The following is a 125633-nucleotide window of genomic DNA, read 5'->3' on the forward strand; positions in this document are numbered from 1 at the left end:
TAAGCAGAAAATCAGAACCCTTAGGATTCTGCTCTAGGGAGAGACATCCCTCTCTGAAAGGGGCTCTGGAAATGAAAAGGCAAAAGTCTAGGTAGTGCACTGTGGTCTAGAGATAGGAGAAGACTCAGAACCAAAGGGACTTCCTAGACTGACAGAGTACCCAAGCAGTGGAACCAGGATGCAAGTTATGGTCAGTGAGCCCAGGAAGGGTTACTCAGCTAAGATCACCATAAACTGCAAGCTGGGCTGGTTGAGAACCACTCTTCTCTTGGGCAACCTGAAAAATTCAGGAGCCTGTGCCCACAACCAGACAAAAACTCAGAGCTGTTGTGGCTGGCAAAGGGCTTTAAAGCAGTGCTCCAACAGGATCCAGGACCCGTAGGTGCACATGCCAGCCCACGATCACTCACACCAGACCCCTGGGACAACCTCTGAGAGTCACCGTGGGCAGGCACCATGGGAGGCTGCAGTTTTGGGGGACAAATACAGAAACAGAGACTGTCCTGGAGAGTTTAGTGAAGAAAGTAGACCGATTTCTCTGCTCTAGGCCAGAAGTTTGGGTGTGGCCATTTTTGCTCTGACCCTTGGAAGAAGCTCAGAAAGCCACCAAGGAACAAAAAGCACAGAAGATCAGTTTCCACAGAGTCTGTACCTGTGACAGAGGCAGGGCAACTCCACCCAAGTGGATTAAAACTCTTCAAAGTGTAGGGCTAGAGGGAACATACCTGAGTATCATAAAAACCATCTATGAAAAGCCCACAAAAAGTATCATTTTCATGGGGAAAAACAGAACTTTTCCCTTAAGGTCAGGAACACAACAGGGATGCCCATACTCATCACTTTTGTTCAATATGTTGAACTAGAAGTCCTAGGCTCAACGACTAGACAACAAAAAGAAATAAAAGGCATTCAAATTGGCATAGAAGAAGTCAAACTCTCTTTGCAGATGACATGATTCTTTATGTGGAAAACCTAAAAGACTCCACCCCACATTACTTAGACCTCACACAGCAATTCAGCAATGTGGCAAGATACAAAATCAAAGCACAGAAATCAATTGCATTTCTATACAGTAACAAGTAAGTGAAGAAAGAAGTTAAGGAATCAATTCCGTTTACAATAGCACCAAAAACCGTAAGATATCTAGGAATAAACTAACCAAAGAAGTAAATGATCTATATTATAGAAACTACAGAACACTTCAGAAAAAAATTTTGGAAGACACAAAGGGATAGATAAATATTTCATGCTCATGGATTGGAAGAATAAACATTGTGAAAATCTCTTTGCTGCCCAGAGCAGTCTACACATTTAGTACAATCCCTATCAAAATACCATAAACATTTTTCAAGCAGCTGGAACAATCCTAAAATTTGTATGGAACCAGAAAAGATCCCAAATTGCCAGGGAAATGGTGAAGAAGAAAGCCAAAGCTGGGGCATCACAAATGTCTGACTTTAAGCTACATTACAAAGGTGTGATCATCAAGACAGCATGGTAAAGCAGACACATAGATTAATAAAACATTATAGAGACCCCAGAAATGGACCCTTAACTCTATGGTCAATTAATCTTCCACAAATCAGGGAAGAATATCCAATGGAAAAAACACAGTCTCTTCAGTAATTGGTGCTGGGAAAATTGTACAGCTACATACAGAAGAATGAAACAGGACCATTCTCTTACACCATACACAAGGACAAACTAAAAATGGATAAAAGACCTCAATGTGAGACAGGAATCCGTCAAAATCCTAGAGGAGAACATAGGCAGTAACCTCTTTGACATCAGCCACAGCAACTTCTTTCAAGACATGTCTCCAAAGGCAAGGGAAAAAAAAAAAAAAAAGCAAAAACGAACTTTGGGACTTCATCAAGATAAACGTCTTCTGCACAGGAAAGGAAACAGTAAACAGAACTAAGAGGCAACCTATGGAATGAGAGAAGGTATTTACAAATGACATTACAGATAAAGGGCTGGTATCCAAGATCCATAAAGAATTCCTCAAACTCAACACCCCAAAAAACCCACAAATAATCAAGTCAAGAAATGGGCATAAGGCATAAATAGACTCTCCTCCAAAGAAGACATACAAATGTCCTTCAACAAATGAATGAAGAAAGAAGATGTGGTTCATATCACAACAGAATATTACTCAGTCATCAGAAAAGATAAATACCTACCTTTTTTATTGACATGGGTGGAACTGGAGGGGATTATACCAAGTGAAATAAGTCAAGCAGAGAAAGACAATTATCATATGGTTTCACCCATATGTGGATCATAAGGAATAGCATGGAGGACTATCGGGAAAGAAGGGAAAACTGAAGGAGGGGGGAATCAGAGATGGAGAAAACCCATGGGAGACTATACACTCTGGGAAACAAATTGAGGGTTACAGAAGGGAGGGAGATGGGCGTGAGGTAATTGGGTGATGGGTATTAAGAAGGGCACATGTTGTGAACACTGAGTGTTAGACACAACTAATGAATCTTTGAACACTACATCAAAAACTAATGGTGTATTATATGTTGCCTAGCTAAACTTTAAAAAAAAAGTAAAAGAGCTTTACACCGTAAATAAATAAATAAATAAATAAACACACAAACAACAATCTGTCTCTAGACTCTCCTAATGATTATTAAAGTTGTTCTATTCCCAATATTGTTTCAAACTGGTTTTCATACACTGGTCAAGAGACAGAGGGAAAGGCTAATTTATATAGTAGAAAAGTAGTAATAATGGAGATTAAAATCATGGGCCTTAGAGGCCAACAAGCCTTGGTTCAGGTCCTGTTGTTAGGACGATATTAGACAAGTGTATGTAACTTTTATAAATGTCTCTTGTATAAGTGAATGCAAGTGATGATTCCTACTATGGGTAACTCAGGAGATAGACATGGAACTTGAAGTTAGCTCAGATGTTAGTTAAGGATCCTGAGGCTATGTTTGTCTAGCCTCTTTTTTAGGTATACTAATTTTCCTTCACAGTTAGAAGACATAGTAATCACCAGTAAATTGAATACATTAGATGACCATTGCTTTGGTCTTTTATTCAGATGACCAGATCATTGTCCTTACCTTAGCTTTTTTATCATAATATTATCATCCAGGTGGGATCCCATTAGGACTTAACAAAAACACTTTATAATTTGTAAATTCTTTTATCCCAAAGTGGACATTCAGAAGATGTTTGAGTTCTATTTATGTGTAAAATTGAATCCGTTTTGTTATTTAAATTAAGGTAAAATGCTAGGTGTAATATTCAAATTTGCAGTAAACTTATTTTATTGTTTATCATAATTAGGTAAAGAGGAAAATGCATATATTAAATCCATGTATGTTAATTATTTTATTTTTAAAAATTTTTAAATTTTTTTGAATTTCTTTTCAGCGTAACAGTATTCATTGTTTTTGCACCACACCCAGTGCTCCATGCAATACATGCCCTCCCCAATACCCACCACCTGGTTCCCCCAACCTCCCACCCCCCGCCCCTTCAAAACCCTCAGGTTGTTTTTCAGTATCCGTAGTCTCTCATGGTTCACCTCCCCCTCCAATTTCCCTCAACTCCCTTCTCCTCTCCATCTCCCCATGTCCTCCATGTTACTTGTTATGCTCCACAAATAAGTGAAACCATATGATAATTAGCGCTCTCTGCTTGAAATTAAATTTAATTTTGTGTGTGTTTATGTTCCAAAATTCATTGTTTATGCATCACACCCAGAGATCCATACATTGTGACCTTGATCTCAGTATGGAGCTACCACAGGGTCAGACAGGTTCTGTTGGTACAAGTGTTGCTTCCAAAGAGCAGATAAAGTAGTTGGATTTTATCATGATTCATATGAATGTGATGGATGAGTTAAATATGTATATTTATATATAAATAAATATATACACCTATCATTTTACACAGTATTTTCCTATAATATGGCATCATAAATTATTAAAATGTGGTTAATTTTAACTCCTTTATGATGGGCATTTTCTACTTGCATGCATATTTCATATAGATATTGAATTTGCTCCCTTCTGCACCGTAAGAAACTCTTAATAATAGGAAACAAATTGAGGGCTATGAGAAGGGGAATGGGATAAATGGGTGCCGGGCATTATAGAGGGCAATTCTTGTCATGGGTCCTGGGTGTTGTAATCAAGTGATGAATCACTAATTTCTTTCTTTAAAGATTTTATTTACTCATTTGACAGAGAGAGAGATCACAAGTAGGCAGAGAGGCAGGGAGAGAGGGGGGGAAGCAGGCTTCCCACTGAGCAGAGAGCCCAATGTGGGGCTTGATCCCAGGACTCTGCGATCATGACCTGAGCTGAAGGCAGAGGCTTAACCCACTGAGCCACCCAGGCGCCCCTGAATCACTAAATTCTACCACTGAAACTAATACTATACTATGTTAACTAACTGGAATTTAAATAAAATCTTGAAAGGAAAAAAAAAAAAAGGATTTGCTTCCCTTCATAACTTCTGCTCTATTACGTTCTTCATATGTTCCAAAATGTTTAAAAAAGTATGTTTATAAAAAATAAAAAATTTAAAAAAAAATTTTGCTCACAAAAAAAAAAAAAAAAGTAAAGTCTTAATGTTGGGTTCGGTGTGAATTTTTGAGACAAGATTTTAAATCTTATTTAAAATGTGAGCTATTTAAAATATTAGTGATTTATATTTGTTACAACTTTGTGACTTTTAAAGCTTGCTTTCTTGGGCACGTGTGTGGCTCAGTTGGTTAAGTGTCTGCCTTCAGCTCAAGTTGTGATCCTAGTGTCCTGGGATACAGCCCTGCATTGGGCCCCCTGCCCAGCAGGGTGTGTTTCTACCTTTTCCCCTCATTCTTCTCATTTTATCTCTCTCTCTCTCTCTAATAAATATTTTTTTAAATAAAAATAAATAAAACTTGCTTTCTCCAAAATGAACTATCACAGAGACTTGCTCGTCTATGTGATCAACTGTAAATTAGAAAACTGGTGTTTTGTTTACTTCACTTGCTTCTAAAATATCTCATATATATATATATATATATATATATATATATATATATATATATAGCTTCACTCTAATTACACTAAGAACACTATTACAGAATGCTTAAATAATATTTGTACATAATACTTTCTTTTGCCTTGCTGTAATTTCTAGTACTTTAAGATGTTCTCGAAAGCTACCACCTTGACAGATTTTATAGTTTTGTATATTGTGTTGAAAAGCGTAGGGGACTTATTTTTTGTAGATGTCTTTGAGAAAGCTAGCATTAGTTTGTTGTATATGAAACACCTTATTTAAAAATTACATAAAAAAATCTGACATCAAAGTACTATAGAATAAAGTACTTTTTACAGAATAAAGTATAGAATAAAGGTTTTGGTTTCTTTTTAATTTAAAGTAATTTAAAATCTCAGTCTGTACTCACATGTAATGCATAAAAATAAAAGCAGGGCAATGAACAGTGCTATTTTCGTGTGTTTTATGTTTGTGTTTGTATTTGCTTATTCAAGCAGAAATGGAGCTGATTTGATTCTGTATACTGGCTTTTAGATTTAGAGTATTATTGGTATTTTTATCCCACAACCTAATGACTATTTTTGAAATTTTTAAAATAAAAAGTTTTCCCTGATAATTTTCTTATATAACTAGAAAAAGTCTGCAGCATAAAAATCAAAGAAATTAAGGTTTACTCATTTTTTTAAATTTTCTCTTTGCCTAAATATCACAATTAAGACCTTGAGAGAAATTTAACCTTTCATACTTTCAAATGAGATTGAAACATGTATTTTAATGATTCTCTTATTTCTACTCAGCCCTTGTTAATCTGTACTTTAAAAGGAGATTAATTTGTATGGCTTAATACTACCTATATTTTCCATAGCATTGCTGATAGGCCAGGATTCTAAAAAAAAAAAAAAAAAAAAAAAAAACAAACTTTGTTTATAAGCAAACCAACAAAAACAACAACAACAAAAAAAACAAAATTAAACCAACTCAAGTTACAACTACTGTAAGTCGTGGTTAAGTGTATTCATCTTTTGTCTAAATAGCTCTTCAATAACTGGAAGAAATGAATTAGAAATAAATAAGTTAGATTAAAATATTTTGCCCAGCCTTGAAAATGACTTCTAGCCCAGTGCAATTTGGGAGTATAATATAGAGGACTGAGGGGATGAAAAAGTCATAAAACTGTATAGAAGACTAGCCTGTGGATAGCCAGAATCCTTATATCCTTGGGGAGGAGCATTTGATGACCAGCTGTACTACTAGGCATCTCTTCAGGAATGTCTGTATTTTACCCAACTAAAATAAATTAATATGTTCTTACAATTTTCTAATAGTCTCCAATTTGGAAAAGTAACCAAGTTATACTTTAACAAGTACTCTAGGTTAATATTGTATTCTTTCTTTCTTACTGCATGATTTATCCATGAAAGAATTACAATAGTTTGTGAAATTCTTTTGAAGAGCAGATAAAATCAGATAATATTCCCACTGTAAGTCATGAAAACATTCAGAGTACAATTATGGAGACCATTCATTTTGCTGAGTATTCACTATTCATATGTGATATCTCCTACCACAAATGAGAATGGGTATAAATGAAGATTATTTTTATTGGTTAAAGAAATGCAAAATTACCCTTTTGCTAAGTTTGGGTGTTTGATGGTGAAGGAGGTATAGTAAAGTATCCTCCAAACTGAGAAGGCACTTTGAAACTAAAGAAATGAAGCAAGCCATGCTATACCACTTACACAGAGTTTTATTAAGGATAACTTGCTGACAGGGGATTGGGTGAATAATGATCCAGGCATTGCAGAGCTGTCATCCACAAAGTTCAGACCTTAATTCACAGATTTTATGGAATGAGGGGGATATGCAGAAGGCATTGTGGTGAGGTCAAAGGGTTTAACATTTAACAAATGACCTAGAGCCATCTGTGCCCCAGAGGGGAGGAAGAGGAAGAAACTATGTTTTCTCTCCTAGTTATCTAAACAGCTTTAGGGAACATCAGTACAAACCTTCCTGCATTATGGTCAAGGCATACATTAAACTCCAAGGAGCCTGGAACACAGCCCCAAGGGAGGTTGTTGCAGGAATATGAACAAGATGGAGGGCCAAAGATGCAGTCAAAATTGTAAGCATTCCTACACTGGGTTAAACTTAACTTAACTTTTTTGGTACTTGACTCCATGGTGTAACCTCAATGTGGTAATTTTCCAATTTGGTTATAATTGATGCTTTGTTCTATATACTTAAAGGGTAAGATTATTTGACTTTATTGTTACATCCTGGGAAGCCATAAAAGAGATGATTACAGACTAAAATAGCTAAAAATATAGTTTCTTATTTTTCATTGGTGGAAATTGTAGGCTTTGCTTTATTGACTTGAATAAGTGTTGTTAAACTGTAAATATAGCTTACTTAAATCCAGAATGAAAGCAATTCTGATCTAAATATGACTTTTCAAGATGGGATTGGGAGGGAGACAAACCATAAGTGACTCTTAATCTCACAAAACAAACTGAGGGTTGCTGGGGGGAGGGGGTTTGGGAGAAGGGGGTGGGATTATGGACATTGGGGAGGGTGTGTGCTTTGGTGAGTGCTGTGAAGTGTGTAAACCTGGTTATTCACAGACCTGTACCCCTGGGGATAAAAATATATGTTTATAAAAAATAAAAAATTAAAAAGTCTTTTAAAAAAAATAAAAATAAATAAATATGACTTCTCATACTTTTATTTAACAGCCATAACAGATTTATCTTTTAAAAGGAATTGTTCTGATAGATACCAAATTTCATTTTTTGATTTATCTGTTATAATAAAAATTTCATTCTTACAATTTATTTATACCAGTAGCTCCACAACTTGTGAACTCTTACCTTGTAATATAAATTATTTTTAACTTGATAAGTGATTCAATAATTAGTAAGTAACACATATAGGATTGTAGGGGATGATATCGAAGTACAAGGATCCTAAGATCACCTTGTCCCATGGACACACCTAAATGATAATGACATCACTGCAACCATCTCAAAATGACCTGAAGACAGTCAGAACAGACCTTCTGTAAATAATTGTAGAGGGAGATGGAGGGAAGATGGTGGAAGAGCAGGGGATCCATGTTTCATCTGGTCCCTTGAATTCAGCTAGATATCTATCAAATCATTCTGAACAACTGTGAATTCAAACTGAAATCTAAAAAAAGCTGTAATTCTACAAACAGAAAAGTGACCACTTTTTTCAAGGTAGGAGGTGTGGAGATGTGAATCTGAGGGAATATATTGGAAGTTAAACCATGAGGGGAAGGACCCTCTGTACATGGGCTACCAGAAAGAGATATAGCAGGAAAGGGCAAAATCTGAATTTTTAGAAATCTGTTCCTATGAGGGATGTCCCTGCCTGAAAGGTGTTCAGGTGGCAAAGCAGGGCAGAATCCTAGGGGGGATAGTGTAGTCTCAGAACTCCCAGGGTCACAAAAAGAACAGGGGTGCCTGAATGTGACAGAGTTCCCAAGAATTGGTACAGGGAAGTCATCTACAATTAGCAAGCCCCAGAGTAGACTCTCAACTAGATATTGTCATAAATAGCAAATTGTGGCACCATTAGGTGACTGCTCTCCAAGCAGGGGCCCAGCAATCAACAACCTCTATAAAATCTGGTCCCCTTTCCTGGGAGGGGTGGTGCAGGTATATGCATGACTATGAAAATGCTCCCTGAGTAGGGCCCCAGCAAGCACCAGGGCCTTGGTGAGATCCTCTCCTGGGAGAATTGTTGTGCATGTGCACTGCAAGAGTCTGGTGCACAGGAAAGGGTTTGACTGCCTTTCCCTGAGGTGCACTGAAGAGTGGGGGTGGTGATAGTTCAGTCAGGGCTAGAGATTGGGGTGCTGCCATTTTTTACTTTTTTTAATCTTAAAAAATGGTGGGAAAAGCCTCCAGGGAACAAAAGCACATAAAATAACCCAAAGCAGCTTACACTGATACTAGGCCCATGGTAGAGAGTGGTGCAACTCCACCCAGGCAAAGACACCTAAGAATTAGTGCAACAGGCCCCTCCCCAGAAGACCAGCAGGATCCTTAGGTGAACAAAAGTTTACAGATCACTCAGAACCAATAAGCTCATATACTTGGGGAAAATAGTATATAGAATTAGAGGTTTCATTGCATGAATTTTTGGTCTTTCAATGTAATATTTTATTTTTCTTTATTTTTCTGTTTCAACTAGTTTCTTATTTTATCAACTCTTTCTTTTTAACTCTTTTTATAAATTTTCATTTTTACATTCACATTTTATAGATATATTCTTCATTTTTTAGACTTTTTAATAGATACATCATTCATTTTTAACTTCCTTTCACTATATTCATATATATGAATATAGTGAATAATATGATACATATTATATATTTTTTTCTATATTTTTATTTATTTATTTATTTTTATACTTTATATATTCATTTTTTATTTTATACATTTTATTATTTACTTTATATATTTATTTTAAATAAATATATATTTAAATAAGTATATTTATTTATTTTATATATTTATTTTTATATTTTATATATTTATTTTCTATTTTTTATATATATATTTTTTTCCTTTCTTTACAATTTTGGGATTTAGTGTCTTCCAGCAGACCAAAATACACCAGGACCATAAGGATCACCCTGTTTTGTCCACATATAAGATTATGTACTTGCCCTCTTTTTTTCCGCTTGATTTTCCGTTTTGGTTTCTGACCTTTTTGGAATTGTCTAGTGTGTATTTTGCTTGGGTCTTCGTTGACATTTTTTTATTTTGTTCTCTTGTTATTCTCCGGACAAAATGACTAGAAGGAAGAAATCACAAGAAAAAAAAAGAACCAAAGATAATACTATCTGCCACAGATCTAATCAGTATGGTTATAAGTAAAATGTCAGGGCTGGGATTCAGGATAATGATTCTAAAGCTACTAGCTGGGCTTGCAAAAAACATAAAAGACACTAGAAAATCTGTTAGTGCAGAAATAAAATATAATCAGGCTGAAATTAAAAATGCTTTAACTGAGATGTAGTCTACAGCAGATGCTCTAACAGCAAGGGTAAATGATAGAGAAAAGACAGTGACATATAAGACAAGTTGATGGAAAGGAAGGAAGCTGAGGAAAAGAGAAAAATAAAACTAATGGATGATGAGGGGAGGCTGCAAGAAATCAGTGATACCTTGAAGGAAAACAGTATTAGAATTATTGTGTCCCAGAGTAAGAAGAAAGAGAGAAACAGAGGGACAGAGGTGTACTTGAGCAAATCATAGCTGAGAACTTCCTTAATTTGGAGAAGGAAATGGGCATTCAATTCCAGGAGATAAAGAGAACCCCCCTCAAAATCAATAAAAATAGATTGACACCCCAACATATAATGAAGCTTGCAAATTTCAGAGTTAAAGAGAAAATCCTGGAAAATAGCTCAAGACATGAATTCCTTAACCAACTGGAGTAGAAACATTACACTGGAAACAGACCTATCCCCAGAGATATGGCAGGCCTTTCGGATGTCATGATATATTCAGAGTACTAAACGAGAAAAACATGAAGCCAAGAATACTTTATCCAGCTGTCATTCAGAATGGAAGGAGAGATAAAGAGCTTCCAGGACAGAAACTAAAAGAATTTGTGAAAACCATCCCTGCAAGAAATATTAAAGAGGATCCTGTAAGTGAAGAGAGAGCCCCAAAGTAACAGAGACCAGAAAGAACCAGAGACAATATACAGAAACAGGTACTTTATAGGTAATACAATGGCACTAATTTATGTCTTTCATTAGTTACTCTGAATGTAAATGGGCCAAATGCTCCAATCAAAATACACAGGATATCAGGGTTGGATAAAAAAGCAAAACCCATCCATATGATGTCTGTAAGAGACTCATTTTAGACCTAAAAACACCATCAGATTGAAAGTAAGGGGGTAGAGAACCACTTATCATGTTAATGGACCTCAAAAGAAAGCTGGGGTAGCAATCCTCATATCAGACAAATTAGACTTTAAATCAAAGATTGTAGTAAGGGGTGAAGAGGTACACTATATCATACTTAAAGGGTATACACCTTCAAAAAGAAGATCTAACAATTATAAATTTTTATGCTCCTAACATGGGAGCAGCCAATTATATAAACCAATTAACAAAACATATAATGAAACACATTGATAATGATACAATAATTGAGGGAGACTTCAACACCCCACTCACAGCAATAGAGAGATCATCTAAGCAGAAGTTCAAAAAGGAAACAAGGGCTTTGAATGACACACTGGACTAGATAAACATCACAGATATATACAGAACATTCCATCCTAAAGCAAGAGAATGCACATTCTTCTCACATGGACATGGAATATTCTTCAGAATAGATCACATACTGGGTCACAAATCAAGATTCATCCTTTCCTGATTAAAACTTCAGAGTGTAGATATAGAGGGAACATACCTCAACATCATAAAAGCCATTTATAAAAAGCTGACAGTAAATATCATTCTCAATGGGAAAAAACAGACCTTTTCCCTTAAGGTCAGGAACATGCCATGATTACCCACTCTCCCCTCTTTTTCTCAACATAGTATTAGAAGTCCTAGCCTTAGCAATCAGACAACAAAAATAAATAAAAAGCATTCAAATTGGCAGAGAAGTCAAACTCTCTTCACAGATGGCATGATACTTTATGTGGAAAATCCAAGATTCCACCCCCACATTACTAGAATTCATACAGGAATTCAGCAATGTGGCAGGATACAAAATCAATTCACAGAATTCAGTTGCATTTCTATACACTAACAATGTGACTGAAGAAAGAGAAATTAAGTTGATTCCATTTAGAATTGCACCAAAAATGATAAGATATCTAGGAATAATCCTAACCAAGGAAATAAGAGATCTATACTCTAGAAATTACAGACCACTTACGAAAGAAATTGAGGAAGACACAAAGAGATGAAAAAACATTCCATGCTCATGGATTGGAAGAATAAACTTTGTGAAAATGTCTGTGCTGCCCAGGACAGTGTATACATTCAATGCAATCCACATCAAAATACCATTGACATTTTTCACAGAGCTAGAACAAACAATCCTACAATTTGTATAGAACCAGAAAAGACCCCAAATCACCAGGGTATTATTGAAAAAGAAAACTAAATCTGGGGGCATCACAACACTTGACTTCAAGCTATATTACAAAACTGTGAGCATCAAAACAGTGTGGTATTGGCACAAAAGCAGACACATAGATTAATGAAACATTATAGAGACCCCAGAAATGGACCCTTAACTCTATGGTCAACTAATATTCCACAAATCAGGGAAGAATATTCAACGGAGAAAAGACAACCTCCTCAACAAATCATTTTGTAAAAATTGTACAGTCATTTGTAGAGAACTGGAACTGGCCCATTTTTTTATATCATACATAAAGATAAACTCAAAATGAATGAAAGAGCTAAATGTGCGATAGGAATCCATCAAAGTCCTAGAGAAGAACACAGGCAGTAACCTCTTTGACCCTGACTGCTGGAACTTCTCACTAGACCCATCTCCAAAGGCAAGGGCAACAAAAGTAAAAATGACTTATTGGGACTACATCAAGATAAAAGGCTTTTGCACAACAAAGGAAACAGTCAACAAAACTTAAAGGCAAACTACAGAATGGGAGAAGATATTTGCAAATGGAATATCAGATAAGGGGCTAGTACCCTAGATTCATAAAGAACTTATCAAAGTCAACACCCAAAGAAAAACAATCCAGGAAAGACATGGGCAGAAGATATAAACAGACATTTCTTCAAAGAAGAATATGAATGGCCAGCAGACACATGAAAAAATGCTCCTGATATATCACTTGGCATCAGAGAAATACAAATCAAAACCATAATGAGATGCTACTTCACACCAGTCAGAATGGTTGAAATTAACAAGTCAGGAAATAACACATGTTGGTGAGGACGCAGAAAACAGGGAACACTTTTATACTGTTGGTGGGAATGTAAGCTGCTATGGACACTCTGGAAAACAGTATGGAGGTTCCTCAAACAGCTAAAAATAGAGCTATCTTTCCACCCAGAAATTCCTCTACTATTTACCTCCCAAGATGCAAATATATTGATTCAAAAAGGGCACTTGCACCCCTATATTTATAGCAACAATATCCCCAATAGTCAAACTGTGGAAAGAGCCATAATGTCCATTGACAGGTAAATGGATATAGATGTGGCATGTGTATACAACAGAAAATTACTTTCAGCCATCATAAAGATGAATACTTACCATTTACATTGACATGGATGGAACCAGAGGGTATTAGCTGAGCAAAATAAGTCAATCAGAGAAAGACAATAATCATATAGTTTCACTCCTATGTGGAATAAAAGAAACACGGCAGAGGATCATAGGAGAAGGGAGGGAGAACTGAATGGTTAGTCATCAGAGGTGGAAAGAAACCATGAAAGACTCTTCACTATAGGAAATAAACTGAGGGTTTCTGGAGGGGAAGTGTGGTGAGATCGGGTAGGTGTGTGATGGGCATTATGGAAAGCATTTGATGTGACAAGCACTAGGTATTATATGCAACTGATGAATCATTGTACTGTACATCTGAAACTAATAATGTACTATATGTTGGCTAATTGAATTTAAATAAAAAATACAGAAAATAAACTTTTTGACAGAGGGTAAGTGATTAGATGATGGTTGAAATAGATAAACAAAAATTAAGACTACACTTGTCTTGATGATCACTGAGAATTTTATTCTGTTGTTAAATCATTGTATTCCTGAAACTAACATAAAATTACGTTAAATTCACATGAAACAAAAAAATTAAAAAAAAAATTAAAATATAAAACATGAAATAGAGGGAAGATGAGAGAGTAGGAATATCCTAAGCTCACCGGTCCCGTGGATACAACTAGGTAACACCCACATCAGAGTAAATAACCCAGGAAATGGGTTACACTATGTCAATAAAAACGTATCTATCAATAATCACTCCCAATGTGAATGGCCTAAATGCGACCATAAAACAGCACAGGGTTGCAGATTGGATAAAACGACAGGACCCATTCATATGTTGTCTACAAGAGACCCATTTTGAACCTAAAGATACACCCAGACTGAAAGTGAAGGGATGGAGAAGCATCTTTCATACCAATGGGCCTCAAAAGAAGGCTGGGGTAGCGATTCTTGTATCAGATAAATTACATTTTAAACTGAAGACTGTAGTCAGAGATACAGAGGATGCTACATCATTCTTAAAGGGACTATCCACCAAGATGATCTAACAATTGTAAATATCTATGCCCCCAATATGGGAGCAGCCAATTACATAAGAAAACTACTAATCAAGATAAAGAGTCATATAGATAATACATTAATAGTAGGAGATCTTAACACACTTCTCTCAGAAACAGACATATCATTGAAGCAGAAAATCAATAAAGAAACAAGAGCATTGAATGACACATTGGACCAGATGGACCTCATAGATATATACAGAACATTCCACCCTAAAACAACAGAATACTTATTCTTCTCAAGTGCACATGGAACCTTCTCCAGAATAGACCACATACTGGGTCACAAATCAGGACTGAACCAATACCAAAAGACTGAGATGATTCCCTGCATATTCTCAGATCACAATGCTTTGAAACTGGAGCTCAATCACAAGGAAAAGTTCAGAAGGAACTCACACACCTGGAACCTAAAGACCACCTTGCTGAAGAATGCTTGGATCAACCAGGAAATCAAAGAAAAACTGAAACAATTCATGGAAACCAATGGGAATGAAGACACATTGGTCCAAAACCTATGGGATACAGCAAAGGCGGACCTAAGGGGAAAATACATAGCCATCCAAGCCTCCCTCAAAAAAATTGAAAAATCCAGAACACACCAGCTGTCTCTACACCTTAAAGAACTGCAGAATCAACAAAAAATCAAACCAACTCCACACATAAGAAGGGAAATCATCAAGATTAGAACTGAGAACAAGGAGGTAGAAGCCAGAGATACAGTAGAACGTATCAATGAAACTAGAAGCTGGTTTTTTGAAAGAATCAATAAGTTCGATAAACCATTGGCCACACTAACCCAAAAGAAAACAGAGAAAGCCCAAATCCATAAAATTATGAATGAAAAGGGAGAGATCACAACGAACACCAAGGAAGTAGAAACAATTATCAGAATTTATTATCAACAGTTATATGCCAATAAGCTAAGCAACCTAGATGAAATGGATGCAATACTGGAAAACTATAAACACCCAAAATTGAACCAGGAAGAAATTGACAACCTGAATAGACCAATATGTAGTAATGAGATTGAAGCAGTGATCAAAAACCTCCCAAAAACCAAGAGCCCAGGACCTGACGGATTCCCTGGGGAATTCTACCAAACGTTCAAAGAAGAAATAACACCTATTCTCCTGAAACTGTTTCAAAAAATTGAAGCAGAAGGAAAACTTCCAGATTCTTTCTATGAAGCCAGCATTACCCTGATCCCCAAGCCAGGCAAAGACCCTACCAAAAAGGAGAATTTCAGACCAATATTACAGATGAATATGGATGCTAAGATTCTCACCAAGATCCTATCAAACAGGACCCAAAAGCACATTAAAAAGATTATCCACCACGACCAGGTGAGATTCATCCCTGGGCTACAAGGATGGTTCAACATTCACAAATCAATCAATGTGATAGAACAAACTAATATGAGAAGAGAGAAGAACCACATGGTCCTCTCAATTGATGCATTAAAAGCATTTGACAAAATCCAGCATCCATTCCTGATTAAAACGCTTCAAAGTATAGGGATAGAGGGAACATTTCTGAACTTCATAAAATCTATCTATGAAAGACCCACAGCAAATATCATCCTCAATAGGAAAAAGCTTGTGTCCTTCCCGTTGAGATCAGGAACACGACAAGGATGTCCACTCTCACCACTCTTGTTCAACATAGTATTAGAAGTCCTAGCAACAGCAATCAGAAAACAAAGAGAAATAAAAGTTTTCCAAATTGGCAATGAAGAACTCAAACTCTCTCTCTTCACAGATGACATCATTCTTTATATGGAAAACCCAAAAGACTCCACCCCCAAACTACTAGAATTCATACAGCAAATCATTGACATGGCAGGATACAAGTCAATATACAGAAATCAGTGATTTTCTTATACACTAATAATGAAAATACAGAAAGGGAAATTAGAGAATTGATTCCATTTACTATAGCACCAAGAACCCTAAGATACCTGGGAATGAACCTAATCAAAGAGGTAAAGGATCTGTACTCAAGGAACTACAGAACACTCATGAAAGAAACTGAAGAAGACACAAAAAGATGGAAGACCATTCCATGCTCTTGGATCGGAAGAATAAACATTGTTGTAATGTCTATACTGCCTAGAGCAATCTATACTTTTAATGCCATTCCATCTATACTTTTAATGCCATATGAAAAATTCCACTTGTATTTTTCAAACAGCTGTAGCAAATAAACCAAAAATTTGTATGGAATCAGAAGAGACCCCAAATCGGTAAGGAAATGTTGAAAAACAAAAATAAAACGGAGGGCATCACGTTACCTGATTTCAAGCTTTACTACAAAACTGTGATCACCAAGACAGCATGGTACTGGCATAAAAACAGGCACATAGACCAGTGGAACAGAGTAGAGAGCCCAGATATGGACCCTCAACTCTATGGCCAAATAATCTTCGACAAAACAGGAAAATATATACAGTGGAAAGAAGATAGTCTCTTCAATAAATGGTGCTGGGAAAACTGGGCAGCTATATGTAGAAGAATGAAACTCAATCATTCTCTTACACCGTACACAAAGATAAACTCAAAATGGATAAAAGACCTCAACATGAGACAGGAACCCATCAGAATCCTAGAGGAGAACATAGGCAGTAATCTCTTCGATATCAGACACAGCAACTTCTTTCAAGATATGTCTCCAAAGGCAAAGGAAACAAAAGCAAAGATGAACTTTTGGGACTTCATCAAAATCAAAAGCTTCTGCACAGCAAAGGAAACAGTGAAGAAAACAAAGAGGCAAGCCATGGAATGGGAGAAGATATTTGCAAATGACAGTACAGACAAAAGGTTGATATCCAGGATCTATAAAGAGCTCCTCAAACTCAACACACACAAAACAGACAATCATATCAATAAATGGGCAGAAGATATGAACAGACACTACTCCAATAAAGACATACAAATGGCTATCAGACACATGAAAAAATGGTCATCATCACTAGCCATCAGGGAGATTCAAATTAAAACCACATTGAGATATCACCTTACACCAGTTAGAATGGCCAAAATTAGCAAGAGAGGAAACAACATGTGTTGGAGAGGATGTGGAGAAAGGGGAACTCCATGACACTCTTGGTGGGCATGCAAGTTGGTGCAGCCTCTTTGGAGAACAGTGTGGAGATTCCTCAAGAAATTAAAAATAGAGCTTCTCTATGACCCTGCAATTGCACTACTGGGTATTTACCCCAAAGATACAGATGTAGTGAAAAGAAGGGCCATCTGTACCCCAATGTATATAGCAGCAATGGCCACGGTCGCCAAACTATGGAAAGAACCAAGATGCCCTTCAACGGATGAATGGATAAGGAAGATGTGGTCCATATACACTATGGAGTATTATGCCTCCATCAGAAAGGACGAATACCCAACTTTTGTAGCAACATGGACAGGAATCAAAGAGATTATGCTGAGTGAAATAAGTCAAGCAGAGAGAGTCAATTATCATATGGTTTCACTTATTTGTGGAGCATAACAAATAGCAGGGAGGAAAAGGGGAGTTAGAGAGGAGAAGGGAGTTAAGGGAAATTGCAAGGGGAGCTGAATCATGAGAGACTATGGACTCTGAAAAACAATCTGGGGGTTTGAAGGGGCGGGAGGTGGGAGGTTGGGGTACCAGGTGGTGGGTATTATAGAGGGCACGGATTGCATGGAGCCCTGGGTGTGGTGAAAAAATAATGAATACTGTTTTTCTGAAAATAAATTAATTAATTTAATTTTTAAAAAAACACAATGAATACTGTTACACTGAAAAAAATAAATTAATTTTTAAAAAAGCAAAGAAAATGCTATCAATGAGATCCAGGGTAATCAAAATACTCTAACAACTAGGGTAACCAAGGCAGAAAACAGAATTCATGATCTAGAGGACAAATTGACAGAAAAAAAGAATCAGGAGGAGGCATGGAAGAAACAAGTTAGAAACCATGAAAATAGAATTAGGAAAATAAATGATGCCATGAAATGTACCAATGTCAGAATTATTGGGATCCCTGAGGGAGAGGAGAAAGAAAGAAGACTAGAAAATATATTTGAACAAATTCTCGATGAAAATTTTCCCTATCTGGGGAATGGGACCAGTGTTCGTGTCCTAGAGGCAGAAAGGATACCTGCCAAAACCAGCAAATCTAGAAAGACCTTGAGACACTTGATTGTGAGACTGAGTAATCATAATTTTAGACAAGAGCTCTGGAGGGCAGCTATGAGGAAGAGATTCCATAGGCACAGAGGAAGGTCCATAAGACTAACATCGGACCAGTCTACATAAATCTGGCAAGCCAGAAAGGGCCGGCAAGACATATTCAGGGCAATAAGTGAGAAGAACATGTAACCAACAATACTTTATCCAGCAAGGTTGACATTCAAAAATAATGAAATCTTGTCATTTAGAATGATGTGGATGGAACTACAGTATATCATGCTAAGTGAATTAAGTTAGTAAGGGAAAGAGACACCATATGATCTCACTCGTATGTAGAATTTAAGAAAGGAAACAAATGAAAATATGGGAAGGTAAGGGGAGGGAGAGAGGGAAATAAAACATAGGAGACCCTTAATGATAGAGCATAAACTGAGGGTTGATAGAGGGAGGTGGGTAGGGGGATGGCATAGAAGGGTAAAAGGTATAAAGGAGTGCACTTTTTGTGATAAGCACTGGGTGCTGTACATAAATGATGAATCACTGAATTCTACTCCAGAAACCAATAATGCATTGTATGCTAACTAAGTAAAATTTGAGTAAGAAAAACAGGGTGGAGAACCATATGATCCTCTCAGTACATGCAGAAAAAACATTTGACAAACTACATCATACATTCTTATATTTTATTTTATTATTTTTATAAAGATTTTATTTATATATTTGACAGAGAGAGAGAGAGAGTGCACAAGCAGGAGGAGTGGCAGAGGGAGAGAGAAGCAGGCTTTCCACTGAGCAGGGAGCCCATTGTGGGCTTAATCCCAGGACCCTGTGATCATGACCCAAAATGAAGGCAGACGCTTAATGACCGAGTCACCCAGGCACCCCTACATCATACATTCTTAATAAAAACCTTCAGTCATGTAGGTTTAGATGGAACATAACTCAACATAATAAAGTCCATCTATGAAAAATGCACAACTAATATTATCCTCACAGGGGAAAAATTGAGAGCTTTTCCACTATGCTGAGGGGAAAACAGGGATGTCCAGTCTCGCCACTGTTATCTAAAATAGTACATATTGGAAGTCCTAGACACTGCAAAGAGAAACCACAAAAAAAGGTATGTAAATGACCAAGGAAGAATAAAATTTTCATTATTTTCAGATCATTGGATAATATATATAAAAAATAGGAAAGACTCCACAAAAATTGCTAGAACTGATAAGCAAATTCAGTAAAGTTGGAGGATACAAAGTTAATAAACAGAAACTGGCTGCATTTCTATACACTAATAATGAAGCAGAAGGGGGAATTAAGGAATCAATCCTATTTATTATTGTACCAAAAATAATAAAATACCTAGGTGTAAACTAAACAGAGAGGTAAAAAATCTATAAGCTGAAAACTATAAAACACTGATGAAAGAATTGAAGACAAAACAAGAAATGGAAAGACATTCCAAGCTTATAGATTGGAAAAACAAATACTGTTAAAATGTCTACACTACCCAAAGCAAACTACACATGAAACACAAACCCTATCAAAATACCACTAGCATTTTTCACAGAACTGAAACAAGCAATCATAAAATGTGTACAGAAGCACAAAAGACCAGAAATAGCCAAGGCAACCATGAAAAGAAGAAAAATAAAAAGCAAAGCTGGAGGCATCACAGTTCCAGACTTCAAGTTATATTGCAAAGCTGTAGTGATGTAAACAGTATAACAGTGGTACAAAAATAGACACAGATCAACAGAACCGAGTAGAATCCCCAGAAATGAATCCACAACTACATGGTCAATTATTCTTCAACCATGAAGGAAGGAGTAGCCAATGGGAAAAAGACCATCTCTTCAACAAATGGTGTTAGGAAAACAGGACAGCAACATGCAAAAGGATGAAACTGGACCACTTTCTTAAACCATACACAAAAATTAATTCAAAATATATGGAAGAGCTAAATGTGAGACCTGTAACCATAGAAATCCTGAAGGAGAACACAGACAGTAACCTCTTTGACCTTGACCACAGCAACTTCTTTGGATACATTTCCTGAGGCAAGGAAAACAAAAGCAAAAATAGACTATTGGGACTTTATCAAAATTAAAAGCTTTTGCACAGCAAAAGAAACAATAAAACTAAAAGGGAACCTAGAGAAGGGGAGAAGACATTTGCAAATAATATGTCTGATAAAGGTTTAGTACCTAAAACATATAAAGAACTTATAAAACACAACACCCCAAAAATGAATAATCCAACTGGAAAATGGGCAGAAGATATGAGAGACATTTTTCCAAAGAAGACATACAGATGATCAACAGACACATGAAAAGATGTTCAACATCATTCATCATCAGGGAAATACAAATCAAAACTACAATGAGATGTCACTTCACACCTGTCAGAATGGCTAAAGTAAAAAACACAAAGAACAATAAGTGTTGGCAAGGATGTGGAGAAAGGGGAACCCTCTTACATTGCTGGTGGGAATGCAAAGTGGTGCAGCCATTGTGGAAAACAGTACGGAGATTCCTCAAAAATTTAAAAATACAAATATATTTCACTTCCAGGTATTTACCCAAAGAATACAAAATCCTAAGTCAAGGAGATATATGCCCATGAATTATTCCAGCATAATTGGCAGTAGCCAAATTATAGAAACAGCCCCAAAGTCCATGGATTGATGAATGGATAAAGATGTGGTGTGTGTATTTGTGTGTGTGTGTGTGTGTGTGTGTGTGTTCTATAGGTATGTGTATATAGATATACATACACACATACACAATGTGTATGTAATATCCATTATATATATAGTAATGTGTATATATAGTATATAATACAAGGTATACATATATAAATATAATACAATGTACCTGTGTGTTTATACATATATATGTATATATATACCCACACATGTATACACACACATACGCACAATGTAAATATCATTCTCCATGAAAAGGAATGCAATCTTGTCATTTGTATTTACACGGATGGAACTATGGATTATTATACTAAGTGAAATAAGTCAGAGAGAGATAAATACCATGTTATTTCACTTATATGTGGAATCTCAGAACCAAGACAAATGAGCAAAAGGGGAAAAAAGAAAGAGACAAACAAAAAACAGAGTCCTAACAATATAGAAGAAACTGATGGTTACCAGAGGGCAGATGGGTGAGGGAGTGGGTCAAACAGTTGATGGGGATTAAGGAGTGCTCTTGAGATGAGCACCAGGTATTTTACAGAAGTGTTGAATCACTACTTCATACACCTGAAACTAGTATCACACTATATTAAGTAACTGAATTTAAATACAAATTTAAATAAATAAAACAGTATGAAAGGCAGAGTCCCAGTCTGGAACCTAACTAACCACAAACAGGAGGGACAACACAAACACGCAGAAGGGAAAGCATAAAGAATAACATGGATGACATTAGGAGAAAAAAGGAAAACTGAATTGGGGAAAACTGGTGGTTGGGGAGATGAACCATGAGAGACTGTGGACTCTGAGACACAAACTGAGGGTTTTGGAGGAGAAAGGGGTGGGGTGATGGGTGAGCCTAGTGGTGGTTATTAAGGACGGCATGTATTGCATGGAGCAGTGGGTATGGTGCATAAACAACGAATCTTGAAACACTGAAAAAATAATTTTTTTTTTTAAAAAAAAGAAGGGAAGTAAACAATTACACACAAGGCACCACAGAGAAATGGGAACTGCATAGGAATATGAGTCCTCATACAATTCGGCTTTGAAAACTAGGATTTATCTTGTGGAGTTTTTACAATCAGTGTGGCTGAATACTAAGAACCTTAAAAATCAGCACGTTCAGCTTTGGGACATCCAGAGGACACAGGAAACTGAGTCCCCTCCCTTAAAGAGCCAACATAACGAACAACCCCACCCAGGCACAGCACAGACTCAGCAGTTTGAAAAGTACCTGGGGTATGCAGGAAGGAGATTTATTCACTAATCTCAGAAGTGTTCTGGAGGAGCAGAGATCTTTAGGAGACTTCTCCAAGAACCAAAGAGCTAACAGGAACCATTTTCACTAATCCTGCCCCTGCTTAAATACCTTGAAACATGTGGGAACCAGCACTAAATCTCTCAATATAGCAAGCTAATGCCAAATACTCTGCTCCCTGCCAACATTCTCCTGCTTACAATTATATTTAACCCACACTTCAAGGCATGAGTTCCTCTGAAGAAACACTTGATACTTCTTATTGTGCAAGTGGCCCTAGCATTGATCAGCACCACTACAAAATGACTCTTGCCACAGAAGTGGGGAAGGCAACCATGTACACCACTTCCCACAATAGCCCCAGCAGAGGGTTGGCAGATGTGTGATATGACTGTTGGCCCACTCACCAAAAAAAAAAAAAGAAAAAAGAAAAAAGAATCACAGAAGGGCAACACAAAGAAACAGCCCCATAGTTCAAGTTAAATTCAACCCCAACAGACAGACTAGGGACAGACAGCTCATTTAAATGCAGTCCCTGTCCACCAATGAAAGCCTCTCAGGACAACATAGGAAGAGTACCCAGCAGACTGGTGCAAACCCTGTCACACCAAGAGGTGAGGCAGACACCTGGTATGACCCACATGGAAGCCCCAGACTGGCTCTTTAACCACAACAGGCAAAGGGGGCCATTGTAGTTGAGTGGACTGAAGGCAAATATGTCTTAACCCCAAGAGTAGGATACAAGAAATGCACATAGGAGCACCCTGAAACACCTGGATCTGGTAAACAGGGTGTATTGCTCTATAAGACCCCATAAGACCTCTTCTTCATAGGCCACTACTCTGAAAATCAAGTGATGTACCTGACTTCTCTAATAATAGAAACAAACAGGGAATTAGACAAAATGAGTGGACACTATGTCCAAAATGAAAGACCAGTACAAAATCACAGCAAAAGAGATAATGAAATGGAAATAATCAATGTGCCACATAGAAAATTCAAAATAATAGTTATAAAAATAATTACTGGACTTAAGAAAAGACTGGAAGATCTTATTGAAAGCTTCAACATAGAGAAAAATGTAAAAAAAGCGAATTAGAGATTAAAAACTCAGTAACTAGTATCATATGGTTTCACTTATTTGTGGAGCATAACAAATAATATGGAGGACATAGGGAGATGGAGAAAAGGGAGTTGAGGGAAATTGGAAGGGGAGGTGAACCATGAGAGACTATGGACTCTGAAAAACAATCTGAGGGTTTTGAAGGGGCAGGGAGTGGGAGGTTGGGGGGAGCCAGGTGGAGGGTATTAAGGAGGGCACGTATTGCATGGAGCACTGTGAGTGGGGCAAAAACAATGAATTCTGTTATGCTGAAAGAAATTTAAAAAAATAAAATAAAATAAAAGCAAATTCCAATATCAAAATAAGTACATAAATAAGCCCTATGTTAGATAACTGTAATTGAAATAAAAACTAAAAAAAAAAAAAACCTCAGTAACTAACATAAAAATACACTAGAGGCAAGAAATAAGAGACTAGATGAAGCAAAAGATCAGATATTCCAAGAGGTGGGAAGATGATGGAGTAGAAGGACCCTAGATTCACCTCCTCCCATGGTGATAACTAGATAACACTCACATCACTGTTAATAATCGGAAAACAGACTGAAGAATGGTAGAACACTCTCCACAACTTAAGTAAGAAAAAAGGCCACATCTAAGAACATGGGAAGGGCTGAGACGTGGTTTGGGAGTGAAACAAACTTTAGCTGTCTGTGGTCAGGAAAAAGCAGGTAGTGCAGTGAAGAGTAAGTGATAGACTATCGCACCAGGGAGCCCCCATGATTATGAATCCCCACAACATTTGGCTTTGAATGTGAGAGGGGCAGAATTTCATCAATTTTTAAATGAGTAGGAATTAAAGCCTGTAATTTTAAAAATAGTGGGCAAAACTCTGGGAGAATTTGGAGGGTGGTATGAAACTGAGTCCCCACCATTAAAATGATAGAATGATAAAGAGCAGGTGCAGATAGAGCCTAGAAACAGTTTGAAAAACACCTGGGGCATACAGAAGAAAGAACTATTTACTCATCCCAGAGGAAGTTCCAGTGGGGCAGAGAAAGCATGAAGACATTTCTAAGAACAAAGGAGCTGGCAGGCTCCATCTGCCTCTCCCACCCCTCAGCATAAACACACTGCCACATGTAGAAACCAGCTCCATACAGACACAAACCACGTAACCTGTTTACACTAAGGCCCATGCCACTGTGATTCAGAAGACTGGCACTTCCCAGTCATGTTTGCCTCAGACCCAGGGCTGCAGTTCAAACCCTGAAATATCATATCTCGAACACACATGTGCTATGGGGTCTCAGTTCTGGGGTGGTGGAATTAGGACTCATTTCACAAGCAGGCCAGGGAACACCTTGTTAAATTGTGCCCCACCATATCTGGGCTAAATATTGCCAAAACACTGCCCATAAAGGCAAAGAAAGCCTCTGCAGATAACTGGACTGAAGGAAATAACAGCCAGAACACAACAACAGGGCATAGGCAACACACATAGGAAATACCCCCTAAAGCACCTGGTCCTAGGGAACAGGGGACACTGCATTACAAGGCACTACAGGACCTCTTTTTAATAAGGCCATTACCTTCAAGAGGAGGCATAGCTTATTTTCTTAACACACAGAAAAAGACAGACAAGATAAGGAGAGAGGGGAATAGTACCAAATGGAAGAAGAGGACAAAAATAACAACAAGAGACCTAGGTGAAAGAGATATAAGCAATATGCTTGAGAGAGAATTTAACTGTACAAAAAATAATAAACAACTTAACCTTACATATAAATGAGCAAGAAAAATCAGACCAAAGTCCCAAGCCAGTAGATGGATAGAAATCAAAATGATTAGAACAGAAATAAATGAAATAAATAATAAGAAAACAATAGAGCACATCGATGAAACCAGGAGCTGTTTCTTTGAAAAGATCAGCAAAACTGATCAACTTCTAGCCAGACTCATCAAAAAAAGAGAGCACTCAAAATCAGAAGTGAAAGAGGAAAAAAAAAAAAAAAAAACAACACCACAGAAATAAAAAGGAATATCTAGGAATATTATGAGAAATTTTATGCCAACAAGTTGGACAACCTAGAGAATGCATAAATTCCAAGACATACATAACATTCCACAGCTGAATAAGGAAGAAAGAGAAAATGTGAACAGACTAATTACTAGCAGTGAAATTGAATCAGTAATCAAAAAACTCCAAACATAAGTCCACGACCAGATGGCTTCACAAGTGAATGCTACAAAACATTTAAAGAAGAATTAATACCTATTATTGCCAAACTATATCAAGAAACAGAAGTGGAAGAAAAGCTTCCAAATTCATTCTCCAAGGCCAGTATTTCCCTGGCACCAAAACCAGATAAATATACTACAAAAAAAAAAAAAAGAAAGAAAGAAAGAAAACATCAGAATAGTATCTCCAAGGATGCAAAAATCCTTACAAAATATTAGCAAACTGCATTCAACAATACAAAAAACAATAGTTCACCACAACCCAGTGGGATTCATTCCAGAGATGCAAGAGTGGTTTGATATTTACAAATCAACCATTTTAACACATCATATTAACAAGAGAAAGGATACAAAATATATCATTTCAATAGATGTAGAAAAAGCATCTCACAAAGTATAATATCCATGCACTATAAAAACTTAAAACAAAGATTTAGAGAGAACATCCCTCAACATAATAAAGGACATATAGGAAAAACCCACATATAATACCATATTCAATGGTGAAAAACTGAGAGCTTTTCCTATAAGAGCCAGAAGAAGACAAGGATGTCCACTCTCACCTCTTATTCAACACCATACTGGAAGTCCTAGCCATAGCAATAAGGCAACATCAAAAGAAAAGCCATTCAAATTGGTAAGGAAGAAATAAGACTTTCACTGTTTTCAGATGGTATGATTCTGTATATAGAAAACCCTGAAGACCCTATCAAAAAAATCCTAGATCTGATAGATGAATTCAGTACAGGAACAGGATACAAAATTAATACAGAGAAATCTATTGTGTTTCCATAAATAATGATGTTGCAGAAATTTATTTACTTGTTTTTTTCGCTAAAATTAAGAATCTTCATGGAAAGAGCCTTATAATATTATGGCATATTCACTGAAATTCCCCAGTTTCCCCAAATGCCAGCAGAGATAAGAATAGCATAAAGAGGGAGAACCAGAGAAGCTTGTCCCAGGTTCTCCTTTTGGGGCTCCCCACCTGGCCAAAGCAGCAAGGCATGTTTTTTGCCCTGTTCCTGGACATGTACCGGACCACAGTCCTGGGGAACTTGCTTATTATTCTGCTTATCAAGCTGGACTCTTGTCTCCATATCCCCAGGTACTTATTTCCCAACTCTTGGCTTTTTATGGCATTTCCTTTCATCTATCACAGTTTGAAAAATGCTCATGAACATACAGACTCAGTAACAATCTATGCCCTATGTTGGGTGCATTTCTCAGATTTTTTTTTCATAATTTTTGGTTGCCTTGACAATTTCCTTTTTGTAGTGAAGGCATATGACGGGTACTTGGCCATCTTTCAGCCATTCCAATATACCATTGTCATGTGGCAGGAGCTGTGTATCTCATTAGAACCTGGGTCTTGGTTCTTCTGTTGCATCCATGCCCTATAGCACACCCTCCTCTTGGTCCAACTGTTCTTCTCTATGATAATACCATTCCCCACTTCTTCTGCAACCTCACTGTACTGCTGAAGATGGGATGATCGGACATCTCCTTCAATGAGTTGATCATTTTTTAAAGTTTTTATTTAAATTCTAGTTAGACAATATATAGTGTAGTATTAGTTTCAGGTGTACAAGATACTGATTCAACACTCGCATACAACAACGGGTGTTCATTACAAATTCAGTCCTTAATATGCATCATCTATTTGACCCATCCCCTCTGCCACCTTCTCTCCAGTAACCATCAGTTTTTTCTCTATATTTGAGAGTCTGTTTCTTGGTTTGCATCTCTATTTTTTCCTATTGCTCATTTGTTTTGTCTTTTAAATTCAACATATGGTTGAAATCATATGGTATTTGTCTTTAACTGACTTTTTTCACTTTGCATAAAACTTTCTAGCTCCATCCACGTCATTACAAATGGCAAGATTTCATTTGTTCTTATGGCTGAATAATATTCCATTGTCTGTATGTATGTATGTATGTATGTATGTACACACACACACACACACACACACACACATATCACATCACATCTTCTTTATTCATTCATCAGTCAATGGCTATGGGTTATTTCCATAACTTGGTTATTGTTGATAATGATGCTATAAAATATTAGGATGCATAAATCCCTTTTAATTAGGACTTTTTAATTCTTTGGGTAAATACCTAGTAGTGCAATTGCTGCATCAAAAGGCAGTTCTATTTTTAACTTTTTTCAGACACCTCCATACTGTTTTCCAGAGCAACTGCAACAGTTTGCAATCCCACAAACAGTGCAAGAGGTTCCCCATTCTCCACATCCTTGCCAACACTTATTGTTTCCTCTGTTTAAATTTTAGCCATTCTGACATGTGTGAGGTGATACATTTTCGTAGTTTTGATTTTGATTTCCCTGATGATCAGTTATGTTGAGCATCTTTTCATATCTGCTGCACATCTGTATGTCTTCTTGGGAGAAATCTCTATTCATATCTTCAGCCCATTTTTGAATTGGAATATTCATTTTTGGAGGGATGAGTTATATCAAGACCTTATATATTTTGGATACCAGCCCTTTATCAAATAAGTCATTTGCAAGTATCTTCTCCCATTCTGCAGGTTGTCTTTTAGTTTTGATGATCATTTTCTTAGCTGTGCAGAAGATTTTTTATTTTGATGAAGTCCTAATAATCTATCTTTGCTTTTGTCTCTCTTGCCTCAGAAGACATATCCAGAAAGAATTTGCAATGGCTGATTTCAAAGAGGTTGCTGCTTGAGTTCTCCTCTAGGATTTTTGTGGTTTCAAATCCCACATTTAGGTCTTTAATCCATTTTCAATTTATTTTTGTATCTGGCAAAAGATCAATCTTTTGCATGTCGTTATCCTGTTTTCCCAACACCATTTTCTTGAAAAGTCTGTCTTTTACCCATTGGATATTCTTCTTGCTTGGTTGAAGAGTGACCGTACGTCATAGGTTAATTACAGTCCTGTTCCATTGATCTATGTTTCTATTTTTGTGCCAATACTATACTGTTTTCAACACTACAGTTTTGTAATGTTGAAGTGTACAGTTGAATGTAAAGTTGAATTCCAAAAGTGTGATGCTTCTGGTTTTGTTTTTCTCTTTCAAGATTGCTTTGGCTATTTTTAGTCTTTCCTGGTTTCATTCAAATTTTAGGACTGTTTCTTCCAGTTCTGTGAAAAATGCTGGTGATTTCTTTTTCTTTTACTTTTTCTTTTTTTTTTAAGTTTTAATTTTTTTATTTTTTATAAACATGCAATATATTTTTATCCCCAGGGGTACAGGTCTGTGAATCACCAGGTTTACACGCTTCACAGCACTCACCAAAGCACATACACTCCCCAATGTCCATAACCCCACCCCCTTCTCCCAAACCCCCTCCCCCCAGCAACCCTCAGTTTGTTTTGTGAGATTAAGAGTCACTTATGGTTTGTCTCGCTCCCAATCCCATCTTGTTTCATTTATTCTTCTCCTACCCACGTAAGCCCCCATGTTGCATCACCACTTCCTCATATCAGGGAAATCATATGATAGTTGTCTTTCTCTGCTTGACTTATTTCGCTAAGCATGATACGCTCTAGTTCCATCCATGTTGTCGCAAATAGCAAGATTTCATTTCTTTTGATGGCTGCATAGTATTCCATTGTGTATATATACCACATCTTCTTGATCCATTCATCTGTTGATGGACATCTAGGTTCTTTCCATAGTTTGGCTATTGTGGACATTGCTGCTATACACATTCGGGTGCATGTGCCCCTTTGGATCACTACGTTTGTATCCTTAGGGTAAATACCCAATAGTGCAATTGCTGGGTCATAGGGCAGTTTTATTTTCAACATTTTGAGGAACCTCCATGCTGTTTTCCAGAGTGGCTGCACCAGCTTGCATTCCCACCAACAGTGTAGGAGGGTTCCCCTTTCTCCGCATCCTCGCCAGCATCTGTCATTTCCTGACTTGATGATTTTAGCCATTCTGACTGGTGTGAGGTGATATCTCATTGTGGTTTTGATTTGTATTTCCCTGATGCTGAGTGATATGGAGCACTTTTTCATGTGTCTGTTGGCCATCTGGATGTCTTCTTTGCAGAAATGTCTGTTCATGTCCTCTGCCCATTTCTTGATTGGATTATTTGTTCTTTGGGTGTTGAGTTTGCTAAGTTCTTTATAGATTCTGGACACTAGTCCTTTATCTGATATGTCGTTTGCAAATATCTTCTCCCAGTCTGTCAGTTGTCTTTTGATTTTGTTCACTGTTTCCTTTGCTGTGCAAAAGATTTTGATCTTGATGAAATCCCAATAGTTCATTTTTGCCCTTGCTTCCCTTGCCTTTGTCGTTGTTCCTAGGAAGATGTTGCTGCGGCTGAGGTCGAAGAGGTTGCTGCCTGTGTTCTCCTCAAGGATTTTGATGGATTCCTTTCTCACATTGAGGTCCTTTATCCATTTTGAGTCTATTTTTTTGGACCATTTGGTCCATTTAAATTCAGAGCAGTTATTGATAGATGTGTATTTAGTACCATTCTATTTCTTGTTTTGTTGTTGCACCTGGAGATTTTTCTCTGTTCCTTTCTTGTGTTTGTCACTTTTGGTCTTTCTCTTCCATTCAAAGAGTCCCCTTTAATATTTCTTGCAGGGCTGGTTTAATGGTCAATAACTCTTTAGTTCATCTGAAAAACTTTACCTCTCCTTCTATTCTGAATGAAAGCCTTGTTGGGTAGGGGATTCTTGGCTGCAGATTCTTCCCATTCAGCATGTTGAATACATCATACCACTCTCTATGACTTGACAAGTTTCTGTTGAGAAATATCTAGCTAGCTATGTAAGTTAAGGACTGCTTTGTCTTAACAAATTTAATTTGTTAATATTAAGACTGATTTGTCTTAATATCTTTTAAGATATTTTTATCACTCTGTTTTGTAAATTTATTTATAATATGTCTTGGTTTTGGCCTGCTTTTGTTGATTTTAATGGGATTTCTCTGTGCCTCTTGCCTGGATGTCTCTTTCCTTCACCAGATTAGGAAAGGCTTCAGCTGTTGTTTCTTCAAGTAAACTTTTTGTCCCATTTTATCTCTCTTCATCTTCTGGGACTTCTATAAGATAAACGTTATTACATTTGATGAAGCCACTGAGTTCCTGAAGTCTATTTCATAATTCTTTTTTAAGCTTCATTATTTTCTTTTATCTTGTATACCATTAATTCCTTCCTTGCTTCTTCCAGCCTGCTCATTATGTCAAGTTTGTTTCCAATCTCATTTATTGCATTCCTTATCTCTGATTCTTTTTTAACTCTTTTATCTCTGTGGTATGTGCCTTGCGTCTTCTATACTTTTCTCAAGCCCATTTAGTATTGTGATTATGGTTTGAAATTCTCCATCAGCCATGTTAGTTTTATATGTTTCACTTAGATCTTGGCCATGGAGTTATCTTGTTCTTTCATTTGGGATTAATTCCTCTGCCTTCTTCTGTGTTAGAAAAGACTGTTATGTCTCTTGATCCTGAAAGTAATGGCTTTATGTAAAAGATGTCATGTAGTGTCCAGGGCCTGGCACCTCAGGTAGTGTTTGTAGTGTGTGCTTCATATGTTATGCTATTGTGTTTAGGCTGCTCTATCCTTCAGACCAGTCATCTGCAGAGGTTCTGCTTGTCTTCTCTGGGCAGCATTTGGTACTGGCCTGAATGTAGTGAGTTTTAAGTAGGTGTGCTCTGGTCCATTTATAAAATGAGAACTAATACTACTTCCACAAGAACTCAGGCCCTGTGGATCTCTGGTTGAGAGATATGGTGTGGACAGGGGTTTATGCTGGTCTGCTGGGAAAGAGGCTCACTACTCTGGGACTGATGTAAGCTTGGCAAGGGGGTTCATAACAACAAAACACATCTTTTAACTTGGGGTTGGGGCTTGGCATAAACAACATAGGCATCCAGTGTTTGTGCTGCGCTATTTCCCACAGGTGGATCTGTGTTTATGCTGAGGGGTAGGGAAGGGAATGGTGTTAACCATCTCCTTTGTTCCTAGATAGGCATTTCTGCAATGTTGCCTCTAAGGGAAGCACTCCAAGAAGAGCAAATAATCTCTCTACTCTGTGTCCCACATGTTTCTGAGATCACTGTTTCCATGCTGTCTGCCTCAGGTACAGCACAGTGCTCTCCAAGTTCTATCTCAGCCAAACCTGCTGATCTTTAAAACTTCAGGCTTTAGAGACATAGTGTGGGCAAAGGCTTGTCCATGTCTGGGGGTGGGACCCACTGTATTGGGACTGAGGCAAGCTTGACTTAGAAGGGCAGTCCTAGCAGAGTGCTGGGGTATGGGCCATGGTGTCAGCAAGTTAAGGAGCCAGTGTTGGCAGTGTGCAGCCTCCCACAGGTGGATTTGTGTTTATGGTGAGGTATGGAGTAGGGAAGTGATACCACCAGCTCCTATGTTCTTGGAACAGCATCTCAGTGAAAGTTACCTCTTGTGGAAGTGCTCCAGGAGGAGCAGATAATTTCTACTCTGTGTGTCGCAGGCATTCTTTAAATCACTGCAGAAAATGAAATTTCAAAAAAAGATACCATTTACTATTGCAACAGAAATAAAAATACATAGGAATAAATTTAACCTAGGAGAAAACAGACCTATACTCAGAAAAGTATAAAACACTGATGAAACAAATTGAAGATGACACAAATAGAAAGGTATCCCATGCCCATGGATTGAAGATCAAATATTGTTAAAATGTCCATAGTACCTAATACAATCTACAGGTGTAATGCAATCCCTATCAAAATATTAAGAGTATTTTTCACAGAACTAAAACAAATAATCCTAAATATGTATGGAACCACAAAAGAACACACACAGTCAAAGCAATCTTGAGAAAGAACAAACCTGGAGGTATTCCAATCCCAGATTTCAAAATCTATAACAAAGTTACAGTAATCAAAACAGTATTGTACTGGCACAAAATAGACAAATAGATCAATAGAACAGGACAGACATCCCAGAAGTAAATTCATGTTCATATGGTTAATCTATCATGTAGAAGGCAAGAATATACAATGCAAAAAAAAAAAAAAAGAGTCTCTTCAACAAATGGTGCTGGAAAACTGGACAGCTGTATGCAAAAGAATGAAAATGGACCACTTTCTTATACCATATACAGAAATAAACACAAAGTAATTTAAAGATCCAAATATGAGACCTAAAACTATAAAATTCCTAGATGAAAAAATAGGCAGTAATTTATTTGACATCAGATGTAGAAACACTTTTCTAGGTATGTCTCCTAAGGCAAGGAAAATGAAAGGAAAAGTAAACTGTTGGGACTATTCCAAAATAAAAGCTTTTACATGACAAAGGAAACAATAAACAAAACAAAAAGACAAAGATAGAGATATTGAATAGAAGAAATATTTGCAAATGATATATTTGATAAGGGTTATTATACAAAATATACAAGGAACTTATACAACCCAATACCAAAATAGTAATAATTGAAGTTGTAAACTGGGCAGAGGACTTGAACAGACATTTTCCAAATAAGAAATACAGATTGCCGGGCGCCTGGGTGGCTCAGTGGGTTAAGCCGCTGCCTTCGGCTCAGGTCATGATCTCAGGGTCCTGGGATCGAGTCCCGCATCGGGCTCTCTGCTCAGCAGGGAGCCTGCTTCCTCCTCTCTCTCTCTGCCTGCCTCTCTGCCTACTTGTAATCTCTCTGTCAAATAAATAAATAAATCTTTAAAAAAAAAAAAAAAAGAAATACAGATTGCCTACAAACATATGAAAAGATGCTCAACCTCACTAATCATCAGGAACATGTAAATCAAAATTACAATGAGTTATCACCTCATACTTGTCAGAATGGCTAAAATCAACAACACAAGAAGCAACAAGTGTTGGTAAGAATATGGAGAAAAAGGAATCCTGGTGTACTACTAATATTACAGCAAATTGGTGCAGTCACTATGGAAAATAGTATAGGGGTTCCTCAACAAATTAAAAAAAAAAAAGAATGACCATATGATCTAGTAATTCCACTACTGGGTATTTATCTGAAGAAAATGAAAATACTAATTCAATAAGATATATGCACCCCGACATTTAATGCAGCATTATTTACAATAGCCAAGATAGGTAAGCAACCCAAATGTCCATTCATAAATGAATGGATAGAGAGGTAGTATATATACAACATGGAATATTATTCAGCCATATAAAAGAATGAAATCTTGCCATTTGCAACAACATGGATGGATTTAGAGAGGTAAAATGCTATGTAAAATAAGTCACAAAAAGTCAAATATCATGACTTCACTCATGTGGAATTTAAGAAACAAATACAAAGAAAATAAAAAGATACAAACAATAAAACATACTCTTCAATACATAATACAAACTGGTGTTTACCAGAGGGGAGGTGAATGGGAGGATGGGTGATATAAGTGAAGGGGATTAAGTGTATACTTATTGTGAAGAGCATTGAGCAATGTGTAAAATTGTTTAATCATTACACTGTAACCTGAAACTAATATAACACTGTCTGATAATTATACTTGAATTTTAAAAAGGGTACATATGGAGACAGGGGCAAGATGGCAGCAGAGTAGGGGACTTCATTTCATCTGGTCCCTCAAATTTGTCTGGATATCTGTCAAACCATTCTGAACATACAGGAATTCAACCTGATATGTAAGATTTATCTGGATCTCCACAAGCAGAAAACTGACTACTTTTTGAAAGGTAGGAGGTGTGGAACATTGAATCTTTGGAGGAAATATTGGAAGATAAATGAAGGGGGAAGGTAACCTCCATAAGTTGGCCACCAGAAGGTGATAAAACACCGAGCAAAAATAGAGACCCTTGGAAGTCTGCTCTAGTGAGAAGCATCATCTTCTGAAAAGGGCACAAGGGATGAACAGGGCAGAATTCTAGGTGGGTCACTGTGGTCTCAGGAGTCCATGAAACTCAGAATGAATGAGGGATCTTGAACAGAGAGAGTGCCCAAGCACTGGAGCAGGAAAGACTGGTTATGGTCAGTAAGCCCAGAAGGGATTCATAGCTCCAGTCACAATAAACCATGAGCTGAGCCAGTAGGGAGAGTGCCCTCTACCTACTATCCTGAAAAGGACTAGAAGGTGTGGGCTGTTTAACATCCTGAGGAGATATAAAATGGATAAGGGAGATGTGGTCCATATACACTGTGGAATATTATGCCTCTATCAGAAAGGATGAATACACAACTTTTGTGGCAACATGGACAGGACTGGAAGAGATTATGCTGAGTGAAATAAATCAAGCAGAGAGAGTCAATTATCATATGGTTTCACTTATTTGTGGAGCATAACAAATAACATGGAGGACATGGGGAGATGGAGAGGAGAAGGGAGTTGAGGGAAATTGGAAGGGAAGGTGAACCATGAGAGACTATGGACTCAGAAAAACAAGTTTTTGTTTTTGAACAAAACTTGTTTTGAAGGAGCAGGGGGTGGGAGGTTGGGGGAGCCAGGTGGTGGGTATTAAGGAGGGCATGTATTGCGTGGAGCACTGGGTGTGGTGCAAAAACAATGAATACCGTTATGCTGAAAAGAAATAAAAATAAAATAAAATAAAATAAAATAAAATAAAATAAAATAAAATAAAATGGCTTGTACTCACAACAGGGAAGGGGCTCTCAGGGTGGTGTGGCCCACAAAAGGCCACTGGGGCAGCACCCAATATGACCAGGGAGCAGCAGAAGGTGCACATGTGAGCCATGACCACTAGCAGTTGCACAGTTACAAAGTGCAGAGATGCTAATGGGTCTCTGTAACTCCCCCAGGAAAGGTGCAGCTGGCGGGAGACACAGAATTTGGCACTTTGGCACACAAAGAGCCCACAACTGGGCAACAGCTCTTAGGGTGGTGTGATCCTGAAGGGACACTGGGGCAGCACCCAGAATGACCTGGGAGCTGCAGAAGAGGGTGCTTTTATAAGCCCAAGGGCACTAGCAATTGCAAAGTCACAAAGTAGAGAAATGTTTATGGGTCCCTGTGACTCCTGTGGGCGAAGTACGGTGGACACAAATTGTACAAGTCTGTGGAGTTTAGTATGAGCAGAGATGGAGATAGTTTGATCTGGAGGATTTGTCGGGCGCGGGGGGGGGGGGAACGACTGCAAACTTGCGGCAGATTTCCCTCAGTCATATTTGCTCTAACCCTCTAAAGGGAAGCAGAAAGACACCAAGGGAAAACAACAACAACAAAACCAAAACCAAAACCAAACAAACAAACAGCTGACCAGCTCACATTAAGCCCATCCCCCTGAAAGGGGCAACTCAACCCAGGCAAAGACGCCTAAGAGGCCAAGCAGCAGGCCCTTCCTCCAGAAGAGAGACTGAAAGAATAGGTGAGTGATAAGCTTGTTTTCCACAGGACTGTAAAGCTCCAGTGCCAGGGGGAAATAATATAATAATACAAGGAGCTCCAGGTGTTCCATCATGACTCATTTATATTTCAGGCTAAAATTTTACATTTCTTTTTTAGTTCCTCCTCCTCCTCCTCCTTACCGTTCCCATTTCAAATAGATTCTTATTTCCCAACCAATGTTTTTAAGTCGCTTAAATTTTATTTTTTTCACATCTATGTTTTATAGATTTATGCCCCATACTAGCCCATTTTTCACTCTATTCAATTTTATCTTGATATGTATATATATATATATATGTATATATATATATATATGTGTATGTATATAATATAAATCAGAATACATATATTCTGATTTTTTCACAATTTGAGGAAATAGTGTCTTCTAATAAATAGACCAAAAATCAATCAGGAACAGGCAGATCACCCTGCCTTATTCACTCTGAGAGATTAAAGTCTCTCTCCCAGCCCCCACATTTTTTTTCTTTTTTTTTTTCTTTTATATTCTTTTGGATCATCTTGGCTTTGGTTGTATCTGTGGTAGCTTTCAACAACTTTGGATTTTTTATAAGGTGCATTTTCTTGTGTTGTCAGTGATATTTTGGACTCTGTTAATTTGCTCAACCACCCCTCGACAGAATGACTAGAAGGATGAAATCCCAACAAAGAAAATATCCAGAGACAATGTCTTCCCCTACAGACCTAATGAATATGGATATAAGCAAGATGTCAGAGATACTCTTCAGGATAGCCAACATGATATCAATAGCTAGGTTGACAGAAAAAAAAAATAGTGACAATACAGAAGGGCAGAAATGGGATCTAATTGGGACTAAATTAAAAATGTTATGAATGAGATGTAGTCTAAACTGGATACCCTAACAACCAGGGTAAATGGGGGAGAACAAACCAGTAACCTAGAATATAGGCTGATAGTAAGAAAGGAATCTGAGGGATAGGGATAGGCAGCTATTAGGCCATGAAAATGAGTCATCAATGATACCAGGAGACATTACAACATTAGAATTATTGGGATCCCCAGGGTGGGGGGTGGAGAGAGAGAGGACTAGAAGGTATATTTGAGCAAATCACAGCTTTGAACTTCTCTAATCTGGGGACTGAAACACGCATTCATGTTCAAGAGGCAGAGAGGAAACTTCCCAAAATCAATAAAAATAGATCAACACATTGACAATTAACAGCAAAGCTTGCAAATCTTAGAGCCCAGGAAGCTATACTAATAGAAGCTAGGGTAAAGAGATTGCTTACATATGGAGGGAGGAACATCAGGATAACATCAGACCTATCCACAGAGACCCAGCAAGCCAGAAAGGGCTGGCAAGACATATTCAGGGTACTAAATGAGAAGAACGTGCAGCCAAGAATACTTTATCCAGCAAGGCTGTCATTCAAAATGGACAGAGAGATAAAGATCTCCCAGGAATGGCAGAAACTGAAAGAATATATGACCACCAAGCCAGCCCTGTAAGAAATATGAAGGGGGATTCTGTAAAAGAAGAAAGACCCCCAAGAGTAATATAGAAGGAAAATTAACAATCTATAGAAACAAGGACATTATAGGCAATACAAAGTCACTAAATTCATATCTTTCAATAATTACCCTCAATGTGAAAGCACTGAATGTTCCCAGCGAAAGACACAGATTTAATAAGAAAAAACAACAAATAAACAAACAAACAAACAAAAAAAGGACACATCCATACGGGTCCCCCTCATTTTGAAACTAAAGACACATCTAGATTGAAAATGAGGGTTTGGAGAACCATTTACTAGGCCAACAGACCTCAGAACAAAGCTGGAGTAGCAATCCTCATATCCGACAAACTAGATTTTAAGCCATAGACTATAGGAAGAGATGTAGAAGGACACTATATCATACTTCAATGGTCTATCCAATAAGAAAATTGAACAATTGTAAATATCTATGCCCCTAGCATGGGAGCAACAAACTATATAAACCAACTAATAACAAAAAATAAGGAATCATATTGATAATAATATATTGATAGTAGGAGACTTCAACTCATAGCAACAGATCATCTAAGCAGAAGATCAATGGAGAAATAAGAGCTTTGAAGGATACACTGGACCAGATAGACTTTGTAGATATACACAGAACATTCCATCTTACTGGACCAGATAGACTTTGTAGATATACACAGAACATTCCATCTTAAAGCAACAGAAAACTCATTCTTCTTTTTTTTTAATTTATTTATTTTCAGCATAACAGTATAATTACTTTTTCATCACACCCAGTGCTGCATGCAATCCGTGCCCTCTATAATACCCACCACCTGAAAACTCATTCTTCTTGAGTGCACATGGAACATTCTCCAAAATAGACCACATACTTGGCTACAAATCAGGTCTCAACCAGTATCAAAAGACCGAGATTATTCCCTAAATATTTTCATTCCACAATGTTCTGAAACTGGAACTCAACCCCAAGGAAAAATTTGGAAGGAACACAAATGCTTGGAGATTGAAAAGCATCCTGCTAAAGAATGAACGGGTCAACCAGGAAATTAAAGGGGAACTTAAACAATTCAGCAAACCAATGAAAATGAAAACACATTTGTTTAAAAAACTATTGGATACAGCAAATGTGGCCCTTAGAGGGAAGTACATAGCCATCCAAGCCTCTCTCAAAATACTAGAAAAATCCCAAATGCACAAGCTACCCTTACACCTAAAAGACCTGGAGAAAGAACAGCAAATAAAGCCTAAATCAAACAGGAAGAGAAACTAATAAATATTGGAAAAGAAATCAGTGAAATAGAAACTAGAAGAACAGTAAAACAGATCAACAAAACTAGAAGCTTGTTCTTTGAAAGAATTAATAAGATCCATAAACCTCTGGCCAGACTTATCCAAAAGAAAGGAGAAAGGACCCAAATAAATAAAATGATGAATGAAAGGGGAGAAATCATGACTGATACCAAGGAAACAGAGACAATTTTTACAAATTATTATCAGCAGCTATATGCTAACAAACTAGGCAATCTGGAAGAAATGGATCCATTCCTGGATACTTACAAACTACCAAGAATGAAACAGGAATAAATAGGCTATCTGAACAGACCAATAACCAGCAAGGAAATTGAGACAGTAATCAAAAAACAAGAGCTCAGGGCAAGATGGCTTCCCAGGGGAATTCTATGAAATATTTATTTTTTTTTGAAGATTTTATTTATTTATTTGACAGAGATCACAAGTAGATGGAGAGGCAGGCAGAGAGAGAGAGAGAGGGAAGCAGGCTCCCTGCTGAGCAGAGAGCCCGATGCGGGACTTGATCCCAGGATCCTGAGATCATGACCTGAGCCGAAGGCAGTGGCTTAACCCACTGAGCCACCCAGGCACCCCTCTATGAAACATTTAAAGAAGGAATCATAACTATTCTATGGAAGCTGTTTCAAAAAAATAAAAATGGAAGGAAAAGTTCTAAGCTCATTCTATGAGGCCAGCATTACCCTGATCTAGAAACCAAAGACATCATAAAGAAGAATTAAATACCAATATCCCTGATGAACATGGCTGCCAAAACACTCAACAAGATCCTAGCCCATAGGATTCAACAGTACATTAAAAGTACTATTCACTAAGATCAGTTGGGATTTATTCTTAGGATGCAAGGGCAGTTCAACATTCATAAATCAATCAACATGATAAAGCACGTTAACAAAAGAAGAGACAAGAATCAAATGATCCTCTCAATTGTTGCAGAAAAAGCATTTAACAAAATACAGCATTCTTTCCTGATTAGAACTCTTCAAAATATAGGGATAGAGCGAACATACCTCAATATCATAAAAGTCACTTATGAAAAGCCCATAGTGATATCACTCTCAATGGGGAAAAACTGAGAACTTTTTCCTTAAGGTCAGGAGCACAACAAGGATGCCCACTCTAACCACTTTTGTTCAAAATAGTACTCGATGTCCTAGCTTCACCAATCAGACAACAAAAAAGACATAAAAGACAACCAAGTTGGTAAAGAAAAAGTCAAACCCTCTTTCTCTCTTCACAGATGACATGATGCTTTATGTGGAAAACCCAGAAGACTCTACCCCACATTATTAGAACTCATACAGCAATTTAGCAATGTGGCAGGATACGCAATCAATGCACAGATATAAGTTGCATTTCTATACACTAATAATGTGACTAAAGAAAGAAATTAAGGAATTGAACTCATTTACAACTGTGCCAAAAACCATAAGATATCTAGGAATAACCCTAAACAAAGGGGGAAGGGATCTGTACTCTAAAAACTACAGAACACTTCAGAAAGAAATTGAGGAAGACAGAAAGAGATGGAAAAAAAAATTCCATGCTCATGAATTGGAAGAATAAACATTCTTTTTTTAAAGATTTTTATTTACTTATTTGACACAGAGAGAGATCACAAGTAGGCAGAGAGACAGGCAGAGACGGGGGGGGGGGGGGGGAAGCAGGCTCCCTGCTGAGCAAAGAGCCCAATGCAGGGTTCAATCCCAGGACCCTGAGATTATGACCTGAGCTGAAGGCAGAGGCTTAACCCACTTAGCCACCCTGGTGCCCCAAGAATAAACATTCTTAAAATAACTATGCTGCCCAGAGCAATCTACACATTCAATGAAATTCTTATCAAAAACCATGAACATTTTTCACAGAGCTGGGACAAGACAACCTAAAATTTGTATGCAATGAGAAAAGATCCTGAATCAACAGGGGGTTGTTGAAAAAGAAAACCAAAACTGGGGCTTCACAATACCTGACTTTAAGCTATGTTACAAAGCTGTGATCAAGATAAGCAAGGTATTGGCACAAAAAACAGACACATAGATCAATGGAACAGAATAGAGATCCCAGAAATGGACCCTCAACTCTATGGTCAATTAATCTTTGACAAATCAGGAAAAAATATCCAATGGAAAAAAGAATCTTTTCAGTAAATGGTGTGGGAAAATTGGACAGCCACATACAGATGAATGAAACTGGACCATTCTCATACACCATACACAGATAAACTCAAAATGGATGAAAGACCTCAATGTGAGACAGTTATCAATCAAAATCCTAGAGGAGAACATAGGCAGTAACCCCTTCGACATCAGCCACAGCAACTTCTTTCAAGACATGTCTCCAAAGGCAAGCAAAACAAAAGCAAAAATGAACTTTGGGACTTCAAGATAAAAAGCTACTACATAGCAAAGGAGACAGTCAACAAAACTAGGGGCAACCCACTAAATGGGAGAAGATATTTGCAAATGACATAACAGATAAAGGTCTGGTATTCAAGTTCTATAAAGAACTTCTCAAACTCAACACCCAAAAAACAAATAATCCAGTCAAGGAATGGGCAGAGGACATGAACAGACACTTCTCCAAGGAAGACATACAAATGACTAATAGATACATGAAAGTATGTTCAAAATCACTAGCCATCAGGGAAATACAAATCAAAACCACAATGAGATATCACCTTACATCAGTTAGAATGGCCAAAATTAACAAGACAAGAAAGAACAAATGTTGTTAAGGATGTGGAGGAAGGGGAACCATCTTACACTATTGGTAGGAATGAAAGCTGGTAAAGTCACTTTTATAAACAGTATAGAGGTGACTCAATATATTAAAAATAGAGCTATCCTATGACCAAGAAATTGCACTACTAGGTGTTTACCCCAAAGATACAGAGGTAGTGAAAAGAAGGGGCACCTGTATCCCAGTGTTCATAGCAGCAATGTCCAAATTGCCAAACTGTGGATGGAGCTGAGTTGTCCTTCAATGGATGAATGTATAAAGAAGATGTGAGATACATATATATATATATATATATATATATATATGATGACCTGATGTCTGTGTGTATGTGTATATATACATACACACAATGGAATATTACTCACCTATCAGAAAGGATGAATAACCACCATCTGCATCGACATGGATGGAACTGGAGGGGATTATGCTAAGTGAAGTAAGTCAAGTGGAGAAAGGTAATTATCATATGGTTTCATTCATATGTGGAACATAAGGAATAAAAGGGAGGGCCATAGGGGAAGGAAGGGAAAACTGAAAGGAGTGGATCAGAGAAGGAGGCAAAACATGAGAGACTATAGACTCTAGGAAACAAGCTGAAGGTTTCCAAGGGAAGGGGGGATGGAGTAGCCAAGGGATGGGTAATAACCAGAGCATGTGTTGTGATGAGCACTGAATGTTATACACAACTAATGAATCATTGAACACTACATTAAAAACTAATGATGTACTGTATCGTGGCTAACTTAATATAATTAAAAAATAAAGTTCAAAAATAAATAAATAAAATTTAAAACATTACCTCACCTATGTGTACTTTTTATTAGGAAGTATCTTCAAGAGAATGTAGGTTAGGCTTCCCTAAAGTGATTGTGTAGATTCATTGTTTCTCAAACCCTTTTTAGAGCAAAATCTCTAGTCTATCTATCTATCTATCTATCTATCTATCTATCTATATAAAGTATCTCTGTATAACACTAGGATTCTAACAATCATAAATGAATTCACTGTATATGAAGGTACCATGTTAAAGTGAATACAACAGAGACACAGGAGGCCAGCCCAGATTCTTTACTCTATGCTTATAAGCAATGTGGCTTTCTTAGCTTTAATTTCCTCTTCTATAAAATTATACTACCACTGGTCTTACAATGTTGTTTTGAGAGTCTGCGATAATATATACAAAATCCTTAGCACAAAGTTTAGCACCTCTAGGTGTTCATAAGTTTTCATTACCACTTCATAACTAAGTCACATGCCTTAATTGGACAATATAGTTAGGAAATAAAAAGTCCTATTGTCTCTTTAAAACATTCTATGCAGGGGCGCCTGGGTGGCTCAGTGGGTTAAGCCGCTGCCTTTGGCTCAGGTCATGATCTCAGGGTCCTGGGATCGAGTCCCGCATTGGGCTCTCTGCTCAGCAGGGAGCCTGCTTCCTCCTCTCTCTCTCTGCCTACTTGTAATCTCTCTCTGTCAAATAAATAAATAAAATCTTTAAAAAAAAAAACATTTTATGCAAGTTAACTTATTTGCAATTACACTCCTGACAGGCAAAGGATGAAAGTCAACTATGTCTTAATATATTACTGTTTTAAAATTTCAATAATTAAGTATCATTATGGTTCAACATATTTATTATGTATGTATAATGAAATCTTATTTTAAGATTTCAGTCTGCTACCTCAAGAAAAAATGTTATAGTCAGTTTGCTAGAATTCATAGTAGAAATCTCATATTGTGTCTGCTATCTGAAATAGTGGAGCAATGCCAAGTAAGTTTTCCAAACATAGTAGGGCAGAAAGTTATTTGATTCCAAGTGCTAATAGTAACACTATGTAGTCCTTTGGGGAAACAGAAGTAGAGGATGGGGAAAAAATGTAGTTAAGAGGAAAACAAAAATGTTCCTTAAGCATCTGCTTTCGGCTCAGGTCATGATCCCAGGGTCCTGAGATCCAGCCCTGAATAGGTCTTGCTGCTCAGTAGGGAACCTGCTTCTCCCTCTCCCTCTGTCATTCCCCCTGCTTGTGCTCCCCTGCTCTCTGTCAAATTAAAAAAAAAATCTTTAAAAAAATGTTTCATTAACACCTACCTGTCCTGGAATAAAGAAAGCATTGATACCAATATCATACATTTTTATTCATACATTTGATGAGAAAAAGTGGCATTATGAATCTGATTTTCCTTTTCTTCATCTCCCAGCATCCTGATCATCCCTTATGTATTTCTTGTAGTAGAGTTTGGGATCACAGAAATATAGGGAAAGCATTATAATTGAAAGGAAACCTAGAAATAATTTGTCAAATTCCGTCATTTTACAGATGTGAAGATTGAAGCCTAGAGATACGTAATTGAGCAATAATTGCTGAATAAAAGAAAAAAAAAGGAACTCAAATACAGCACAATTCATATTTCCCTCTTCCTATTTTAGCTTTCAGAGTGAATTGCTCAGAATTGGTCCTCAATTGGCCTCAAAGGATAAACTGTAAATAATCCTTACATGTAGTACTTCTTATGAGACCCAACATTCTCCCACGTAGCCAGGCCATAATTTATAAAACAAATGACAGATAATAATAGTTAAAAGCACATTTGAAATATTATTAATATTTAGTCCAGATGAGGGGCAAGATGGAAAAGTAGGAGACCCTGTTTCAACTAGTCCCCTAAAGTGAGCGAAATATCTACCAGAACACTCTGAACACCCATGAAATCAGCCTGAGATGTAAGATTATACACTTCTGGATCTCTACAGGGCAGAAGACATCAATGGAGAGGTAAAGCAGAGTGGGAATGCTCGGACTAATATCAGAGGATAAAGGGGGAGGGAGTATATATACTCCCTATATATATAAAGTATCTCTGTATAACACCAGGATTCTAACAATCATAAATGAATTCACTGTATATGGAGGTACCATGTTAAATTGAATACAACAGAGATACAGGAGGCCAGCCCAGATTCTTTACTCTATGCTTATAAGCAATGTGGCTTTCTTAGCTTTAATTTCCTCTTAAAGGGGGAAGGAGCCACCAGAAGTGACCCATTGGAAAGTAATACCCCAATATGAAGGTGCCCTGTGACTGGGAGACCACCATTAACTTTTAGTCTGGTTAAAAGCACTCAAAAAGAGCAAAAGATCTTAAGGGGCAACTAGTGGAATCAGGCAGTCACAGGCATGGGCCTAAGCCCATGGACCCAGGACGGTCACCACTGCTGACCACCCATGCCAGAGAGAGTGCTATGGAGCCTCCAGTTCCTGGATCCTGAGCCCCTAGCATCGCACAGTTTGCAAAATGGCTCGGCTGGGCACACTACTGCCCCACATGACAGAGTCTGGTGATGGCACCAGCCTGTGCTCTCTAGACCTATAGCCTTTTGCACTCTGCACACACTGTGCAACTGGGGTCTGAACTGCCCTCCCTGCCTGTGCCTGAGATAGCTCCATGTAGGCGCTATTCAGAGGTCTCTAGGACCAGCCAAGGGTCTGGACACTCCCAGCCCTTGCCTGAAGGAACTCACTGTGATCTCTGGTCAGATTCTCTCCACAGTGATTTGTGCAACTGTGAGGTCTGAACCCCAGACAGCAGTCCTGGCAAAGATAGCCACCAGAAGCAAGTTTCTTGGACCAATATCACTCCTGATTTCAATGGCATGAGGGTGCAAACACAAGCAGGGGCCTCAGGCAACCAGTGAGACAGTGGCTGGGGGTGTGCACAGCCTGTGGGAGTTTGCGATGTTCAGCGGAGTTTGTAGAGGCAGAGTCTATGTGTTATGGACCACCTAAAGGGGAGCAGACTGAGGCTTCTCTCTGAGGCAGAGGTCTGGGTGTAGTTTGCTTTCCACTAACCTCCAAAAAGCTGCAAAAAACTGCCAAAGAACTAAAACCTGAAAAACCTGTTTCCACAGAGCCCAGCCCCTTGATGGGGGCAGGAGGACTCCACTCTAGGAAGACTGCATGAAAAACTACACAGCAGGCCTCACCCCCAGAAGGGAAGCCAAAAGAACTGAGGGGACAACCACCACAGGTTCCCCATAAAACTGTAAAACCCCAACATCAGGGAGAAACAATATATTAAGCTCCTGGTATTGCCCTAGAACCTGTATATTTCATAGATAAAACTTTAAATATACATACAGATATAAGCCTCAAAGTAATCCTATTTCCCTAATCAATACAACATATATATACATATAGACAGACCAGTTATAATCTCCCTTTAACACTGGAAAGTTGAGTCCTTCAACAAAGATATCAAGATACACCCAGGAAGAATCAAATTAACCTTCCTCACCCACATTGAGTATTTATAACCACCTTCCAATCTTTTTCTTCTGTCAGTGCTTCTGTGCATTTTTTTTTGTTATGGTATTATATAAATCTTATACTTGGGGTTCATTTTGGCTGGGTTCTTTTTTTTTTCTTGTCATTTATTTTTGTCTGTCTTTTTGTTTGTCTGTTTTTGTTTATATACCTTATAAATCTTACCTTTGGGGCTCATTCTGGCTGGGTTTTCTCTTTTTCTCTCTCTCTCTCTTTCTCTCTTTCATTCTTCTTTTCTTTTGTTTTGGTGGTGACTTCCAATTGCTCTGAAATTCTACAGGGTGCACCATGCCTGGTACATGGTTGATATATTCAGCTATACATCCCCTCAACCACCTCTCAACAAAATGACTAGGAGGAGGAACACCCAACAGAAAAATTCAGAGACTGTGCCCTCTCCATCAGAACTACTGGATATGGACATAAACAGTATGTCAGAAAGGGAATTCAGAGTAACAATTATCCAGGCAATGGGTAGGTTGGAGAAAACCATTAGTGAAAATAGAGAATCTCTAAGGGTGGAAGTGAGAGCCAACCTGGCAGAAGTTAAAAATGCTATCGCCTGGGTGGCTCAGTGGTTTAAGCCACTGCCTTCGGCTCAGGTCATGATCTCAGGGTCCTGGGATCGAGTCCCGCATCGGGTTCTCTGCTCCGCGGGGAGCCTGCTTCCTCCTCTCTCTCTCTCTGCCTGCCTCTCTGCCTACTTGTGATCAAATGAATAAATAAAATCTTTAAAAAAAATGCTATCAATGAGATCCAATCAAATGTAAATACCCTGACAGCTAGGGCAACCTGGCCAGAAGATAGAATTAGTTATCTAGAAGACAAACTGATAAAGAAAAAGGATCAGGAGGAGGCCTGGAACAAACAGCTTAGAAGCCATGAAATGTTCCAACCTCAGAATTATTGGGATCTCTGAGGGCATGGAAAAAGGCAAAAGACTAAAAGAGGTAGTTGAACAAATTCTGGATGAAAGTTTTCCCAATCTGGGGAACAGATCAAGCATTCCTGTCCTAGGGCAGAAAAAGCACCCACAAAGATCAACAAATCTAGAAAGACGTCAAGGCACTTAATTGTGAAGCTCACGAATCATAATTTTAGACAAGAGTTTCTGAGGGCAGCTAGAGGAGAGCAATTCCTTAGGTATAGAGGAAGGTCCATCAGAATAATGTCAGACCTGACCTGACCACAGAAACCTGGCAAGCCAGAAAGGGCTGGAAAAACATATTTAGGGCACTAAATGAGAAGAGCATGCAGCCAAGAATACTTTATTCAGCAAGGATGACATTCAAAATGGATGGAGAGATAAAGAGCTTCCAAGACCAACAGGGTTTAAAAGAATATGTGACCACCAAGCCAGCAATACATGAAATATTAAGGGGGGGGGGGTTCTATAAAAGAAAAAAGAACCCAAGAGTGACATAGAAGAGAAATTTATAGACAATCTATAGAAACAAGGACTTAACAGACAACATGATGTCAATAGAAATGTATCTTCCAATAATCACTCTCAACGTGAACAGCCTAAATGCTCCCATAAAATGGAACAGGGTTGCAGACTGGATAAAACGACAGAAACTGTCTATATGCTGTCTATAAAAGAAACATTTGGGGGCACCTGTGTGGCTCAGTGGGTTAAGCCTCTGCCTTTGGCTCAGGTCATGATCTCAGGGTTCTTGGATCGAGCCCCGCATCGGGCTCTCCTCTCGGCAGGGAGCCTGCTTCCTCCTCTCTCTCTGCCTGCCTCTCTACCTACTTATGATCTCTGTCTGTCAGGTAAATAAATAAATAAAATTTAAAAAAAATTTAAAGAGAAACATTTGGAACCGAAAGATACATCCAGACTGAAACTGAAGGGATAGAGAAGTGTCTTTCATGCCAACAGGCCTAAAAAAAGGCTGGGATAGTGATTGTCATAGTAGATAAACTAGTTTTCAAACTAAAGACTGTAGTCAGAGTTAAAGAAGGTCACTACAACATTCTTACAGGGTCTATCCACCAAGATCTAACAAAAATATTTATGCCCCCAATATGGGAGCTGTCAGGCGTTTGAGTGGCTCAGTGGGTTAAAACCTCTGCCTTTGGCTCAGGTCATGATCTCAGGGTCCTGGGATCGAGTCCCGCATTGGGCTCTCTGCTTGGCAGGGAGCCTGCTTCCTCCTCTTTCTCTGCCTACTTGTGATCTCTCTCTCTGTCAAATAAATAAATAAAATCTTAAAAAAAATATGGAAGCTGTCAACTATATAAGGCAACTGTTAATCAAGTTAAAGAGTCATACTGATATGAATACATTAATAGTAGAGGATCTTAACATGCCACTCTCAGGAATAGACGGATCATCCAAGCAGAAAATCAACAAAGAAACAAAAGCTTAGAATGACATATTGGACCAGATGGACCTCACAGATATATATAGACGATTCCACCCTAAAACATAAGAATACTCATTCTTCTTAAGTGCACATGGAACTTTCTCCAGAATGGACCACATACTGGTCACAAATCAGGGCTCAACTGGTACCAAAAGACTGAGATTATTCCCTGCATATTCTCAGATCACAATGCTTTGAAACTGGAACTCAACTACAAGAAAAAGTTTGGAAGGAATTGAAACACTTTGGAGCTAAAAACCACCCTGCTCAGGAATGTTTGGATCAACCAGGAAACCCAAAAGAACTTAAACATTTCATGGAAAACAATGAGAATGTAGACATATCAGTCCAAAACCTATGGGATATGGCAAAGTTGGTCCTAAGGGGGAAATACATAGCCATCCAAGCTTCCCTCAAAAAGTTGAAAAATCCAGAATACACCAGCTCTCTTTACACCTTAAAGAACTTGAAAAACAATGACAAATTAAGCCCACCCCATGTACAAGAAGGGAAATAATCAAGATTAGAGCAGAGATCGATGAGATAGAAATTAGAGATACAGTAGAATGCATCAACAAAACCAGAAGCTGGTTCTTTGAAAGAATCAGAAAGATAGATAAATAAATCACTGGCCAAACTAATCCAAAAGAAAAGAGAGAGAATGTAAATTAATAAAATTATGAATGAAAGGGAAGAAATCATGACTAACACCAAGGAAATAAAACCAACCATCAGAAATTACTATCAACAGTTATAACAGTTTTGCCAATAAGTTAAGCAACCTAGAAGAAATGGATGCATTCCTGGAAACCAATAAACTTATGGAGGGCATGTATTGCATGGAGCACTGGGTATGGTACATAAATAATGAATTCTGGTACACTGAAAAGAAAACTAAAAAGTAAAAAAGTAAAGGTAAAAAAAAAAAACTTCCAAGACTGAATCAGGAATAAATTGATAACCTGAATAGAACAATATCTAGTAATGAGATTGAAGCAGTGATCAAAAACCTCACAAAAAACAAGAGCCCAGGACCTGACAGATTCCCTGGGGATTTCTACCAAACATTCAAAGAAGAAAGTATACCTATTCTCCTGAAGCTGTTTCAAAAAATAGAAACAGAAGGAAAATTTCCAGACTCCTTGTATGAAGTCCGCATTACCCTGATCCCCAAATCAGGCAAAGACCCCACCAGAAAGGAAAACTTCAGACTAATATCCCTGATGAATATGGATGCTAAGATTCTCAAAAAGATCCTCAGTAATAGGATCCAACCATACATTAAGAAGATTATTCACCATGGTGAATAATCTCAGGTGGGATTAATCCCTGGGATGCAAGGGTGGTTCAACATTTTCAAATCAATGTGATAGAACAAATCAATAAGAGAAAAGAGAAGAACCACATGGTCCTCTCAATTGATGCAGAAAAAGCATTAGACAAGGTTCAGCATCTGTTCCTCATTAAAGTGCTTTAAAGTACAGGGATAGAGGGAACATTCCTCAACTTCATAAAATCTATGAAAAACCCAGAGCAAATATCACCCTCAGGAAAAGCTGGCAGCCTTCCCTTTGAGATCAGGAACACAACAAGGATGCCCACTTTCACCACTCTTGTTCAACATAGTACTAGAAGTCCTAGAAATAGTAATCAGACAAGAAAAAGAAATAAAATGTATTCAAATTGGCAAAGAAGAAGTCAAACTCTCTCTCTCTTTGCAGATGACATGATACTTTATATGGGAAACCACCCCCAAACTACTAGAACTCATACAGCAATTCAGTAATGTGGCAGGACACAAAATCAATGCACAGAAATCACTTGCTTTCTTATACACTAACAATGAAAACACAGAAAGGGAAATTAGAGAATCAATTCCATTTATTATAGCACCAAGAATCATAAAATACCTGAGAATAAATCTAACCAAAGAGGTAAAGGATCTGCACTCAAGGAACTACAGAACACTCATGAAAGAAATTAAGGAAGACACAAAAAGATGGAAAAGCATTCCATGCTCATGGATTGGAAGAATAGACATTGCTAAAATGTCTATACTGCCTAGAGCAATCTATACTTTCAAGGCCATCCCAATCAAAATTCCACAAGCATTTTTCAAAGTGCTGGGACAAACAATCCTAAAATTTGCATGGAACCAGAAGAGATGCCCAATGACTAAGGAAATGTTGAAAAAGAAACACGAAACTGGGGGCATCACGTTGCCTGATTTCAAGCTTTACTACAAAGCTGTGATCACCAAGACAGCATGGTACTGGCATAAAAACAGACAAATAGACCAGTAGAACAGAGTAGAGAGCCCAGATAGGGACCTGCAACTTTATGGTAAACTAATCCTCGACAAAGCAGGAAAAAATGTACAGTGAAAAAAAAAAGTTTCTTCAATAAATGGTGTGGGGAAAATTGGACAGATATATATAGGAGAATGCAACTTGAAGATAAACTTGAAATGGATAAAAGAGCTCAATGTGAGGCGGGAATCTATCAAAATCCTAGAGTACAACATGGGCAGTAACCTCTTTGACACTGGTCACAACAATTTCTTTCAAGACATGTCTCCAAAGACAAATGAAACAAAAGTGAAAATGAACTTTGAGGACCTCATCAAGATCAAAAGCTTCTTCACAGCAAAGGAAACAGTCAACAAAATAAAGAGGCAACTCATGGAATGGGAGAAGATATTCACCAATGACACTACAGACAAAGGGCTGATATCCAAGATATATAAAGATCTCCTCAAACTCCACACACACAAAAAAGATAATCATGTCAAAAAATGGGCAGAAAGGGGTGCCTGGGTGGCTCAGTGGGTTAAAGCCTCTGCCTTCAGCTCGGGTCATAATCCCAGGGTCCTGGGATCGCGCCCCACATCGGGCTCTCTGCTCTGCGGGGAGCCTGCTTCCTCCTCTCTCTCTCTCTGCCTGCCTCTCTGCCTACTTGTGATCTCTGTCTGTCAAATAAATAAATAAAATATTTTTTTTTTTAAAAATGGGCAGAAGATATGAATAGACATTTCACCAAAATAGACATACAAATGGCTAACAGACACATGAGAAAATGTTCATCATCACTAGCCATCAGGGAGATTCAAATCAAAACCACATTGAGATACCATCTTACAGCAGTTAGAATGGCGAAAATCAACAAGATAGTAAAAAGTTTTGGAGAGGATGTGGAGAAAGGGGAACCATCTTACACTGTTGAATGGGAATGCAAGTTGGTGCAGCCACTTTGGAAAACAGTGTGGACACTCCTTAAGACATTAAAAATATAGCTATCTTATGACCTGCAATTGCACTACTGGGTATTTACTCCTAAGATACAGATGTAGTGAAAAGAAGGGTTATCTTTATCCCAATGTTCATAGCGGCAATGGCTACAGTCGCCAAACTATGGAAAGAGCCAAGATGACCTTCAATAGATAAATGGGTAAAGAAGATATGGTCCATATATACAATGGAATATTATGCCTCCATCAGAAAGGATGAATACCCTACTTTTGTATCAACATGGATAAGATTATGCTGAGTGAAATAAGATTATGCTGAGTGAAATAAGTCTAGCAGGGAGAGTCAATTTTCATATGGTTTCACTTACTTGTGGAGCATAAGGAATAACATGGAGGACACTGGGAGTTGGAGCAGAGAAGTGAGTTGAGTGAAATTGGAGGGGGAGAAGAACCATGTGAGACTGTGGATTCTGAGAGACTAAGTGAGGGCTTTGGAGGTGTAGGGGTTGGGGGGGTTTGGGAGGGCCTGGTGGTAGGTATTATGGAGGGCATGTATTGCATGAAGCACTGGGTGTGGTGCACAAACAATGCACCTTAGAACAATGAAAAACTAAAATAAAGTTTAAAAAATATTTAGTCTGAAAAAATCACAATACACTTGTCAATACTACGAAAACCTCAGAGACTCTGATATATAGTTAGTTCTGCTTTAAGATATAAATCCATTCATAATAGCAAAAATACATTTTTAAGGTAGCTGGCAAGTTTTGCCTATAACACGGTCTTATCTGTTTGGGCAACTACAAAAGGAGACAATGATACCAGTACAGTTTACAACACCCTTTTCTCTCAGAAATACTACACTACCTATTATCTACCTCATTACTTATCAACCTTTTTCAAGTTAGAATCCTTGGGAAAAACAGATGTCAGGTACCTATATTTTCTCTAGGATAATTAATATAGAAATCTAACATACAATTTCAAGTTTAGTAAATCCACACATGTGATCAAGAATCACTGCTCAAGCATTCACCTCAGTTAGTATATGCTACCTTGTACTGATATTTATCCCCACCTATGTGTCCTGATTCAGATCAAAAGGTGCTTAAGGTTCAGAATAGGTCTTATAACCTCCTGTATCAGAAGCATAGGTGTATTCTTTAGTGCACAGTAGAGGCTCAATATATGTTAATTAATTCTTAACACAAGGCCACTTCCCATTTTGTGTCCATTATAGGGCAAATGCTGTGCAAGGATATGAAGATTCAAAGACGGAGCATAAGGATCTGATCCTCAAAGAACTCACAGTCTAATGTAAGAGTAAACCTATAATGACAATAGTGCCAAAAGCTAAACTGGGTGGGGGCAGGGAGAAAGAGAGAAGTGAGCACACAGTGGGAACTGGTGCTCTCAGATTTCTAGGTTTGTTGGAAATGGTGGGTTAAGAGATTAAGATGACATGAAAAGCTTTCTGGGTTGAAGCATGCTTGAGTCAAGTCCAACAAAAACAACAAAATGCCAGAAGAGGGGTAGAAACATAGAAAAGGAAGGGAAAAAAAGGAGCTTGGAGTAGGGATGTAACCCTTAATAATTTATCTTCTACTGTTTCATTCCTGCAAGTTAGTCAAACACTACTGAAATATACTGTATTAATATTGCACACATATTGCTCTTAAGTATACAAGTGTTTTACACTTGTAAAACACCTTACAACAAATAAATTTGGCCATTCCACTGAGTTCTTTAAAGTGAAATTTAATCTACCATGATAAATTTTGTATGTTTAACAAAAGACAACAGTCACAATTACCATATTAATTCAACTGTTTGCACACTTGGTCTTATATACTGTTAACAATGATATTTTTGCATTTTATATAGGTGACAAGTAAGTGTTAGTCAAGTTTCAACTTAGGTTCTTTATTTATGGAAGACAGGTCTGAGTATAGGTCATTTCCTTTCTCTCTACTTCAAGGAAAAGATCTGGATTCTACACTTCCTTGGACAGAATGATGGGTAGTTAATACTTCATTTTAACTATTAAACTATTGATAACAGTACTATTAATTTTTAAAAGATTTTATTCATTTATTTGACAGAGAGATCATAAGTAGGCAGAAAGGCAGGCAGAGGGAGAGGGGGAAGCAGGCTCCCTGCTAATCAGAGAGCCCAATGCAGGGCTTGATCCCAGGACCCTGAGACCATGACCTGAGCTGAAGGCAGAGGCTTACCCCACTGAGCCACTCAGGCACCCCAGTACTATTAATTTTAATTATAGTCAGGCATACATGCTTTTCAGTAGATCAGTAAATATCTTGTTATTGTAAATCCCATAGGGTAGGCTTAGGTAGAGCAAAAATAACTTGCATTATAAGAAACAAAGCAATTTTAGAGCTATTAACTCAAATCCTTCCAAAAGTTCTGGGGAAAGAGATATCAATTGTACTCTATTTCATAATATTTAACAGTATGTTCAAAATGTTACAATTTAATAATCCCTTCCATTTTATCTTCACAATAGCTATATAAGGTTGGCAGATCAGGTTGTATGTTTACAAGTGAATAAAGGTTACCTGACAGAGGCTATATGACTTGCCCTAACTCATTTCTTAAGAGGAAGAACGGATTAGAAATTCATCTTCTACTACCCTAGTTGCTTTAAAAAAAATCATCTAACAAAACTACACTTCCATAAATTATATCTTTTAAAGTGCTGTGAAAACTGAGCCTTTTACTGATTTACTCTGCTTATGAAATGACCTATTTCTGCACTTCCTCAAGGATTCATTTTATTCATGGTTTATCCTGGTCGGTTCAGCACAGGATAGAAAGTGATTTTATATCAATGTTCTCAGTATGGCTTATATAATTTTATCCTCCCACCAAAAATCCTTCTATTTTTCAGACTTACAAACTAATGAAGACAAAAGAGCTTTAACATGAACTATCAAACAATAACTGTTACCCACACTATGTCATTTGGTCAAGTTTCATTCAGTGGCAAAATACCAAGCTACTCTATTTTTTATAATACCAACTCCTGGAAGGAGGAGGAATTACAGAGAAATGGAAATCTTGTGACGGTAGTTCAGTAGTGAAAAACACTTCATCCTCCAATTCTGGAAGTCACACAGCTTGGTTCCTAACCCTGACCTTAGTGCCTAGTGGGAACACAGACGCAGCTGATGAATTTTTCTAGTTTCAGGGAACAATGAGTTTCCTCATTCTGAAATCAGAATATTAACAAGCAAGCACTCAATTTAGTTTGCAGGGCTGCTATTAAGGACTACACCTCATTACTAGTCACCTACATCCAGAAAAATGAAGAAGTTCCACAGAAATTATTTGCCTTTGCATTGCATTCAAAACCTATACATTTGCCTCAAACCTCTGGCAAACTCCTGCTGCCTTTATCCATACAACCCCTTCTCAATTTCTAAGTGTATAAACTAACTGGAAGGACAAATGACAGCAGCCCTGAACAAGGAAGGGTTCAGGCACAAGAATCATCTCAGACCAATTCCGCACTCGACTCTCGCCAAAGCAGTCCCGGTTGTCCGATATCGGTGGCTACCAGGAAACACTGCAACAACAAAGTTACAGACTCCTACCAGTCAGCATCAGAGTCCTCATCCTTCCACAGCTTCCACAAAGGTCACCAGCAGGGGACTCCCAGAGCCCCAGCCCTTCTCCCCTTCCCTTCAGCCCATGAGCAGCTATTCATACGGGAAAGGATACTCTCCATATTTGACATGGCCCTACGGCTTTTTTGGTGAGGCAACAGCCAGAGCAGTGGTACAAATTTGATACGAGAGGTCTCAGAGTACTGCCCTATTTCTGACCCTCTGCCAGCCTGGCTTCTAGGTTTACAGTGGTACTTCCTGATTCCGTGCCTAGACTGCCCGGTGTGGAACCGCCTACGACCGAGGGGCGGGGCTGGTGTAACCTCAAAATGGCGGCCCCTCCAAGAGGCTGATAGGCAGCAGTCGCTTGGGGGCGGTGGCGGGCACTAAGGGTTATGCCCCTCCCCCTCACGTCCTTAAACCAGCCCCTAACGGATTTCCTCACCCAGCTAACCGTCTAGTTCTTTTGTCGTACTCTGAACTCTACTTAACTTTCCGCTCCAACTCTTTCCTCAGATTACACGCTAACCTTGGCCCCTCCCTTCTGTTCTCAGAGTTTAAGTCCAACGGATGAAGGAAAAGGTATAGGGTTTCTACAGTACTTTAGAAATGTATATAACCCTATGAAGTGAGGAAATATGGGATAAGCGGGGTTGGAAATTTTGAGTTGTGAGTTTCAGCTGAAGTTTTAAAAAAGATTATGATTCTTAATACTTTGAGTTAGACAGGGAAATCAAAGTAAGCCCAGGTTTAAGAGGTGAAGTTGCTGTAAAATACAAATTCGTAATAAATTATTCTTATTTTTCACAGAAGGGTAAAATACAAAAATTACTATGAAATCTCTCCAAATTGTAAGGGATGGGGGCTTAATTGAAACACTAAATACTGTTCGGCATTTTATATGTGACATTAAAATATTCAAGGTAATTTATTAGACGCCTTCTCTAGATTTATAGGAAGAAAGGCTATCTTTGATGGTATTGCTATATTTTAAGTCAAAACTCTTGGAAATTCCAAGACATGCTTTGGGGGAAATTAGCCAGAATAATTATTCTCTTACTGAGGAATTCTATACGTTTAGATTTAAATTTTTTCTCATCTTTAAAATTTCAATATGTGGGGGAAATAATGAATATATAGTGGCCTTTTTATCTTTAGAATTGTTTCCTGTTGCACCAAAATGGTTCTGAAAGGTACTGTTTTACATTTTTGTGTTAATGAAGATTTGTAGGCATCAGACTGTTAACTAATTATAAACTCTTGATATTGAAAAGCCTTTTTATCTTTTCTCTAAAGTTTCAGGGAAAGTACAATCTGGAAACCACTTACATAAATGAATTGTGTAAAGACTGTATTTACTTTTTGATCTTGCTCTGTCTATATATGTTTCAGATTCAAGATTTACCTTTACAGAGACAAAAAACTTAGCAGATTTCATCATGCTTTCATCGTTTTACATGCTAGATAAACAATTGTATTTCACTGAGAGCTTTTTTTGGTATGAAAGTGAAAAAGTATTTTTAAAAAAGTTCTTCCCTAAATGCTTAATGTGTATTAATACAGCGCTGTAGTAAATCTGCGTGTAGACTAGAACAATCCATTAAAGCTTATGAATTTCCATGTTTATTTGTTATTTTTAGTTATATGTAGGTAACCTAGAAAATAAGCCTTTTTAAAAAGTGTTTTTAAAGTGTTTTGCCTATTGTAGAACTTCTTAAAAGGGGCATCTTTAGGATCAAATAAGGTTTTTAGTAGAATTAAGATCTAAAGATATTTGTTCAGTTAGCAAATTTGTTATTATCCATGTTAGGTTGGGAAAAAAAAATGCATAACATATATATTGGAACAACTGAGAAAATTCAGATATTGTTTTTATTTTTATGAGTTATGAACTAATTTTGACTCCAAAAATTGCCCTCATGTTTTTCTTGGACATCTTATGTCTTAAATTTAGATTTAGAATTTATTTTTGATCTTAGGTATAGTAATAGAAATACTTAAATTATGTGCATATTGTTGCTGTTGAAGCAATGAATTGAAATATCTTAAAATAATGAACTTATTTTTATTACAAAGAAAGTATAGAAAGGAAAGACATCAAATTTTAATTGTTTTTATTAAATATTGAATACCTGTAAAATACTTGTAAAACATGAGTACAGAATAAAAAGCAATGCAACAAACACTGGTGACCAAGTTTAAGAAAACTACTATTCCTTTTAAATCCCCTTGTGTACCCCTTCCCTAATCACATTTCTTTCCTTCCCCTTTTAGAGGCAACTGCTGCTCAAATTTATATATAATTTCCCAGGTTTTCTTTATGGTTTTATCATCATATTTGCATTCCTAAACAACATATTATTTACTGTTGCATATTTCTAAACTCTGTAAATCATAGTGTTTTTTCTTCACTGACTTGCTTTTGTAATTCATATTGTTCCTTGTCTTCATTATTTCTTGTAACCATAGTTGATTCATTTTTACTGCTGTATTCCACTGTATGAGCATTTTGTAATTTTTTATTCATTGTCCTAATGGATATTTGTGTTGTTTCCAGGTTAATATAGCCTCTGAAAATATATTGGGGTTATATTAACATATATTCTAAACACTTAAGATCAAGAATTTAAGTCTCCTAAGTATATTAGGATGAAATCTGCAAATGTTTATTTTATTACAGTGATAATTAAAGTTAAACTTTTTAAAGCCAGATGTAGTCTTTAACAATATAATTTTTCTCTCTCACCATAGGAACTATTATTAATTCATTGTTTATTGTATTTATATTTCTTATTATTTTGTGTTATCTTAGATCTTGGTTGTATTTCTTCCACTCTTCCAGATTTAGTAATACTGCTAACCTTGTCTCACCTAAATAGACAAATACCTTTCTCCCTTCACCCTTTGAACAGGGCTATAATGATAAAAATGACAAGTATAGGACCTCCCAAACTGTTCTTTTGGAACTTAGTTAATTCTAAGTATGAAAGTTTAACTGAAGCAGTATCAGTTTATTAGTTGATAAACTCAGAAATGGAAAATTTCAATTATGGTTACTTAGAAAGATATGTTTTAAAATATTTGTGAATTTTTACCAATATCATTGAGATCTAAAGAACAAATACACTATCTTACGTTCACTCCGCATCTATTGAATATATTAAAATTTGATGTTATTCAAGTAAAGCTAATGTGGTAAATTATAATCATTCCCTCAGTAAGTTGAGTTATTTTCATGGTTTATCATTCTTAGCTTTCTAAATATTTTACAATCTACTGTGTTAAAAAGAACAAGCTCTGCCTTTTAAAGTTAAAAATATTTATTAAAAATTTTCATTTAAAATCTAAATTATTTAATTTTAAAAAATTTTAATTTCAGTTTTGTGATAGCACATTTTTTTATATTGTATCAAATGACTTCATTATTTAAGTTTCAGTTAGCATACAGTGTAATATCAATTTTGGGTGTAAAATTTAGTGATCCAACACTTCTATACAACCTGGTGCTCGTCACAAGTGCACCCCCTAATCCCCATCACCTATTTAACCCATGCTCCCACCTCCCCTCTGATAGTCATCAGTGTTTTCTCTATAGTGAAGAGTCTGTTTCTTTGTTTGCCTCTCTTTTTTCTCCCCATGAGCATTTGTTTTGTTTCTTAAATTCCTCATATGAGTGAAATCATATGGCATTTGTCTTTCTCTGACTGACTTATTTCACTTAGTGTAATACTCTCTAGCTCCATCTACATCTTAGGGTCTTTCCTTTTTTTAAGCTATTTTATTTAAATTCAATTAATTTACATATAGTGTATCATTAGTTTCAGATGTAGAGTTCAGTTATTCATTGGTTGCTCAGTATTCAATACATCAAGTGCCCTCCTTAATGACCATCACCCAGTCTTCCCATTTCCCCACCAATCTCTCCTCCAACAGCCCTCAGTTTGTTTCTTTTTTTTTAATTAATTTATTTATTTTCAGAAAAAAAGTATTCATTATTTTTTCACCACACCCAGTGCTCCATGCAATCCGTGCCCTCTATAATACCCACCACCTGGTACCCCGACCTCCCACCCCCCCACCACTTCAAACCCCTCAGATTGTTTTTCAGAGTCCATAGTCTCTCATGATTCACCTCCCCTTCCAATTTACCCCAATTCCCTTCTCCTCTCTAACACCCCTTGTCCTCCATGATATTTGTTATGCTCCACAAATAAGTGAAACCATATGATGATTGACTCTCTCTGCTTGACTTATTTCACTCAGCATAATCTCTTCCAGTCCCGTCCATGTTTGTTTCTTATAGTTAAGAGTCTTTTATGGTTTGTCTTCCTCTCTGATTTCATTTTATTTTATTTTTTCCCTCCCTTCCACTATGATCCTCTGTTTTGTTTCTTCGTTGGGTCTTTCTTGTTCATAATGGGAAAAGTTTTTCCCCAGGCAGGCAACAAACACCTAACTGGTTTTATTTTTCTGTTGGTTTTTCATTTTCAGAACTTCCTAGCCTAACACTCTTCAAGTGGCAAGAGAAAGATTAGAGCTACAGAAGAGTTAAAATTCTATTAGTTCAGGTGAATAGATGATGATGTAGGAACAAAAGTTCAAAGACAAGAAGAATGGGTTTGAGTGACTGCAGTAACTGAGTGTAAGATTCAACTGAATAGAAAAGTAATAGGGACATCTGGGTGACACAGTTGGTTAAGTGGCTGCCTTTGGCTCAGGTCATGATCCCAGAGTCCTGGGATCAAGTCCCACATCAGGCTCCTTGCTCAGCAGGGAGCCTGCTTCTCCCTCTGCTTCTGCCTGCCACTCTGCCTGCCTGTTCTCTCTCTCTCTCTCTCTCTCTCTCTCTCTGACAAATAAATAAATAAAAATTTAAAAAGGGAAGTCTTGGATAGTTAGGAAAAATAGATACATTTACCATTTTATAAGTGATAATTCTTAAGATTTCCTTGTTATTTTAATAATAAATGGTGATATTTGGTGATTGTAATACATAGTTATCAGAAAGAGAATTTCTCTAGAAATCTTTGATTTTTAACAGAGCACTCAAGGCTTGAAAATTTGACTTTACCAGGAAAACTTTTTTTTTTTAAGATTTTTTTTTTATTTATTAATTTGACAGAGAGAGATCACAAGTAGACAGAGAGGCAGGCAGAGAGAGAGAGAGAGAAGCAGGCTCCCTGCTGAGCAGAGAGCCCGATGCGGTACTCGATCCCAGGTCCCTGAGATCATGACCTGAGCCAAAGGCAGTGGCTTAACCCACTGAGCCACCCAGGCGCCCCTACCAGGAAAACTTTTTAAAACTTGAATGATCAATGCAATTATATCTTGTCATTAGATGAGTTGATTGATTCTTAAAGGGTGAAATGGTGAAAAAGAATAAAGCATTTGCTATTATTAGAGATACTTTCCCACTCTGGGATAATTTCAAATTAGTTTTGAGAGTTGTATGATTCCGAAATTCTTTAACATAGGTGTAGGTGCTCATAGAGAAACTCATTTTTAATAAAATTTTCCATATCTCTATTATTTTACCATCTAGGAGCTGGTTGAAGAAAACTCTTTAAGAAAAGAAAAAGCAAAAATAAGAGACTTATCAGAAAGGTGAAGGCAAGGTAAAAAAAAAAAATACTCTCTTAAAAGTCTATTACTCTCTACTCTTGTATCCCATTTTCCTGACCACAGCACCACACACTTAGTTGTAGATACTGCTTTTATTTACTATTACTTTCTTACCATAGACTGATTGTGGAATCTCAAGTCAAAATTCTCTCAAAGTCATTCTCATGGTTTTAGAAATTTATCTGATAATGGGTTAGAACAGTGTTAGAATGTTTTGTAACTTCTTTGACTTCTCTATATTTTAGTACATATATTCTATTTCTTAAAGTTTTAAAATTCCAGTATACTTAACATACATTCTATTATTTTCAAATATTATTTTTCCTAAAGTCAGCTATAGTGTACTCCACAATTCTTCCCCTTGTGTCAGGGTTTTTTTATCCAATGCTATAGACATTTTGGGCTGGTCAATTATTTGTTTTGGAGGACTTCACTGTACATTGTAGGGCATTTAACAGCATCCTTGGCCCTCTACATACCAGTAGCTTCCTACCACCTCCAAAGTTGTGACAACCAAAAATGTCTCCAGAGATTGCCAAATATCCTCTGGAGAATAAAATCACTTCCAGTTAAGGACCACTAATCTAGCTCTATAATTATCTAGTGCTGCCTTTATATTAAGTCAACAGATACACAACATTACCAACAAAGCATCTAAATAACAACAATGAAACATCTCTCAGCTTATTCTTTTTTAGGGATAACCATGGAAAATGCAATGCACCATAACATGTCTAGATTTTGAACTTTTTCACTGAAACTGGTAAAATTGGATCCAGGAAAGAGATTATGAAGTTGTTATAAAATTTTTCACTTTGAAGGCATTAGAAAGAACAGAACATTTAGAGTCATTGAGAGCTAGATTTGATTTTCTGCTTCTTATATTTAATACATGATTATCTAGGACAAGTTATTTAATTTCTTTGTTTCAATTTCCTCATTTGCAAAAACAGGGGTAATAGTATTTATTCCCCAGATTTATTATGAAGTTTAAATGAGATTACCCTGAATGTTAGAATACCCAGAGGCTCTCAGAAATGATAGCTTAGTAATGTCTCCTGCAGCCAAGAAATCCTTAACAAAGAGGTAAACATCAAGAAAGGGATTTGAAACACAAGAGAAAATCATTCTGATATAAAACCATGGTACCTTTGTCTTTGGAAACATTGTGGCATTTCTGTTCATCACTTCATGAGAAAAAATTAATGTCAAGCGTGGGGCCAGAGAAGGAGTTACAAAAAGTTCTAGAAGTGCTTGGATCAGACTAGACTAATATTAATAGAATATTTCATATTTTCCGTAGAGTGAATGGGTTGTTTGACTCAGCATAAAATCATGGAGTATATGGGTAGAGCAAATATGAATTTGTTCCTAGTATCTTAAGCAGCTAAGAGTTGGTGATCTTTCTGTGACTCAGCCCTACTCAGTCATAGAGGGAAGTATTCCTTTTTTGTTTTTAATAAGTTTATAGTATATGCTATCAGTATTACATGAGTCTCTTTGTAGTTTTATAAGAAAATTTATTTTTATGAGAAATTTTTAAAATACAGAATATATAAAAATATTAAACATCCACGTTTCTAACTCTTCTAAGAATTTACAACAGTCAATATTTTTAAAACATTAATTTGTTTGTTTTTGAAAGATAAGGGGGAGGAGGAGAAGCAGAGGGAGAGGGACAAGCAGACTGCCTGCTGAGCATGGAGAAAAATGGATCTCAGGACTCTTAAGATCAAGATGTGAGATCAGGACCTGAGCCAAAGCCAAGTATTGAATGTTTAACTAACTGAGCTGCCCAGGTCCCCTGACAATAGTCAGTATTTTGTCACACTTGTTTCCAGTTCTTTTTTTTCTTTTATTTATTCATTTATTTATTTATTTATTTATTTATTTATTTATTTATTTATTTTTTATTTCCAGCATAACAGTATTCATTATTTTTGCACCACACCCCGTGCTCCATGCAATCCGTGCCCTCTATAATACCCACCACCTGGTACCCCAACCTCCCACCCCCCGTCCCTTCAAAACCCTCAGACTCCCCCCCCCTTTTTTTTTAAGATTTTACTTATATATTTGAGAGAGAGAGCATGAGAGGGGAGAGGTCAGAGGGAGAAGCAGACTCCCTGCTAAGCAGTTGCTTAACAAACTGAGCCACCCAGGCGCCCCTTAAAATAAAATAAATAAAACAGCATAGTGAATTTGAAGTCTCCTTTGACTACACTCACTAGTCTTATTCTTTGCTCTCCCTCTTGGAAACAACTACTTTCATGAAGTACTGTGTTTACTCTTTTCCATGCATAAATATACATTCATGGGAAATATACAATATTTTATACATGTCTTTAAATTTATATCAATATTACCCTTAGTATATGTCTAGGTTCCATACCTTTTACTCAACATTACTTACGAGACCTACCCATGTTGATATTTATACATGTATATATATAATAATTTATCCTATAAATATTTTATCATATAATTTATCATATAAATATGGCTCATTTTATTTATCCATTCCCTCTTCATGGTAATTTATAGGTTGTTTTCATATTCTTTTCCAATTACAAGAAATGCTGTGGTGACTAACTGTATAACACGGTACATATTTGCAAGAGTTCTCTAAGGTGTGTGCTGGAAGTAGAATACTGGGACATAGGGTAGAAATAGCTGCATTAAGATAAATGAAAAGTATTTTATATGTTAAAAAAGGTTTTGTATACTGAAAATGAAGATTCAAACAGGAGTTAAATTTGCATGCATTTATTGGAAGAATTTATGGTTTTTATATGGGATAGGTTAGAAGTCAGATATGCAAGAACAGTTCAATGAAATATTGATTGCCTAGTATGTGCTCAGAACTGCACAACTGATAACAGAATACTGAGGAAGATGGACTAATCCAGAATAGCTTTTATTATGTTCTTTTCAGTCAAAAGTTAAGACTGTCTACAGGACAATGTCAGTGTACCAGGCAAAAGAAAACAAAGTTTGAGTATATCCTCCATTGTCTGTTTGATTATCATAGCCTTGGTCTAGGCTAGAAGGTTTGTCATATGCTTCCCTCTTCTCTGAACCTCACAATTTTAAAGACTATTGTTGATCAGTTGTAGTTGAGGTATCCTGAAAAGTAACATTTTCATGTATATTACTCTTTCTAAAATGCGTATTAGGTAAGGAATGTGATGATATAGAGGGGAAATATATATCCCGTGATCCATCATAAAACTAGAATAAAAGAGGCAGTCAATTAAAAGGCAAATTCTGACAAGAATGTAAAGAAAAAAAAATAAAAATTTATGGAAAAAATGTAGAATAGTAAGAAGCTAATCGTATGGGCACTCTTGAGAGGAATTTATTCAAATGGGATTTATTAGATTTTTCATTGAGATAAACCACTTTTACCACAACAAGTCTCAAATTCCATGTTTCGCCAAAAAAGGCTTAAAATTTCATTTCACAAATTATTCCAGACATCATGGTATCTCAGTTCTCTGAAATCAAAAAAGTGACTTTGTATGATAACTAAATCCCTTTGACCTATTTCTAAGTCAGGCCCTAAGCTGAAGCATAATGAGACATAGGTGATGATCCAGACTACACAAAAGTTAATAACCTATTTCTTTTTTTTTCAAATTTAATTCTTTGTTAAAAGAAATTGAACATTTCATGTCTATCTAACTGAAGTTTCCCTAACTGGAGGTAAGTTACAAAGTTTAGAGAGGCACAAATAAATGTATGAATGGAAGGAAAAAGAAAGGTTATGGAACTTGCTAAAGACTATACATCAGGTTAGTGTGAATGAAGCCTTTCATTTTTTTATTTCACCCTACAGATAACCCTTCATTTAAGATGTGTTTATAAACATGGTAGAAAAGATCATTTTGAAAATTCCCTTTGACAATTACATTAATAAGTAAAGTATGGCTTTAATGAGCAGTTACTCAACTTTAGGTAGAGGGAGTGAAAGAAAGATTATGGATATATATTTGATAAGCATATTCTCCATTATATTATTCTTTTATATTTCTTCTGTTTTATTTATACTAGCATTATTTCTCTTAGTGTTCCTTTCTTCTTTCTTATTAGCTTTTCCCTAATTTCTTTTCTTACTAATTCTCATATTCATCCTCAGTAACAACCCTTTTGGATACTTTTAAAGTCACGCTTAACCAAGGAATCTCAAGCTCAACCTAGGTTTCTATATTTAGACTCAGGAAGGTTTCCTGGAATTCATAGGATACAGTGCAATTAAGGCGAATATTTAGTTAATAATGTTATATTATGCAAATAAGGTCCATGCCAGGTGCATGAGTGTATGAAAGCAGGAATTTATTTCTTCTATTGACTTCTTTTTCCTCAAGCCACCAGTTATAACACTAGTGAATAGTTATGTTGTTTCACTCAGTGTTAATAAAGCTCTTATTTTTGCCATAATTTAAACTAAGTGTTATTAAGGGAACTCAGATATAAAAGCTATATGAACTCCCACTTATATGTGTACATACTGATTATTTTTGCTTCAGTTATCTGAAAACATCAGGTACAAGTGATTTAGGGGGCTTGGGTTACTCAAATAATATACTATTTTATTTGAATGTTGTTTCTTTTTCTGTTAATCATATTTAATCAAGAAGATTAAAGAGATTAAAGATTAAAAAGGAAGTTTTTCATGTCATGAATATCATTTATTTTTATGCTGATTAAAAGGAAAGAGGCATTTCATAGCAAATACAAATGTTCTCAAATAGAAATTTAAAGAACAAAAACCCAAATGTAACAATCATACTAAGAATTGTACTTAAAATTTATCTTTGTCCTAAAGAAACATTTCATTCTGGATGTCTACATGAATGGGATTTTGAAAATACATCAGCAAAAACTCGAGACAGAAATATGATAGACCCTTAACATTTGAAATAATGTTACCTAGCATTTAAAAAGAAATCTTAGAGGGGCGCCTGGGTTGCTCAGTGGGTTAAAGCCTCTGCCTTCGGCTCGGGTCATGATCTCAGGGTCCTGGGATCGAGCCCCACATCGGGCTCTCTGCTTGGCGGGGAGCCTGCTTCCCCCTCTCTCTCTGCCTGCCTCTGCCTACTTGTGATCTCGCTCTCTATGTCAAATAGATAAATAAAATCTTTAAAAATAAATAAATAAATAAATAAATAAAAAGAAATCTTAGGGGCACCTGGGTGGCTCAGTGGGTTAAGCCGCTGCCTTCAGCTCAGGTCGTGATCTCAGGGTCCTGGGATCCAGTCCTGCATCGGGCTCCCTGCTCAGCAGGGAGCCTGCTTCCCTCTATCTCTCTCTCTCTGCCTGCCTCTCCATCTACTTGTGATCTCTCTCTGTCAAATAAATAAATAAAATCTTTTAAAAAATAAATAAATAAAAAGAAATCTTATATGCTGCTTGATAAATTCTAAAGAAAATGGTTTTGGGATACTCTTTATCCTTATTGCCTAGCATTATGGTTAGTTAGTTTCTTCATAAATATTTATTAATCATAAGAAACAAAAAACTGCAAATTTTTTTGCATTCAACTCTGATGTAATATACCACAACTAAACCTCAAGTTGATAATGAAATTGTTATATATTTTTAAGAAATTTTGTGTTTAAGTTCAATTTACTTAACATATAGTTCATTATTAGTTTCAGAGGTAGAATTTAGTGACTCATCAGTTTCATATACCACTCAGTGCTTATTACACCAAATGCCTTCTTTAATGGCCATCACTCAATTATCCCATCCCCACACACACTTCTCTTCTAGCAACCCTCAGTTTGTTTCTTATAATTAAGAGTCTCTTATGGTTTACCTCCCTCTCTGTTTTTATCTTATTTTGTTTTTCCTTTCCTTCTACTATGCTCAGCTGTTTTTGTCTTTTAAATCCCATTTTTTGGATTCTAAATGTCATGTTTATGAAGAAAATTGCAGGAATGACAAAAAAGTTTTTAAAAACTGAAATATTACCAAAAGATAGCCTATTATATTTTATTTTTTCTGCCTATATGTATGATATGTATATCATATTCTTCATAATTTGGATCATAGTATGTAACATTTTGTATCCAATATTAATATCTTGAAATTTTCCACTATTATTTATTCTTTTAAAATGGTTTTATTTTTTTTAATTTTTAAAAATTAACATATACCATATTACTAGTTTCAGAGGTAGAATTTAGTGATTCATCCGTGCATACAACACCCAGTACTCATTACTTCTAGTGCTGTCTTCCATGCCCATCACCCAGTTACCCCATTCCCCCACCTACTCCCCCTCTAGCAACCCTCAGTTTGTTTCCTATACTTAAGAGTCTGTTATGGTTTATCTTCCTCTCTGTTTTCATCTTATTTTACTTTCCCTTCCCTTCTCTTGTGTTCATCTGTTTTGTTTTTTAAATTCCACATATGAGTGAAATCATATGTTTGTAATTCTCTTTTTCACTGAGTTAAGTTATTTCACTTAATGTAATACCCTTTAGTTCCATCTATATGGTGGTAAATGGCAAGAGTTCATTCTTTTTGATGACCGAGTAATAAAATATATACATATACATATATACATACATATACATATATGTATATATATACACACACCACATCTTCTTTATGCATTCATCTGTTGAATGACATGTGGGCTCTTTCCATATTTTGGTTATTGTTGACATTTCTGCTATAAACACTGGGGGCATGTGCCCCTTCAAATACTATGTTGAAATGATTTTAAATGTCTGGTTAATTGTCTATTTTGAGGTGATTTTAGATAGTTAATGGTTTATTTTGTATAAAGTATCTAACCTTTTTCAAATGTTTAATCCACATTGAGTATTTTGGTACATAAATCTTTGTTTCCATCTTATTTGAAATTGCTACTTTAAGAAAAATACTATCTCATTTTTTATAAAAAAATTATTTAAATTCAATTAATTAACATATAGTGTACTATTAGTTTCAGAGTTAGAATTCTAAGAATCATCAGAATTGAATTGGGAATCATCATTTGCATATAATGATATGAAAATCATCAGTTGCATATAACACCTAGTGCTCATTCTATCACATGTCCTCCTTAATGCCCATCACCCAGTTACCCCATCCCCCCACCCACCTCCCCTCCAGCAACCCTCAGTATTTTTCTTATAGTTAAGAATCACTTATGGTTTGTCTCACTCTCTGATTTCATGTTATTTTATTTTCCCCTCCCTTCCCTTATGATCTTCTATTTAGTTTCAGAAATTCCCCAAATGAATGACATCATATGATAATACTCTTTCTCTCACTGACTTCATCATTAACAAAATACCCTCTAGTTCCATCCACATCACTGCAAATGGAAAGATTGTTTCTTTTGATGGCTGAGTATTTTTCCATTATGTATATATACCACATCTTCCTTATCCATTCATCCTTTGATGGACATCTTGGCTCTTTCCATCTTTGGCTATTTTGGACATCGCTGCTATAAACATTGGGATGCAGGTGCCCCTTGGATCAGTACATTTGTAACCCTTAGGTAAATATCTAGTTGTGCTGTGTTGTAGCATAGCTCTATTTTTAACTTCTTGAGGAACCTCCATACTATTTTCCAGAGTGACTTTACCAGATTGCATTCCCACAAATGGGATACCTGTCTCACATTTGATCCTTCATCCATTTTGAGTTTGTTTTTGTGGATGGTGTATTAAAAATGTCCAGTTTCATTGTGCTGCATGTGGCTGTCCGATTTTCCCAACACCATTTGTTGAAGACACAGTCTTTTTTCCACTGGATATTTTTTCCTGCTTTGTCAAAAGTTTGTCAACCATAGAACTGAGGGTCCGTTTCTGGGTTCTCTGTCCTGTTCCATTGGTCTATGTGTCTGTTTTTGTACCAATACCATAATGTCTTGAAGATTACAGCTTTTTAAAAATTCATTAGTTTTATTAACATATAAAGTATTATTTGCCACAGGAGTTACAGGTCTGTGAATCGTCAGGCTTATACACTTCACAGCACTCACTAACTCACCATAGCACATACCCTCCCCAATGTCCATGACCCAACCACCCTCTCCATACCCCCCATTCCCCAGCAACCCTCAGTTTTTTTTAATGATATTAAGTCTCTTCTGGTTTTTCTCCCTCCCAATGCCATCTTGTTTCATTTTTTTCCTTCCCTAACCCCCAAACTCCCCACTCTGCCTCTTAAATTGCTCACATCAGGGAGATCATATGATAATTGTCTTTCTCTGATTGACTTATTTCACTAAGCATAGTACCCTCTAGTTCCATCCATGTCTTTGCAAATGGCAAAAATTTCATTTTTTTTGATGGCTGCATAGTATTCCTGTGTGTGTGTGTGTGTGTGTGTGTGTGTGTGTGTGTGTGTGTGTGTACCACATCATCTTTATCCATTCATCTGTTGATGGACATCAAGGTTCTTTCCACAGTTTGGCTATACTGGACATTGCTGCTATAAACATTCTGGTGCACGTGCCCCTCTGGATCACTACATTTATATCTTTAGGGTTAATACCCAGTAGTGAGATTGCTGGGTTGTATGGTAGCTCTATTTTCAACTTTTTGAGGAACCTCCATACTGTTTTCCAAAGGGGCTACACAAGCTTACATTTCCACCAACAGTGTAGGAGGGTTCCCTTTTCTCTGCACCCTCTCCAACATCTGTCATTTCCTGACTTGTTAATTCTAGCCATTCTGACTGGTGTGAGGTGGTATCTCATTGTGGTTTTGATTTGTATTTCCCTGATGCCGAGTGATATGGAGCATTTTTTCATGTGTTTGTTGGCCATCTGGATGTCTTCTTTGCAGAAATGTCTGTTCACGTCCTCTTCCCATTTCTTAATTGGATTATTTGTTCTTTGGGTGTTGAGTTTGATAAGTTCTTTATAGATTTTGGATACTAGCCTTTTATCTGATATGTCATTTGTGAATATCTTCTCCCATTCTGTCAGTTGTCTTTAGGTTTTGTTGACTGTTTCCTTTGCTGTGCAAAAGCTTTTGATCTTGACGAAGTCCCAAGAGTTCATTTTTGCCCTTGCTTCCCTTGCCTTTGGCAAAGTTTCTAGGAAGAAGTTCCTGCAGCTGAGGTTGAAGAGGTTGCTGCCTGTGTTCTCCTCAAGGATTTTGATGGATTCCTATCATGCATTGAGGTCTTTCATCCATTTCGAATCTATTTGTGTGTGTGGTATAAGAAAATGGTCCAGTTTCATTCTTCTGCATGTAGCTATCCAATTTTCCCAATACCATTTTTTGAAAAGACTGTCTTTTTTCCATTAGACATTTTTCCTGCTTTGTCGAAGATTAGTTGACCATAGAGTTGAGGGTCTATTTCTGGGTTCTCTATTCTGTTCCATTGATCTATGTGTCTGTTTTTGTGCCAGTACCATAGTGTGTTGATGATGACAACTTTGTAATAGAGTTTGAAGTCTGGAAATGTGATGCCACCAACTTTGGCTTTCTTTTTCAACAATCCTCTGGCTATTTAGGGTCTTTTCTGGCACCATATAAATTTTAGGATTATTTTTTCCATTTCTTTGAAAAAAACTGATGGTATTTTGATAAGGATTGCATTAAATGTGTAGATTACTTTAGGTAGCATAGACATTTTCACAATATTTGTTCTTCCAATCCATGAGCATGGAACACTTTTCCATTTCTTTGTGTCTTCCTCAATTTCTTATATGAGTACTTTGTAGTTTTCTGAGTACAGATTTTTTGCCTCTTTGGTTAGGTTTATTCCTAGGTATCTTATGGTTTTGGGTGCAATTGTAAATGGGATAGACTCCTTAGTTTCTCTTTCTTTTGTCTTGTTGTTGGTGTAAAGAAATGCAACTGATTTCTGTGCATTGATTTTATATCCTGACACTTTACTGAATTCCTGTATGGGTTCTAGCAGCTTTGGAGTGGAGTATTTTGGGCTTTGCACATAAAGTATCATATCATATGCAAAGAGTGAGAATTTGACTTCTTCTTTGCTAATTTGGATTCCATCTGTTTATTATTGTTCTCTGATTGCTGAGGCTAGGACTTCTAGTACTATGTTGAATAGCTGTGGTGATAGTGGACATCCCTGTCATGTTCCTGATCTTTGTGGAAAAGATCTCAGTTTTTCCTCATGGAGAATGATATTCACTGTGGGTTTTTCTCAGATGGCTTTGATGATATTGAGGTATGTACACTCTGCCCCTACACTTTTAAGAGTTTTGATCAAGAAAGGATGGGATACTTTGTCAAATGCTTTTTCAGCATCTACTGAGAGTATCATATGATTCTTGTTCTTTCTTTTATTAATTGATTATTTATTATTTATTAATTGATTAATTGTGTTGCATTGATTCATTTGCAGATCTTGAACCAGTCTTGCGCCCAGGAATAACTCCCATTTGGTTGTGGTGAATAATCCTTTTAATGTACTGTTGGATCCTATTGGCTAGAATTTTTTTTTTTAAAGATTTTATTTATTTATTTGACAGACAGAGATCACAAGCAGGCAGAGAGGCAGGCAGAGAGAGAGAGAGGAGGAAGCAGGCTCCCCGCCGAGCAGAGAGCCCGATGCGGGACTCGATCCCAGGACCCTGGGATCATGACCTGAGCCGAAAGCAGAGGCTTAACTCTCTGAGCCACCCAGGCGCCCCTATTGGCTAGAATTTTGATGAGAATTTTTGCCTCTGTGTACATCAAGGATACTGGTCTGTAATTCTCTTTTTTGATTGGCTCTTTGTCTGGTTTTGGGGTCAAGGTAATTCTGGCCTCATCAAATGAGTTTGGAAGTTTTCCTTCCATTTCTATTTTTTGAAACAGTTTCAGGAGAACAGGTATTAATTATTCTTAAAGTGTTTGGTAGAATTCCCCTGGGAAGCCATCTGGCCCCCATCTCCCTTTGCTTGTTGGGAGATTTTTTGATGGCTGCTTCAATATCCTTACTGGTTATGGGTCTTTTCAGGATTTCTGTTTCTTCCTTGTTCAGTTTTGGTAGTTTATATGTGTCTAGAAATGCATCCATTTCTTCCAGATTGTCAAATTTGCTGGTGTATAGCTGCTCATAGTATGTTCTTATAATTGTTTGTATTTCTTTGGTGTTGGTTGTGATCTCTCCTCTTTCATTCATGATTTTATTTATTTGGGTCTTTTCTATTTTCTTTTTGATAAGTCTGGCTAGTGATGTATCCATCATATTAATTCTTTCAGAGAACCACCTCCTAGTTTCATTGATTTGTTCTACTATTCTTTTGGTTTCTCGTTCATTGATTTCTGCTCTGATCTTTATTATTTCTCTTCTCCTACTAGGTTTAGGCTTTCTTTGCTGTTCTTCCTTCTTCTCCTTTAGGTGTAGGGTTAGGTTGTGTATTTGAGACCTTTCTTGTTTCTTGAGAAAGGCTTGTATCACTGTATACTTTCCTCTCAGGACTGCCTTTTCTATGTCCCCCAGATTTTGAACCGTTGTGTTTTCATTATCATTTGTTTCCATGAATGTTTTCAATTATTCTTTAATTTCCTGGTTGACCCATTCATTCTTTAGTAGGATGCTCTTTAGCCTCCATGTGTCTGAGTTCTTTCCAACTTTCCTCTTGTGATTGAGTTCTAGCTTCAGAGCATTGTGGTCTGAAAATATGCAGGGAATGATCCCAATCTTTTGATACCGGTTGAGTCCTGATTTAGGACCGAGGATGTGATCTATTCTGGAGAATGTTCCATGTGCACTAGAGAAGAATGTGTATTCTGTTGCTTTGGGATGAAATGTTCTGAATATATCTGTGATGTCCATCTGGTCCAGTGTGTCGTTTAAGGCCTTTATTTCCTTGTTGATCTTTTGCTTGGATGATCTGTCCATTTCAATGAGGGGAGTGTTAAATTCCCCTACTATTATTGTATTATTTTGATGTGTTTCTTTGATTTTGTTTTTAATTGGTTTATATAGTTGGCTTCTCCCACGTTAGGGGCTTAGATATTTAAAATTGTTAGATCTTCTTGTTGGACAGACCCTTTGAGTATGATATAGTGTCCTTCCTCATCTCTTATTATAGTCTTTGGCTTAAAATCTAATTGATCTGATATAAGGATTGCCACTCCTGCTTTCTTCTGATGTCCATTAGCATGGTAAATTGTTTTCCACCCCCTAACTTTAAATCTGGACGTGTCTTTGGGTCTAAAATGAGTTTCTTGCAGACAGCATATCAATGGGTCTTTTTTTTTTTTAATCCATTCTGATCCCCTGTGTCTTTTGATTGGGGCATTTAGCCCATTTACATTCAGTGTAACTATTGAAAGATATGAATTTAGTGCCATTGTATTGCCTGTACAGTGCCTGTAAGGTGCCTGTAAGGTGACTGTTGATGTATATTGTCTCTGTTCCTTTCTGGTCTACTACTTCTAGGCTCTCTCTTTGCTTAGAGGACCTCTTTCAATATTTCCTGTAGGGCTGGTTTGGTGTTTTCAAATTTTTTTAATTTTTGTTCGTCCTGGAAACTTTTTATCATTCCTTCTATTTTCAATGATAGCCTAGCTGGATATAGTATTCTTGGCTGCATGTTTTTCTCATTTAGTGCTCTGAATATATCATGCCAGTTCTTTCTGGCCTGCCAGGTCTCTGTGGATAAGACTGCTGCCAATCTAATATTTATACCTGTATGTTACAGACTTCTTGTCCCGAGTTGCTTTCAGGATTTTCTCTTTGTCACTAAGACTTGAAGTTCTACTATTAAAAGACAGGGTGTGGACCCATTTTTATTGATTTTCAGGGGGTTTCTCTGTGCCTCCTGGATTTTGATACTTGTTCCTTTGCTGTATTAGGGAAATTCTCTACTATAATTCCAATATTCCTTCTGCTCCTCTGTCTCTTTCTTCTTCTTCTGGAATTCCGATTATTCTAATATTGTTTTGTCTTATGGTATCACTTATCTTTCGAATTCTTCCCTCATGGTCCAGTAATTGTTTGTCTCTCTTTTGTTCAGCTTCTTTATTTCCCACCATTTGGTCTTCAATATCACTAATTCTCTCTTCTGCCTCATTTATCTTAACAGTAAGAGCTCCAGTTTTTATTGCATCTCATTAATATTTTTTTTTTCATTTCAGCCTGGTTAGAATTTAGTTATTTTATTTCTCCAGAAAGGGATTTTATTTCTCCAGAAAGCGATTTTATTTCTCCAGATGGGTTTTCTCTAATATCTCCCATGACTTTTTCGAGCCCAGCTAGCATCTTGAGAATCATCATTCTGAACTCTAGATCCAACGTATTACCAATGTCTATATTGATTAGTTCCCTAGCCATTAATACTGTCTCTTGTTCTTTTTTTTGTGGTGAGTTTTTCCACCTTGTCATTTTATCCAGATAAGAATATATGAATGAGAGAATAAAATACTAAAATTTTCTATAGTTTTAAGAGTACAGGTCCTTTGACTGATTGGTGAGGTTTATTCCTAGGTATCTTATGGTATTTGGTGCAATTGAAAATGGTATTGATTCCTTAATTTCTTTTTCTTCTGTCTCATTGCTAGTGCAAAGAAATGCAAGTGATCTCTCTGTGTTGATTTTATATCCTGCCACTTTGCTGAATTCCTATATGAGATCTAGTAATTTGGGGGTGAAATATTTTGGATTTTCCACACAAAGTATCATGTCATGTGCAAAGGGTGGGAGTTTGACTTCTTCTTTGCCAATTTGAATGCCTTTTATTTCTTTTTGTTGTCTGTTGCTAAGGAGAGTACTTGTAGTACTATGTTAAACATCAGTGTTGAGAGTGAGCATTCCTGTAGTGTTTGCAACCTTAGAGGAAAAGTTCTCAGTTTTTTCCTGTTGAGAATGATAATCTCTTGGGGCATTTAATATACGTATTTTTTATGATATTGAGCTATGTTCCCTCTATCCCTACACTATGGAGAGTTTTAATGAAGAAAAAAAATGTTGCATTTTGTTAAATGTTTTTTATGCACCAATTGAGAGGATCATATGGTTCTTGTCCTTGCTTTTATTAATGTGATGTATCACAGTGATTGATTTGTGGATGCTAAACCAGTCTTGCCATCCAGGAATAAAACCCATTTTGTCGTGAAGAAAAATCCTTTTAATCTACTGTTGGATTGTATTAGCTAGTGTCTTGGTGAGAATTTTTACACCCATGTTCATCAAGATATTGGTCTATATTTCTCCTTTTTGGTGTGGTCTATATTTAGTTTTGAAATCAAGGCCTCATAGAATGAGTTTGGAAGTTTTCCTTCCATTTCTGTTTTTTTGAAACATCTTCAGAACAATAGGTATTAATTTTTCTTTAAATATTTGGGAGAATTCCCCTGGGAAGCCATCTCATCCTAGGCTCTTGTTTGTTAGAAGAGTTTGATTACTGCTTCAATTTCCTTGCTGGTTATAGGGCTCCTTTAGTTTTCAGTTTTGATAGGTTATATGTTTATAGGAATGCATCCATTTCTTCCAGATTGCCTAACTTGTTGGCATAGAGTTGCTCATAATATGTTTCTATAATTGTATTTCTTCAGTGTTAGTTGTGATCTCTCTTTCATTTGCGATTTTATTTGGTTCCTTTCTCTTATTTATCTGATAAGTCTGGATAAGGGTTAATCGATTTTACTAATTCAAAGAACCAGCTAATACTTTTGTTGATTTTTTCTACTATTGTTTTCTATTTCATTGATTTCTTCTCTAATCTTTATTTCTCTTCTGCTGGATTTATTTAGTATTTATTTGTTGTTCTTTCTCTAGCTTTGTAAGGTTCAAGTTAATTTGTGTATTTGAGACTTTTCTTGTTTCTTGAGAAAGGTCTGTATGGTTGTATACTTTACTCTTGGGACCGCCATTGCTACTTCTCAAAGGTTCTGTACTGTTGTGTTTTCATTTGCATTTGCATTCATGATTTTTTTAAACTTTTCTTTAATTTCCAGGTTGACCCATTCATTCTTTAGTAGGATGCTTTCTCCTCCATGTATTTGTGTTCCTTCCAAATTTTCTTGAACTCAATTATGATTGAGTTCAAGTTTTAAAGCATTGTGGTCTGGGGTGCCTGGGTGGCTCAGTCAGTTAGGCATCTGCCTTCAGCTCAGGTCATGATCCCAGAGTCCTGGGATAGAGCCCTGCATTGGGCTCCCTGCTCAGTGGGAAGTATTCTTCTCCCTCTTCCCATCACCCTACTCATGCTCTCTCACTCTCTCTCTCTCTCTATCTCTCTCTCTCAAATAAATACATAAAATCTTTAAAAAACGTCTAAAGCATTGTGGTCTGAGAATATGCAGGGAATGATACCATTCTTTTGGTACTGTTTGAGACCTATTTGTTTTTGTTTGTTTTGTTTTGTTTTGTTTTTTGAGACCTATTTGTGACTCATCATGTTTTCTATTCTGGAGAAGGTTCTATGTGTACTCAGGAAGAATGTACATTCTGATGCTTTAGGATGAAATGCTCTGAATATATCTGTGAAGTCCCTCTGGTCTAGTGTGTCATTCAAAGCCCTTGTTTCCTTGTTGATCTGCTTTAGATGAACTGTCCATTGCTATGAGTGGGGTAATAAAGTCCCTAATATTACTGCATTATTTTCAATGTGTTTCTTTAATTTTGTTATTGATTGATTTATGTAATAGGGTGCTTATCAGTTAGGGACATAATTATTTACAATTGTTAGATATTCTTATTGGATAGACTCTTTAATTATGATATAGTGTCCCTCTTCATCCCTTACTACAATCTTTGGTTTATAATATAATTTGTCTGATATAAGGATTGCTATCCCAGTTTCCTTTAGATGTCCATTGTCATGATAAATAGTTCTCCTCCCCCTCACTTTCAATCTGGAGGGGGTTTTGGGTCTAAAATGAGTCTCTTGTATACAGCATATCTCAATGAGCTTTGGTTTCTTGTTTTGTTTTATCCAATATGATACCTTGTGTCTTTTTAATGGAGCATTTAATCCTATTATATTCAGAGTAATTATTGAAAGAAATGAAGTTAATGACATTTTATTACCTGTAAGCTTGCTATTTCTGTAGATCTTTCTGGTCTTTGTTAGTTTGGGCTCTTTCTTCATGCAAAGGATCCCCTTAAATATTTCTTTCAGGGCTATTTTAGTGATTGCATTTTTTTAAAGTTTCTGTTTGTCCCAGATTCTCTTTATCTCTCCTTCCATTATGGATGACAGCCTTTCTGGATAAAATATTCTTGGATGCATGTTTTTCTCATTTAGCCCTGTGAATATATCATGTCAGCCCTTTCTGTCCTGCCAGACCTCTGTGGACAGGCCTACTGCTAACCTTATGTTTCTATTCTTGTAGTTTAATGTTCTCTTTTCCCAAGCTGCTTTAAGGACTTTCTCTACATCTCTGAAATTTGCAAGCTTTACTAGTACATGTCCAGGAGTTGACCTATTTTTAACAATTTCTTTGGGAGTTCTCTGTGCTTCCTGGACTTGAATGCTTGTTTCCTTCCCCAGATTAAGGAAGTTCTCTTCTCTATTTGTTCAAATAATCCTTCTGTCACTCTCTGTCTTTCCCACTCTTCTCAGACCCCTATTATTTAAATATTGAGCTTTATGCTGTCACTGATTTCTCTAAGCCTCCCTCATTATCAAGTAGTAGTTCTTCTATTTCTCAGGCTCCTTACTTTCCATCATTTTGTCTTCAGTATCACTGACTCTCCTGCCTTATTTACCCTAGCAGTTAGAGCCTCCATTTTTTACTGCTTCTCAGTAATATCATTTTATATTTCAGCCTGATTAGATTTTAGTTCTTTTATTTCTACAGCGAGGGATTCTCTAGTGTCTTTTATCCTTTTTTTCAAGCCCAGCTAGTATCTTTATAATCATTGTTTTGAATTTCACTTCCAACATCTTACTTAATATTCATACTGATTTAATCTGTGGCAGAGAGTATTACCTCTGTTTCTTTCCTTTGCTGCAGATTTCTCCATCTAGTCATTTTGTCCAGAAAAGGAAAGAAAGAAAAAGAAAAAGAGAAAAAAGAGAGGGGGAGAGCAAAAACAGCATTAATAATATCAACAACAAAATCTCCAGGAAGTGATTCTAGTATATGCTGTTTACACTGTGCTGTTTTATTTTGGCTTCTCTTTCCCTCTGGTCCTTCCTCTACAGAGTTCCTCCTTTCCTGCAGTGGGGAGTGTTTGGTCCTTTATGTAGGTAAGATTTTATTTCTTTGTGAAGTTAAGTTGGAAGCTGGTGTTTTGGAGCTTGCTTTAATCAGTAGACTTGGTATATGCAGGGTTTTCTTTTGGTCTTCTGAGGGAGAAGTCTACTCTGCTGGCTCAGAAGCTGACTTGCCCTTCTAAAATGCCCCTCACCTCTGCCACATTCCTCATACATACAGATTGTTTCTGTAGTCCTATGATCCTCTTTCTAGTTGTTCAAAATAGTTGAAGGTTGATCTGGTTGTATTCGTAGGACAGGGCAAGTTCAAGGTCCTCCTGATATGCCATCTCAAAACTCCCCCCTCATCTCATTATTTTCTTTTTCTTGGTATATTTCAGGATTTATTAGATATTGGGAATAGAGATAAATGAGATGTTCCTCTACCTCTAGGCTTGAGGATCCAATGAAAGAGATAGATGTGAATGCAAATGATGTGATAAGAAAATATGAGGCATTAACAATATTATTATTAATATTAACAATATGAAATAATACATATATTTAGAAAGTGCTATGGAAACCAGAAGAAGCACCTATAATTATATATGGAACTGTATAATTCTATGATTTCATTTTCTCATGTAAAATTTTGTAGAACGTTTTTAAGTATATGCACCAGTGATAAGGGGAATAATTTCCTGAATATTTGGGTATGCTTTCACAAAAGCCATTCCAAATTGTGTATACAGATTCCATTTTGATGGATTTATTTTCCTCATTTCCTAAACAAAGGATTCTTAAGGTAAGGTCCCTGGACTAGCAGTATCAGAATCACCTGGGAAGTTGGAAATGCACATTTTCTGGCACTAATAAAACCATCCCAATCAGATATCCTGGTGGTGGGTTCAGCAGTCTGTGTTTAAGAAACATTCAAGGTGATTTTAATGCAGACAAGTTTGAGAATTACATTCTAAATAAAGTAATTTCTATGGTCAATACATCATTTTCCTAGTCAGTCACCCAAGTTTGAAAACTTGAAGCTATTGAATCATGGAATTATTTTACCTTTGGAATGAACTCCAGAGAATTTTCTCATTATAATAGATAAGGAAACTGAGGCACATAATGTTAAATAATTTGAACAAAACCATATATCTAGTTTTCTTGGTTAATCCTTCTCTCTTGTTTTGTCCTATATATTTATTACCAACTGTGACTGATTCTAAAATTATAATGTTTGGCATCTCCCCAGTCTTCTGTTTTCCCATTTCTGTCATGATATTCCCTGAATTTTGCCTTTTAGTCTAATTCACTGTAGGTACTCTTTCTAGATTAATCTTTTAAAAAACATAATTTTTGATATTTCACTTTCATACTCAGAAACTTTTGTGTCTCCCTATGGCCCAGCAACTATATTTTAAACTTATAAAATTTTTTCTAATTTATATAAGCTACTCTGGTTTACACGTTGACTTCCATGTGCATGCATTGTGTCATCCATTTCATTCCCTTTCTTACTGTTGTCTTTAACATTTTATTTCAGCTTTTTTTTAAGTTTTCCCATACTGGTATATTTACTCCATACTTTTACCTATCTGTCAGAACCCTAACTATGTTTCAAAATAAAACTTAAGGTCCATACCTGAGAACTTTTTGTTATCATATCCAGTCTTCCGTTCTCTGAACTCTTATTCTCATTTTATATGCAGCTCATTGGGTACTTAGTTATATATACTACTTGCATTGCTAGTTGACTTTTTATCTATCTATCTATCATTTATCTGATATGTATTTTTAAATTTTCCTAGTTAAGTTGTAAGTTTCTTGTGGGCAGTGGGAAGAGTACTTTATGCTTTCTAGTGTTCTCTAAAGTTCCTTACAGTAATACATGCTCAATAAGCTGGTAATCTGTAATATTTCAAAAATAACTTGATAACTTTATAAGTTTTCCTATAATGAAACATTTCTAATGTGCTCTGGCTTATAACAATGTTTTGTACAGTTTGTATATTTTCATTCAGTTTAATTCAAGTAACCTTTTCAACCATTTGTTTTATGATTACATTTTTCCACCTCCTTTCTATTTGTTTTCTATCTCCTTTCCTTGCTCATTTCTGGAAGACAAGAAAACTCCATGAAAAATAGTGTTTCTAATGATGTCAGTATAACTCTTGCTAATTTTTGGTGAAAACTTATATGGTAACTCAAACATAGAATTTCTGGAAAAAAAGTATAGAAACCTTTAATTACAAAACTCATATTTCTAGCCTACAGAGTTCTGAAAAAAAACATAGCTCTGTTTGCCAAATACTGGTATTATTTTTTTCCTCTTAAGAATTTAGCTTTGTGTTTACTGATGTTTCTAGTTAAATGGAATAACTGATTGCAATAAGGAAGGCAATAAATATGTGCTATATATTGTATACTTCTTATTTGATAGAAATAGAGTTTATGTTTCTAGATGGTAAATTGAATAACAGGAGTTTTCTGAAACATTCACAATGTAAATAAGGAATTTCAGTGCTGAATTTGGGGGTGGTATATGACAGATATCTAAGATAGTTTGATATTTTGCTACTTATAACTAGTAAAGTTTATGGCCTAATTGCTTATTCTATTGGATTTTTACTTTTCTTTGTTGAAAGGACAAAAGGTCAATAATCTCACTGTATTATAAATTGTATTTTTCTTTTTTGTTAATCTCCATTCACAAAGTCAATAAAGTGCTGAAAAATTTCTTGTATCATTATAGTGTGGGAGTTTTCTATCATAATTTAAAAAGACTATACAACAGAATATATCTGCTAGGAATGGATACAGAGAGTTATTTTTTGTACTTAAACATTGATGGCTTTTTGTACAGTAGGTAAATCTTTGTTGTATATTTTATTAAATTCTCATCCTCTCTATCTCATTCATCTTTGAGCCAGACATTCTTAGATTTAACAGAGTATCCATTAGGTATGTGTCTTTAAAAACCTATTTTGAGGAGTGCCTGGGTGGCTCAGTCAGCTAAGTGTCTGGCTCTTGACTTTGACTTTGGTTATGATCTCAGAGTCCTGAGATTGAGCCCAGGGTGTCTCTGCTCAGCAGGAAGTCTGCTTGAGATTTTCTTCTTCTTCTTCCCCTCTCCCACCTGATGTTCACACTCTTTCTCTCTCTCTCTCTCTCTCTCTCTCTCAAATAAATAAACTATTATTTAAAAACAAGATGCCCTTTAACAGCTGAATGGATAAAGAAGATGTGGTTCATATATATAATGGAATATTCCTCAGCCATCAGAAAGGATGAATACCTACCATGTGCATCAACATAAATGGAACTGGATAGTATTATGCTAAGTGAAATAAGTCAAGCAGAGAAAGACAATTATCATATGGTTTCACTCAAATGTGTAACATAAGGAATAGAGCAGAGGACCATAGGGAAAGGGAGGGAAACTTAATGGGAGGAATCATAGAGGAGACAAACCATGACAGATTAAGGGTTGCATATAGGGAGGTGGGTGGAGGGATGGAGTAACTGGGTGATGAGCATCAAGGAGGGCCTGTGATGTGATGAGCAATGGGTGTTATATGCAACTAATGAATTATTGAACATTATGTCAAAAACTAACATTGGCTAATTGAATTTAAATTTTAAAAAATCAAAATAAAAAAATCTTTTGAAATTCGCTACTATCATTGTACCTAGGTCTCAATTTTTCATATGTTAATTATTTTGTGGATAAATTCCTTTCTAGATCTTAGCCTGGTATCTGTCATCATTTTATCATGTCATCTGTCATCACTTTATCCTGTAGATTTGCCTTGCCAGGTCACCAGTGTATGATTATTCAAGGAATATAATTTAATCCTATTATCCATATTCAGAAACTTTCTTAAAAAGGTAAAATTGCTATCAGAAATATGTCATACATTTTAAAGTTAAACATAGTAATTATCTGTCTTTTCAATCCTATTCTACCACTAATAGTCAAAAGTAACTAGTTAACTTCCTAGATTATACATCGTTAATTATAATGGGAAAGGTAAGATATGTTAAGGATATAACAAGCAATGGAGTTAAGGAGAAGGCACCATCAGTAGTGCTGAAGACCTTCATAAGGGCTTCTAGGGCCACACTGCCTATTTCTTGCTTTTCCAAGGGTCAAGAATAAACATTAGCAAAAGTTTTTAAAAAGAATATCTTAGATCTCTAAAGATAATAAATTAGCCCTTTCCTGGGCATCATAACCAGGAAATTACTTACCAATAACTCAGTTTGTTCCAATATCTAATTTAGTAGATAGCCTAACTTTCTCTGCAGTCTTCACCCATGACTCTAAACACATAAAACATTTTAACTAGACTCCAGGTCTAACATTTTAACTAGACTCCAAGTCAATGCTGGTCCCCAGTCACAGGGCACTTTCGTATTGAGATATTACTTTCCAATGGGTTGCTTCTGGTGGCTTCCTCCTCCTTCTATTTATCCTCCAATATCAGTACTATCATTCCCAGTACACTTTATCTCTTCACTGGCATCTTCTGCCCCCATGGGGATCCAGAAGTGTCCTACATCTCAGGCTGGTTTCATGGGTGTTCAGAGTGTTCTGGTAGATTATTAGCTCACTTTAGGGGACCGGTTGAAACAGGGTCTCCTACTTTTCTGCCATCTTGCCCCTCTCCCCTAAATGCCTCACAGATCATATGGTTCTTGTCTTATTAATGCACTTGATCAGGTTAATTGATTTGCAAATGTTGAACCACCTCTTCATCTCAGGAATAAATCACATTTGGTTATGGTGAATAATCCTTTTAAGGTACTGTTGGATCCTGTTGGCTAATATCTTGGTGAGTATTTCGGCATCCATGTTCATCAGGGATTTTGAGCTGTAATTCTCCATTTAGATGGGGTCTTTGTCTGGTTTGGAGATCAAAGTAATGTTGGCCTCATAGGAAGAGTTTGGAAGTTTTCCTTCCATTTATGTTTTTTGAAACAGCTTTGGTAGAATAAATGTTATTTCTTCTTTAAATGTTTGGTAGAATTCCCCCTGTATAGCCATCTGGCCCTGGACTCTAGCTTTTTGGGAGGTTTTCAATTACTTCTTTAATTTCCTCGTGAGGTATTGGTCTGTTCAGATTTCCAAACTCTCTGTATCAGTCTTGGTAGTTTATAATTTTCCAGGAATGCATTCATTTCTTCCAGATAGCTTAATTTGTTGGCGTATAATTTCTCATAATATGTTTTTATAATTGTCTGTATTTCCTTGGTATTGGTCTTGATATCTCCCCTTTCATTCATGATTTTATTAATTTGTGTCCTTTCTCTTCTCTTCTGGATAAGTATGACTAGAGGTTTATCAGTCTTATTAATTCTTTCAAAGAGCCAGCCTCGTTTTGTTGATCTGTTCTATTGTTTTCTCTGGCTTCTATTTCATTGATTTCTTCTCTAATCTTTATTATTTCTCTTCTCCTACTTGGTTTAGGTTTTATTTGCTGTGCTTTCTGCAGGTCCTTTAGGTGTAACATTAGTTTATGTATTTGTGATTTATCTAATTTTTTGAGAGAGTCTTAGATGGTTATGTACTTCCGTCTTAGGACCGCATTTGCACTATCCCATAGGTTTTGAACCAATGTGTTTTCATTTTTATTAGGTTGCATGAATTGTTTAAGTTCTTTAATTTCCTGGTTGACTCATTCATTCATGATGCTCTTTAACTTCCAATTGTTTAAGTTCCTTCCAAATGTCTTGTGATTGAGTTCCTGTTTCAAAACATTGTGTTCTGAAAATATGTAGGAAATAATTTCTGTTTTTTGGTATCAGTTGAGACCTGATTTTTACTCAGTATTTAATCTATTCTGGAGAAAATTCCATGTGCACTCAAAGAGAATGTGTATTCTGTTGATTTAGGATGGAATGTTCTGTATATATCTGTGAAGTCCATCTGGTCTAGTGTGTCATTCAATGCCCTCATTTCTTTGTTGATCTTCTGCTTAGATGATCTGTCCATTGCTGTGAGTGGGGTCTTAAAGTCTTCTACTATTAATGTATTATTATTAATATGTTTCTTTACTTTGGTTATTAATTGGTCTATATAATTGGCTGTTCCCACTTTGAGGGCACAGATATTTACAATTGTTAGATTTTTTTGTTTCATAAACCCTTTAAGTATGATATAGTGTCTCTCTACATCTCTTACTACAGTCATTGGTTTAAAATCGAATTTGCCTGATATGAAGATTGTTACTTCAGCTTTCTTTTGCAGTCCATTAGCATGGTAAATTATTCTCAATCCCCTCACTTTCAGTCTTGAGATGTCTTCAGGTCTAAAATGAGTCTCTTGTAGACAGCATATGGATGACTCTTGTTTTTTGTGGGGTTTGTTTGTTTTTAAATCCAATCTGATACAGTGCATCTTTTAGTTGGAGTATTTAACTCATTTACATTCAGAGTAACTGTTGAAAGATATGAATTTAGTGCCATTGTATTGTCTGCAAAGTTCCCATTTCTGTAGGTTGTCTCTGTCATTTTCTATTCTACATTACCCTTGGGGTCTGTCTTCACTTATAGAATCCCCCTTAATATTTCCTTCAGGGATGACTTAGTGGTCACATATTCTTCCAGTTTCTGTCTGTCCTGGAAGCTCTTTAATTCTCCTTTCATTCTGAATGATAGTCTTGCTAGATAAAGTATTATTGGCTGAATATTCTTCTCATTTAGTATGCTGAATATATCTTGCCAGCCATTTCTGGCTTGCCAGGTTTCTCTGGATAGGTCTGATATTATTCTGATATTCCTCCCTCCATAAACAAGGAAACACCTCTCTCTAGCTGTTTTCAGGATATCTTCTTTGTCTCTAAGATTTGCAAGCTTCACTGTTACATGTCATGGTGTTGATCTATTTTTACTGATTTGGGGAGGGGTCCTCTCTGCCTCTTGGACATTAATGCTTGCTTCTTTCCCAAGGTTAGGGAAGTTCTCAGTCATGATTTGCTCAAATACATCTTCTACCTCCTCTCTCTCCACCCGCTCTGGGATCCCATGAATTCGGACATTGGTCTGTTTCAAGGTATCATGAAATTCTCAAAGCCTTTATTCATGGGCTATTAGTTGTCTTTCTCTCTTTCCCTCAACTTTCTCCCTTTCTGTAAGATCTAGATCACTTATTCTCACTTCTGCCTCATTGGCCTGAGCTGTTAAAGTATCTCATTCATAGCATTTTTTACTTCAGCCTGATAAGATCTCATTTTCACCCTTAGAAATTCTGTACTGTCACTGATTTTTTTTTGCAAGCCTAGCTATTAACTTTATAATTGCTATCCCGAATTCCATCTTCAGCATCTTACTTATATCCATATTGACTAACTCTTTGGCAGAGAACATTGTCTCTGGTATTTTCCTTTGTTGTGATTTCCTTCTAATCATCCTGCCCAAGGGAAGATGTGTGAGTGAATTAACTGAGTCCAAAATATCAACCACAACCCAATCAAAATGCACCCTAGAAAAAAATCTGAAGTGGTCAGAAGCTACAGTTGAAAAGCACATAAAGCCAATATGGAATAAAATAATAAAAAAGGAAGGGGGGTAAAGGAGATACTATAATCTCACCTGTTTTAGGTGTTCCACTTGTTCCTGAGTGAATTTTGGTCTGTGTGTTAGAAGACACTATATCAAAAATCGCAAAAAAACATATATATATATATATATGCTTTTTTGCAATATATATATTACTTATACATAAATATATATAAATATTTATTTATTTATTATATATTTATAATATGTAAATAATATATAATATATAAATAATGTATGAATAACAATTGTATATAAATATATATTTATATATAATATATAATTATATATATATATTTTCCAATAAAGCATCATATATATGATGCTTTCTTGCAATTTTTGATTGCAAAATATATATATATATAATTGTATATAATATTGAATAAGGTGAAAAGAACTAGAATGAGACATAAATCTATAAAATATAAATGTGAAAAAAAGTTTAGAGGTGACTCAAAAACATAACTCGGTAATATAAGAATCTAGTTGAAACAGGTAAAAGGCTAAAAAAAAAAAAAGAAGAGAGAGAGAGAAAGAGGAAAGAAAAGGAAAGGAAGAAAGGAAGGAAGGGAAGGAAGGAGAGAGGAAGGGACGGAGGGGAAAATTTTAGACTGAAGGGTAAACAAGTCATGAGGAAACACATGGAGCTCAATATACTATTTTCCCCTGGCACTGTAGCTTTACAGCCTTATGGAATCCATAGGCTTGTTATTCACCTGTTTTTCCAGTCTATCTTCTGGGGAAGTGGCCTGCTGTTTCGCTTCTCAGGTGTCTTTGTCTGTGCAGAGTTGCCCCACCCCTTGTCAGGGAGATGGGCTCAATGTGAGTTGGTCATCTGTGTGACTTTTGATCCCTGGTCACTTTCTGTGCTTCTTCAGAGGGTCAGAGCAAAAGTGACCATGACTGCATCTCCATCCCAGAGCTGCAAGATTGCAGTATCCCCTTTTCAGTAAACCGTCTGGGTCAAACCATCTCAACTTCTGTATGCATCAACCTCCGCAGTCTTTCTAAGTTCATGCCCACTTCAATTTTTCTGGGGCCCACAAACATTTCTGTGCTTTGTGTCTTTGGGACTGTGAGTGGTTGCGGCCTCGCACATGCACCCTGCTCCACTGTTGTGGAGGCCACCACTGTCCTTTGGGGGGCCACCACTTCCCTGAGAGTTGTTGCCCAGTCATGGCACAGCCATTTCATTCCTCCCAGGGCCTGGTAAACGACTCATGTTCCAGTCCTTTTCCGAGTGTTCAGGCAACCTGAGTGTTCAGTTCAGTTTCCCTACTAGCCCAGCCCACAGTTTTTGGTTACTGGAGCTGAGTCTTTCCTGGGTTCACTGACCATAACCAGTGGAACATGTTCAGAATATTGTGATCACTATGGTTTTTTTTTTGTTTTTTATTTTTTTTTATTTGTTTATTTGACAGACAGAGATCACAAGTAGACAGAGAGGCAGGCAGAGAGAGAGAGAGGGAAGCAGGCTCCCTGCTGAGCAGAGAGCCCGACGTGGGACTCGATCCCAGGACTCTGGGATCATGACCTGAGCCGAAGGCAGCGGCTTAACCCACTGAGCCACCCAGGCGCCCCTGTGATCACTATGTTAAGGAGATTCAAAACCTTACACTATAAAGCATTGTTGGAGGAATTAGGTTATTTATTTGCCTAAGGGAAAGATACTTCATGGGAGACCTGAACACAGTCTTCAAATATTTGAAGAATATTTGTGGTAATGATGGATAACTTCTTGTCTACCTACCTAAGCAGTAGAACTAGAACTAGTAAGTAAAAGTAACAGAATGACAGATTTTAGTTCAGCATAAGAACTTTCTGACAGAGCTATCCAAAGCTGGAATGGGTCGCTTTAGAGTTTATTACTTGTCAATGGGGATACTTAGAGTTAGATTTGTATGCATGTTATGTAGGCCTGTTGCATGGAGAATTCAATAATTGGTTGGATGAATGGACTAGATGGCCTTTTAGGTCTTTTATAACTCTTATATCTTATGATTAATAACATTTCATTTTTTTATTTTTAAATGTAATTTGTTTCATGGGATGAAATACAGTTATAAGACCTTACTTGTGCACCAGTAAAACATGATGAAGATCACTGTATTATTTAATAATGAGAAGTAGGTGTACAAATAGTACTGCTTGCATATGTCTATACTGGAAAGACTAGTTAACAATTAATGAATCAGTGTTCTGGTTACATTTTTTTGCTGTAAGTGTAATGAAGTATATTTCAAAAGCCAAATGCAAAACTGTATCTTTAAGTAGAAAACAACTCTGAGAGACCTTGTATTGGGCCTTAAGGCATTAAACATATGGATGAGCATTCCTTAGCCATTCCTTCACAGCTTTCTAACTCTTTGACCTTACCCACAATTTTTTTATTTTTTTTCCTATACAATGTGTTCAGCACTGATTGTTTGTTTATATTGGTCATGCTTCAAAAGAGATCCTGATAAAACAGCTTTGGAGCAAATTTATAATGGTGAATGAATTTATCCTTATGAATCTATTTCCTCATCCATGAAATGACATTGTAACAGCTGCCCTACCTACCTTTCAGGCTTATGATATAATGTATATAAATATAGTTTATAAACACTAGGAGTTGTTGAAATATGAGGAACTATAACTAAGATTAGTTAGTTTGAGTGATTGTAGTCTCAGGTAAAATTTAAATATAAAAGTGTTGACTATGTGCATGGGTTTCATCAGTGAAATTCAAATGTAATTATAAAATTCAAACAAATATTTATCACAGAGATTGTAAACAAAACTCTGGCTTTAGATAATATATGTATCAATAGGAATTGTTATTATTGACATTCTTAACTGTTTTTCTTGCCTAGAGACATTCCTAATGGAAATTCAGGCTATACACAACCACAGCCCCTTATCCACAGTTGAGAAGTTTTTTAAAAATTCTAAAAATATAAATTTTTTTCATAATTATTTTTGGTGGCAAACCCTGACCTAACATGAACTGGTTTAGTAACAAAACCTAGAAATGTGAGGTGCTAATTATTGTACTTATTTATTCCCTTTGGTGTGAATAGGGATGTTTCTTACAAAAATATTAAATGTATTGGATTAGAAGGTGCTACTCCAGATCCCATTGGAGATGTTATATAAAATATGCTATATATTCCCATATTGCCTTTCTAATATCTGAAAAATTCAGAAATTTAAAAGATGCCCTACCACCACCCAAAGCATTTCAGAAAAGGAACTGTAATAGCATTTATATAGACCCATCTTTATCTGCACTCCATGGGCATATCTAATTGTTTTAAAAATCATAGACTACTTAGTATACAAAGAAATATTAGAAGCTAAGAGCAGAGCATTGTATTGCATCACAATAACTTCCTGTTGTTTAAAATGTTCTAATTTCTTTTTTTTTAAGATTTTATTTATGTTTTTGACAGAGTGAGATCCCAAGTAGACAGAGAGGCAGAGAGGCAGGAAGAGAGAGAGGAGGAAGCAGGCTCCTTGATGAGCAGAGAGCACGATGTGGGGCTCGATCCCAGAACCCTGAGATCATGACCTGAGTTGAAGGCAGAGGCTTAACCCACTGAGCCACCCAGGTGCCCCAAAATGTTCTAATTTCTTAGCCCAAGATCTTTTGATACCTCAGTTTGTTCTTACTTTTTTCCTTTGCCCAACTAATATTAGATGGATGTTGGCATCTGGATTTTTTATATTAAAATTCTTGACCAAATGTGATCTCGTAGTTTACTCCAGAGAGTGTCTGTTTTTAAAGACCAGTCAATCTGAATCAGCGAAACAAAAAGGCAAAAATATGTATCAAAATCAGCCTGAACTTGACACCCTGAAACATAGCATACCTTTTTAAAAACATAGTATAGCTTTTAAAATATACCAGTATTTTACCAGTAAAAGAAGGTGAAGTGAAAAACCCTAGGCAGACTGTTGTTCATCCTGATAAGCCCACCAAGATGTTAGTGCTTTATTTTGACTCTCTCATACATGAGGACAGATAGTTTTCATTCAGGATAGATGTCACTGGCCAAGGATGTATCTACCTATATACTTCGGATATTGAGTTTTTTTTGGTTTACTAGCAGTTCATTTTCAGAAACCCATTTAAGAATGATTTTTCACTGTCTATACCATATTTAATTTTCCTGATATCTACCTTTCTGGCTCTTCAGAGCATGATTCCTCTACCACTTTTCTTAGGAACTCATGGAAGGAATTGTTTTGCCCTAAAATATGACAATTGACTCACTAAGTTTTAAAATCACTCCTATTTGGGAAAAAAAATATCTCTAATGATTTTTTTAAAATATATCAAACTGAGTCAAAAGAGATATAGCACAATTAATCGAGTTGGGAATTGTAACTTTGGAATCAACGGGATTTAAATCAGATATTTGGATCACTAAACAGCTACTTAGTGATAGTTGTTTTTTGACTTTTATTTTAGCTTTTTATTTTCCCAAGACTCTTTCACTCTTCTATGGTTACAGGTACTATCTTGTTTTATTACTACATTGCTTTAACTTCTTTAAATTCTACTTAACCCTCCACCCGAACTTGTGCTTATTGGTCCCTTAGTTAACACTGGGCTATTTTATCTATTATTCTACTCATTAATTTATTTGTATAAATTGTTCTCTATTTGTTTCACATAATTCTTGGGTCTTCTGATTACCTTTACATTTTTTCTGAGCAATAATTATGAGTTAATTAAAGCACTTAGTACCTGACATATTATGAGCATTATATAATTTTTGGTCATTTTTACCATTTGATTACATGTTTAAAAATTCAGAACTCAAAAAGTTAAAATTTTTAAATATGTATTTGGTATTACATATCATTAAATACATAATTTCTGTATGTTTCCTTTAGAAACTGTACAGATATATTTTCTTATGCAAATTAAACTCTGATTTAACATATGATTTATACCGTTAGATATTATTAATTTTTTATCTACTTCCTCTGATATATATTATAGTGTCAGAAAAAAATTGAGCAACTATCTTGTTTCATCTTTGGTCCTTCCAAAGTGTACTATTTCCCTTCTACATTTCACTGCAGAATGACTACATGGACTATCCAAAACATATCCCTTGGATCATTGGCTTTGACAAATATTTTCCTTCCTATAATCTATTTGCTTGCCTCTCTTTTCAATTCTGATATTTTATTAAAAACAGTTATGGGATGATTTCTATAAACTGGTCACACTATATTAAAACATTATGTTAGAAAGAACTCTATCTTTTGAAAGGCTTTTATATTAATTTTTGGCACTCATAACAATGATAAAATGTTAATCAACTATAATATTTAGTAACTGTTCAAGGACTTTTAAAACAATGGTCATTTGGGAGGTGAAAATTAAATAGATATATGTCCCCAAAGTTTTTATTTCAGAAATTACAAGTTAATTTTGATTATGTAAATGGACAGTTATGATAAAACAAAAATATTTGGAGATATATATATATATATGTATATATATCCGTATCAGTTACCTATTTATCTTTACTATTTTTTTATTAAAGTTAAAGTAACATAAGGCATATATTTTTAATCTTTAATATGTCCTGTATAACACTGGAATTTTTTGAGATTTCATACTTAGAATTGCCTTATATAAATTTCTCATTTGAAAATATTTTCAACTGTAAGAGCATTAATGATGCAACAGTAATCCATTCTTTGTTTCCTAGCAACAGTATCCATGGTGTTGTGGCAACTGAGGTGCAGAGAATGTGAGGAGATCAGTTGATGGGGAACTCTGGAGAAGGAAGTTAATCTTCAGAGTAGTAGTGTTGTTAAACTCAAAAAAGTGTGCTACCAAAAGACACGGTGAGAAATCTCATAGAAAGGAAGTTCACTACTTTTCCTTTTAGTTTCAACTATGACATTGAAATTGACATTGGAATGACATTTCCTTCAAAAACTTATTTTATTCAACTGAAATTTATATTGAATTTCTTAGGAAATTAGCTCTTTTATTAACAATTGTGTCTATAATTATGGCTGTGGTAAAATTGAACTCAGTTAATGTGATGAAAAAGGCATCAGTAATTATGTTTGAATTTTACTTTCTGTGCTTAAGTCAACACTTATAGATGATAAACAAAATATAACTGATATGTTGATGCAGTAGCTAGAATTATGCTTATTCAAAGCTCCATGTTAAGGGAATTACAACCCCTGCAGATTAATTGACTAACACATTTACATCTCAATAAATAACCAGATAGTGAATGATTTTGAAAACTTCACACATTTCTAAAGTGAAATATTAAAGTCTATACCTCATGTTTTTTAGATATTTTGTTTATTACATATCAGTGAAAGAATGTTACAGTTAATTAAGTATATTTACATATATATTTCTTTCTATAATCCTAAACTTCCTTTCAAGATTTATTTTTCCTTCTATAAAGCACCCATTAGTTATCTCTTTTGTACAGTCCTTAGATACCTTAAAAGTGAACTTTATTTTGTGCTAGTAGAAACATTTAATGGAAGTAAAGTTTGGAAACAATAATCCAATTAATACATTTACTATTACTAGTTATAAATTTAGTGGATTTCATTGAAGCAATTCTACTTTCAAAAATACTGCCCTTTGAGCATGAATTTAAGTTTGTGTTTATGTTGGCAATGTTTGAAGATGGAGGAATAGGGTGTCTGTGGGTGTGTTGGGGAAAGACATTTGTCAGACAGCATTTTGGGGAAGTAGAGGAAATTGGGTTTTTGTGTGGGGTGAACGAAAGAGTAGTATTATTCCACTGGACAAAGCCCTACAGTAAAGGAGAAAGGAAAGTAATAGATACCAGCCTGGAGTAAGTGGGACCCATATAATTCAATGCTATGAACCACCTTAAATTCTGTGCCCATAGGCTGCTATGGAAATAGTTTTACACTACAAAGGGGGGATAAACCTGGGAGGCAGAAAAATCTGTAGAGTGGGTGAGTGTGACTCTAAGGATCTGTTGGGGGAAGTACGGTCAGTACCCACTTGTTGCTGAACAGCCGTGGCTTAAGGGCTCTGACAGCTATTATGATTGCTCTCTTTGCTCTCTTTCCCTTCTTCTTTAATTTTTTTCTTTCTTTCCTTCTCCCCTTATTCCTTTTCTTTTATTTTAATTCTTGCATTTCTCTTTCTTTTTCTCTGGCCACCATTCCCCTTCTCTTCTATGCTTAACAGCAGGCCCACTCCAGAATCACATTCTAGCACCACATCCCCAACCCACTCCAGTTATCTGGATGGATTTGAAGAGAGCAACAGTTGGTGAAATGAGTTTTTATGGTCCAAAAGGTGCTGTGAAGGGAGAAGGGGAAACAGGCTAACAAATATATATTTTTAATGCTAAGGCTTTTTTATGGAACATTCTGGTGGATTCCTACTATTCTGCCTCTTCAGATAGTGTTTCTGAGTCATATGGAAGGTATATATGTTGTTGCCTATAATTCTGGAACCCCCTTCAGTCTCCAGAGAATTGTTCTTTGATCCATATATGTTGACAGGTTATGCACAAAGAGGTAACAAATCTGGATTGACTTGGAGGATGCTTACCTGGTTACTGGATATATTGTGAAAGTCATGGTGACCTGAACAGTGTTTAGTGCAGAGAAGATGGAGATTTTATCTCACTGGGTAGCTTAAGCTCACAAGTTGCTTGGAAGCCTATTGTACTTCAGTCTTTTCAATGATTTCCCTACCTTGTCACTCCACCCTAAGGGAACCAGAGTTCTCACTGACCATCTCCACTCTTTGAGGTTAGTGGCAGTTTGGAGAGGCAGCAACTCTTTGCATTGGGTACACTAAAAGCAAAAGAATTCTGACTTGGTGACTGTTGAATTTGCATAGCTATCAGCCTTTACCAGCCGCTGTAAGGAACATAGGAAGAAGAAAGTGGTACTACTGAGAGGTCTCACACTTCCCATTACAGGGGATTTTAGCAATAAACATCCACAGCAACATAAAAAATATAAGCAAACACAAGAAAGCTTATGTATATGAGTTGGGGCAGTATGGGAAGGAAATGATAAGATTTCTCTAGGATCAGAGGCAGGGGTTTAACCTGGGGGAAGGTAGCTTCTTTTTAAACTTCTGAGTATCATGTTTTTAAATCCAGAGCTGTTTCTCTTTGAGGCTTTGTGTTGTTTTCTCTAGAACCTGGAATGTTGATCTTAATTGTTCCAATGCACCTTTCACCTGAGTATTTATCTCCAAAACCCTCTTTTAGCATGGTTCCATCCACATATAAGAATTTCAAGAATAAGTTATTTCCCTATTCATCAATGACAGGAAACCAGGATTCATGTTTAATTCTCAGTAAGAACACTATTAGAACAAAAATTGGAGCTAAGCAGGGTGTTTGAAAAGAGACGGTCATGAAGTAGAGGGAAAGGCAGACCAGGATATAAGTGACACTAAAGCAGAATCTATCTGCCTGCCGTTTTGTGGGTATTAATAGAAACTAGATATTTTAAACATTTCTACCATCTTTCAGTACAGGAGAAATTGATGTTTTCCTACCCCTCCCTCCATGGGCAAGCATAATTACAATAAGGTCAATAGCATCTCTGAGCACCTTGCTACTTCTAGTAGTTGAAAATGAAGTTATCACACGTTTTTAGCATAATTTAAAACATTTTTTAATTAAGTAAGTTTAAAAATAAATGTTTTTTTCCTCAAATTTCATCATTATCTGAAATGCATTAGTAAGAGGCTAGAAATTTGGAAAATGAACCCATTCATTTCATTAATAGAATCTCAGACAAGTGAAATAGTTTTGTGAATTAACCTACATCGGAACAGTTTTAACATCAGTATCATGAGATTTATTCTTCAGAACCAAATTTGAAAATGACTAAACTGGTATTGAAAAGTCCCTCCTAAATGTTTAAATGCTGTAGACTTTTAACATCAACAGTGAATTATGGAATAAGTAATACAGTGTTTTGTGATATATGTATTGTATTAGGACTTAAGCACTGTGGTTAATAATATAAAAATTCCATACACACAATAATAGAAGCCTCATATAACCATTCTAAGTTAAATTATAAACCAATATTATGATTGTTATCTATATTAAAAGTTTTGGAAATGTACAGCTTTCCCTTTACACTTTTTCTTTTAAAACATTCATTCTGAGGTGGCTGGGTGGCTCAGACAGTTAAGCGTATGCTTTTGGCTCAGGTCATAATCCCAGAGTCCTGGGATAAAGCCCTGTGTTGGGCTCTTTGCTCAGTGGGAGTGGGCTTTTCCTCCTCCCCGCTGCTCCCTCTGCTTGTACTCTCTCCATCAAATAAATAAATAAAATGCTTAAAAAATAAAAGTTAAAAAAAATTCATCCTTTTCCAGATTTTAACCTGAAATATGTTTTAAGATTTTTTTGTAATTATTTTTTTTCAATTTTTTATTTGAATTTTAGTTAGTTAACATATAGTGTGATATTGGTTTCAGGATTAGAATTTAGTGATTCATCACTTACATATGACATCCAGCGCTCAGTACAACAGGCACCCTTCTTAATACCCATCACCCATTTAGCCCATCTCCTGCCCATCAGCCCTCAGTTTGTCCTGTATAGTTGAAATCCTTTTATGGTTTGCTTGCCTTTCTCTCTATTTTTTTTCCCTTACCCCTATGTTCATCTCTTTTGTTTTTTAAACTCCACATGGGCTAATAGAAAAGTCCACAAGGATAAACAAGCAAATACTTTATTATAATCAATGACTTTTAATCAAGATATTTATTTTTAACAGATTATAAAATAGTGCCTATTTAGGTTGATAAATGAATTATGATTATAGTGTTTATATAAATATTTTGGGTGTTATCCACACAGCTTAATGTTAATAGTAGTTATTAAGAGTACAATGGAACATCATTCAGCTATAAAAAAGAATGGAATCTTGCCATTTGCAGTGACATAGATGGTGCTAGAGAGTATAACGCAAAGTGAGATGGGTCAGTCATAGAACGACAAATAGCATATGATTTCACTCATATGTGTAATTTAAGAATCAAAACAAATGAACAAAGGGAAAAAGAGACAAGCTAAGAAACAGACTTTTAACTATTGAGAACAAATTGATGGTTACCAGAGGGAAGGTTGGTCGGGGGATAGGTGAAATGAGTGATGGGGATTGAGTGCTTGTGATGAACACTGGGTGATGTATGGAATTCCTTAATCACTGTATTTTACACCTGAAACTAATATAACACTTTATGTTAATTATACTGGAGTTAAAATAAAAATAAATAAAAAGAGACCAAATTTACTTTAAAGTATTTTGCATCTACAATTACACTCTAAACACAGACTTATTTTTTAAGATTTTATTTATTCATTTGAGATAGAGAACACTAACAGGGAAATGGCAGAGGGAGAGGGAGAAGCAGGCTCCCTGTTGAGCTGGGAGCCTGACCTGGGGTTCAATCCAGGACCCCGAGATAATGACCTGAGCCGAAGGCAAATGCTTAACCAGCCTAGCCATGTAGATGCCCCAACACAGGCTTATTTCTACATTTCCTTTTAGGCAAAACCTATTCTGCTTTTAGTGGAACAAAGAACTAATGAGTTGAATTGAAAAGAAAAACTGATTCTTTTGAGTTTTTAACTTCCATTTTACTTTATATATATTTTTTAAACTTCACTTGTTTTGCCTTCCACTGCTTTGTTATCTCTGATGCTATCCCTGTGCTTTGGGTTTGCACAATAAAGAAGCAAGAAAAAAATTGTCTCCAGTATTGAGGATACAAGAAAAAAATTAAACCTATTAAGATAATTTAATTAAAAAGTTTATCTCCGGGGCACCTAGGTGGCTCAGTGGGTTAAACCGCTGCCTTCAGGTCAGGTCATGATCTCAGGGTCCTGGGATCGAGTCCCACATCGGGCTCTATGCTCAGCAGGGAGCCTGCTTCCCTTCCTCTCTCTCTGCCTGCCTCTCTGCCTACTTGTGATCTCTCTCTGTCAAATAAATAAATAATAAAATCTTTAAAAAAAAAGTTTATCTTCTTTATCCTTACATAGCTATTGTAATACTTTTATTCCTTTTACAAGTACCACTTCACTCCCCAGCAAATATTAAATTTAAAAAATATGGTATGATTAACCAACCATTTGATTGACATTACAACTTTATTTTTGAGTGCAAAATGACAAAATAGTACATGTTTTACATTTTTCATCACTGAGCCAGATACAAGCAGTAATCATGGTGGGGTAAGGATTTTTTTTCTGATCCTGGCCTGACTTACGGGTCCATAGGTATCCTATCAATATTTTCTTAACTGTTCTTTCAGATTTGAATGAGTCAAATATCAGTAGGAGTTTTCTCTTAGGTTAATATATTACTTCACTCTTTACTTTTGTCAGGGTGAAAACAGTGCAAGACTTTTCTAAGAGATAATTAACACATTTGTTTTTTTATTTTCTATTTAGTGTATTATATTATTAATGTCATCCAGGGTATTCTACTGTGTTATTGAATATAACATGGAAATATCAAAGTAATATTATTTGGCAACCATAATATTTTCTTCCTGAAATACTATTTTTTTTAAGATTATTTATTTATTTATTTGACAGAGAGAGATCACAAGTAGATAGAGAGGCAGGCAGAGAGAGAGAGAGAGGGAAGCAGGCTGAGCAGAGAGCCCGATGTGGGACTCGATCCCAGGACCCCGAGATCATGACCTGAGCTGAAGGCAGCAGCTTAACCCACTGAGCCACCCAGGCACCCACTATTTTTTTTCTGAAATGGGTATTTGTATTTGTATTTTATTTTATTTTATTTTAAAGATTTTATTTATTCATTTGACACAGAGAGATCACAAGTAGGCAGAGAGGCAGGCAGAGAGAGAGAGAGGAGGAAGCAGGCTCCCTGCTGAGCAGAGAGCCCGATGTGGGACTCGATCCCAGGACCCCGAGATCATGACCTGAGCTGAAGGCAGCAGCTTAACCCACTGAGCCACCCAGGCACCCACTATTTTTTTTCTGAAATGGGTATTTGTATTTGTATTTTATTTTATTTTATTTTAAAGATTTTATTTATTCATTTGACACAGAGAGATCACAAGTAGGCAGAGAGGCAGGCAGAGAGAGAGAGAGGAGGAAGCAGGCTCCCTGCTGAGCAGAGAGCCCGATGCGGGACTCGATCCCAGGACCCTGAGATCATGACCTGAGCCGAAGGCAGCGGCTTAACCCACTGAGCCACCCAGGCGCCCGGGTATTTGTATTTTTAAAGAGATAATAGCTGGTTGTGAGTAAGCCATAGCTTAAGTAAATTACTGCATTGTCCTTTCTTACCATTTCTCACAGACATTAGTATTCCTTATTAGAAATAAAAGCAGTATACCAGCTAAAATATCCCATACCTTTTTCCATAGATAAATTATATATATACATATGTATATATACATATATATATATAAAATAGTTCATTGAACTAATATAATACATTGTAATCAAAATCTGTTTATCTATATGTAGGATACATATATATTGGTAGTGACAGTTTCTAAAGCATAAGAATCCACTTCTGTATACAATTATTTATGATAGTGATACTATTAGGCTTGTTTTTAGAATCCTAATACAAAGTTTATAAACTTTTTATTTGTTTAAATACTTAGTTGAGAAAATAATATTGAACTGTTAAAATGTGAAAAAAAGCCTATAATGTACAAGAACATTTATTTCAATTAGAATTATCTAGATTATTCAAAGTAATGCTTTAGATTAAATAGAAATAGCCAAATTATGAGGGACTAGGTACTGCTATTGGGACTCTACTATTCCTTTACACTTACCTCTCAGTTTTCTATTCATTAGTGATTCTTAAGTTGTAGCTCCCTGAGCAGCAGTATCAACATCACCTGCAGAGTTGGTAGAAATGCAAATATTCAGGCCCTACCTCTGACCTTGATGAGAAGCTTTGAAGGCAGGACCCAGGAATTTATGTGTTTATAAAACATAACAACTATGTAATTCTGATGTATGCTAGAATCATTTCTTCTGTCAGTCTTTATGTCTCTTTATCTCTCTGTATATGTATATGTCTATGTGTATGTAATTTGTAGGACCACTGACCAGTGATCACATTAACCTGTGTATAACATTTATAAAAGAACTCCATTGTTGCATTTTTTTCTTCCTGCAGTTTTCCTGATTGATTCATTATTTTATTCAGTGATAAAATGAAAATCACTATCTTTATTAAAGGATCCACTGAATCATCATATTAATCCAACTGTATTGCATTCTCAAAGTAATCCTCCCAATGTAAGTCTTAAACCTTTTTTCATTCTTGTTGAAAATATTATTCTAATATTGATACAAATACAAAAAGAGTGACTACATTTTCCTTTTGATCCTATAGTCAAAAGGACTATAGCCTGTATAGGGTGGTGATAGGGAGAACAATTATACAAGTGTCTATTTGCAGTTCTTTGTGAAGTCTTGCCAACTCACACATCTTGCCTTGCATTCCAATGAATTTAACTAGCTGAATAATGGAAACTACTTTCTGTGTTTACTATAGCTAGATACATTATGGGCACACTAGTGTTGGTTAAGCTAGATGGGAAAAGTGATAGCTTCAAGGATGAATAATTTGGAAGAAGTCAGAGAGTCAGAACAAGACTTATATGCTCTGCAAAATACTATTGATTTACACATTTGGAGAAGAATAATTAAGAAAATTTCAGATTTTGTACTTCTATTTGGGTTTGTGTGACACAATATTGAAGAATTTCTGCCTTGAACTTGAGCTTTTAGTCTGTGAAAATATAGCTTTATATTTCACGTTCAATAAACACACTTTGAGTAACTAAGAACTGTACTCTACCCATGGCAAATGTAAACAATGTGAATGGTTTTGTTAGTGTTTTCCCACCTTTTATATGATAGTCATCTGAAGTTTATATTTAGCCATTCTCTTTGGTTCAGCAATTCAAATTTCCAAGTTGTGTAATGTTTTTGTTATATATATATAAGTATTTGACTCTGCTATATGAAATATGACAGTTAACTGCTGAGCCATAACCCACACATGAAGATAAGTCTAATTCTTTTAATGTCATATGTGAAATCTGTGATTACATTATATTGATATTGTACATTATGTGAAAATAGTAGATGTGCCAGAGAAGCATAACATTGCTTTGAGATCTTAATTATCCATGTTAATAGAGATGAGCATTGATAGAGGTGTATACAAATTCCAGATCTGTGTCAATCATTTATATTTATTCCATTGTGACATATATTTCATAATATTTTATATGCTCATGTATGTTTATATGTCTATATGTGTGTGTGTATCACAAATTTATTTTTGGGGGCCTGGGTGGCTCAGTCATTAAGTGTCTGCCTTCAGCTCAGGTCATGATCCCAGTGCTGGGATCAAGCCCCACATCTGTCTCCCTGCTCAGCAGGGAGCGAGCTTCTCCCTCTCCTCCTGCCTGCTGCTCTCCCTGCTTAAGCTTGCTCTCTGTCAAACATAAATAAGTAAAATCTTAAAAAAAGATTAAAAAAACATTTATTTTTATAACTATGCTTTTTTTCTAAGGCTATTTTTAAAAATTCTAATTTGCATTTCATGTACACATAGCTGTAGAGATGGTAGGTAAAATGGTAGCTTGAAATTCCTCAGTAATAATGTTAATTCAATAGAAAAAGGGCTTTGTTTATTTATTTTTATTTTTTTTAAGTAGGTTCAAAGCCCAATATGGGTCTTGAACTCAAGACTCTGACAGCAGAGATGCTCTAGTGACTAAGCCAACTAGGTGCCCTCCAAATGGTCTTGATTTTAAAAATAAGTTTATGTAGCTGTGGATACAGAAAGGTGAAAAAAAACTGGTTATTAAAACTATGATTTTGATATTTAGGTAATATATTGCTCAACCAAATGAGCTTTACCACATTTTAGCAAGTTGGTGTCACTGTTATTTTTTTTAACAAGAAATAACAGGCCTAAAATATTCTATATGTGTATTTTTTAAGCTCTCTAGATAATTCTGAAAACCAGAAATTTGGGGTGTCATTAACATGGGTGATCAAGCAGCAACCAAATATTTGTACAGTGATGATCAATTTCCCTACATCACTTCTCTTGTGTAAAGTGAAGTTAAAATTTGGACAACCTATTTCTTGTCTTTGCAAGATCATAGTATGATTTTTTTCTGGGAAACAAAATTCTGACCCTTCCTTCCCTCCTCTTATATCTATGAGCAATTTAAGATATAAAGTAAGACTTCTTATTTCTTGACTTTTTGACCAAGGACTCCTACATTTTGACAATTACTTATTTATGACTTTGGAGGGTTTTATTTGTACATAAGTTTCCTTGTACATTATGTACACATATTGTACATAAATATCCTTCTATATGGAAAAGAATGTGGTAATATTAATGTCAGTATACCAATGTAGACAATCTTTATTTTCAGATCATTGATAATTTTAGGTATAGGTTTACAGGGGGACTATAGGCCTGGGATTGGAGCATTGAATTTTAAACTTTTAGATAATATTGACAATGGATATCTGCCATAAGAAAAGGAAAAATTGCCAGTTGCAATAGAAATTTACATATTAAAAAGGAATTGGGGAAAGTTTTCTATATCAATTAAAGTTGTATAGTTTACATGTGATATTTCTAAATATTAGGTAAATGATTGACCTTGCTTAGGCCTTGACATGAAACCAGCCGTTATTAATTATTGTTTTTCCAGTTTGAGAATTTGAGGGTAACACATTTTGTTAGCTTAAAACAAATCAGTGATATTTCCAGGAAGAGAACTTAGGAAATAGGCCTGCCAGTTCTTACTGCATAATCTGTTCTTCATGTAACATTTCATTTTTTCCAATGTCCTAAAGTCAATATACAAACCATTTCTGTTGATGGATGAATAAACAAAATCCATCAACCTGGTGTATAGTCAATTCAGCCTATTTATCTTTAAGGATTGATTTGGATATTGACATTGCTAACAAAATTTACTGAACATTAGTAATTAATGTGGCTTAAAATGAAACAAAGAATACCTTATATGAGCCATTTCATCCCATAATAAAAATAAGTACTTTTTTATTCACATATATGGAGATTTCATATACAGAAACAGAATATGTTTAGTCTTAGTCTTATCTTCCCATTGACATAGATTTGCCATTGCTTAATTGGCCTTTTGCAAAATGCTTGGACTGTCAAAGTCAATTCAAAATAAGTCAGTATAAGAAAGACAAATACCATGTGATTTCACTCATAAGTGAAATTTAAGAAACAAATGAACAAAGAAAAAAGACCCAAAAAAAACCCCTAAAATACAGAGAACAAACTTGTTGTTATCTGAGGAGAAGTGGGTGGGAGGGATGGATGAAATAGGTGAAGAGGATTTAGAGTACACTGAGCACGAGTAATGTACAGAATAGTCAAATCAGTTTATTGTACAACTGAAAGTAATGTAACACTGTATGTTAGTTATACTGGAATTAAATAAACAAAAAGCAAACAAATAAATTGAAAAAAAGAAAAAAAAAGTTGATTCTACAGATGTCAAATAATATGATGATATTTGCTCTAGTTCCACTAGGGAAATAATACAACATTAAATTCTAAATATTAAGTTTCTGTAACAATAGCTCTTTACACAGGCAAAATATGAATACTGCCTACACAAATCTGCCTTAAACTTTATATATATTTTTTTTTAATTTCTGGAATTCAGGGAAGAAAACCTAAACCCAAAGCTACATCAATAACTACCACTTCTTTTTTTATTTTTCTAGTTTTATTTGCTTAGACAGCTTAATAGAGTATTTGAAGATCTGCGTAGTAGTTGTAATTGTACCAAATTACATAATAGTATTATCTTTAACAATTGCATTTATAGTATTTATAACTTTAATTTCTTAACACCCCCAAACCGTAAAATTTTCTGAACATATCATATTGCACATTTGTAGAAAACCTTTTTTAAAGCTCAGGAATCTCAGGGTTTTGTATATCCTTGCTCTCATTTTGGAGACAAATGGAGTAGTCTCATGTATTTTTCACTTTTTTTTTACATATTTCTATTTTTTATTTTTTATTTATTTTATTTTTTATTATGTTATGTTAGTCACCATACAGTACATGATTAGTTTTTGATTAGCATTCCATGATTGGTTGTTTGCGTATAATACACAGTGCTCCATGCAATGTGTGCTAATTATTATTTCCTTCAACCAAAATTTCTTTCTTTTTTAAAAATTTTCCAGGGTGCCTGGGTGGCTCAGTAGGTTGACCCTCTGCCTTCAGTTCAGGTCATGATCTCAGGGTCCTGGGACTGAGCCCCAGATTGGGCTCTCTGCTCAGCAGGGAGCCTGCTTCCCTCTCTCTCTCTTTCTCTGCCTACCTTTCTGCCTACTTGTGATCTCTGTCTGTCAAATATTTTTAAAAAATAAAAATAAATTTAAAAATTCCATTATCCAACTTATAATACATCACTAATTTCAAATGTAGTGTTCAATAATTTATCAGTTTTGTATAACACTCAGTGCTCATTGCATCACTTTCCTGACTTAAAGCCCATCACCCAATCACCCCATCTCCCACCAACCTCCCATCCAGCTACCTTCATTTTGTTTCCTAAAGTTTAGAGTTTCTCATGGTTTTTCTCCCAATTATTATTTCCTTTAACCAACATTTCTTAAAAGGTTACTGGACACATAGAAGAGGTGATGAATTGGGTACCTTCCTTATCCTCAAATTCAAGGAATTCATACCCTAATGGATATGTAGTATACATTAGTAATTGTCTTTAAAATTTGAGCTGTAGTATATGTGAAATATGGTTTCATATGTACCCCATATATATATTCATATATATGTATGAAATGCCCTAAAGCTTTTGGGTTAAGGATGCTATATATTGCTTCTAAACATTATGCCTTCAGTCAGCTGGGTCTAACACACACACACATGCTCTTTGATCTCGCTTTAAATTCATGGTGATTAATATCAATGATGTATTATGGTAATTTCATGACAAAAATTATACCAAATATAATCACTATAGTATTTACATAAAGATTGAGGTCACCATTTTACATAAAAAATAATTACAGCTCTAACAATTGCCTCAGAATGTTTGTTTGCATGCACCAATGGATCTAACAATTCTGACTTAATCATAGTGGCTTCTATTTCACTTACTTAACTATAGAGAACAAACTGATGGTTACCAGAGGGAAAGTGGGTGGGGGGATGGGTAAAATAGGTGATGGGGATTAAGGAGTACACTTAATATGATGAGCATTGACTATTGAACAGGTGTTGAATTACTATATTGTACACATGTAACTAATATTACAATGTATGTTAACTATAATTTAAATAAAAACTTTAAAAAATAAATTTAAACACAATTAGGTACAGTGACAATTTTCTTTATAGCATTAGCTTTGTTTATGTTGAGGGTAAGTCTGTTTTTAACTTTTTTATGTGCTTTAGATATAACACTGATTTTGCAATGCTAACATTTCCTCTCAATGTTTTGCTTGCTTTTTAGTTGATCTACTGTCTTTACAATGTCTGAAATCAGATTTAGCAATCTCATTTGGGATCAAGTTATAACACTGAATCAAGTGTTAGATGAAGTAATTCCAATTCACGGAAGGGGGAATTTCCCCACACTGGAGGTAAAACCAAAATATATCATTCAAGTTGTGAAAAATCAATTGATAAAGCAAGGGATTATTGTTAAAGATACCCGACTGAATGGATCCACAGCAAGTTATATACTTGCAAGCCACAATGGAATCAGCTATAAGGATCTAGATGTTATTTTTGGTGTTGAACTACCAAGCGATCAGGAATTTCAGGTTGTTAAAGATGCAGTTCTTGGCTGTCTGCTTGACTTTTTACCAAAAGGTGTAAAAAAGGAAAAGATCACCCTAAAGACAATGAAAGAGGCTTATGTGCAAAAGATGGTCAAAGTCTGCAATAAGCATGATCGCTGGAGTCTCATTTCTCTTTCAAACAACACTGGAAAGAATGTAGAGCTAAAATTTGTGAATTCGCTCAGACGACAATTTGAATTTAGTGTTGATTCCTTTCAAATTGTTTTGGATCCCATGTTAGAATTCTACAGTGACAAAAATGCCAAACTAACCAAAGAATCCTATCCTGTTGTGGTAGCTGAAAGCATGTATGGAGACTTCCAAGAAGCAATGACACATTTGCAATACAAGCTTATATCTACTAGAAAACCTGAGGAGATTAGAGGTGGTGGCCTTCTAAAGTATAGCAACTTGCTGGTTCGTGACTTTAAGCCAGCTTGTGAAGCAGAAATCAAGACACTGGAACGTTATATGTGTTCTAGATTCTTCATTGATTTTCCTGATGTAGCAGAACAGCAAAAGAAGATTGAATCGTACCTCCGTAACCATTTCATAGGTGAAGAAAAGAGCAAATATGACTACCTTATGACCTTGCGTGGAGTTGTAAATGAAAGCACTGTTTGTCTCATGGGTCATGAAAGAAGGCAAACACTCAATATGATCACCCTTATGGCTCTAAAAGTACTTGGAGAACAGAATATACTACCCAATACAGATAATGTAACTTGTTTTTATCAGCCTGCTCCATACTTAGCTGCTGAGGGAGGGTATCCTACTTATTATGTAACTTCTGGACCACCACCTATTTTCTTTCAGCCATACCACCCACTGCACTTTCATGTGCCAAATGGTATGGTTTAAAAACAAACACACATACAACAGAAACTTCGCTTAAATTAAACACCTCATAAAGCAAGTTTCTAAAATCCATAAAATTTAAGATCTATTTTTATTTTTGTGCAGTTACCATTTTCCATCAATTATAGCTTAAAGCATTATAGTAAATAGAATATCATCTATGAACTGGCCACTTTAAATTATTTTCAAGTGTTATTGATTAGCTATTATAACTTTCAAATGTTGTGGATCACTTAAAATGATTTTCAAATCTCACTAAGTCTTAAGTAAGACTTTCAAATTTGCTCTGACAAATACATTACAGATGCCTGCATCTCTGATTAAAATATAATAGAACAGACACATGTATTAAGGTCCAAAGATACAGTAAATACAAGTGCCACCACTTTGGTGTTCAATCAATCCCTTTGTTTCATTCACTTCATTTTTTTCTAGTGAATATATTACCATCAGTGAATTTTCAGTACTTAACAAAAATACCTAATTTCAAAGGCAACAGATGCAGAAGAGATAAAACTCTGGACTTTACAAGCACTTAATTTGCTTTCCAATTAAATTGGGTTAGATACAAAATCTTACTATGGTTTGAAGGAACATTGAAAAAACTGGTTCTGAAGAACACTGGACATTAGTAATTTGTCAACTGTCGAATAAGTTAGTTATTTTTTTGATCTGAAGAATAATACCATCCAGCTGTAAAACCAATACTGCAGTCAGTTTTATAGGTTTCTTCATTCTTCCCACTAAATAAGTTGAAAAGAATGGAAATGACCAACTCTGAATGCAAAAATTTTCTGTCATCTGTTAGAGGGTCTAAATGGCAAATAGCAAAAAACAAAAAGAAACAAACAAAAAAACAAAGAAAGGTATACATGTTATTTACTAATTTTTTATGATCTATTTGTGTAACATCTTAGTATATTTGGAGACATTCAGTGTTAGTAAGTGAAAATATTTTCATTATTGCTAAATGAAGCTTTTTTTTTTTTCATTTTGGTCTTACCAAACATCAGTTTATAACCTGCCACTCAAGTGCCTCCTCATGTGAGTTTTTGCATAATACTATAATTTTTCCAACAATTGCATGTGTTCATCAGGTTATCAGAATATTTATACACTACATCAAATATGCTGCTAGCAAGTCTACTAGTGGAATTAAAACAATATTTTCTTCCCATAATGAAGAAAATAATTCATGACCAATATTAACTGGGATGACAGAAGGGGAACTGTCCTGAATGGATGTAGATAAGACCATCAGAAAATGTCATCATTTTAACTCGCTTCTGATTTTTTGTTTCCATCTCAGTTTTCATTGACCATCCTGACTTTTTTCATCACAACATGATCCAAAAGGCATATTCTGAGAATTTGTCACTTATAAACTGTGCTTAATATCTCTTCTCTGCATTATAGTACTGGACACAAGAAGTACATAAAATATAGCATTTTCAAATAATCAATATTTCCAAGATGTTTTATACCACCACACCACTGGCCATCAGTATATTTTTAAAGAATTATATTTAAAATATATTTATGTGTATATACACATGCACATAATTATCCAGCATACAACTCTGAGGCTTTTAAACATGGATTCACCTTGCTTGGGATAAATAAAGAATTTATAAATACTATATTAAAGAGAAAATTCAGTAATCTATTAACATAATGAATGTACTGGCTAAAAAATGATTGATTTTTCTGCAGTAAAGCACAATCTTTAGGTTTCACTTAGTGGAAGTGCTTGCATATAAAACTGAAGGAGAATATGCTATATCAATAGTACGAAAAAACAATTCCAAAAAATATTTAAGAATAAAAGGGCTGTAGTAATTATGGGTAATGGTTAAAGGTTCAGTATTTTCATAGCATTTTCTGCTGAATAGCAGAATTCTGAGGATGCTCCCTCTTGTGCTCCCTTAGGTTCCTTTGGTCCAATTGAAAATTTGAACCTTTTCCCCTAAAAAGCAAATTCTCTATGGTGTTCTCATAAAACTTTAAGTCCTGCTGGAAGAATGGTCTGAAAGCTACCAGCTTCCTCCTAACATTTCAAGTATGTGTTTTCATTGTAGTGGAAGAATTCAGAACTGGCATATAAGATTTTTTTTTCCAGATAGAGAATCCAAACCTGTTGAATGGAAATGGTATCACTAGAGAAAGCTATAGCTTTATTTCTTGTGGTATTCTTTCTGTAGATACCATCACCAAGCTAGGCTGTCCTTTGCTACCAACAGAAAAATATTTATCTTTAGCATTGAGTATCTCTCCAAGATTAGGTTAGTTGTCCTAAGACAGTATTATTTCATTCTGTTTGTTAGGAATAATAAATGGAAAAGTTTTTCTATAAAAAATGAGTGCTAGCTTCTTGGCCTAAATGTGTTCATAAATGTTAGTTAAGTTCAGCTCCACAACATATGTCATCTCATTACAAGAGAGAAATGATGTCTGTTCTTATTTTATTTTATACAAATTCAAGACCAAGTCAGTTTGGGAATTTTTAAATTTTATTTTCTTCTCAGAAACCTAACCAAAACCAAAAAAGAAAATCTTTCTATATAGTTCAAACATTCACATCAGTAGGACACGGTTGGTGTCAGTTATAGGTACATATTTTTAAAACCAAAATATTCTTGCATTTCACAAATGTCTTCATATAATTATCAAAGTTCAGAGTATTTGTAACTTTTAAATTCAGAGCTATTCTTCTGATAGTGACTGATGTCTTTTGTCAAAGAAAGTTGAAGACGAAGTTTAGTTGTTTAATTTTTTTAAATACTTTTAAAAGATTTTATTTATTTGACAGAGAGATCACAAGTGGGCAGAGAGGCAGGCGGTGAGGTGGGGGGCTGGTAGCAGGTTCCCTGCTGAGCAGAGAGCTCAATGCGGGGCTCGATCCCAGGACCCTGATATCGTGACCTGAGTGGAAGGCAGAGACTTAACCCACTGAGCCACCCAGGTGTCCCTAAAATATTTCATTTATGTATTTGAGAGAGAGTGAGTAAGTATTAGAGAGAGGCACGGAGCAGGGAAAGGGGCAGAGGGAGAAGAGAAGCAGACTCCCTGCTGAGCAGGGAACCCCATGTGCGGCTTATCCAGGACTCCAGGATCATGACCTGAGCCAAAGGCAGACTCAACCAACTGAGCCACCCAGTTTCCCCTAACTAGTTGTTTTAAATGAGAGATAGTGGAGCTAAATTAAAGACAAATATCAGAGCTAGAACAGTTGTTAGTTGAGCTAGAACAGAACTTCTTCAAAATGTTGGGAAAACATCTTGGCCCAAATTCCATTTTTTAATATCTCAGAAATTTTCTATTAAAATGCATATAAATTAAGAGTTTTTAAAATTAGCCATATTTTAGTTTTAGGCATTGGATAAGATGTCAATATGCAAAATGTCTGAGATACAACTCTTTTCATTCAGTGAATCTATTATCTGGAAAGATTCATCCAACTTTGAAAATATAGGGAGTTAAAATTTATAACAGAAAAATTTGAAGTTTTAATGTAATGTTTATCAAAATTACATTTATCTATAAACATGACAGTTCCATTTATAGAGGATTTTTTTAAAAAGTATTGACTCTGTAAATTAACCTTTAAACAAGATTGGGAAGTTTGTGGGACTACAGTTTGAAGTTTGATAACCATTGTTATGAAGACCTTGAAAAGGCCTAAAACCCAGTATTTTGGGATTCATTTGCTTTACCATTATAAAAGAAAATATATTTAATGATGTTTTGTTTTCACTCCTTCTATTCTTTTGTGGTCATATTCTATATGTTACAATGTAAAACTTATGTAATAAGTATTGGAAATTATATTGCTGATCCACTGCTCCCTTTTATGAACATTTTTTTCAGCATGTATAATTAGAAAGAGCTAATTTGTTCAGATGCTCTTCGGTTTTTCCTTAAGGAAATAGTTTTTCTTGAATTTGGTCTGTTTAAGTGAAAACATACCATTTAGAGTATATGGTGTCTGTAAACGAATTTAACTTGTAACAGATAATCTTTAAGCTCAACATATTGTAATTTCTGTTTTGTTTTTCTGTAATATGGGGGAATGTGAAGTTATTTTTCACAAAATTATTGTGTCAAAGGTAGTGCTACAGGAATTGCATTAGTGTTTGAAACAATAGAAACTCCTTTTGTTTAGATGTAGTCTTGGAAAAAGCAACAGATAATTTATTGGTAAGTTTTCTGTATATGTGCTTTTTTGATCCCTTGGGAAAACAAGCTCCATATCCTAGAAAAAAGAGCACCATATAGCTACAACTCTCGGTGCTTCAGAAATTAACCCCTGTAAATGCATAAGCATCCTCAGAGAGAAGTGCCGTGCTGTGAGAGGCCCTTCTTTGCAAAATCTTCTTTCATGATTCCAAATTAAAGTGGTGGATTGAATAACCCTGTTAAATCCAATTCGAGTGGCTTCATAATGATTCATAAAAATGTACCTGTTATACATTCTAGACTGGTGGTAGAATTTGAACTGTTTTCCAAATTCTAGTGAGTAGTCTACATTATAAATAAAGTGTGACCAAGTCACACTTGGTCCTTTGGCTCAACTAGAGAACCCAGAATCCTAAGATTGAATTTTTGTCTTAGCATTGGTACATAATCAGTGGAGGATGCTGGTCTCCATGAAAATGACAGTAGAGAGTGATATGAGTTTGAACATATTCAGAAATTCCACTTTTATTATAGAAAGACAACATAAAAACTTTTCTATATAAAATATGACTTCAATCCCAAATGGAAAAATAACAAAGATATTGTAGTATCTTTAACTTGTAAAATAAATTTTAAAAGGAATACAGTATATTTTTGGTAGACACTTATAAAATGTTTAATAAAAATTGGTATTTTTTTCCATTTACATTTAAAATGTCTGTTTTAAAGGTTTTTACAAATGTTCACCTCCCCCAATAAAATTATTCAACCCAAACATTTATTAGTGGATATTTGGCTAAAGAGGATTTAGACAGTTCTTTTAAGCCAACATGTGGCCTCCTTGAACAAAAAGATTTCTACGTTTATTATTTTATTTATGGGTTGGGGACTTCTGTAGGGTAGCTCTGGGACACTTAGCATTAAATGTTCTCAAAAAACAATAGTTGCTTAGGCAGTGAATTTCAAATAACTCTTGGCTTACAGTAACTCTTCCAAATTTATTATCAGGTGAAATGCTTTCATATAGTGTCAGCAGGTAAAAAATATAAATTAAAAGAGCTTTTAAGGTTTAAAAAAAAGTCTACTTCTTTTTAAAAACACCTAAGTACATCTTTAAAGTGAAAGTTATCATCTTCTTCTAGATACCTAATATTTTGAAATGGAAACCATGCCAGGGAGGTTATGTGCTTTAGAATGTAGAGGACTATACTTAATATTTTTTAAGTAGATTTATATTAAATTCAAAGTCTATTTACTTAAGTCAGGAAGAATACCTCTGTAGAAGGGGTACACAAATTGAAATCCTGACAATTTGCAAAAAGAGGGCTTATAATCCATTTTTTCCTGAAGATAACATTTTTATAATTCCTTCTGTTTTTCTTCCACTTTTTCCTCATTTACTAAAATGGCATTTCTTTGTGCTCACAGTAATAAGATGCAGAAAAATGAAGTCCAAGGGTGATTTATTACTGTTTATATTACCAAAAGACAAAATAACATGGCTCCAACTGCTCCAAGTGAGAAAAGAGTCTGGAGATGTCAAAATTATTGATTCACAAATGTGATCATAGATGGACCTATTCTAGAGAATAAATCTTTCATGTGTGCATTGTGGAGAATCCAACTCTAGGATCTCCAGTTTTCCAAGATTTCTCTTAAGAAACACAATACTGAAAAACAATCTGAGGGCTTTGAAGGGGTGGGGGGTGGGGGGTCGGGGTACCAGGTGGTGGGTATTATAGAGAGCACGGAATGCATGGAGCACTGGGTGTGGTGCAAAAATAATGAATACTGTTATGCTGAAAATAAAAAAAATAAATGAAAAAAATGAAAAAAAAAGAAAAAAGAAACACAATACTTGAATTAAAAGGCAGTGATTCTTGAATACCCACTTTTCAGTCCTTAAGAATTCTAAGCAATTAATTATGAAGAAATCAGTTCCATAACTTAATGTATCATCTGAAGTTCATACTGGTGTAAGTTATAAACTAATTTTTCTTTTATAAGAAGTCCTGGGTGGCTCAGTGGGTTAGGCCGCTGCCTTCGGCTCGGGTCGTGATCTCAGGGTCCTGGGATCGAGTCCCGCATCGGGCTCTCTGCTCAGCGGGGAGCCTGCTTCCTCCTCTCTCTCTGCCTGCCTCTCTGCCTACTTGTGTTCTCTCTCTGTCAAATAAATAAATAAAATCTTTAAAAAAAAAAAAAAAAGAAGTAGCCAGGGCTCCTGGGTGGCTCAGTGAGTTAAGCCGCTGCCTTCGGCTCAGGTCATGATCTCAGGGTCCCAGGATCAAGTCCCACATCGGGCTCTCTGCTCAGCAGGGAGCCTGCTTCCTTCTCTCTCTCTCTCTGCCTGCCTCTCAGTGTACTTGTAATTTCTCTCTGTCAAATAAATAAATAAAATCTTTAAAAAAAAAAAAAAGAAGTAGCCAAAATCATTTTAAACATTGCCGTGTGCTCTTGTATAGTTCTTGAAACTTTTTTAAAGTTAGATAAGTTGAATTTCAGTTTCAATTAGTGTATATGAAAATTTTAAGCGAAACTAATTGAACTTTATCTTAAAAAGACAAAAGCCCCCCCATTAACTAAGATTTAACACATAAAATTATATGTCAGAGTATACACACTTATAAAATTTTTAAATTCCTGTAGAATTAATGTCATATTAAAATATAAAACTATTCATAAATGATTCACCATCATTAATTATAATTTTACATTATATTATTGAAAATTTTTAGTATTTTATTTGACTCAAAAACTTAAGTGTCTTCCAATAAATATTGGAAGCAAACTATTGGATTATCTGAATTTTCCTGATCTCAATCCTTTATAATCAGATGATATTATCTTATGGCACTCTTTTTTCCAATTTGTCTTTAAGGTCTTTAAACTTTCAATTTATAAACAACTAATGTTAAAATGTAGATGAAATAGCAAACTGTCTTGCTCTTTAAATAAAAATATTCTGCCATTGAAAACGAATCCTATATGTCTCAGAAAAACATATCCACTTTATATCCATATACTGCTACTAGATTTAACTGAAAAATAAAGTTTTCTTTGCCAGATTGTGGCTAATTGTTTTATCTCACATTCTCCCTGTTTATATTGAGTAAAATCAGTGTTAGTAACTTTTCTCTTGTTTGAAAAGCATAAGGAAATCTAAAGTTCTTTCCTTAAAATTCTGCATGCTAAATGAATGTTTCAACATGCAAAACAAAGCAATTATGCAGATAATTGAGGCTAGAAACATGTCACTAAGTAATGAATAAGGAAAAGTAGTTCTAAATTGTTTATGGTCCAAGTCACTGAATAACTGCATCTTCCCAATATAGACCAGACCAAAAATAATTATTGAATATGAGAAAATCCCTACAATACCATTTCACTAAATGTAAAACAGTTCATCCAATAAAGAATAAATTTAAAGTTAGAAGATCTAACTTCAAAGCTTAGAGAACAAATGAAATCCTTAAGAATCTATCTCAAATATATGTTTCATTCTTTAATTTTTTTGTGTTTGGTTAGCCAACATATATCATTAGTTTTTGATGTAGTGTTCAACAATTCTTTAGTTATATATAACACTCAGTGCTCATCACAACATGTTCAAATTTCGGTTAATTAAAATCCAATTGTTTGGCATTAAAGAAAATACTGGTAAAAGGAATTATAGTCACTGAGTGGAAAATGGAGTTGAAACATCTAAATGTAGTTGCCAGTACCCAGTAAAATTGCTGGTATGATTTTCTACACTGCTTCAAGACCACATTTTATCATTAAACAAACAGTTCAGCACTTAAGGAAAGCAGTGAATATAAATACAATTTTATAAATGTTTTAGGTGCGTTTTTAGCCTTATCATTCACATCATAAATTGTGATCTTTTATTACAAAAATGTTGAGGTGTTCTTAAGAACATACTGTGTCTCTGTAAATGAAAATGCCAAGAATATTAATGGCGTATTTAAGAGATGAAATGTCCAGAGTTGAGTGAAACACCTATCTTTGTTTTAAAGTTGACTGTATGTTAAATCAGATTAGTTTTTTTCTACTGTTATTATTGCTCATTATATAGTTTTGAAAAATGTATGTCAGATGTTGGAAAATGTATTTTATTGTTAACAAAAAAAATGAATGTTATATGAACAGTACAGGGTTTTTCTGGTGGAAACTATTATTTATTATTTAATGGATTATACCATGATAAGTGTACTTTTGTCATTCATCTAATAACTCTTATACCCGTTTCATTTGCTCTGTCTAATGCTTTTGTGCCGTCTGTGGAAAGAGCATTGTATAGATTCTTTATTATTAGAGTAAATGAGTTTTTGAAAAAAATAAAATTACTGAAATGTGCAGTGATGTGACAGCTGTAAGATGGGTAAACGCCTAATTCAGATACCACCAAATTGTTCGCAGTGTTTAAAAAACACACACACACACTTAGAAAGAAAACTTACTCTGGAATTTTTACAGAATCCCAATTGATAATGGGAAGGTACTAATCTACAGTATTCTATGGCTTTATATAATTGACTTCTGCCATTTATATTAACCAAAAAATAACATTTATTCATTTCCCAAATTTCATTTGATTTTACATTGGTAAAATTTACTTACATCTTCCTCCCTCTCAAATAAGCAGTACCTATAAAACATCGGATAAGAATATAATTGGTGGAGAAATAAATGGTATCATTCAAGAAATTAATCAAAATAGTATGACATTATATTGAATCCCTTCCAACATGTACATGTGCATGTATACGTGCACACACACACACACACACACACACACCCCATTACTATATATTTAGCAGAACCAGATAATTATCTACTATAGTATGCGGACCACACTTATTCAAGCAATGTCCTTAGTGATCACTCTATGGAGTGGAAAATAGATTAGGACACAATGTTAATTGGAAGAATTAAGAATTATGGTAAAAGAGATTGGAGAGATAAAACACCTCTTGATATGGTTTTCTTGAGGTTTCTACACTTTTAGCAATAGCCTAGCAACTCAAAGCTGGAGAATTAAATATTTTACATGAAATATTGAGTAAACACCGTTATACTAAAGATGCATATTTTCTCTACATAAATCTACATTATGGAAATTATCAGGTTACTAAAGCTTAAAGCAAAATAGACTTATAAAAAGACAAATGACCCACTGATGCAATCAAGAGAGTTTCTTGTTTTTGTTTTTGTTGGGGGTGGTGCAGATAGAGAGAGGAAGAGAATCTTAAGCAGGCTCCACATACATGGTGGAGCCTGGTATGAGGTTTGATCTCACAACTCTAAGATCATGACCTGAGCTGAAATCAAGAGTTGAATGCTCAACCAAGTCACCCAGGCACCCCTAGAAGATTTTTTTAATTCTTTAATACACAAGGATAAGTTTTGCTTTGTGTGTGATTATAATGATATAATCAGTATCATTATAGATACTGATCACTTATATAAAAAAAGCCAACTTTAAGTGGTGATAAATAGTAAATGCAATCCAAAAATATTTGTTTTGCTTGTAACAAGCCAGGTAAATGTTTGGGTTTTTATTTAAGCACTATTATACTCATATAGTATATTTTATCAAGTACTGTAACATTTCTTTATTGAGCACTAGCAGGGATGAGATTCATTTATTTTGGGATCCTTGACAATGATGTCATTAAAGTATTAGCATATTATGAAATTTCTGATTAGACGTGATTACTGTACTTGCCCTCCCTGCACATTTTTCCAATGATATAGTGGAGAAACATTATTTCTCTCTTTGCTTTCATTTCTGCTCAGATTTGGTCTGGTCTCCGTTAGGAACACTTAAAACTAACTACCTGCATGATTCCCTCAAAGATTCATATTTTTAATAAAATTTCAACAATATTTTTATATAAAAAATTGTTAAAACATAGAGAGATGATGAATAATGTTCTATTTCCCATCAGTGCACACATTACATGTTGTCCTTCCCAGCTGCTTCCATAGTCATCTCTCATATCCTGTGTTATTCCAGAATTTCCATTTCTAAAATCACCATTAGTTGCCATGGAAAGAATAAAATATCAAAAATGTAATTTATATAACATGACCAAACAACAAATTGGGTCTCCTATATAATATACATATGCCTGTGAAATGACCCCCACATTTTTTCAGCTTTTATTTAGAGACTCCCACCCCCCATATCCACACATACAAGAATACATGAACGTAATAGGTACTTAACAGACAAGTCATGAAGGAAAATCATTTCTCCATGGAGGAAAATAACCTCTCGTGTTTCAAAAAGAGATTTTTATGAGGACAGTCTTGTTTATAGTTAAAATAGTTGAAATTGATCATTTTTTTTCTAGACACAGAGATGGGATAAAATAATGGCTGAACTGACAGGCATTACCATCTAATAAGGAAAATTATTTTTTTAATTTATTTTTTATTTATTTTCAGCATAACAGTATTCATTATTTTTGTACCACACCCAGTGCTCCATGCAATCCGTGCCCTCTATAATACTCACCACCTGGTACCCCAACCTCCCACCTCCCACCCCTTCAAAACCCTCAGATTGTTTTTCAGAGTCCATAGTGTCTCATGGTTCACCTGCCCTTCCAATTTTCCCCAACTCCTTTCTCCTCTCTAACTCCCCATGTCCTCCATTCTATTTGTTATGCTCCACAAATAAGTGAAACCATATGATAATTGACTCTCTCTGCTTGACTTATTTCACTCAGCATAATCTCTTTCAGTCCTGTCCATGGTGCTAAAAAAGTTGGGTATTCATCCTTTCTGGTGGAGGCATAATACCCCATAGTGTATATGGGCCACATCATCTTTATCCATTCATCCGTTGAAGGGCATCTTGGTCCTTTCCACAGTTTGGCGACCGTGGCCATTGCTGCTAAAAAAATAATGGGGTACAGGTGGCCCTTCTTTTCACTACATTTGTATCTTTCGGGTAAATACCCAGTAGTGCAATGGCAGGGTCATAAGGAAGTTCTATTTTTAATTTCTTGAGGAATCTCCACACTGTTCTCAAAAGAGGCTGCACCAACTTGCATTCCCACCAACAGTGGAAGAGGGTTCCCCTTTCTCCACATCCTCTCCAACACATGTTGTTTCCTGTCTTGCTAATTTTGGCCATTCTAACTGGTGTAAGGTGGTATCTAAATGTGGTTTTAATTTGAATCTCCCTGAGGGCTAGTGATGATGAACATTATTTCATGTGTCTCATAGCCATTTGTATGTCTTGATGGAGAAGTGTCTGTTCATATCTTCTGCCCATTTTTTGATATGATTGTCTGTATTGTGTGTGTTGAGTTTGAGGAGTTCTTTATAGATCCTGGATATCAACCTTTTGTCTGTACTGTCATTTGCAAATATCTTCTCCCATTCCCTGGGTTGCCTCTTTGTTTTCTTGACTGTTTCCTTTGCTGTGCAGAAGCTTTTGATTTTGATGAAGTCCCAAAAGTTTATTTTCGCTTTTGTTTCCTTTGCCTTTAGAGACATATATTGAAAGAAGTTGCTGTGGCTGATATTGAAGAGATTACTGCCTATGTTCTCCTCCAGGATTCTGATGGATTCCTGTCTCATGTTGAGGTCTTTTATCCATTTTGAACTTATCTTTGTGTACAGTGTAAGAGAATGGTCGAGTTTCATTCTTCTACATAAAGCTGTCCAGTTTTCCCAGCACCATTTATTGAAGAGACTGTCTTTTTTCCACTGTATATTTTTTCCAGTTTTGTCGAAGATTATTTGCCCATAGAGTTGAAGGTCCATATCTGGGCTCTCTACTCTGTTCCACTGGTCTATGTGTCTGTTTTTATGCCAGTACCATGCTGTCTTGGTGATCACAGCTTTGTAGTAAAGCTTGAAATCAGGTAGCATGATGCCCCCTGTTTTATTTTTGTTTTTCAACATTTCCTTAGCAATTCGGGGTCTCTTCTGATTCCATACAAATTTTTGGATAATTTGCTCCAGCTCTTTGAAGAATACCGGTGGAATTTTGATCGGAATGGCATTAAAATATAGATTGCTCTAGGCAATATAGACATTTTAACGTTTATTCTTCCGATCCAAGAGCATGGACTGCTCTTCCATCTTTTTGTGTCTTCTTCAATTTCTTTCATGAGTGTTCTGTAGTTCCTCGAGTACACATCCTTCACCTCTTTGGTTAGGTTTATTCTCAGGTACCTTATGGTTCTTGGTGCTATAGTAAATGGAATCGATTCTCTAATTTCCCTTTCTGTATTTTCATTGTTAGTATATAAGAAAGCCACTGATTTCTGTACATTTACCTTGTATCATGCCACATTGCTGAATTGCTATATGAGTTCTAGTAGTTTGGGGGTGGAGTCTTTTGGGTTTTCCATATATAGAATCATGTCATCTGTGAAGAGAGAGAGTTTGACTTCTTCATTGCCAATTTGGATACCTTTTATTTCTCTTTGTTGTCTGATTGCTGTGGCTAGGACTTCTAATACTTTGTTGAACAAGAGTGGTGAGAGTGGGCATCCTTGTCGTGTTCCTGATCTCAACGGGAAGGCTGCAAGCTTTTTCCCATTGAGGATGATATTTGCTGTGGGTCTTTCATAGATAGATTTTATGAAGTTCAGGAATGTTCCCTCTATCCCTATACTGTGAAGCATTTTAATCAGGAACAGATGCTGGATTTTGTCAAATGCTTTTTTCTGCATCGATTGAGAGGACCATGTGGTTCTTCTCCCTTCTCATATTAATTTGTTCTATCACATTGATTTGTGAATCTTGAACCATCCTTGTAGCCCAGGGATGAATCCCACCTGGTCATGGTGGATAATCTTTTAAATGTGCTGTTGGATCCTGTTTCCTAGGATCCTGTTGAGAATCTTAGCATCCATATTCATAAGTGATATTGGTCTGAAATTCTCCTTTTTGGTAGGGTCGCTGCCTGGCTTGGGGATCAGGGTAATGCTGGCTTCATAGAAACAGTCAGGAAGTTTTCCTTCTGCTTCAATTTTTTGAAACATCTTCAGGAGAATAGGTGTTATTTCTTCTTTGAAAGTTTGGTAGAATTCCCCAGGGAATCCGTCAGGTCTTGGGCTCTTGATTTTGGGGAGGTTTTTGATCACTGCTTCAATCTCGTTACTAGATATCGGTCTATTCAGGTTGTGTTTCTTCCTGCTTCAATTTTGGGAGTCTATAGTTTTCCAGGAATGCATCCATTTCATCTAGGTTGCTTAACCTATTGACATATAACTGTTGATAATAACTTCTGATGATTGTTTCTACTTCCTTGGTGTTCGTTGTGATCTCTCCCTTTTCATTCATAATTTTATTAATTTGGGCCTTCTCTCTTTTCTTTTGGATTAGTGTGGCCAATGGTTTATCGATCTTATTGATTCTTTCAAAAAACCAGCTTCTAGTTTCATTGATACATTCTAGTGTATCTCTGGTTTCTACCTCCTTGATCTCAGCTCTAATCTTGATGATTTCCCTTCTTATGGGTGGAGTTGGTTTGATTTGTTGTTGATTCTCCAGTTCTTTATGGTGTAGAGACAGCTGCTGTGTTCTGGATTTTTCCATTTTTGGAGAGAGACTGGATGGCTATGTATTTCCCCCTTAGGACCGCCTTTGCTGTATCCCATAGGTTTTAGACCGAAGTGTCTTCATTCTCATTGGTTTCCATGAATTGTTTCAGTACTTCTTTGATCTCCTGGTTGGCCCAAGCATTCTTAAGCAAGGTGGTCTTTAGCTTCCAGGTGTTTGAGTTCCTTCAGAACGTTTCCTTGTGATTGAGTTCCAGTTTCAAAGCATTGTGATCTGAGAATATGCAGGGAATAATCTCAGTCTTTTGGTATTGGTTGAGTCGTGATTTATGACCCAGTATGTGGTCTATTCTTGAAAAGGTTCCATGTGCACTTGAGAAGAATGAGTATTCTGTTGTTTTAGGGTGGAATGTTCTGTGTATATCTATGAGGTCCATCTGGTCCAATGTGTCATTCAATGCTCTTGTTTCTTTATTGATTTTCTGCTTCGATGATCTGTCTATTTCTGAGAGAGGCGTGTTAAGATCTCCTATTATTAATGTATTCATATCAATATGACTCTTTATCTTGATTAACAGTTTTCTTATGTAATTGGCTGCTCCCATATTGAGGGCATAGATATTTACAATTGTTAGATCATCTTGGTGGATAGTCCGTTTTAGAATGATGTAGTGTCCTTGTGTATCTCTGACTACAGTCTTTAGTTTAAAATCTAATTTATCTGATATGAGAATCGCTCCCCAAGCCTTCTTTTGAGGCCCATTGGCGTGAAAGATGCTTCTCCATCCCTTCGCTTTCAGTCTGGGTGTATCTTTAGGTTCAAAATGGGTCTCTTGTAGACAACATATGGATGGGTCCTGTCATTTTATCCAATCTGCAACCCTATGCCATTTTATGGGTGCATAGGCCATTCACATTGACAGTGATTATTGGTAGATACGCTTTTATTGACATCGTGTTACCTTTGAAGTCTTTCTTTCTGTAGATTGTCTCTATATTTCTGCTCAATGCTATTCTTGGGATTTTTCCTCTTTTATAGAACGCCCCTTAATATTTCCTGCAGTGTCGGCTTGGTGGTTGCATAGTCTTTTAAGCCTTGCCGGTCTTGCAAACTCTTTATCTCTCCATCCATTTTGAATTTCAGTCTTGCTGGATAAAGTATTCTTGGCTGCATGTTCTTCTCATTTAATGCCCTGAATATGTCTTGCCATCCCTTTCTGGCTTGCCATATCTCTGTGGACAGGTCTGACGTTATTCTGATGGGCTTTCCTCTCTAAGTAGGGAGCCTCTTTGTCCTAGCGGCTTTCAGGAGATTATACCTACAATTATGATTCCTCAATTTGACTATCAGTTGCCTTGATTTTTTTTGGAATATATAATCTTGGGTCGAGACCTTTCAGCCTCTAGTACATGAACTCTGGTTCCATTAGCGAGATTGGGAAAATTTTCATGAAGAACTTGTTCCACTATATCTTCTAGACTTCTTTCTTTCTCCTCCCCTTCAGGGATTCCAATAATTCTGATGTTGGAACGTTTCATGGCATCATTTATTTCCCTGATTCTGTTTTCGTGGCTTCTAAGCTGTTTGTTACAGTCTTCCTCCTGATCCTTTCTCTCTATTTGTTTGTCCTCCAGATCACTAATTCTATATTTTGTCTCAGTTACCCTAGCTTTGAGAGAATTTAGATTAGATTGGAACTCACTGAGAGCATTGTGAACTTCAGCCCTGGTAGCTTTAAGCTCTGCCCTAACATTGTGATCATCACCTCTGGTAGCTTTCAGCTCGGCCCTAATCAATTCCATTTGGTCATCCATGGCTTTCTCCAACCTAGCTATTGCCTGGATAATTGTTAGCCTGAATTCTCTTTTTGACATATTGTCTATGTTGATAGCCATTAGCTTTGTTGCAGAAGGTCCATCCTCTCTCTTTTTCTTCTGTTGTGCATTCCTCCTCCTAGACATTTTGGTGAGAGATGACTGAACAGATGTACCTGGATGTATTGACCGTTGTTCAGTCAAGGTGCACCCTGGAACACTTCTGAGCAATCAGGATTCCCCACCCATATGAGAGACAAAAGAAAAGAAAAAGAAAAAGAGCGAGAGAGAGAGAGACAGGAAAGAAAGGGAAGATGAAAGAGAAGGTTCAGCCCAAGTGGGCCCCAATGTACAATTTATGAAGTATACAAACAAAAACAGACAAACAGACTGATAGAAGTATATGAGAAGAGAAAATATATATATATGCAAATAAAGGAAGGACCTCGTCAAAAAGAAGTATAAGATTTATATACTATCGGGACAAACAAAAAAACACAGAAACAGTGGTGGAAGAAAAAGATGGGAGAGTGGTTATAAGTTGTCAGTGTGGGCGAGGAAGGTTGTTTGATTCTTCCTGGATGTATCTTGATATCTTTGTTAAAGGACTCAACTTTCCTAAGATAAGGGGGGTTAAAAATTGGTTTACCTATAGGGGTAGTATTGATTGGGGAAAGGGGATTACTTTGAAGTTTAACTCTATATGAATATTAGAAAATAAAAATAAAAAGGAATAAACTAGACCAAACTAAACTAAAATTTAAAAAAAGACATTCAAAAAATAGAAATGCAAAAGAAAAACACAGGTGTATGTATCAAAAAGTTCAGGGTTATATGGAATTTGATGTACTGGACAGCTCACTGTGATGGTAAATAGGTTAAAAAATTATCTATATATAAAAAAAAAAAAAACAAAACTGAACCAGAATAGTGGGAATGAGTTAAAAATAAAAGTTGTCCTATGAAGTAGTGGTGGTTGTTCTCTCGCAGTCTTTTTTTTTTTTTTCTTTCTTGGTTTGTTTTCTGGTGGAGGGGCCTGCCACGTGGGTTTTCAGTCAATGATGTTCCCTGAGTTAAGTCCTCCCACCCCCTTCAAGGGAGGTGGGCTCTGAGGAAACTGGTTTTTTGCAGGCTTTTGTTCTCTGGCGGTTTTTATGTTTGTTCACTTTTTTTTCCTCTCACCTTGACCGCTTTTGATGGTTTTTGTAGTTTTAGAGGAAAACAAACTGCACCCTGACCTCCCTCTCAGAGAGAAGCCTCAGTTCTGGCTGCAGAGCCCAAATAAGTTCCCCCTTGGCTGCTGGCAAAGCAAGTTCCTAGTCGCGGTCCCTGGGGACGCAGGATCTTTTGCTTATACCCAAAACCACAGCAGCAGCAGCTGTCTGGGCAGCTCCAGACCACCAGAGAGGTTCCAAGCAGCAATCGCACACTGAGATTTTCCTGCTGGCCTGGGCTGGGAGTGCCTGGTCTTTCTGGATCTAAGAGCACCCGGCTTGCGTGCAGCACCTCTTTCAGGGGAGGCTGTGAGTCGCATGGGCCTCTCAGGCTGAGAACAGGGTGCAAGTCCGAAAGCACCAGGCTGGGCCTTTGCGCACCTCTGTCAGGGGAGAGTTTGGGGCACGCATCTTAGGCTCTGAAACAATGGCACGGGTCAAAGAGTGGGTCCAGCGTAGCTCCCATCCCCTCACAGGAACCAGAACCCACACGCTCTCAGGTGCGCTGGCAGCTTAGGGCCAAGACCTGGTTTCTCCGCTGTACTCTCTCTGGCTCAGCGCCAGGGAGGCTGTCCTGGGACTGAGGACTTAAGCCCCTGTCCCTAGCTGCCCCGATTCCCACAATTTACTCCCCACGATCCTTTGCTCTTTTTGAGTGCTTTCCACCAGACTCCAAGTTAATGCTGGTCCCCAGATGCAGGACACTCTCGGATTGGGGTATTACTTTCCAACCGGTCGCCTCTGGTGGCTCCCTCCCCCTTATGTTTATCTTCTGATATCAGTCCGCTGTTCCCACTGTGCTTTACCTGCCCACTGGCGTCTTCTGCCCCTGTAGAGATCCAGACGTGTATAATTCTGATCTCAGGCTGATTTCATGCGTGATCGGAGTTCTTTGGTAGGTAATCAGCTCACTTTAGTGTACAGGTTGAAAAGGCGCCTCCTCCTACTTCCCCGCCTTCTTGTCCCTCCTCTAGTACTGACATTTTAACAACATTTGTTCTTCAAATCCATGAATGTGGAATGATTTCCCATTTCATGGTGTCCTTCTCAATTTCTTTGATCACTGTCTTTTATTTATTTATTTATTCATTCATTCTTTCATTTATTTTAGTGTTTTATACTTTTCTGAGTATAGGTGTTTTATTCCTAGGTATCTTAATAGTTTCTGTGCAATTGTAAATGGGATTGATTCCTTGGTTTCTCTTTTTGCTGCTTCATTTCATTATTGGTGTATAGAAATATAGCAGATTTCTGTACATTGATTTTGTATCCTACAACTTTACTGAATTCATGTTTCAGTTCCACAAATTTTGGGGTCAAGTCTTTCAATTTCTATGTAATGTATCATGTCTTCTGCAAACAGTGAAAGTTTGACTTTTCCTTGCTGATTTGGATGCTATTTATTTATTTATTTTGTCTGATTCTTGAGATTAGAACTTCCAGGATTATATTAAATAACAATGGTGAAACTGGACATCCTTGCCTTTTTCCTGATCATAGAGGAACAACTCTCAGCTTTTCCTCATTTGGGATGATATTAGCTCCCCTTCTTTAGCAGCTAATTGAGTCCAGACACCCCTTACAACTTCCCACATCAGGCTTTCACATTCTGAGTCACTATACATTAATCTTAATCGCCTCAGGGCCTGCTGAAATTATTCCAATTTACCAATTCAACACCTGCTGACTTTGCCTTGACTGTCCCTTTGAAAATCAAAATAAACGTACTTCTCCACAGTTCTCTTCCTTCCCTTTGTCTCATGACCAATCAGCCCTTGTGCTTTTCCTGAGTTGCCCTCAGGTGTTGTGTTCTCCCCAGAGAACTATGAGTAACACAACTGTAAAACCTTTTTTTATTTCCCTTTAGTGGTTTGTGCCTGGCCAAACCATACCTCAACCATGGTTATAAGATTAAAACAATTAACACATGTAGCACAGTGATTTAGCCACAGATTATATATATATATATACCTTTAGACAGCTGCTGGCCTACTGATCAGATTTACCAAAGAGTGGAGGTGAAGGCACTGCCACGTGCTAGAGTGCTGATTCTTTGCTGCACTGTGTACTGATTGTATTGTGTTTCGACATCACTTCTCATACTAAATTATGAAGCCTCTACTGCCTAAGTACAATTTAAACAATCTTACCTAGTCATTAGTACTAAGTGTCCAGAAGTGAGGGCCCCATACTGACTGCTTATTTCTTGAAAAGCTCATAAAAAGGGAGATGACTGGGTCTAACACACTCATTTTATGGAACAACCCAATCTACCAACAAAAAGGGCCAGGAATATTTGAGTCAAAATCCTATTTCCTGTTACCAGATCTAGTGGAGCAGTAAGATACTGCCCACAGATCACCTAGAAGGCCTGGATGTTACATGTAACTTGTATGAGGGAACCCCTCTCCCCAGGATTTGATATGGAACCTCAGGGGAAAAACAAAACAAAACAGTGTTGTTTAGTATTTGGCTCCTGCCTTATTGATTGTTTTTGTCACTCTCCATCCCCAGACCTGGTAAGCTATTCACACACACACACACACACACACACACACACACACACAAATCTGGAGACCAGTGGTTCAAAATTCTATAAAGTGTGAAGAGGAAAAGACCACTTAATCCCCACTCCCCTAAAAACCCTAAAAGAAGTCTCCAAGCTCCTAGACAAATATAAAACTCCAAATCAATGTGCCACAGCACTACTTAGTGCTGTGTCCAGTTAACATGCTAAAAGTTTGTTATTAAAATCAGAAAGCCAACAGCCCTCCCTATAATGAGGGGCAATCATTGTTCTCCTGGATGCTGACTTCAACTTTGTTTAGGTTGGCTGGGATTCCCTGAGATGTGGGGCAGGCACCTACAAACAGGCCCATACTGGACTGCAAGGATTTTATTCAGGAGCTTATTCACTAAACACCCAAAAGGTAAAAATGGTGAGGGACAGCCAGAAAACTGAATCAAGAGACTAGAAATTTTACACACTTACAAATACAGGCCAGTTTTGGATTTGGGGCTTCAGAATAAGGGAGAGTAGAAGGATCCTGAGCTCACCCCATCCCATGTTTATGACTATATATTATTTACATCCAAGTCAATAAACCATAGTGATCCAAAAACTAGAAGAACAAGTTCCACAACTATATATAGAGGAAAAGCTGCATCTGAAAAGTAGAATAGTGAAAGGCAGAGAAAGGCTGCTTGAAGGAAGGAGGAAGATACTTGCCAGGAGAAGGCATAGAAACAAGGCATTCCACTGGGGAACTCACATAGGGAAGATTGATACCCATAATATTTGGCTTTGAAAACCAGAGTGGCTGAATTCTGTTAGTTTGTATAACCATTGGGACTTGCTGTCTGGAGCTTTAAAAGTCAACTGACACAGTACTGGGCAAACCAGGAGGGTGAGAGATGGCTGTGTCACCACCCTTGAAGAGACAGAAGTCCACAAGGAGAGGTCACATAAAAATGGCAGTGGGTAGGAGAAGAATAAATGAAACAAGATGGGATTGGGAGGGAGACAAACCATAAGTGACTTTTAATCTCACAAAACAAACTGAGGGTTGCTGGGGGGAGGAGGTTTGGGAGAAGGGGGTGGGATTATGGACATTGGGGAGGGTATGTGCTTTGGTGAGTG

General features: G+C 36.2%; 1 protein-coding gene across 1 annotated transcript; it reads left to right on the plus strand.

The window, feature by feature from the left end:
- Positions 1-55709: 55709 nt before the first annotated feature.
- TENT5D (terminal nucleotidyltransferase 5D) lies at positions 55710-106133 on the plus strand. Its single transcript, XM_032331755.1, has 5 exons — positions 55710-55809; positions 60770-60842; positions 91210-91348; positions 98675-98796; positions 104070-106133. The coding sequence occupies exon 5, from the start codon at positions 104089-104091 to the stop codon at positions 105259-105261; it is 1173 nt and encodes a 390-aa protein (XP_032187646.1). The 5' UTR covers positions 55710-55809; positions 60770-60842; positions 91210-91348; positions 98675-98796; positions 104070-104088; the 3' UTR covers positions 105262-106133.
- The last annotated feature ends 19500 nt before the right edge of the window (positions 106134-125633 follow it).

Source organism: Mustela erminea, chromosome X (genome assembly GCF_009829155.1).
Source record: "Mustela erminea isolate mMusErm1 chromosome X, mMusErm1.Pri, whole genome shotgun sequence".
NCBI classification, from domain to species: domain Eukaryota; kingdom Metazoa; phylum Chordata; class Mammalia; order Carnivora; family Mustelidae; genus Mustela; species Mustela erminea.

Bases quoted from the DNA above. Each gene is read 5' to 3' on its own strand.
- TENT5D (XM_032331755.1), top strand. From the start codon at position 104,089: ATGTCTGAAATCAGATTTAGCAATCTCATTTGGGATCAAGTTATAACA.